The sequence below is a fragment of the Moschus berezovskii genome, chromosome 11, assembly GCF_049115385.1.
Source record: "Moschus berezovskii isolate FMDL1 chromosome 11, NW_MosBer_1.0, whole genome shotgun sequence".
Taxonomy (NCBI): Eukaryota; Metazoa; Chordata; class Mammalia; order Artiodactyla; family Moschidae; genus Moschus; species Moschus berezovskii.
Genome location: NC_142470.1, coordinates 38,765,327 through 38,872,610, shown reverse-complemented (window position 1 = coordinate 38,872,610; position 107,284 = coordinate 38,765,327). Strand labels below are relative to the sequence as shown.

Here is a 107,284-nt window from a genome sequence, read left to right as displayed (position 1 = left end):
CTAGCATCAGACTCTTTTCTAGTGAGTCAACTCGTCGCATGAGGTGGCCAAAGTATTGGAGTTTCAGCTTAACAGCTATAAAATTAATGTTCACATATACCAAACTCTACTTAATGATAGAAAATAGTATATTTATCTCTGGAAATGAGTGATGCTCTCAGTTCTACTAAGTAGAACATTCATATTAAATAAGAATATTTGTCTTCTTTGTTCATTCTGTAATATTTGTTGTATTTTGATGGGTGAAATATAGGAATTTGTTTCCTCTTGCCTACTGCAAGTGCTTGACTATTGGTGAAAGCTATTTACATGAATATTTAGTCATTGCAGTTAATTATAGGAAATAGTACTGCTGCTTCAATACCTACCTAGAAGAGCATGCAATCTCCAGGTCAACTTTATTTAGCTTTGGAAGCACTCCAAATTTTTGGTGATTTTATCTTTAAATTACATTGGTTGACCAAAAGAGTTCATTCAGGTTTTTCCATAAGGTGTTACAGAAATATTTGAATGGACTTTTGGCCAACCCAATATATGACTTAGCCAGAATTTTGAGACAAATTGTATATGTTGACGGGAAGCTTTCTAGAGAGGCGGTAAAGCCACCCTGGAGGGAATGATTTTTAAGTTGAACAAGCACGACTTTGTACTATACTTAGGAAGCAACTTAAGTTTTTTTCTCCCACTATCCATTTACATTTATTCATTGGGTCTAGTTCTTCTCCTGTCTTTAGATGAAAATTCTAGTTAGAGGATAGGATTGTGGCTTTTCTGGTCATTCTTAGGTTTTAAAAAGTCCTACTGTGCAGGTCATAAAATGAATGTTTTCAGTTAAAATTCCAAACTTCATTTACAGTTGAGGCTTCTCCCCTTGTTCAGCTCTGGTTTACTGCCAGCAGGAAGCTGGCATTTGGAGACAGTGATCTGGTGGGCTTCTTTTTTCACCTTGGCTTCCTTCTAGACCTCCCCTTCCCAACCTATCAGGGAGGAGAGTAAATGGAACAGGAAACTTTTTATCTACTGGTGCTGTGATGGTAGATGATCAATGTTGTGTGATGCTATCAGATATTTAAAGCTAATTCTTAAAGACAATCCTGAGTTCCTTTACAACTCCATCATCAATAAACTACTCATCTTTGGTTCCTTTGGCAAAGCAAATGCAGTTCTCCTTTTTCAGCCCCTAGAAACTCAGGCTCTGTGCTAAAGTCTGTCAATGCCACCCAGTCCTTTTAGACAGGATCTAAGATGATCCTATGCTCGCTGTCTTATAGTGGCCCACAGCTGTGCCATGTGTACCCTTTTGTGCTGACAAAAGGTATTCTGGAGGTGCAGTAGGAGATCTGCTCCTCCCTTTCCCATTTCCCTTCTAAGCTACCTCAGCCAGCCCCTCTCAGTTCATATTTGAGTGAGTACACTGGGACCCTAAGTTACATATACCACTGATGGGAGTATAAACTATTGCAATAATTTCAGAGAGCAATTTGGCAATAAAGTTATATAAAGTTCCCAGCAAATTCACTTCTGGGGATCTATTTAGTGAATCTCTGCACATGGTATTCACTGCTGCTCTTATGTGCATTAAAGTAGAAACAACCTAACTCCCTCAGTGAAGGAAAAGATAAAGAAATTTTGGGTTAGTCACACAATGAGTAGTGAAAATTAACTAGAGATTGGTCAACTGATTAAGTCTCAAAAGTATAATTTTGAGAGAGAAGAAAGGTGCAGAATGATAGGTACGAATGATTCCATTAAATTACATGTCTAAACACGCAAAAGAAAATATATTGTTATGGGTACACATATAAAAACATGTATGGGAATAATGATCTAACTATTCTGAGGATAGTGTAGAGGGAGGGAGTTTCTGCCTCCCTGTATTGCTCTACTTGAATGAATCAAAGCTAGTATAATATACTGAAGTTCTTACTAAAATTTAAGTTACATGGTATTTATCATATTAAAGTAATTCAAGTATTCCATTTATGGCATTTCATTATAAATACTGTCATTATAAGGGCTTCCCTGTGGCCCAGCCGGTAAAAAATTCACCTTCAATGCTGGAGACCTGGGTTTGATCCCTGGGTTGGGAAGATCCACTGGAGAAGGGAAAGGATACCCGCTCCAGTATTCTGGCCTGGAGAATTCCAAGGACTGTATGGTCCATGGGGTCGCAAAGAGTCACAACGGAGCGACTTTCACTTTCATTATAAACATTTCATTTAAAAACTAGAAGGTAATCAGAGAATGAAAGCTGACTACCCAGGGTCCATAGCAATGGCTGCATACTCCAGGTATACAACTTTAATTTTTGCTCAGATAGCTGTAAGTTTTGTTTGGACCTCCAGAAGGCACTTTAAACCCTGACAGACCCTGTATGGAGCCTATTCAGACATCCCACTGCCGCTGGGAGAGAAGGAAAAGAGTCCTGGGAATGACTCGCCGTAATCAGTTAAGAGCAGGCGGAGAGGTACCGCTTAACAAACCCAAGGGCTGGGAAGGGACATATGTATACCGATGGTTAATTCATGTTGATATTTGGCAGAAAACAACAAAATTCTGTAAACCAATTATCCTTCAATTTATAAAAGTTATTAAAAAATAAAACACACATACACAAAAACCCAAGGGCTTAGCAAAGCTCCACATTCGAGGTCCTCCTCTCTTGGAAAGCCTGAGCAGGGTGTGACCCTAGCACATGGTTGGTGTTCAGTCGCTCAGTCGTGTCGGACTCTGCGACCCCAAGCTCGCACGTGGTGAGCTCCTCCAAAAAAGACCCCCAAACAGCAATGTCGTTTTTGCCCCGTGCCGATCACAGGGCCCAGAAGACATCTGGAGTTTAGGGAATCTTTGCAGAAAGAACGAATGAGCTAGAATTGCCGGTCTTGCTAACACAAAGGGATACTAAAGCTAAACGGCAGCTCTGCCTCCAACTCACGATTGTTGGCGAGAGCAGCCAAGCTCAGCGTAAAGACCGCAGAACAGCACATGCGCGGTCGATCTCCCGCCCTCAACCCATTCTGCGCAGGCTCCACCTGTGACGTACACGCGCTTTCCCCGCCCCTTCCGGAGGCTCGCCGTGCGCGTGCGCCCTACGTTACGCGCTTTGTTGCAAAAGCGAGGGGGTGAGGTCCTGCGGTCCGCGCGCGAGGGGCGGCCAGACGCAGCGGGCGGGGCGGAGGATGGAGGCTGTGGCGTCCGCTGCAACGGTCGTGGCCGCGCGTGAGAAGGTGGCGGTGTAGGCAACTCGGGCTCCGTGGAGGCTGGCGGTGGTGGCCGGGCCATGGCGGGAGACCGTCTGTGTTGGGCTCCCTGAGGTGCGTTCCCTGCCGTCTCGGGGAGCCGTGACCCATGGGCTCGCTGAGCAGCCGGGTGCTGCGCCACCCGGGGCGAGCCCGAGCCCAGCCGGAGCCGGCTTCTGGGGCTGGGGGCTCCGCCCGTAGGCCGGAGACTGGTGGCGACGCGCCCGGCCCTGGCTTCTGTTACTGTCCAGGCAGTCACAAGCGCAAGCGGAACAGCGGGGCCTTCTGCTACTGTAACCCGGATTCCGAGACCGACGAGGATGAGGAGGAAGGGGACGAGCAGCAGCGGCTCCTCAACACCCCTCGAAGGTACGGGGCGGGGAGGGGGACACGCCCGCACTGCCCGCGCTCGCACCTGTTGGGCGGCTCCCGCGGCCCGGCCTGGGGATGAGCCCTGGGCGCTTCGGGGGCTGTGGCGCTCCCCAGCCTGTGTAGAGCCGGACGTGCCTTTGACGGGGTAGACCTGGGAGCCGGTCCGAGGCGGGCCGGATGGGGTGCACCTGGGGAGACGCCCCGTGGTCTGGCTTGTAAACCGCAGACGCCGCCAGGGTCGTGCTGCCGCCCCAAGATGAGACTGAGAAACGCCAAGCCAAGGCTTGCGCCTCGTTAAACCTTAGACAGGGCCAGCCGGCCGGCCTTCCGTAGTACACCTTGGTCCTCTCTTGAGTGGGTGGCAGTAGAATTAAGTTGTTTTGCATCCGGCTGCCTTGAATAGTACGAGACACGTACATTCAGACCCTGAAACGGGCATCCCTGTTGTCCCACAGCGGAAGGGAAATGATTACATACAGGAGCTCTTTTTAACTGTAAAGGTGAAATTTATCAGTAGTGTGTACATTGGTTTCTCAGTAGCAGCAGAGTCTTTTCAGCGTCTCTAGCACTCAAAGTCGTTGACCGTGGATATGTGTAAGGCAGCTTGCTTAACCCTTTTATTAGAAGAGTTGAAAAACGAAGTATTTACTTGGGAACTAAAATGTAGTTTGTAAGTTGAATATATTTTCACATAAACAGTCTCGTTGTTCCCTTTTTTTAAGGCTATCAGTGGGTCACATAGATGTAATTTTTTTAAAGGAAACTTCAAAAAAATAAAATTTTATGCTACACGTTACATGTTCATTGTAAAATAAGAGTATCATAATAATCTCTGTAAGTAATTTGATTTCTAAATCCTTTCGTACAGTTTTATGTTTATATTCACAAAAATGGACCCCGACTGTCAAACTGTTCAGTTCCCTTTTTGGAGAATTAGTGTAGTATAGAGCTCAGGTTTTGAGTTCTAGTCTATATTTTGCACTTAATAGCCTTATTTCCTCGTGACTAAAATGGAGATGCTAATACTTGTAGGACTTGACGGATGTTAGAATGCATACAATGCACAGTGCCTGGTATGGAAGCAGTCAGTAAATATTATGTCTCCTTGATGGATTGGCTCCCCTTATCTTTACAAAATATAAAGATATTTACATCCGTATTACTATAGCCAGTACCACTTTGTTTTGATTCCCTTTTATCCTGTGTCTTAAAGTAGTATTTTGTACACAGCATTTAGTTGAGTGTTGTTTTTTTAAAAATCCAATAGGATAATCTCTGCCTTTCAATTAGTATTTAGACCATTGTATTTAATATCGCTGTAAAAATATATGGGACTTCCCTGATGGCTGAGACGTAAAGAATATGCCTCCGATGCAGAAGACCTGGGTTCTGTCCCAGGGTCAGGAAGATCCCCTGGAGAAGGGAATGGCTACCCACTCCAGTATTCTTGCCTGAGAATTCCATGGACAGAGAAGCCTGGCAGGCTACAGTCCACAGAGTTACAAAGAATTGGACTCGACTAAGCGTCCAAATCCCATGGATGGAGGAGCCTGGTGGGCTGCAGTCCATGGGGTCGCTAAGAGTTGGACGCGGCTGCGCGACTTCACTTTCATTTTCACTTTTATGCATTGGAGAAGGAAATGGCGACCCACTCCAGTGTTCTTGCCTGGAGAATCCCAGGGATGATGGAGCCTGGTGGGCTGCCGTCTATGGGGTCGCACAGAGTCGGACACGACTGAAGTGACGCAGCAGCAGCAGCAAGTGTCCAAAATCACTGCGGATGCTGATTGCAGCCATGAAATTAAAAGACGCTTACTCCTTGGAAGGAAAGTTATGACCAACCTAGATAGTATATTAAAAAGCAGAGACATTACTTTGCCAACCAAGGTCCGTCTAGTCAGGCTATGGTTTTTCCAGTGGTCATGTATGGATGTGAGAGTTGGACTGTGAAGAAAGCTGAGCGCCGAAGAATTGGTGCTTTTGAACTGTGGTGCTGGAGAAGACTCTGGAGAGTCCCTTGGACTGCAAGGAGATCCAACCAGTCCATTCTAAAGGAGATCAATCCTGGGTGTTCATTGGAAGGACTGATGCTAAAGCTGAAACTCCAATTCTTTGGCCACCTCATGCGACGAGTTGACTCACTAGAAAAGACTCTGATGCTGGGAGGGATTGGGGGCGGGAGGAGACAGGGACAACAGAGAATGAGATGGCTGGATGGCATCACCGACTCTGTGGACATGAGTTTGAGTGAACTCTGGGAGTTGGTGATGGACAGGGAGGCCTGGTGTGTTGTAATTCATGGGGTCGCAAAGAGTCGGACACGACTGAGCGACTGAACTGAACTGACTGAAGCGTCTAACTGCTGCTGCTAAGTCACTTCAATCGTGTCCGACTCTGTGCGACCCCATAGACGGAAGCCCACCAGGCTCCCCTGTCCCTGGGATTCTCCAGGCAAGAACACTGGAGTGGGTTGCCATTTCCTTCTCCAATGTGTGAAAGTGAAAAGGGAAAGTGAAGTCGCTCAGTCATGTCCGACCCTTAGCGACCCCACAGACTGCAGCCTACCAGGCTCCTCCATCCATGGGATTTTGTAGGCAAGAGTACTGGAGTGGCTTGCCATTGCCTTCTCCGGAAGCGTCTAACACACACATAGAAATATATATGTCGGGGTTCGTTTGAAAGAAATTACATAGTAATTAGAGTAGAGAAAATTTAATATAACCATTAAATTATTGACGTAAAGAGATCTCTGAAAAATACAAGAATGGAGGATATAGGGAGCAGTCACTACTTCTAGGGCTGAGACAGACTATCCAAGGAAGAAACAAGTTTGGAACAGGGCCACCTTTTCCAAGCTGAGATTCAAATGTTAGAGGAGTTGTGGCCCTCTAGATGGTAGATAAGTTTGCTAAGATGTGGAAGGCTGAGACTGGCTAGCAAGAAACCACCCCCTGGGTTGCCAACAAAACTAGCTTGAAGGCTGTCTGGTTCACAAAACAAAATATTTACCATCTAGACCTTTATAGAAAATGTTTGCCAGCCCCCAAATTACATGAGTAGAGTGGAATGGAAAATCTAATAAAGCAGATCTTTATTAGGAAGTATATATCAGAATCTATTGTGTTATACTAGCATACCGGCATAAGAAGCCTAGTTTATTCAGCTCAGCGTGGACAAAGGGTGTAAGAAAATTTTAAGATTAGGAATTTTGTGAGTTGTCGCTAATATACTTCCTGAGGTTGTCTCGTGTGCACTTCTACCTCAGCCACCACTCCATGAAAACCTTTGGTCTCCAGGCCCACTTTCTACCTAATACCTTTTGTCAAGTGCATGTTTTACTTTTACATTAACAAGACTTAAAACTCAGCTGTTCTGCAACCAGATCTTTAGTTTTTTGTCCATAGAGTTTCTCAAAATTGAAATCTAGTGAACAGATTTGTAGAGCTATGTAAATGTTGTTTACTGCAGAGTCAGGATTATAAATCCTACTTCCTGGGTCCAAAGTTACAACCACTTGTTTTTCTCTTAGGAGAAATCTTCTAACCTCATAATTAAATTGAATCTTTTTTTTTACATTCCATTAAGTGTTTAAATTCGAACCCTATTTTCATTTGTAGCTTATTAGAACAATACTCTTTTTTTTTGTGTGTTGCTTTTTTATTTTCGTAGATTTCTCTGACTGGCTTCCACCCCTGCCATTGACAAAATAATAATATTCCTCCATCCTGTCTTCAGATTTTTCTCTTTCCAAACACACTTGCATGGAGTCCACCTTATTTAAACCCAGACCTCCCTCCCTCCCGGGTCCCTGCATCCTCCTGTTCCAATCTGGATTCATTGCCCTCTAGGTCAACACTTATCTTGGGACAGACATTGACCCCTTCTGTAGGATTGGATCCTGTTCTCTGTAGCCTGTGTCTTTTCTGAACTCTTCTGAGGGAACTACATCCTCAAGTATATTTTCCTAAGAAAATTGCTAAAGAAGGTAATTTGTGCTTACCCAGTTGTAAATTTAGTCTCTCGCTTTAGTCATCTTTTGACTCGGTGTAGAAGTCTAATCTGAAATAACTTTTTATGTCTTTGATGGTTTTAATTCATTGTCTTTTAGCCTACCATATTGATGAGAAATATGATACTGGTCTAATTCTCTTTTCTTTTTAGGTGACTTTTTTTTTTTTTTTCTCTCTGGAGCTTTTGGAGTTTATTCTTTAGTATTTTGGAATTTAGAAGGTACTGAAGTATAGGTCTTTTAATGGCCTTGGTGCTTGGTGGATCCTTACAGTCTAAAGACTGCTTTGGGGAAACTTTCTTCTGTAATTCCCTTCTATTATCTTTGTTTTTTCTTTCTTGGACCCCTCTTAACTGGGTTTTTGATCTCTTGGACTGTACCTCTTTCTCTTTTTTTCTTTCTAGGTCTTTTTTGCTTTATGTTCTAGGAAATTTTCCTTAACTTTGTCTTTTTTTTTTTTTAATTTCAGCAACCATGTTTTTAGTCCTAAGAGCTCTTTTCTCCCTCTTCTTCTGAGTCATCCTTTATCATAGCATCCTATTTGATAAATGTAATAATCTGAACTCTCATAGCAAATAGATGAAGCAATAGACACAGTGACAGACTTTATTTTCTTGGGCTCCAAAATCACTGCAGATGGTGACTGCAGCCATGAAATTAAAAGACACTTGCTCCTTGGAGGAAAAGCTATGACAGACCTAGACAGTGTATTAAAAAGCAGAGACATTACTTTGCCGACAAAGGCCCATCTAGTTAAAGCTATGGTTTTTTCAGTAGTCATGTATGGATGTGAGTGTTGGACCATAAAGAAAGCTGAGTGCCAAAGAATCGATGCTTTTGAACTGTGGTGCTGAAACTGAAGCTCCAGTATTTTGGCCACCTGATGCGAAGAGCCAACTTACTACAAAAGACCTTGTTGCTGGGAAAAATTGAAGGCAGGAGGAGAAGGGGTCGACGGAGAAAGAGATGGTTGGATGGCATCACCAATGTGATGGACATGAGTTTGAGCAAGCTCCGGAAGATGATGGACAAGGAAGCCTGGCGTGCTACAGTCCTTGGGTCTCAAAGAGTTGGATTTGACTGAGCGACTGAACAACAACAAAAAATCTCAACTCTGCAGGTGTGCTAGTTATAATTAGAGTGTTAGGGTTTTTTTTTTAAGTTCTCTTTTCCCTGAATTATACATTTCCTCTGATGCCAAATTCTCTCTTTTTTAAAAATAGTCTTTATTTTTTTTTTTAATTTTTTAATTAAAATTCTTTTTCTTTTTTTAAAAAAAGAAACTAACCCCCCTCCCACCGCCCTCCTCCCTTTATCCTCCCTCTGGGTCATCCCCGCATGCCAGCCCCGAGCATCCTATAACATGCATTGACCCTGAACTAGTGATTCGTTTCACATATAACAACATACGTGTTTCAATGCCATTCTCCCAAATCATCCCACCCTCACCCTCTCCCATAGAGTCCCAAAGACTGTTCTATACATCTCTGTCTCTTTTGCTGTCTCGTATACAGGGTTATCATTTGCATCTTTCTAAATTCCATATATATGTGTTAGTATACTGTATTGGTGTTTTTCTTTCTGGCTTACTTCACTCTGTATAATAGGCTCCAGTTTCATCCACCTCATTAGAACTGATTCAAATGTATTCTTTTTAATGGCTGAATAATACTCCATTGTGTATATGTACCAAAGCTTTCTTATCCATTCGTCTGCAGATGGACATCTAGGTTGCTTCCATGTCCTGGCTATTATAAACAGTGCTGCAATGAACATTGGAGTACACGTGTCTCTTTCAATTCTGGTTTCCTCGGTGTGTATGCCCAGGAGTGCGATTGCTGGATCATATGGCAGCTCTATTTCCAATTTTTTGAGGAATCTCCACACTGTTCTCCATAGTGGCTGTACTAGTTTGCATTCCCACCAACAGTGTAAGAGGGTTCCTTTCTCTCCACATCCTCTCCAGCATTTATTGCATGTAGACTTTTGGATAGCAGCCATTCTGACTGGTGTGAAATGGTATCTCATTGTGGTTTTGATTTGCATCTCTCTGATTATGAGGGATGTTGAGCATTTTTTCATGTGTTTGTTAGCCATCTTTATGTCTTCTTTGGAAAAATGTCTGTTTAGTTCTTTGGTAAAAATAGTCTTTAATACTCCTAACTTCCTCATGTTGGGAGATCCTTGGTTGTCTGCCTCAGAATGGGTAGCTTGTGTTTGTGTGTGTACGTTGAGTAAATAGATTTATCGCTACTGAGCCTCCCTTTTAATTAGGAAGACTGTTTACTAAGTTGTATATGATTGTATATGGGTGCGGCATGCTCTGTTTTAGAACAGAGATTCCCAAACGTTATTGGTTCACAGTACCCTTAGTGTCTCAGTAATGTTTTTCTTGGCACCTCTGGCCCTAAAGAAATGTTTAATAGTCAGGTCCAAACAAGTTAATAGTGTAGGTCACATAGTGTCTGAATGATGTTGCTGTGATTTTCTTTAAGTTTGGAATATTTCACATTCCTCCCTGGGTTTGCTGTGGTGCTCCAGGTGCTTTGTCACACAGTTTGGGAACCAGGATTAAATCCTGGTGAATAGGTTGGTAAGTAACAGGTTCAGTTCAGTTCAGTCGCTCAGTCATGTCCGACTCTCCGCGACCCCGTGACTCACAGCACGCCAGGCCTCCCTGTCCATCACCAACTCCCGGAGTTCACTCAAACTCATGTCCACAGAGTCGGTGATGCCATCCAGCCATCTCATTCTCTGTCGTCCCCTTCTCCTCCCTCCCCAACCTTTCCTAGCATCAGAGTCTTTTCCAGTGAGTCAACTCGTCTCATGAGGTGGCCAAAGTATTGCAGTTTCAGCTTTAGCATCAGTCCTTCCAATGAACACCCAGGACAGATTGTTCAAATGCCAGGATGAGGATAGGTTTGTCTGGGGCTTCAACACCTACACCAAAGTCTTAATTCTTCCTGATAAATATATTCTGTTTCTTTCTAGAAAAACCTTGGATTCTGTTTGCAGGAGTTATCTGTACTCTATGTACATAGTGGTGGAGGTTATTAGGGGAACAAATTTCCCCATTTTCTGCCTCACTTCTGCCTTTTTTTTCTCTTGAGATCTCATCTTCCCAGGCCCATTCCCACCCCACAGTCCTGAAGGGCTTCAGCCTCCATTCTAGATCCTGATACATTTTGGGCTGTGGCTTTCACTGCTCTTTTCCACTCCAGTTTGTTTTCTAACTTCCAGATCCATGGAATTGTCTGATCACGTGGTAAGCCCAACCTCACCTTTTTCCTGTTGTGGGTTTATTCCTTTCTGCACTTTTAATCTTCATATAATCTAGAGAGAGTGCTTTTAGGAACTGGAGACTGCTTGTCTTATTTATCTCTTACAGTAACCCAATGAAGTGAATGTTTATACCCTTTTTTCACATGTAAGGTAACTGAGCTGTGATAGAGCTGGGACTCAAAGCCAAGTCTGTCTACCACCAAAGCATGTGCAATTTTTATTGTCTGTTGGGAAGAGGTATTCAATACACAAATTTAAGATGCTGTCAGAATGATTACTTTTTTTTACATTTAATAAAAAATGTAATCAATCATTAATCATTAATTTTACATTTTTCATTAATGATTAATGATTTTTTTTTTTTTTACATGTAAAAGTTTTACTAGGAAAGCTGTCAGGATTGGCCAGGAGTATAAAAAATATTGATCAACCTCTGCCTAGGGGTTTCCTTACCTATTGGATGGACCATCTTGATCACAGATTGTCAAAACAAATATTACACAGTTCTTCCTTTAAATCTTATGCACAAATCCAGGATATTTACAGAGGCATAATATGTGATGCTGTTCTGGTTGAGGTTAGATGGGATACCCAGAGTTCACTCCTCACTCCCCTTTGTAAACCCTAAGACACTTCTCCATTGAGCATAGTTTTGAAAATCTTTGGTCTGAGGCTGTAAACCATTTGTCTGATTTAGGGAAAAACACATTTTAAGGAGTTTAAGAATAGTTTGGGGGCTTCCCTGGTGGCTAAGTGATAAAGAATCCACCTGCCAATGCAAGAGACATGGGTTCGGTCCCTGGTCTTGAAAGATTCTATATGCCACAGAGTAGCTAAGCCCATGCACCTCAACAACTGAGTCTATGCTCTAGAGTCCCAGAGCTGCATCTCCTGAAGCCTGCATGTCCTAGAGTCCATTGTCCACAATGAGAGAAGACACCACAATAAGAAACTCGCACACTGTAACTGGAAAGCAGCCCCTGCTTGCCATAACTAAAGAAAAGCCCACACAACAATGAAGACCAACTACAGCCAAAAATAAAAATAAATTACATTTTAAAAAAGTTGTTTGATACTAAAGTAAGATCAAATGTAAATTACTTTTAAAATACTTGGGTAGGTCTTGTTCTTCATTTTGTAGTTGGAGTATTATTGCAACTATATTGACATTGTCCATAGTGCTGATTTCTAAACAAGGAAATAAGCAAAATCACCATGCTGACTTATCTTTATTGAATAGGTAATTGACTTAATTCAAAAATCAAAAATTGCAAAAAAGGTGTATAGTGAAAGGTCTCCCTACCACTCCACCCCACTTTATCCACTGTTGCCCCTCTTGGAAATAGAGTACTCCAGAGATAACCACTATTATTAGTTTTTTATGTGCCCTTCCATACATAAGCACATTTGAATGTATAATATTTCTATCTTTTTACACCGTGGGCAGATTGGTTGGTTCTATGTAATAGAAATTGAGCAAAAGGAGTATTTAGAGTTACATGCAAAATAAGTAAAATACTCAGTATTATACATATATAATGTTTGCATTTCTTTTAACAGGAAAAAACTGAAGAGTACATCCAAATATATTTATCAAACATTATTTTTAAATGGTGAAAACAGTGACATTAAGATTTGTGCTCTAGGAGAAGAGTGGAGCTTACACAAAATATATTTATGTCAAGTAAGTATTTTATTTTTCTCTTTGAGTAGCCAAGGTAGTCGCTTAAAACAACTCAAATTCTTTTAAGTCTTGTTCTTTCTCATTGTATTTCACAATAGTCTTTTGCATGAATATTTGTCCTGTCTGATGGAAAGTCCCATTCTGTAAGAGATACACTGTGAATATTGTCAGTGAAAACTTAGTTTGATCTAGGAAACAGATTTTGAGTTTTCATTGTCATACTGGCCTAGGAGTATGTTTTTGTCATTCCAGTAAGGTACTTATTTTAGTGCCTTCTGTTGACAAAAAATGGAAAACGCTAGGGGAAAAGGATAGAATAAGGACTCAACAGTTGCTAGTTTCTTTTCTCTCTTTCTTGGTGAATTATTTTGTGTCCATCTTGTGTGGTGTCATGTGTTTATGAGATACTTAAATATATCATTTCTATGCTTGAATTTAGAATACTGTTGAAAAGGAAAACATATATATGTAATATACTCAGAAATTGTTCCACTGAGTGAAAAGCTTAGTTGGTTCAAGTAGTAACATAGGAATTCAGTTCAGATGGTAATATGATAATTTAGTTTTCTTTAATTAAAAACATAGTATTTTGATAAGCCTAATAGTGTCTTTATCATAATTTCTTTTTCATTTTGTTAAGTCTGGCTACTTTTCTAGTATGTTCAGTGGTTCTTGGAAAGAATCCAGCATGAATACCATTGAACTGGAGATTCCTGACCAGAATATTGATATAGAAGGTAACTGCCACCATAATTACTATATGTAAAAATGATAAAAGCATAACCTTTTTATCCTTTTGGCAGAAAGTATTTTCTTCTAACCTTGTTAACTAGGAAAAAAGCTCCTTTTAACACTCCACAGTGACAATTTTTTATTGATTTACTCTGTACTTTATCAATTCTGTTCTGTGTATCCCTAATCTTACTTAGTCATGTCAGCTTTATCAGTCTGTTTCCTTCATGTTTAAAAATATATCTGCTTGGGATATAGAGGATGTAGAGTGAAGAAAGGAGAAGTATGACCAATAAACAGTAAGCCAGTAAACAGTAGTCATTAATTATTCCCTGTACATAAAGATCCTTTCTGGGAACAAGTAGATGTATCAGGTAGTCAGTATTGTTTTAGAGCTATAATGGTCTTTAGATGAGGAAGCTGAGGCCAGGAGAATTTAAGAGACTTATTTTAGGTCTCAGAGAAGTTTAGTGAGGTAGGATCAGACTACAGTTCTAACTCCTATCCTGGTGCTCCTGCTTCTCTCTTTGATAACTGAAGTGGAAGTACCCAGTACTAACATCATAGGCAAAGAATATTTTATAACGCAAACCTTGGAGGACACATATGAGAATGGCAGTAGAGAAAAGGATGGACAGGTTCAAATAGCTGTGGTGGCAGGATACGCAGGAGATGCGGGTTCAATTCCTAGGTCGGGAAGATCCCCTGGAGGAGGAAATGGCAACACTCTCCAGTATTCTTGCCTGGAAAATCCTATAGACAGAGGACTGCCTAACTGGTTATAGTCCATGGTGTCACACCGAGTTGGACACAACTGAGCACTCACTAATAGGACCAGGAGATATCCATGCTCCACAGTGAAGCACTGAAACACCAGGGTTAAGACTATCATTTGGTCTGTGTTGTTGTACTTAATGATTGATCGACTCAGGCATATCTTCATAAAACTCTTTCCAAGGGTGTCTTAATTCTGACCACTAGACTCTGATGCTGGGAAAGGTTGGGGGCGGGAGGAGAAGGGGACGACCGAGAATGAGATGGCTGGATGGCATCACCGACTCTGTGGACATGAGTTTGAGTGAACTCCGGGAGTTGATGATGGACAGGGAGGCCTGGCATGCTGTGACTCATGGGGTCGCGGAGAGTCGGACATGACTGAGCGACTGAACTGAACTGATATCAAGGTTAGATGTAGGAGAGTCCAGCATGATTTGATAGAATTGATGGAAATATATAACATTGTTATTAAAGCAACATCAGTCCATAACCATTACTAGTAGTTTTATTGGCACCCCACTCCAGTATTCATGCCTGGAAAATCCCATGGACGGAGAAGCCTGGTAGGCTGCAGTCCATGGAGTCACTAGGAGTTGGACATGACTGAGCGACTTGCCTTTCACTTTTCACTTTCATGCATTGGAGAAGGAAATGGCAACCCACTCCAGTGTTCTTGCCTGGAGAATCCCAGGGATGGTGGAGCCTGGTGGGCTGCCATCTATGGGGTCGCACAGAGTCAGACACGACTGAAACGACTTAGCAACAGCAGTAGTTTTATTAGTGATAATCATCTTATCCTTTTATACTAGATTTAGATATATGTCTTAGTGTATAAAGACTGTCCTTATTCTTGTAATATTTTTACAGCTAAAATTGTTATTTCATTACATTTGTGTATTTTGCTTTCAGCACTTCAGGTGGCATTTGGGTCGTTGTATCGAGACGATGTCTTAATAAAGCCAAGTCGAGTCATTGCCATTTTGGCAGCAGCTTGTATGCTGCAATTGGTAAGTATGCATATTACTCAAAAAAGAATAACACTTGTGTCTTTGTTTCAAAGTATCCCTTCCAAAAACAATAATAAAACCTAGCCTTTTATAATTATTAAAATGAATATATAAATATTTCTTTTGTGATAAGTCATTTAAAATGTTTAACCAAAAACTTTACTACAAATGAGGAGGGTCTTGATATTTGTGTAAAATGAATGCAGGCTGTTTCTATGTAGAGATCTTAGAATGACTATAATGTGGAACAAATATACTTGACTAAATCCATTTATAGATTTCTGTGCATTAATGGGGCTTCCCTTGTGGCTCTGCTGGTAGAGAATCCACCTGCAATGCAGGAGACCTGTTCAATCCCTGGATTGGGAAGATCCCCTGGTGAAGGGAAAGGCTACCAACTCCAGTATTCTGGCCTGGAGAATTCCATGGGCTGTATAGCCCATGGGGTCGCAAAGAGTCAGACATGACTGAGCGACTTTCACTTCTTTCTGTACATTAATGACTTATCTTGACTATTATGAAGCAAGTGGCTTATGATTTGATTATTATTTCATATGGTTCATGGATTCAGAAAACATTGAGTGTTTACTATGTAAATGTTCTCTTAGGAAATAATTTTGTTTAAACCACCTAAATGCATATAATCTAGTGGTAGAATGACAGATTTGTTCATTCAACAGAAGTATATTGAGCAGTGTGTCAAGCTAGGCATATAGATCCAGAGGGAAATAAAGATATCTATGCCTTCAAGAAGCTCACAATATAATGTGTATAGAGTCGAGAAGGAAGAGTTGATATACAGGCCCAAAAAGTAAAGTAAGGGCTATCCAATATTATAGATATATGATGATAAACTTTCTGTAGCATTTAGTGGATGTGCAAAGTGGTAAGTTTAACCTGGTAGTGTCAAAGAAGGAAGTTGTGTTTGAGGTTGAGTCTTAAAAACTAAAAATGTGTTTATCTTGTGAAGTAAGAAGAGCGGGGAAGAAAGAGCATTTCATGCAGAGAACTAAGACATAGAAATGAGAAAATAATGGAGCATTAGAGAATCTGAGTGGAACACAGATCTAGTAGAGAATAGAAGGGTTGGAGAAAAGGAGGCAAAGGCCAGATCATGAAAGTCCCTCAGTACCTTTTAAAAAGTTAACACTTCCCATAAGTGCTTTTGAAAAGTTCTAATCCGAGGAAAGACAAAGTTGTATTTTAGAAAGAATGCTTGGGATCAGTGTGAAGGATGAGCTGAAAGGAGAGTTGAGTATAAATCCTATTGCAGTAATCCACGGGAGGGTCTAGATGAGGGTAAAAGCATGGAGGGGAAAACTGGATAGTGGCAAGGTTAAGCAGGGATTATCCACTAGACCTAATGACACAGATGGGTTTTAAAAGGAAAGGGGCGGAGTCTAGAATAGCTTGCCGGAAAGTTTAAAATCCCAGTTTGAGTCAACATTTTATTTTGATCATTTTAAAAAGTTAAGTTTCTTTTTATGTGGCATTTTTAATTTGAAATAATAGTTAATAGCTTGTTAAATATCCTTGGCTGAGGTAATTTGATTTTTTAATATTTTGATCCTTTCAATACTTATTTTCAATAATTTTACTTATTTAACTTTTAATCCTTTTTTGGTTTTATTCTAAATTCACTTTCTGCATTATCTGTGTGACTTGGCTATTTAACAGTAATACTCTTGCATGGTGAATGTAGCTCAGAAATTGGAGTAAAAAATGACAGTATTCTTTCCCTGTATTAAATAAAATTAGCTATTTGAAATCTTCTATATAAACATTTTAATTAAAATTTCAACGTAAGTTTAAAACAGTACTATATTTGTCTTAGGTGTATTTCTTAGATATTGATAGGTGTTTTAAACTTTAATAAAAACTTGCTCTTGATTCATACTGTGTACTTGCCTAGCCCATCACATAGTCATCTGACTATGTAAAAAGGTCTTAGTTTTAAACGAACAGGCAAAACAGAATGCTGCTTAAGTTTGCAAAGGTCCCAGAGAGGAGGAGAACAGAAAAGAGAGTAGCAATTTTTATCTCTGTCTTACTGCTTTTACCCTCTCCCTGCCATTTTTCAGTTCAAGAATTTAGTTGAATACTTGCTGGATTTTATTTTTTAGGAATTTTTACTGGACTTTCAAAAAAGACTTAGGCTTGCTGCACTTAATGGTTTTCTTTCTTTTCTTTCTTTCTTCCTTTTTTTTTTTTCCTTTTTAATATGTGAAAGCACATATTCAGAGCTAATTTTTCCCATATGAAATGGGCCTTTCCAGTGCTTATTTATATTTACAGGATGGTTTAATACAACAGTGTGGTGAGACAATGAAGGAGACAATTAATGTGAAAACTGTGTGTGGCTATTACACATCAGCAGGGACCTATGGATTAGATTCTGTAAAGAAAAAGTGAGTTACCTTACTTGTTTTCTCTCTCATTCCACTTTTGGGAATTTGACTGCTTTGGTTTCTTAAGAGAATGTATAGCTGTTAAAAAGAGAGGAAAAAAAACAATAGAATTCGTTATAAAAAGTTCCTTTTTATATTTGGACTAATTAGTAAATTCCTCAAAAGTGTGGTCTCTGTGACTGTGGGTGGGTTATACATGCTTGTAAAAACTCTGGTCCCTCTTTACAGTACATTTCTATTAAATGTTTTAAAGCAGTAGGCATAATAGCCATTACAGTCGTCCCTCACTATCCGCAGGGGATTAGTTCCAGGACCTGAGTGGATACTAGAATCTGCGGTTGCTCACCTCCCTAATTTAATGGTGTAGTATTTTCAAATAACCATCCTTCTGTATACTGTGAATTATCTCTGAATTACTTATAATACCAGTGTAAAGGGTATGTAAATAGTTATAAATCCAGTGTAAATGCTATGTAAATAGTTGCTGTCTTGCGACAAATTTAAGTTTTGCTTTCTGGAACATTCTGAAGTTATTATTTTTTTCTCCAATATTTTCAATTCTCGGTTGGTTGAATCCACGGATAGAGAACCCGCGGATACCGAGGGCTGACTGTATATCAGTGCAACTACTGGCAGTGTTTTTAAGTCTTGAGAATTGCAGTACCCATTTTCAAATTATAAAGAAGGTAACAGAAGTATGTAAGGCCCTTCATAAACTATTTAACACAAACTTGAAAATGAAGTTTTCTCAATTAGAAAGGCTCTTATTAATATTAAGGGAATATTCCCTTACTAACTGCTGACAAAAACAGTACTAAATTTCTAGTTGTTAAAATATTTGAGCATGTCCTTGCAAGATTAATATTCTGTTTTTACTTTAACTGTATGTCCTACTTAATAAATCATAAATATATAATGTACAATAAAATAATTCCATGTTTTAATTTCAGGTGCCTTGAATGGCTTCTAAACAATTTGATGACTCACCAGAATGTTGAACTTTTTAAAGAACTCAGGTATTTTAATTTTAAATAGCTTCATAACTATCCAAAATACTGTTCTTCATTTGTTAAAGTATGCAAGACATTTTTTTATAAAACAAAAATATATTATGAAAAAATGAGCTTAATGAAATGTATCTAAGTTTCTTTTCTTTGTTGTAAATGATACAATGCATTTTTTTTTATACAGTGCATATTATGTCTACTGTTTTAATCAATTTTAAAAGAAAAATTCATTGCTGCTATAAAACTATAGAAAGTCTCCAGGGTTACCTCACTTTTGCTGGACTCTTTGAGAATCTAAACATTTATTTTAAAAACCACCTTCTCTTATTATCCAGAAATTACATTTGAGAAAATTGTCTTAAACTTGTTACTAAAACTGATGAAATTAAATTCACAATTAAGGTGGTCTTTTGATTTAGTTTGCTTGTTCTTCCTTCCTCCCTTCAAGTAATTTCTGAGTGACCACTATGTGTAAAGGTACTCTGTTAAGGGCTTTGAAGGAGGCAGAGGTGATTATTTCATGGTCTCTGCTCTCTCTGAACTTATTTGTAATAATGGAGCTAACATATCTGCTATGGGTCTGAGAAATTCAGAGTGGGAATGAACTTTTAAAGGTCAGAAACTCTATAATCACTTTCAGGATTGCAGTACCTTGACAATGGTGCTTCTGAAACAGGGGTACAAATGTCCCTGGGAGTGTATAGCATTCTGATAGAAATGTCCAAAACCAAAGGCTTAACATTCAGTGGCTTACTGTTTTGTCAATTTTGCTGACTTTTTGAGGGGAGAAGGGTAGGGAGGAGTAGGAGAGAAGTAAACATTTTTATGTTTAAATACATTGTGGAATAGAATTCAAGTTTCTTAGGGCTTATAAATACAAAAATTAATAGAAATGTTATTTTTATGGCTAGCCTTCTAGATTCCTGGGTCCTTTCCTTTCATCTGCCCTTAAGAGGTACTTTGATAGAAAGATTTGAGAAATATTGTATTCTACCAGAAAATCATCACCTAATGATGTCAAGGCATAAACAGAGTCATTAGAAATGCTTTATCTATTCTATAATTCTCACTGAGCTTTTTTCAAAAGGAAAATAAATCATAGTGGTCATCTTAAAAATTCAGATGCTCTTCTGGCTTGTTGAGGGTAGTGGGGGGAAAGGGAAAAAAGAAAAGAGCTAGTAATATCATTGCCATTCTAAATTTACACTAATACATATTTCTTGATATTACTCCCTTAATAGAATAAAAACTTGGTTTATGACTAAGCAATTCTCTTAAGCCTAGAGGTAAAAGTTTACTTTGAAAAAATATCTTCTTCAGTGAATTTTGACAGAATTTTTTTTAATTGAATGAAAAGGAAAGACAAAAGAAAGGGAAGGCTGCCACTTTATCAGAGCATGCTAAAACTTATCTTATTAGGACTTTGCTTTACCTTGATTAATCAGCAGAGCAAGCTCTTTGTTTTCTCAGCAGTGTAAGAAAAAACCTTTTGCAGCATACAGTCTGAATTATAAGTATCCTTACATTCAAATAGATTGTTTTTGTCTAAGATTCTTTGTCTGGGGCAAAAAGACTGATGTAGTTTTTTAATTCTGTGTTTTCTTTTGATAAAAAAAGCTTTTAAAAAAGTTTTCAGTTCCACCAGGGTCTTTAACTTTTGTATAAAGAGAGGCTCACTGCTTCTGTTTTATCTTTTCTAGTATAAATGTCATGAAACAACTCATTGGTTCATCTAACTTGTTTGTGATGCAAGTGGAGATGGATGTATACACAGCTCTTAAAAAGGTATTTCCATAATGTGATATGCATAAAGATATCCACTCAGCATTGCTTATAATAATGAAAAACTGAAAATAGCTAGTGTCCAGTGGTGAGAGAGTGATTATACAAGCAAGAAAAGGAAATATGCCAGAATGCTAAGTCTTTAGACTTAGGGAATTGGTATCATGATTAATTTTAATTACATTCTTTATACTTTTCTCATCTAGGAATACATTTCTGTTTCTTCCAAGGTTTTTTTTCCCAATAATTAACATGTTATTTACATGATCAGAAATGTTAAATATTTTATGTGCTTTTCAGAAATGTTTTCAGATTTGAGCTTTAGTTGAATTAATAACTTTATGATGAATTTTTCACACATTTTTCTAGAGAATGTTGATATTCTTTTAAAAGTCTTTTGTACTTCAGGCATATGTCTCACTTCATCCTTTTGTAAGGTTTCAACATTTTTGTATACTTTTGTCTTCACAACTCTGAAGAGACAAATGGGCTATTACTTTTGTTCTGTAGATGGTAACACTTAGAATTCTTACAGTTACTACATGGCAGATGTTAGACAGAACCCAGGTCTGTGAGTTCTAGTCTGTTGCTTTTCCCACTGCTTGATTTTGTTGTTAGCCTTTTGTCCTTAGCACCAAGTTTACATTAACGTGGTCATGAAACCTGGGAATGAGTCACCTGGGTGAGATTCTATTACTATTTTTCCTCGAGGAAGTTTAGTAAATGTGGTAACCTGTCAATAAAGGAAGGTAGACAGCCCATTTCTCTCTGAGCCACTGGTAGCATTCATTTTTTCTCATAAGTATTGATGAATGCTTACTATGTGCCAGGCATTACACATTAATTATAATGTCCTGTGAGGTTGACATATTATCATGCTTATCTTACAAATGAAGAAATTAAAGCCCAGAGAAATTAGGTAATTTCCTTCTCTATTAATTGACAGGGCCAGGATTTAAAAATTCATGTTCTTCATTACTGTGCATACTGTCTCAACAGCAGTTCGACAATGAGAAACTCCTTTTTCCCATATTTATATTTAATTTCTTTTATAATCTCACATAGTATGTAGTGAAACTTAATTGTTAATTGAGTAAAATAAATTAGTATATTTTATATATTGTATATATATGTATTGTATCTACACTCTAATATAATATAGAATATTTTATATGTATGTGCGTACACACACACATGTGGAACATTTACCTTTTTAATACTAAAACTATAGTGAAACCATAAATGTTTTTCAAGCATTAGCTTATTCCTATATGCTCATCTAGTTTTTGTCTTTGGACCACGATTAATACCAGTGTGAATTTAAGGCTTATCGTGAGCATATCATGTAATAGCTGTACTTCTTTCAGTTGCTTACAAAATGGATATTAAATTTTTTAGATACTGTGTTTTAAGAAAGCAGTATGAAAATGTGAACTCAAAATGATGAAGTTTTACGGGTTTTTTTTTTTTTCTTATTTTTTTTAATCTAGTGGATGTTCCTTCAACTTGTGCCTTCTTGGAATGGATCTTTAAAACAGCTTTTGACTGAAACAGATGTCTGGTTTTCTAAGAGGAAAAAAGGTGTGACTAAAATTGTTATTCAGAACTTTTTTTTAATTGAAATTTAATTAAAATTAAACCCTGATTTATTGATAAATAGAGAATTTTAGAGCTGAAGAGGACCTTGGCAATGATCTAACTCAATCCCTTACTTATACCGAAAAAAATTTAATGGCCATCAGGAGCAAAAAAGTGGATAAAAATCACAGTCCTTAGTTCATGATTTTCTTAGTTCACTATCATTTTTTACCTATGCATAGCTACCTTTTTCTTTAAAAAAAAAATAATGTATTGAACCTCAGTGAAATAATCAAGTACTAGAACATTAATAATTCAGTCTTTTCATGTGCTTCTTTCCTGTTGTGTCACTCAGCTTTCCCCAACCACTGTCGTCTTTAGTTTTGTGTTTATTTTTCCCTTGCTTTTGAAAAATAATGTTATGGCATTCTACACATGTCTTAACATGAATGCATAACATAGTGATGTGCTGGTAAGCTGGCTTTCTGAAAAAATAATCACTTATTTGTAGCATTTTTTAATTTTAATGATAACAAGTTTTCTTAGCATGACTAATTTCAGGCTAACATGATACTACTGAATGTGGAGTTGGAAAGAAACGCATGCCTTCAGCTCCTGTGAGCCAGTACAAGCCAGATTCAACTTACTCCTGGACAACGTATCATCCTGTTTTTGTTCTTATTGAACTATTTCATACTGTGGTATTGATTTTCATTTCCTTGAAAACTAAAGAAATTGAACTGCTCTTTGTGTGTTTATCAGCATATGTTTCTTCTTTTGTGAAATGTCTGTTCAGGTCTTTTTCCTATTTTAGTATTGTAATTGTCTTTTCTTACTGATTTGTGGGCATTTTTTATGTATTCTTGATAACCAATTCTTTGTCACAAATATGTGTTGCATTTATCTTTCAGTTTAGATTGTTTTTTAACTTTTTTAAAGGTGTATTGATGAATCAGTTCAGTTCAGTTCAGTCACTCAGTCGTGTCCGACTCTCCGCGACCCCATGAATCACAGCATGCCAGGCCTCCCTGTCCATCACCAACTCCCGGAGTTCACTCAAACTCATGTCCACAGAGTCGGTGATGCCATCCAGCCATCTCATTCTCTGTCGACGCGTCTCCTCCCGCCCCCAATCCCTCCCAGCATCAGAGTCTTTTCCAGTGAGTCAACTCGTCGCATGAGGTGGCCAAAGTATTGCAGTTTCAGCTTTAGCATCAGTCCTTCCAATGAACACCCAGGATTGATCTCCTTTAGAATGGACTGGTTGGATCTCCTTGCAGTCCAAGGGACTCTCAAGAGTCTTCTCCAACACCACAGTTCAAAAGCATCAATTCTTCGGCGATCAGCTTTCTTCACAGTCCAACTCACATCCATACATGACCACGGGAAAAACCATAGCCTTGACTAGACAGACCTTGGTTGGCAAAGTAATGTCTCTGCTTTTTAATATACTATCAAGGTTGGTCATAACTTTCCTTCCAAGGAGTAAGCGTCTTTTAATTTCATGGCTGCAATCAGCATCCGCAGTGATTTTGGAGCCCAAAAAAATAAAGTCTGACACTGTTTCCACTGTTTTTCCATCTATTTCCCATGAAGTGATGGGACCAGATGCCATGATCTTTGTTTTCTGAATGTTGAGCTTCAAGCCAACCTTTTCACTCTCCTCTTTCACTTTCATCAAGAGGCTTTTGAGTTCCTCTTCACTTTCTGCCATAAGGGTAGTGTCATCTGCATATCTGAGGTTATTGATATTTCTCCCAGCAATCTTGATTCCAGCTTGTGCTTCTTCCAGCCCAGCGGTCCTCATGATGTTCTCTGCATGTAAGTTAAATAAGCAAGGTGACAATATACAGCCTTGACGTACTCCTTTTCCTATTTGGAACCAGTCTGTTGTTCCATGTACAGTTCTGACTGTTGCTTCCTGACCTGCATACAAGTTTCTCAAGAGGCAGGTCAGGTGGTCTGGTATTCCCATCTCTTTCAGAATTTTCCACAGTTTACTGTGATCCACACAGTCAAAGGCTTTGGCATAGTCAATGAAGCAGAAATAGATATTTTTCTGGAACTCTCTTGCTTTCTCCATGATCCAGCGGATGTTGGCAATTTGATGTCTGGTGCCTCTGCCTTTTCTAAAACCTGCTTGAACATCTGGGAGTTCATGGTTCACATATTGCTGAAGCCTGGCTTGGAGGATTTTGAGCATAATTTTACTAGCGTGTGAGATGAGTGCAATTGTGCGGTAGTTTGAGCATTCTTTGGCATTGCCTTTCTTTGGGATTGGAATGAAGACTGACCTTTTGCATTCCTGTGGCCACTGCTGAGTTTTCCAAATTTGCTGGCATATTGAGTGCAGCACTTTCACAGCATCATCTTTCAAGATTTGAAATAGCTCAACTGGAATTCCATCACCTGAATAGAGGCACTTATATTAAAATTCAGTGTGCTCTTTTAGTCTTATTTAAATAAATTTTCTAGAATTATGTTGTGAGATTTAATAGCTAATTATTTTTCCTTGAAGCTCATGAACCAAAAATGTGTAAATGACCACAGCAATAAAATCTAACTTGATTTGCTTCAAGAATAAAAGACTAAATTTCTCTCTCAAGTTATACTTTATGGAAGTTACAGAGGGATTTAAGAAATTGTAAAGGAAAAAAGTAGAGGAAAAAATTTTAAGTTAAAAAACAGAAGTAAAAGCTGGAAAAGATAAATAAGGTAGAGAAGCTAAAAAGACAAGCGGCTGCATAGAAACAGTAGATGTTAGGTAAATTTTGACATAAATTTATGCTCCTTTGAGCTCCAGTTGGATTAACTGCAACAGTCCATCAAGAGAGAAATTACTTTGTAGCCTAAGTGGCAGAAACTAGAATAGGAAACTGTGGTCCCCTCTGCCTTCTGGTTTTCCCATTCTAGGCTTTCTGTCCCAGCCTCAGTAGTATAAAAGTATACAGTTTAAGATAACTTTTCAGGGAAACATTTACTGCATAAGGAAGAATGTATGTCTGATGCCCTTGTTTTTCAAAGAGGACTTCAGAAGTTTATTTCAAACAGTTTTTAAACTATAAAAGTGACAAATACCCAGAAAATAAGACCGAAAAGATCACTTGTAGTCCCCTTACCCACTATATTTTAGTATATTCCTCTTTGTTGTTGTTTAGTCACTCAGTCACGTCCGACTCTTGCAACGCCATGTACTGTAGCCCACCAGGCTCCCCTGTCCATGGGATTCTCCAGGCAAGAATACTGTAGTGTGTTACCATTTGCTTCTCCAGGGGATCTTCACCCAGGGATTGAGCCCGGGTCTCCCTCATTGCAGGCAAATTCTTTATCATCTGAGCCACCAGGAAAGCCCAGGAGAAGCCCAATATTCCTCTTAGGTTATCTTAATTATTTGTCTTTTCAGACATATATGCGTCAGGACCAAGAGAACAATAGAAATTTAGAAAATTTGCTGCATAGTTATACTTAAGGATTTATTCTTTTATTTCCTATCCTTAATGACAACAAGGCTGAGTCCACTGCTGTGGGTATATCTTGTAACAGAAAACAGGCTAAGGATTATGTGCAGGTCCATGCTTGATAGCAGCAGACCTTCCCACTCATGAGAGCATATTGGAATGCAGCTGAGAGTATTTTTGGAAATAAACTTAAATTCTCCCTAGAAGAAAAAATTCATAACTCTGAATAATTTTAGCAATAAATACTACCCTTGTGTTGCAGATTCACAGCTACAGTGTTTTTGTATCTTATTTTGTATTATAGTACAAAATTAAGGTTTTAAGTAATGTTCATCGCTTGTAACTAAAGTGTAAATTAGAAAAGATGCCAAGAAATGTTCCAGGTCCTCTTGTGTCTTGTGAAGACCCTTGAGTGAGGCATTTGGGCTGAAGTGTTCAGTCCTGGGAAAAGGGATTCTGGAAAGATCTCCTACCCTCAACCACCATTCTCAAGCCTTCCTTTCCCACCTTGCTGGGCTATGTGCTGTAAGCTCCAATCCCCAGAAAGGCATCAGTTGAAGTCCCAGCCCAAGGGTCTAATTAGGACCAAAGTTAATTTCCTGGGGCTTTTTTCTAAATCTCCCCAAGTTTGAATAGATAAATTAATAAATTTTGAAAAGAATAGCTATGTAGTTTAAGCTTTTTTGTTTGGTTTTATTTGTTTTGTAGATTTTGAAGGTATGGCCTTCCTTGAAACTGAGCAAGGAAAACCATTTGTGTCAGTATTCAGACATTTAAGGTTACAGTATATTATCAGTGATTTGGCCTCTGCAAGAATTATTGAACAAGATTCCCTAGTACCTTCAGGTAAGAACATGATAAAATTGTGATTTTAAGTAAAATGTTTCTCATTGTAATAGTAATATATATCATAGAAAATAGTAATGAAGAAAATAGAAGTTATCCTTAATTCCAGTAAGGATTTTAATACCAAGCAGAATCATACATGTAGATAATTTTCTGTGTTCACATTATATATTATGAGTATCTTCCCATATCTTTAAATACCCTTCAGAACATTTAAGTGGCTGTATAGTATTCTATAATGGGGGTGTTCTTTAATTTGCTTAACCAATACACTATTTTGGACTAGACTTTGACTTTCGAAGTGTTATTTAAAGGTCAACTTCTTTTTCTATTAATACTCCTTAAATTTGCTGTTTTCTGTTTTCTTTTTCGTATCCTAGTCTTAAACTTTATGTCAAAGCAACATAATATCTTTGCTAGTTATAATTTAAAACTTGTGAAACAATTACTGTTTTAATCTTCTAAGTTAAGTGTTTAGTGCTTGTGTAGAATTAAATTTAGTACTATATTCACATTTAAGAAATAGAAAGTAGCATTTGAAGATTTACTTACAAATTTGTATAGATTTGTCTGAAAATTATAATTTTTTGACACCTTAGTTTTTAACATAATTGTGTTTATAGATTTAAATTGGTATTGAAATCTGTACATTTATTTATAAAGGTATTCAATGGAAAACAAACGGAGAGTTAACATTTCTGGTGGTTAAAGTAATGCATTTTTTAATAAAATCACTCTAGGCAGGTTTATAGACTGCTTTTTTGTTAATTTTGTATAATTCATTCGTATTATATCTGTGTGGGTTGTGGGTCTGAGATTTGTTTGCTCAGTCACCATTTCATTTGAAGATCATGTTCCCCTTTAGTACAGCAGCTTTATAATAGTTTTAGTATATATTATACACCAGACACTATCAGTGTGTGACGTTAGATGCCAGGGCTTATTACATACTCCCACTCTAATCATACTTCTTCTAAGGCGCTCTCTAATGAATTTTTGAAGAGTTTAAAAAATAAAGTCTGTTCTAAAGTAGTTTAATTTAGGTGTGTCTATGATGCAAGGGGATAAGCTTTATATTTTTGGAATGTAAGATGGGCATAAATATTTCTAGTCTGAAATATTTTGCTTTAATATAAAATTGAAAAGAATTTAGATCCCAAGTTTCTGACCAGATTCCATCCATGATTTTTTCTGACTTAAAATAGAGGGCACTTTTTTTCACTTTAAAATATAAATGAACAAATAGTTTTTCCTGTATATCCGAATAAATTATCATTTCAAAAGCAAGGTATAAGTAAAATTAAATCCCATGCTGTTTGTGAGAGGGCAAAAAGTAGCTCACATCTTCAAGATACATTGGTATATGCTCACAATAGGAATGTATCCTAGATTTGAAATAAGTGAAAATAGTTTCAATTACTTAGCTAAAATTTGATGATCATTTTTCAGAAATAGTGCCAAATGTATTAACATTATTCAGAGTTATATGTTCAGTAATCTGGGGAATTTTAATATATACATTTTTTATCATCTTTAGGTCAGAATTAAATTCAAATGGAGATTAAAAGAGAAAAAAAATTAAATTTTAATAGAAAGTGAAGTTGCTCAGTTGTGTCCGACTCTTTGCAACCCCACAGACTGACTATAGCCTGCCAGGCTCCTCCGTCCTTGGGATTTTCTAGGCAAGAATACTGGAGTGTGTTGCCATTTCCTTCTCCAGGAGATCTTCCTGACCCAGGGATTGAACCCAGGTCTCCCACACTGTAGGCAGACGCTTTACCGTCTGAGCCACCTGTTAATTCCAAATTAAATCCAGACTTTGTGTAGAAACATTGTAGTATTTTAGGATTTAACTGTGTTGAGTGCAGTAGCATTCCATTATTTCATAGAATTAGATTTGTTGTGTTCAGTCGTTCAGTTGTGTGTGACTCTTTCTGACAACATGGACTGCAGCACTCCAGGATTCTCTGTCCTTCACCATCTCCTGGAGTTTATTCAAATTCATGTGCATTGAGTTGGTGATGCTATCTAACCATCTCATCCTCTGCCACCCCCTTCTCCTTTTGCCTTCAATCTTTCCCAGCATCAGGATCTTCCAGTGAGTAGACTCCTTGCATCAGGTGGCCAAAGTATTGCAGCTTCAGCATCAGTCCTTCTAATGAGTATTCAGAGTTGATTTCCTTTAGGACTGACTGGTTTGATCTCCTTGGAGTCTAAGGGTCTCTCAGGAGTCTTTTCCAGTGCCACAATTCAAAAGCATCAGTTCTTTGGTGCTCAGCCTTTTTTGTGGTCCAGCTCTCATGAATTAGACTTACCTTAGGTGAGGTCATCAAATCTGTTTTGTTCTATACTCTCATTGTCATGCTTCCCTCCCCGTTGATACCTCTGACCTATCTTGCTACCATCTCTCCCAGACCTTTCTCTTTATGTCCTCTCCTATAGTCCTTCCATTTTATTTAGCTCTCTCGGAAGAGAATATTTTCCCTCTGTGGAGGACTTTCTCTCAACACATCCTGCTAATAAAGGATTACGAGGCCAGATAGTCATCAGCCCAGCCATGTCAGTACTCTTTCTAAATCCTTGTTGCATGTGATCCAGCTCATACTCTCTTCTTTCTCTTCTGACCCCCAGTCTTTCTTTCACATTCATTTAAGACCTGGACACTTGATTTCTGTCTGCTTCTCCATCCTTCTTTGGTAATGTAGTGTGTCCATATTATCATTACGTTTACTAGCCTCCGAGTAATGTGACCTTAACTCCTGTAACATTTATCTGCTGATCATTAAGCACTTGCTACATTTGAATCTTTCTGTAACCCAAAATTTCTCAGCATCAGAAATCCAGTAGTTTGCAGGCTATAAATAACCTTCTAGATGGTTCATAGTCTCATTCCTCCTACACTGTTATTTGATTTCCAGTCCATTTTAAACTCCATTTTCTGCCAGTCTTTCAAGCCTCCTGCTTTTTCCTTCCTTTCAGACCTGGATTTCATGTTAGGTCATTTGAACCGCTCTCTCTCACAGTTGCCTTCAACTTTCTATCCTACTTTGCAAAATTCTAAAACTAAACCTTCTTTGTTCTAATACCCTCTACTTTGTGCTGAGTACTGCTCCAGAACATTCTATAACTTTTATATTGGTGCTGCTGCAAACTCATATTTCATTGCTAAGCTTGGATCTTGCGACTCCTTGTATCACTTTTACTTGGTCACTTTTTTAAATTTGCTTCAGCAGTTGTTTATCAAACCTCTGCCCCTCTGTTCAAACTTCCTCTCCAGTCACCTCACTCTCAGTGGGTGGTGGTGGTTTAGCCGCTAAGTCGTGTCTGACTTTTGCGATACTGTAGACTATAACCTGCCAGGCTCCTCTGTCCATGGGATTCTCCAGGCAAGAATACTGGAGTGGGTTGCCACTTCCTTCTCCAGGGGATCTTGCCGACCCAAGAATCGAACCTGTGTCTCCTGCATTGCAGGCAGATTCTTTACTGACTGAGTTATGAGGGGAAGCCCATGGGAACTCTATTGTTTTTTATATAAATTCAAGGTAATCAGGCAAAGATTTATTCAGATTTCTAGTCTTACTCACCTCTTCTTCCTGTTCTGTCCCAGGGTTGAGGTGCTCCCTTCCTATTCAAGCCAACTTCGTACTGTGTTCATAATCCTGTAATTTTATGCTGTCATTTAATAATCTGTATCTTCAGCCCCTCCTCTTCTCCCTCAGCTTATAAATATGGTCAAACCTCTTATTAAAAAAACAAATCCCCCCACTCCCATCTGGACCCTGAGTCCCCTTCATGGTAACTATTCCTTTGCCTTAAAATCACCTTTTTCAGAGTAGTCTATAGTTGCTGTTTCCATCGTCTTACCTTTCAGATTTTTCTCACCCTACTACAATCTGTCTTTTGCCCCCACTATTTTACTGAAACTTTCTAGCAAAAGTTAGGATTGCCCTGTTTTTAAAATCTAGTGATCTTATGTTTTAACTTCCCTAGCATTTTATATCATGGTTTGTTAGCTTTTTGTTTCAATTCTGTACAGTACTAACTTAGTTTAGAAATACTATACTCTTCTGATTCTTTCCCTATCTCTCTGAACATTCATTTTCTTTTGTAAGCATCTCTTTCCCTGCCCACCTCTTAACCTAAGAGTGCCCTTGGCCCATTGATCTTTTCGTTCTACATAGTGTCCCCAAATGATTTCCTTCATTCCTATGATTTATTAAAAGAATACAGTTCTGACCTCTTCTCTGAGTTTCATACTTAGATATCCAACTGATAGCTTGCCATCTATAAATTGCTTCAGTTAATCTATTCAAGAGAATACTTCATCTTTCCCCTCCAGTCCTAGTCCCTGCATTCTTTTTTCTTGCTATATTTGCTTATCAGCCATCAACATTAATAACTTGCCCAGCCTCACAAAAATGGCAGAATCCCGGAAGTCATCCTGTTCCTCCTCAAACTCTTTTCTTCCACATCCATTCACGATGTCCTGTATATTTTTTTCTTAGATAATTCTCAAACTTTTTTTTTTTTACCTGTTACCACTTCCTTGTTAAGGCATCATTATCTCTTGCTGCTGCTGCTGCTGCTAAGTCACTTCAGTCATGTCCGACTCTGTGTGACCCCATAGACGGGCAGCCCACCAGGCTTCCCCGTCCCTGGGATTCTCCAGGCAAGAACACTGGAGTGGGTTGCCATTTCCTTCTCCAATGCGTGAAAGTGAAGTCGCTCAGTCATGTCTGACCTGTAGCGACCCCATGGACTATAGACTACCAGGCTCCTCCGTCCATGGGATTTTCCAGGCAAGAGTACTGGAGTGGCTTGCCATTGCCTTCTCTGTATCTCTTGCTAGGTTACTCTAATACAGAATATATCTGTGGCCCTCTTGGACCATATGTTTTTCATCTTTTTCTCTTAGGTACTTGATAGGTAGTAGGCACTCGGTTGGTGTGAACTAAAACTGTGTCCTAAAACATACTAACTGACATATGACCTAATACTGCATTTACTCTATCAAATAAGTTTATATTCTAATTCCTAACCTAAGAACTATAAAGGGGAGAAGAAAAAGTAAATGTGTAAATCTTTAGTGTCCCAGTAATATGCCAGATTATGCATTTAATGTCTGTTATGTAACATAATCTTTAAAATTATGAGGGTAATTGTTCCCATTTTATACATGAAGTATTACTGTCCTGTCACACAGCTAGTTAGAAGCAGAGTTCAAATGCTGCCCCAAGTCTTTCCTGTTCTAAAGTCCCCCCTCCACTTTTTTTTAAACTGCATCCTGTGTGTGTGTTAGTCGCTTAGCCTAAGTAAGCATGTGTTGGACTCTTTGTGACCTGTCAGGCTCTTCTGTCCATGGAATTCTGCAGGCAAGAATACTGGAGTGGGTTGCCTTTCCTTCTGCAGGAGATCTTCCCGACCCAGGGATCAAACCCAGGTCTCCTGCATTGCAGGCAGATTCTTTACCATCTGAGCTATAGGGAAGTCCCCAACTGCAACTTACTGGTTACTTAAAAGAATTCCACTATGTTTAATCTCTTTAAAATTGCATATCCAATTGTATAAACTTAAGCAGTAATTTTGAATCACCATTCTTTCAAGTATGTTTAATTTGGCTCTTGACAGCAAAGTAGTGAAATAGATTTATTCCCTTAGGGTATCCTTGTAACGTTTTAATGTCAGGAATTACTGTTGTGGGTATAATGGGGAAACTTTTAATATTTTTGTAAGGTAGAGATGATAATCGTTAAAGTATGAATTTTATGAAAATAAGTTGCTTAAAATGGAAAGATATAATACAGAAATTCATATAATTATAGTTTTGTTGAAAACTACTGTACTCAGTAAGTTGTCATCTTTTGGAACTAGGTTTTTAGATTATTATACATGAAGATCTTTGAGCTGAATTACTCCATTTTTTTACTAATATACCTAGATGCTCTGTACAAGATATTCTTACTTATCCAGATAGGAATTTTTATTTTGTAGACTTTTTCCTTCACCTTCATGATCTAATTCTGACAATGTGCTTCATATAACAGTTCAACCTATAGGCTGTTTTTTGCTATAAGCTTTACTGGTTGTGAGTAGATTTTTGTATGTTGTGGACACCTGAATATCAGTTCAGTTCAGTTGCTCAGTTGTGTTTGACTCTTTGCAATCCCGTGGACTGCAGCACGCCAGGCTTCCTTGTCCATCACCAACTCCCAGAGCCTACTCAAACTCATGTCCATTGCATCGGTGATGCCATCCAACTATCTCATCCTCTGTCGTCCCCTTCTCCTCCCGCCTTCAATCTTTCCCAGCATCAGGGTCTTTTCAGATGAGTCAGTTCTTCACATCCGGTGGCCAAAGTATTAGAGTTTCAGCTTCAGCATCAGTCCTTCCATATTCATTCAAGACTGATTGAATATTCATTCAGGACTGATTTCCTTTAGGATGGACTGGTTGGATCTCCTTTCTGTCCACGGGACTCTCAAGAGTCTCAAGACTCTCTTCTCCAGCACCACACTTCAAAAGCATCAGTTCTTCGGTGCTCTGCTTTCTTTATAGTCCAACTCTCACATCCGTACATGACTACTGGAAAAACCATAGTTTTGACTAGACGGACCTTTGTTGGCAAAGTAATGTCTCTGCTTTTTAATATGCTATCTAAGTTGGTCATAGCTTTTCTTCCAAGGACCAAGCATCTTTTAATTTCATGGCTGCAGTCACCATCTACAGTGATTTTGGAGCCCAAAAAAATAAAGTCTGTCACTGTTTCCATTGTTTCCCCATCTATTTGTCATGAAGTGATGGGACCGGATGCCATGATCTTAGTTTTCTGAATGTTGCGCTTTAAGCCATCTTTTTCACTCTCCTCTTTCACTTTCATGAAGAGGCTCTTTAGTTCCTCTTCACTTTCTGCCATAAGGGTGGTGTTATTGATATCTGAGGTTATTGATATTTCTCCCGGCAATCTTGATTGCAGCTTCTGCTTCTTCCAGCCCAGCATTCCTCATGATGTACTCTGCATAGAAGTTAAATAAGCAGAGTGACAGTATACAGCCTTGATGTACTCCTTTCCATGTCCAGTGCTAACTGTTGCTTCTTGACCTGCATACAGATTTCTCAGGAAATACCTGAATATACACTTTTTCATTTAAGCAATAAAATACTAGGCAAGCTAGGGGTGTATCTTATCTGTTTGTTTTTTAAACTTTTGTAAATTTAAGACATATAGATTTTCAAATAGTTTGCTCTTGGAGACCCCCTTCCCCATATCCTTTGTATAAGACAAGAGAAATTATCTAAATAAATTCATTCTGACTTACTTTTTCTATTAGAAAAGTACTGTGTTTGCATTTAAGACTGTTATCAGTTACACCTGCAACTGCTGATTTATAGTGCTCTTCAGTGCCACCTTGATGTGCCCGTTTTGAGTTCATTTTGGATTTTGGTCCGATAAAGTCTAAAATAAGTGGTTGAATTTGTTTTCACTAAGTGGAAGTTTCTTGAAGGCACTTTTTCCAGAATCTCTCTACTGAACACTAACTGCCAAAAAGGATTCTGGCAAACTCTGCCTTTTGGAGATATGTCTGCATATAATCATATTAAAAGCTCTACATAAAGGAAATTGTTTCACTTTTCATCCCATGTTTTTCAGTCTTGTTTTTTTTAGGGATTTCTCCTTATGTATCAGCTGTCAGCACTGCATTCGAACGAGTGATTCTGTTGACTGGTATTGGATGAACTACCAGTGACTGAAAAGATTTCTAGTTTGGCTTTTTACTTTTAGATTAAGGCAAGAAAGGAGACACAAAAATATGTACACACATTTTTAACTTGTTAAAAATGCTTTTAGAAAATTCCATGACACAACCCCCAAAAAATGTTTTTTAGTGTTAAAGGAGATTATTCAAAGTTGTTGAAACTAAGTTTTAAATTATTTTCATGGGATATAGCTTATATGATATTTGTGAATGTATAACCTTTTCATTCCCTTTTTATAAGTGAATCATAAAAAGCCATATTCTCTCTCTAGATCAGTGAATTTCAAACTACAAGCATAACCTGTAGTGAGTTGAGAAATCATTTTAATGGGAAGGGATCAGCTGTTTTTTTAAAAACTAAAATACAGTAAAACAAAACTTAAAAATCCAAATACATTGCAAGTAATATTGAATATGTTTGTAGATATACTGAGTCACATAAACATTGCTGTTAGTCTTTACCTACTAAAGATGAATTGTATGTCACCTAGATATTTAGCAGTTATTTTTTATAATAGCAACAATATTATTTTGAGGAAAGAAACACTCAAAAGTATATTTATGGAGGATATTAAGGAAGGACACTAATAAATCAGTGCAAATCATCTGGATACCTTTATTAGGTAGAGAATTATTACGTCAAAATCCAGATTTTAATTGTACTAGGGTTTTCCCCATGCTTTTTGGTAGAGATAGACAAATCACTTAACTTAAAAATAAGAAAAACTGTCCTTTTAGTTGGGAATAAATAAGAACAAAAAATAAATATGGTGCTAAGCCAGTTCTACTTATCTTTATAGTAAGTCCATGTTTTTATGTAAAATAATTAAAATCTCAGCTTCTAAAGTCTCATTTTGTAGAAAAATTAATATGCTTATTATTGAAGAAAAACATCTATTATATTGCATTTACAGTAATTTTAATTATAATAGTTATCTAAACCTATGTGTAAGAATTATTTATTGAGTGTGCTTGATTCATCTAATAATTTAGAAATGGTTTACTTCTCATTATTGAATTGCTTTTAGATAATTCAGTACAGGAACATTCCATTATTCAGTTTTCTATTAAAGCTTTTGTAAACACTGAAAATACTACTTTTGGTGTTTCTCAAATGAAAATTAGTATGAGCTATGAAAAGAAAACCATTAATGTAAGAATATACTTTTAACTAAAGGTTTAAATATATGTGATTAAAGTAGAGTCTGTCCTAAGGCAAAGGAAGATAACATTTACCACTTTAAAGATCATGAGGCCATATATTGTAGCATATTTATAAAATATAAATTACCAGCTTTACTTATTGCCATTTTAAATTTGAATTTTAAGATGGTAAACATTTTATCAACATCTTAAAATTTTAAATCCTTTGTTTTTCCATATTCTTACTATATTTGTTTTTACATTTTAGAATGGCTATCTTCTGTGTATAAACAGCAGTGGCTGGCGATGCTCCGAGCAGAACAAGACAGTGAGGTGGGGTAAGTATAGTGTATCGTGTGTGTGTGTGTGTGTGTGTGTGTGTGTATGTGTATTAGTTGCTCAGTCATGTCTGACTCCTTGTGACACTATGGACTGTAGCCTGCCAGGCTCCTCCTCTGTCCATGAAATTCTCCAGGCAAGAATACTGGGGTGGGGTGGCCATACCCTTCTCTAGGGGATCTTCCTGACCCAGAGATGGAACTCACATTGCAGTAAGATTCTTTACTGTCTGAGCCACCGGGGAAGCCCCCATGGTACATCATAGCATTGTTTATTATAAAAAAAAATTTTTTTTACACTGAATTTAGTTGATTTTATGATATTGTGTTAGTTTTAGGTGTACATCAAAAAGATTCAGTTATATATGTATATATTTTCAGATTATTTTCCATCATAATCTATTACAAGATGTTGAATATAGTTCCCTGGGCTCTACGGTAAATCCTTGTTCCTTATCTGTTTTTATGTATAGTTGTTTGTATCTGTTAATCTCACACTCGTAATTTATCCCTACCCCCCAACCCTTTCCCCTTTGGTAACCATAAGTTTGTTTTCTATGCCTGTGAATCTGATTCTGTTTTATAAGTAAGTTTGTTGGATATTTTTGTATAGATTCATTTTTATTATTATTTTTATTTTTTTAGATTCCACATACAAGTGATATCATATGATAATTTGTCTTTGACTTACTTCACATAGTACAATATTCTCTAGATCCATCCATGTTGCTGCAGATGGCATTGTTTCATACTTTTTTATGGCTGAGTAATATTCCATTTTATAAATTTGTGTGTGTGTGTGTGTGTATACACTACATCTTTCTAAGACAATCATCTGTTGATGGGCACTTGGGGTTACTTGGATGTCTTGGCTACTGTAAATAGTGCTAGGTTGCATGTATCCTTTTGAATTAGAGTCTTCATCATTTTGTGATATATGCCTGGGAATGGCATTGCTGTATCATATGGTGACTCTAATCTAGTTTTTTTTTTGAGGAGCCTCCACACCGTTTTTTCATAGCAGCTGCACCAATTTAATTTCCCACTAATAGTATAAGAAAATTCCCTTTTCTCCATACCCTCTCCAGATTTATTATTTATAGACTTTTTAATGATGGCCATTCTGACTGGTATGAGAGTATACCTCATTATAGTTTTGATTTGTATTTCTCTAATAATTAACAATATTGAGCATATTTTCACGTGCCCATTGGCCGTCTGTATTTCTTCCTTAGAGAATTGTCTATTTAGGTCTTCTGCCCACTTTTTGATTGAGTTGTTCATTTACTTTTTGAGTTGTATAAGCTGTTTGTATGTAACGGATATTGACATTCCTTGAAAGTTGCATCATTTGAAAGTATTTTTTCCCATTCAGTCGGTTGTCTTTTCATTTTGTTTATGGTTTCCTTTGTTGTACAAAAGCTTTTAACTTTAATTAGTTCCCATTTGTTCATTTTTGCTTTCATTTCTTTTGCCATGGGAGACTGATCTAAAAAAATATTGCTTGGGTTATATCTGAGAATGTTTTCCCTATTGTTTTCTAGGAGTTTTATGCTATCATGTCTTTATACTTAGGTATATAAACTATTTTTTTTTTTTGGTATATAGTGTGAGGAAGTGTTCTTATTTCATTGATTTACATGTAACTGTCCAGCTTTCCCAACACCACTTATTGAAGAGACTATCTTTTCCCCTTTGTATATTATTGCCTCCATTATTATAGATTAATTGATGATAGGTGAGTGGATTTTGCTATGAATTTTTAAATGGACTCCTTATGTTGAAAAAACAGTAACAGTATTAAAATCAAGCTGTTAGAGAAAAGATCATGTAATCAACTTTTATTCTTATATTTCTTTAACTGTCAATATTGTAAATATTTATCTTTCTGGTCAATTAGTATAATGGGGTATTTGCATTGTCATTTGTTTTATTAGTGAAATTGAATCATTTATGTGCTTTGTCTCAGTGTTACAGTTTTCTTTTAACCTAATTGAAATGTTACTTGGAATAATACTTTCATAAAGCATGATCTTCATATGTATGTATAGGTAAAGCTAATTTTCTTATTTGTCATAATATTGTCAAATTTTCACTAATGTGATAGGTTTTTTGAAGACTTGAGTCTAAGGTCAGTTATATAGTTGCCTTCGTCAAAAGCACATGACCCCTCTACAAAATATTTCTGTACTGTCTTCATTTTAAGAGGAAGCATATCACCTGTTCTTTCAGTGTGTAGTGCTCTGCAGGTCACAGAAGTACTTCCACATTTATTGTTTAATCTTTATACTAGCTCCGTGGTATAGGCAGTATGAAGAAACAATCCACCTGTAAGTTTATAAAAGGGTTTTACATTTAATTTTTTTCCTGCCCCAGTCTCTTTTAATTTATTTTTATATACCAGAAAACTTACTAAAATAATAACTTAGTGTGTTTATGTCTAAACAGTGAGTATGTGAAAGGATTCTGTAAACTCATGATAATGATTACAAGATTGTTATCCAGGGTTCTTAGTTTCTATTTACTTATAATTTATACCTCATCTTCTCCCAGATGTATTCACAGCATAATTACTTTGCAGAAATATAGTAAGATAGTTGAAATAGGAATAAGAAAAATCCCTCCAAAAAATGAAAGTAAATTATTTATTGGAATTCGGATGTGAAGAATTTTGTAATGTATGAAATATTTCATAAACTATCCTACCTACTTCTTTTGTATATTCAGTTTTTATATGATGAATATTCTTTTTTTTTTTTTCAAGATTTCTCTCACGTATACACTTTTTGAGTTTATAATACAGAGTCTTACCTAAGAGTCTGAACTAGAATAAGTGGTTTTCTTGCCCTCGGAAGTATATGGTGGCATTGCCCCTAATGAAGCACTCTATTCCACACATGCTGAGCATCTTTTTGCTACTGCAGGGCCAGTAAAATGAGAAAGACAGTGTACTCCCTGGACTCTAGGTTATAATGTAGTAAAGTCTCCCTCCAGGGTTCTCCTCTTCTAAACTCTTTTCCTCATTGCCAACAAGATTATCTTTCTACGTAGAAATATAATTTCACTTCCTGCTTAAACAGGACCAGGGACATTTGAGGTTAGTTAGGGATTATTGCTTCAGTTGTGATAAATCTGTGTCAATATTTTTGAAAGTTCTTATCTTTAAGAAGTACATACTGAACTATTTACAGATTAAAGGATATGGTGTCTAGAGGATCAACCTCAGAAATAGTCAGTTGGAGGAGTGTGGGGAGAAGTGGGTTGAGAGTAAAACTAAAACAAAATTACTGAACCTATATGGTAAAAAAAATTTGGCTCATTATGCTGTTTACTTTTACAGGTTTTAAATTTTTCATAAGAAAAAATTTTAAAATAACAGGAAAAAATACATGGGAACTCTCTCATCTTAAAACTCATATTAGTGTAGCAGCAATCTGTCCCAAATGCCTTTTGCTTTGTCTCTCATGCTCATTTTAGGTTCTGCCTGCACTACATTCTTCAGACATTTGGTATCCTTTCATGCTCTGGTCCTTTTCTACCTACTGTTCTTCTGCCTGGAATGGTCTTCTTCTGCGTAGAGGTCATCCCTGACCTCTTCCTCAAGAAACTCCCTCTCAGGCACAAATAATACTTCTCCATGATGATCCCACTCTAACCCCAGGCAATAAACCTGTGCCTTCTTTATGCTCTTAACATTAGTTCTCTCCACATTATTATATTATTACTTAAGTCTAGTTCCCTACTAGACTGGACTCTTAGATGTCAAGGGCATGTTTTATTTTATCTACATTTAATTAATTTTTATTTGTTGTATTTGTTTCAGTATATTTATGAGATGATGATAGCCCCAGTATCTTGGTACTTAATAAATGCTATATATGAATGAATATATTATATTAGTTTTATCATTTGGAATTCTAAGCTAGTAATAATGTCATTTTATTATTTCATACTGAAATAACACTTTCTCTTAGTTGATTATGGTTTTTAAAGGGCCAAGTAAAGATTAATTGATAAAGTTCTACAGCAGTTTTCTGTTAAATGCTGAACTTGGTTTTTCTACTCTTAAAAAATGGGTTGTGTGTGAAACAATAATAATAGATGATACCAAGTTGCATCTAAGTAGATTTTAATATATTTTATTTAATAGTTAGACTTTAAGTATTTTTCTTCCTTAGTAAGCAAAATTTCTCATAGATTTCCCCCACCTCTTCTCTGGTTTTACTGTGCTCTTGTAAAAGTGTTCTAGAAGTCAAGGCAATAAGTGAAACACTAAAGATTTAAAAATTTTTTATTTAGCAAAGGTAATGGGCTAGATTTAATCCCTGCATTTTGATCTTTATACCCCAAAATTTTGAATCTAGTTGCAATTTTTTCATGTTGATTTGAACTCACAATTATTTTTCAATTATTTTCTATGAGATTTCATGTTTTATGTATATTTCTAGGCCTCAAGAAATTAATAAAGAAGAACTAGAGGGAAATAGCATGAGGTGTGGTAGAAAGCTTGCCAAAGATGGTGAAGTAAGTATAGTCAATTGTATAGTCTTATACAAATTGTTATACTGTCAGTGCAAAATATGCTTTCAGTAACAGTCATAATACATGTTACAACTCAAGCCAATTTTTTGTGTTTCAGTTTCTGTAGCATCATCTCCTGGGCAAGGAGTTACATGCTCAGTGGTGACTGATTTGTCAGCCTTTCATGAGACTGTTGAACTTCTGGAATCTAGATAAGAGATATGAGAAGATCCCTCATTAATCCAGAAATTAAGATAAATAAGAAGTTTATCTATTAATATCTTTAATGAGAGCTGTTACATAGTCTGAAGAGTGATTCTGTTTTACAGTTACAATCCTAGATCAAAGACATTCAAACCTTTCGATTTGATTGCCATCGACATTAAGAATTGTTTTTCATTACCACCCAGTACAAATGCTTATAAGGGAAACAAAAGTATTACAAAACAGTGCTTACAGCTGCTGTGTCCCAAGCTTTGTTTCTACTTAATTTATTTTTAAAAACTGAGTGTGATTCATTAAATTGATTTTACAGCCATTAAGGAGACATGAACTACATTTTTTAAAAACTCTATCCTAATTGTAATTTTTATCTTTAAAAAAATATCAGCCTAATTTGTTTTTCTTTTTATTATTATTATTTTTTAAATGTTTTATTTCTATGTGTTCCCCATCCTGAACCCCCCTCCCACATCCCTCCCCATCCCATCCCTCAGGGTCATCCCAGTGCACCAGCCCTGAGCACCCTGTCTCATGCATCAAACCTGGACTGGTGATCTATATTATCTTATGTGAAACAGATCACCAGCCTAATTTAGATAACCATTTGGTTATTTTTCTCCCAGATTTTCCCTCATTTTAACTTCCCAGTTTTTAAAGATTTATTATTTTATGTTTGTGTTAACAGGTGTGATAAATGATGAGAATATGAACGAGAAATAGTATCTTCTTTATTCCTTAGTCATCCTAGTTGCTGCTCCCAGAGCTTGTTCCACCCTCATCATAATTGAATGATATCTCCTTTGACAAGCATACTTCTTCACCACTCACTACTCTGACTATGGCCATCACTCCCTGGGCTCGCTGGCTTGCTTTCTTTCTTCCTACTCTTCTTAGCAGTCTCAGTGGTTTTAGTATCTTTTCCTGAACCTTCCTTCCCTCCATGATCTTGTACTCCACTCTACCTCAGGTACCCATTTCCTGTAAGCATATCCTCCATTTTTGTATGCCTGATTCATACACCCCCTTCAAAATCTCCATTTTAAGCACACCGTTTGCAGAGTATATCTTTATAGTGCTCTCCCTCTAGTATTTGACCTCCCAACATCTTTCTAACCCCACTGGAATGTACATTACAGTGTTCTTACTTTTTCCAGTTACCTTCTCACCACATCCCTATCTCTTTCTTTACTTGACTTAAATTTTATGTTACGTCTTGAAATTGGTCCCTGGCTTATACTCTTAATTTCTCTTTTCCCTTTTTCATTCTGTCAAATTCACCTGGCTAGTCCTCAGTTCTTGTTAAATCCCTCCTTTCCATGCTCTCCATGCCAATTATTGTTGTTTAGTCGCTAAGTCATGTCTGACTCATTTGAGACCCAATGGACTATAACCTGCTAAGTTCTTCTAATCCATGGGATTTCCCAGGCAAGAATATTGGAGTGGCAGATTCTTTCCCACTGAGCTGCCAGGGAAACCCCTGCTTTCCATGCCTGCTTCCATACAAATGAATTCAACTAAGGAAAAACACCAAATATACCCCAGCAGGTTTTGTTTGTAACTGTAAACTTCAAGCAGGTCTTAATGCTGTGTGATCCTTGCGTCTCCCTAGTGAACTTATCTTCCCACACTTGGAGTAAATAACTCTCATACCTCTCAAGGGCACTGCTGCCACCCTTATTCTTATCCAGTGGCGTTGCTTCTTTCTTGATTCCGAAAATAAAAGCAATAGGAAGAGAATCTGTGCACCTTCTACCAAATACTACCAGTCTGCCTGCATCTGTAGCCATGTGTCGTACTTTCATCAGAATGGATGAACTGTCTGTTTCTGTCCTAGTCCATCCCCTCCTCCTGTAACGACCCCATCCTTCTCACATATTCAGAAGGTTTGTTCATACAGTCATCACCTCCCTCTCCTGCATCGTCAGTTTTCTCTTCTACATCATTCTGATTTAGCATAATATGCTACAGCATCACCTATCTTAAACCATTCCCTGACCCACATTCCACTCTAGCTCCCACACCATTTCCCTGCACCATTTTTAAGCAAAACTCATTGAAAAAAGTTGCCTATCTCCATTCCAATTCATTTACTCCAGTAAACTCAAGTGAAACTGCCATGCCACTATCACCACTGATTGCTGCATTACCAAATCAAGTAGTTTTTAGTCTTCTGAAAGTTCTTGGCAGCATGACCCATCTGCTCACTCACTCCTTGGAGATTTTCTCTGTGACTTCCAGGAGAGCACGCTGTGCTGGTTTTCATTCTACTTAATTGGCTGCTTCCTCTAAGTCTTTGCTAGATCCTTCTCTTTCTCAACAAATATTGATATGACTGGAGGATGGAGGATCAGTACTTGGACTTCTTCCTTGTCTTTGCTCTTTGGCTGGCTCCTAAGTGATCTCTAGTCCTATGACTTAACACTAATTTCTAACTCCTGTATCCAGTTTCTCACATGACATCTTTCTTAGAATCCTAATAGCATCTCAAATAGAATCAGTTCAGTTCAGTCGCTCAGTCGTGTCCGACTCTTTGCAACCCCATGAACCACAGCACGCCAGGCCTCCCTGTCCATCACCAACTCCCGGAGTTCACTCAAACTCATGTCCATCGAGTCGGTGATGCCATCCAGCCATCTCATTCTCTGTCGTCCCCGTCTCCCCCCACCCCCAATCCCTCCTAGCAATGGGCCCAGCTAAATTCTGATTTTCATTCCCAGACTCCTCCTTTCCAGGTATTCTCCAACCCATAAATAGCCCCTTTGTTCATTCATTGTATAAGCTCCAAACTTTGGATTCTTCTTTCTTTCATTCCACACCTGTTGTCTGTAAGAAGTTCCTTTAAATATATAGCTTCAAAATATACTTGCCCTGTCTTCCACTGTGACCCAGATCCAAGTCACCATTACCCCTTGCCTGGACCGTATTGTAGCTTCCTAACTGCTCTCCCTGTTTTTACTCTTGTTGTACTTTCTGTTTTCCACACAATAGCCAAAATCATCTTTTTAAAACTCAAGTTATATCATGTTACCTCCTTCTCTAAAATTTTCCATTAGATTTTTGTCACACTTAGAAGAAATCCAAACTCTTCTCTGCTGTGGACACTGGGCCCTATATTCTCCGGCCCCTGACTGGCTCTCTGAACTCATCTCCAGCTTCTATCCCCCTCAGTTATTACCCTAGCCACATAGCCCTTTTTGCTGTTCTTCAGATAAGCCAAGCACATTTTTTCCTCCAGAGCTTTGGACTCATTGTTCCCTTTATCTGAGTCACTTTTTCCCAGATATTTAACTGGTCCCTCCCTATTTGACTCAGGGCTCTAGTCATGTAGCATCTCCTTAGACATTCCCTGACCACCTGCCTGAACCAGTAGGCTCTCCAGCTGCCAGCCCCCATCCTCTGCCCTGTCATGCTCTGCTGGAATTACATTCTGTCCTCCTCCACACAAACATACATGTATTAAAATATAGATTTACTAGGACTAAAACTTATTTACTGCCATTTCTTCAGTGCCTAGAGCAGTACCTGGCACAAAATATGTGCTCAATAAATAATCAATGAACTATTGATTTAATGTTGTAATTCATAGTGTCAGCCAAGCACTCAAAGCCCTAACTTCAACTTCATTATAGCATGCCACTTTACTTAATATATTGTGTCTTGTTAACTATTATTTGATAGAATAAACAAACTTGTGAGCCTCACGATGGTTTTATTTATTTTTTGGTTACACTAAGGTCTTTGTTGCTCTGTGGGCTTTTTCTCTGGTTGTGGTGCCTGGGCTTCTCATTGCAGTGGCTTCTCTTGTTGCAGAGCACGGGCTCTAAGAGCACGCAGACTTGAGTGGTTACAGTTCCGAGGTTCTAGAGCACAGGCTTAATAGCTGTGGCGCACAAGCTTAGTTGCTCCACAGCATGTGGGATCTTCCTGGGTCAGGGGTCTAAACCTGTGTCTCCTGCATTGGCAGGCGGATTCTTTACCACTGAGCCACTAGGGAAGTCCCTCACGATGGTATTTAAAATAACTCAGTTGCTGATTCTGTTGGTTAGTTTAGAGTATTTTTAAAATTTAATATAAACTTTTTTTTAAAGAAAGCAGCATTCATTCATTTCTCTTATTCCTACCCCTTGCCTCTCGCAACTACCAAGCTGTTCTCTGTAACTGTGAACTTAGGGGTTTTTTAATACATATTTTTTTTTTTTTTAGATTTTACATGTAAGAGAGATCACACAAGGTATCACTTAAGGTATTTCAGAGTATTTTTAAAGCAGGAGAAATTTTAATGGTTTTTTACTACCTTTATCTAGACTCCTAGTTTCCTAAACTATATACCTCCTTAGAATTGTAGTAAAAAGCCATATTAGTTACGATAAAATTACAGTGTGGCGAGTTGATGAAATAGATCATAAAGAGACAATATTAAGAAAGTACCTTAAGGAATAATGATCATAAAGGCTGCTTTTGCTGGCTTTGATATATACCATGTCTGTGTAGTAAACCTTTTATATGTCTCACAGATATATTCTGTGTGGTAAGTCTTAAGGCACTGACAAAATTAGGAAACCATGATACAGGAATATTTGAAATGAATTTAAAAAAGAAAAGACATTTTGATCTTTTAATTTTTGACTTGCTAATATGATAAACTGAAGTAAATCCTTCTCCTTTGTATTTCAGTACTGCTGGCGGTGGACAGGTTTTAACTTCGGCTTTGACCTGCTTGTAACTTACACCAATCGATACATCATTTTCAAACGCAATACACTGAATCAGCCATGTAGTGGATCTGTCAGTTTACAGCCTCGAAGGAGCATAGCATTTAGGTAGGATGAAGTTTTCCCACCCTACTCTTCCTCACTCCAGAAGAACTATAAAAATGAAATAAAACCATAATTTATACCAACAGTGGTAGAACTTTGGTAATATACAATGAAACGGGAAGGAAATGATAAGGCTCCATTCCTATAAAGTGTATTAATAATAAAAAGTATAAAACCTAGATCTAATATATCAGGAAGAAAGAATGTGTTAAAATATAAATGATACAGGGTTGATACTGGGCTTAAAGCTATTGCCTTGCTGCTAATCCTAAAAGGTCCAAACTGGAAATATAACAAGGTACTTTTATAGGAAAACACATCTCATATTATCCTTAACTATCTATAGGATTTCGATGTCCAACTTTGCCTGATAGTTGAGCTGGCAATATTTTTCTGGAGAGGATGCTGACAAATTGGAAAATAGCTTATTGAACAGATTATTTAAAAGTCCTGGATTTGTGTTTACCTTGTGTGTGTGTATGCTTAGACACGTCCGACTCTTTGTGGCCCCACAGATTGTAGAAAGCAAGGCTTCTCTGTGGAATTTTCCAGGCAAGAATACTGGAGTGGGTTGCCATTTTCTTCTCTAGGTGATCTTCCCATACCAAGGATCAAACTCTTATCTCCTGCATTGGCAGGCAGATTCTTTACCACTGTGCCACCTGGGAAGTCGTATTTATGTTACATCATACACAAAAGTAAAATGAATCAAAGACCTAAACATACGAGCCAAAACAGTAAAATAACTCTTGAAGGAAAACAGGAAGAAAGCTTTTTGATACTAAATTTGACAGTGATTTCTTCAATATACCAAAACACAGGCAACAATAACAAAAAAAAAATGTTGAACTTATCAAAATTAAATCACGTGTCAAAGGACACTTAACAAAGTGAAAAGGTAATCCGTGGAATAGGAAAAACATATTTGCTAACCATATATCTGATGAATATCCGGAATACATAGAGAACATCTAAATTCCACAACAACAACAAAAGACTGATTCAAAAATGGGCAAAGAACTTAAATATTTCTCCAAAGAAAATGTACAAATGACCAATAAGCACGTGAAAAGATGCTCAGCATCACTAATCATTAGGAAAATGCATATCAAAACCACAGTGAGACATCACCTCACATCTCTTAGGATGGCTAATATCAAAAACAAAAGTGTTGATGAAGATGTGGAGAAATTTAGGAATGTTAAAATGGTGCAAACTCTGGAAAATGGTATGGCATTTCCTCAAAAAATTAAAAATAGAATTACCACTCACCCAGCAATTCCTCTTCTGGTTATTTACCCCCAGAGAATTGAAACCAAGGACTCAAACATATTTGTATGCATAGCAACATTATTCACGAAAGTCAAAAGATCGATGCAACCCAAGTGTCAACAGATGGACAGATAAAACATGGCATATACTTAAAACAATATTATTCAGCCTTAAAGTGGAGGGAAGTTTTGACATGTGCTATAACATGAACGTTGAAGACACTATGCTAAGTGAAATAAGCCAGTTATAAAAGTTCATATGCTGTATGATTCCACTTACATGAGGTACAGAGAGTAGACGGGTTTATCGAGACAGAAAATAGGATGGTGATTGTCAGGGGCTGAGGTAGAAATGGGGAATTCATGTAACTGGGTACAGAGTTTCACTTGGAGAAGAAGTAAAGGTTCTGGATGGATGGTGGTATTAACTACAACAGACCAGTGTGAAATGTGTTTGGTGTCAAGAACTATACACTTGGTTAAAATGATAAGTTTTATGTCTATTTTATCACAATAAAAAGGCATAACATAAATTTTTATATCCCAGATATATATAATAGCACAAGCTTAAAAATATAAATGGAATCAGTTTATAGTTTGAAAAAACTCTGCAAAGTATTATCAAATAAAAGACTTCTAGAGAATAAGTAGATAAAAATTTAAAAATAAAAGAATATGGAAGAAAAAATAGAAATTAAAGTAAGGTAGGGCTTATTTAATCTGCACTTTAAAAAATCATTATTTTTGTGCTTGTGTTTTTATTCTAGATTACGTTTGGCCTCTTTTGATAGCAGTGGAAAACTAATATGCAGTAGAACAACTGGCTATCAAATACTTACACTTGAAAAGGACCAGGTATGTCTAATTACTTTTCTGTTAATTTTTTATTATAGTATTTGTCTTTTGACTCCTTTTCAAAAATGCTTAAGAAGATTTTAATATTTGATTTAAAGATTGGTTTGAGAGTTTTTTGAAGGTAAAGATGGAAGTGCCACGTTTACTCATTCAAAGTTTACTCCCTTCTAGCACAAGTGTAACTAAGACAAAAAAGAAGGAAACACAATTTGACTTGAGGGGCAGGGAAAAGTTGACAGTACAGAAATAATTATTCATCCTGAACACGATCTTCAAAAAGTTATGACTCTTGTTTTCTCCATCGTGTTCATTATTGCATTTATTTATACATTAATAACAGAGACCTTAAAAACAATCTTCTAAGTTTCCATAGATCCTAGATTTATAAGAGAACGTAATCTGCTAGAACAGTGGGTTTCTAAAATGACAGACATCTACAGTATTCCTAAAATTATCTCTAAGACCATTTGTTTCTTCATAAATCACATGCATGTATAAGTTTGAAAATGTCATGATGCAAAAGTAAACCAGTTTCAAAAAATAAAATGAGCTGTTAAAAATCAAGGAAGTTTGTTTCTAGTAAAGCTAACCATCATTTCAAAGGACATACTGTGTTTATAAAGGGTTTGGAGCCTATAGTTTACATCAATTATTAGAATTTAGCAGTTTTGAAAGAAAAAAATAGAAAATAAAAAGCAAAACACACACACAAAGAAGTTAGCAGTTTTCCTCAGACTGAAGAGCCTATCATAGAATTATCGGAATTTAGCATTGCATGGAGCAGCCTTGGAAGTGATAGTTCTGACCTCCCTGCCTTGTATGAGAACTTCTTTAACAGCATTCTTATGGAGGGTCTCTAACCACTTTTAGAACTCTTAGGGATGAAAAGCTGACTCTGTCATGTGAGGTAGTAAATGACAAGGTAGATACATAAGTTCAAATCGGCCTCCACTGAAATTCTCTACTGGTCTCTCTCACACCCTCTGGAGCTGCATGAACATTGTCTGTCTTTACCTTCAACTTAGAACTTCCTTAGAAAAAAACACTGTCATGGCCCAAAGCAGCCAGAGACTTAATTAAAAATCACCAGGCCAAGATAGTTGTATTCCTAGTGTTCCTTGATTTGTTCATTCAGCAAACATTTGCGTCCCTGTTACATGGCTAGGTTTTATGCTAGGAGTGGAGGAAGTGAAGAGAAGCTTGTGTTATAAATCTGAGTAGCACAAGAGAGATGGGCTCAAAGAGTGTAATATTGAGGGAGGTATCTCTAACCTTTACTCTGGTGTTGGGGAGTGGTGAGGGACAGCTCAGGAAAGCCTCTTCTGGAAAGTGAATGGATACCTGAACCAATCCTCAGATGGAGCCCAGGGATCTTACGGGTCTTTCAAGGAACTGAGAGGTTTGAAAGAGGATGAGATCAGAAGGAGTAGAGCAGGGCATGATAGGCTATGGATTGAGTTTGAACTTTTTCCTGAGATCTGTAGAGAGCTATGGGAGTTGCATATATGTATTTTATGTAGCTTATGGAGGTTTGTTATAGAAAATAAAAATAAACAGGAAAAAAATCATACATGGTTCTCTGAGAGATGACACTTTTTTCATCTCCTATCTTCTTTTTCCAGAATTTTATCTTACAGTTAAACTACTTTGTAACCTGCTTTTTTTCCACTTTGTTGTATGTAGCTTTTCTTGTCAATAAATGTATATGTGCAACATCATTTTTTTTTGTCCTGTAGTTTGTGGGGTTTTTTTAACTTATTTTTAATTGAAGGAAAATTGTTTCACAATATTGTGTTGGCCTCTGCCATACATCAGGATGAGTCAGCCATAGGTATGCGTGTGTCTCCTCCCTCTCTAACCTCCCTCCCACCTCCCACCCCTCTAGGTTGTTACAGAGTCCTGGTTTGAGCTCCCCGAGTCATACAGCTAATTTCCATTGGCTGTCTATTTTACACATGGTAGTGTATATGCCTCCATGTTACTCTCTCCATCTGTCCCACCCTCTCCATTTGTCCCACCCTCTCCTTCCTCCCCCACTGACCGTGTCCGTAAGTCTGCATCTCCATTGTTGCCCTATAAATAGGTTCCTCAGTACCATCTTTCTCCGTATATATGGGTTAATACATGATACTTCTCTTTCTGACTTACTTCACTCTGTATAATAGGCTCTAGGTTCATCCGCCTCATTTTAGAACTGACTCAGATGCACTCCTTTTATGGCTGAGTCATAGTCCATTGTATGTATGTACCACAGTTTCTTTATCCATTCATCTGATGATGGGCATCTAGGTTGCTTTCATGTCCTAGCTGTCATATATAGTGCTTCAGTGAACATTGAGGTGTATGTGCCTTTTTCCATTTTCATCTCCTCAGTGTATATGCCAAGTAGTGGGATTGCTGGTTCATATGGTAGTTCTACTCCTAGTTTTTTGAGGGATCTTCATACTGTCTTCCATTGTGGCTGTATCAATTTACATTCCCACCAACAGTGCAAAAGGGTTCCCTTTTCTCCACACCCTCTCTAGTATTTGTTGTTTGATGTTGGCCATTCTAACCAGTGTGAGGTGATAACTAATTGTAGTTTTGATTTGCATTTCTCTAATGAGTGATGTTGAGTATTTTTTCATGTGTTTATTAGCCATCTGTATGTCTTTGGAGAAATGTCTGTTTAGGTCTTTTGCCCACTTTTTGATTGGGTTGTTTGTTTTTCTGGTGTTCAGTTTTATGAGCTCCTTGTATATTTTGGAAATTAATCCTTTGTCAATTGTTTCATTTGCTGTTATTTTCTTCCATTCTGAAGATTGTCTTCCCACTTTGTTTATATAGTCTCCTTTGCCATGCAAAAGCTTTTAAGTTTAATTAGGTCTCACTTGTTTATTTTTGTTTTTATTTCCATTACTCTGGGAGGTGGGTCATAGAGGACTTTGCTGTGATTTTATGTTTTATACAATGTTCTGCCAGTGTTTTCCTCTAAGAATTTTATGGTTTCTGATCTTACATTTAGTTCTGTATAATCCATTTTGAGCTTAGAGGCGTGATAATGGCAGGAAGACAGTTCAGAAACTATTGCTATAATCCAAATTATCAGCAGTAAACAAGGCATGAATTACTGGTACACACAATAACATGGATGAAATAATTAGGCTAAATGCAAGAAGTGAGACAAAAAAGAGTACATTCTGTATGATTCTTTTTATTTAAAACTCTAGAAAAGGCAGACTATGAAACAGAAGCAGGCAGTTGGTTTCCAGAAGGTGGAGGAAGCATCGGGTACCTAAGGACACTTTGAGGGGGATGGATATGTCTATTATCTTGAGTATGCTGGTTTCTCAAGTGTATATACATGTAGTAGAACTTATTGTATATTTTATGTAACTTGTATGTTTATACCTCAGTAAAGACCCTTTAAAAAAATAAACCAATATCCAATTAAAAAAAATATGCTTTCTGACCCAGATTGGAAACGACAAGAACCTCAACTTGAGGATAGTAATGGGGTGAAGAGATGTTGATGGGTTCTCAAAATTAAGGGGTGCACTTGGTAGAATTTGATACTTAAGTGTGTGTGAAGGTGAGGAAGAAAGTAGTCAGAGATAGTGCCTGGCTTTCTGACTTGGGCAACTTTTTTCCCTTATATTTGAATTATAGGAAGGAAAATGAACATGTCGTGGGGATAAAGAGATGATGAATTCTGTTTAAAACATATTTGATTTGAGGGCACCGAGGTAAAAATCAGTACACTGGTGGATAAATGGGTCTAGAGTTTATTAGCAATGCCTGGGCTAGGAATAATGATTGGATCAAACAACCTGCAAGAAATTATGTTGAGAATATGACAGAATGGAAACCTAGGGAACATTGGTATTTAAGGGGTGGGCAAAAAAAGTAACCTAGTGTGAGGCATTTAAGAACTAGGATGGGGAATCAAAACCAGTTGCAAGCATGAGAGTACTGATGGCCCAAAAAGAATGGAAACAGTAGGTGGTATTCAGTAGCTGATGATTTCAGCTTGAGTTGCTTTATGTCTTAAGTGAAGATTTCTAGTCAGGAGTTGGACTTAAGGATTCTGGAATTTAGAAATAATAGAGCTATAGTAGAAATAAGTAACATGAGCCTCAGAGAAGCAGAGAAGATAGAAAAAACAGTCTGGAAACAGATGAAAGCTAGGAAGATACAACCACTATGTCTGATGCTAGGATGTATGGACTTCACTGCTTCCATGCCATAGTGGAAGAAGGAAAATGGAGCTTTTCTAAAGATAAAGGTGCACATATAAATATAAACTGAGCCATCGGGTGGCATTAAAGGTTTTAACAAAGCAAGAATTAGGTGTCTAATGGATGGGAAATGGGGATTAGTACAGTGTAATAGTCAGAAATTGGTATGTCCGTTCAGCCCCCAAGTGATATCTGCATGGCTCTCTTTCCCCAGAATTGGGTCTTTGACCTACTCTCCCCCACCAACCTTAACTATATTAGATACCAGAATGGTAATTTTCTTAAGAGTTGTGGGTAGAGAATCTTGCTTTTATCATCAGATACACACATCATCAAAGCCTTTGTCCTCAATAGACTTAGTAAATCTGCCTTGACTCAGGTTACTACTACAGATGTTGACTAGTCCAGGGTGACTTAAGCATCTGAAGGTCAACTGTGCTTTGACATGCTTGCTCTCTGCCAACCCTGTTTGCACTGTCAGCCCAGGTGATGCCTCATCTGACTTGTCATCGTATCCATTTTGTTCACTTAAACAACAAAATACCACTTTGCCCATTTTGGAGGCTATAATGTGTGTGTGTGTAACATTTCTGTTCCCTCCCTTCTTTATCCAAATTCATCTTTCTGCTCTCCCAACACAGGTGTATCTAGTTGAGCCTTTGTCTGTCACTCAAATGTTCCAATTTTAGTCCCTCTTCATTGTAAGAACACATGCTTCAGTAAATAATATAAAATTCTAGATTTAAAGAGTATTTTAAAAGTATATTCTTCAGGGACTTCCTTGGTGGTACACTGGATAAGAATCTGCCTGCCAGTGCAGGGGACATGAGTTTGATTCCTGGTCTGGGAAGATTCTCTGTGCTGCAGGTAATTAAGCCCGTGTACCACACCTACTGGGGGCTTCCCTGGTGGCTCAGAGGTTAAAACGTCTGCCTCCAGTGCGGGAGACCCGGGTTCGATCCCTGGGTCGGGAAGATCCCCTGGAGAAGGAAACGGTAACCCACTCCAGTATTCTTGCCTGGAGAATCCCATGGACGGAGCAGCCTGGTATGCTACAGTCCACGGGGTCGCAAAGAGTCGGACACGACTGAGCGACAGAACGGAACAGAACCACACCTACTGAACCCATAGTCTAGAGCCTGTAAGCCACAACTGCTGAGCCTGGGAGCTGCAACTACTGAAGACCACTCGCCTAGAGCCTGTGTACTACAATGAGGAGTAGCTCCAACTCACCACAACTAGAGAAAGTCAACACACAGAAACAAAGACCCAGCACAGTCAAAAATAAATAATTTTTTAATTCTTTTTTAAAAAAGTATATTCTCCAGAATGTATAAAGATGAAACAAATGCATATTAGTTCAGAGAATATATCCAACTATTGAAAAAATAGAGGAGTTCCCATTTCAGGGCTACTGCTTATACTCTAAGGATTTATTCTTTTCACAGAAACCTGCTGGTAAACGGTTCCAGAGATCTGTAGCATGAGTGAGTGAGGGTTATATTTATAGCTCTCAGGTGTAGTATCAACTCCTGTCTCTGGAATCTCAGGTTGCTCTCATGTGTATTGATGTAACTGAACTTGAAATGGATTTTACATGGTAATGTAGTTTAGGTTCCAAGAGACAAATCACTTGTTTGCATTAGAGATGGTGGGAAATCTTAGACAAGAGTGGGAAGGAGCCATGCTTATTGGTGACAATAATGACTCCCATCGAGTATTTTCTGTACATAAAGACCATCAGACATAGAAGCCAAATGAGAAGTCTCTGTATTTCTGGGCCGTATCTGTTCATAAAATATGTAGGTACTTGATAGAAATTTTCCAGTAATGAAAATAACTACTGTTATTGGTTACTTAATATATAGCTGAATTTGCTGAGCCCTCTATGTGCATTGTCTCATTTAATCCTAGTATAATCCTATGGAGTGGTTATTCTCCCCTTTTACAGTGAGGAAGCTGCAGTTGATAAAGTCAGTGACTTGCCCGAGGTCACAAAGCTAGTGGGTGGAAGTCTTGAGATTTGAACAGTGACTGTCAGATTCAAGATGCAAACTTTTAACCACCATAACTAACCTTCAGTTCATTCAATTCAACAATTTGGTTCTGTGTTTTATTTTTATACTACTACTATTATCATTAAAGTAACAAATTTGTTTTATAGGAACAAGTAGTGATGAACTTGGACAGCAGGCTTCTGATCTTCCCTTTATATATCTGCTGTAACTTCCTGTATATATCGCCAGAAAAAAGAACTGAAAATAGTCATCATCCAGAAAATCCAGAAAACTGAAGATCTCACCAGTTGGAAACAGTAGCACTTTGAAAACTTTTTGGCCAGCTTTAATTGAACGGCCCTGCAGATATTCACATCTAAGGTGACTAACAATGACAAAGGCCTTACAAACTACAGATAATACAGAAGACTATTCTTATCCTCGTTACATTTCTATGCATATATGGAAAAGCATTTTAAAGCCAAGAGAATATCTGTCAAACCATTTGCTAATAAAGATATCAACTCATGCTTTTTAATTTAGCATCAGTAGAAAATTGCTGTAGGTAAATTTCACATTTCTCTGCAACCATACTTAGAGTCAGTTTTCAGCTTGAACTTTGATCCCACTTAATGTTAGTGAACCTCAGTTATCTGTTAGTTTCATTTTTATTTGACTAAAAGAATGCTAAAGGAATAATCTGGCCAATTATAAATGCTCTTTCAATTGGTATATTTAAAACTGTCCTTAATTTTTTTTCAACTGCTCTTTATGATTCCTCCTACTAGTCAGATATTCTTCCAGTCTATATATGTTATTAATCATTAAATTTTTTTTCATGGTTTTGAAGACTGAACTGAGGAACTTTTATTTAACTTAAGCATTTTCATGCTTTTTTATTTTGCTTTCCTAGAATTTTAACAGGAAAAAAATCAGCTTCAGGCTTTCAAATGATCTTGAATAGGGGAAGAAAATTAGTTTGATTCTGAGGATATTCCTTTGCCTTTTACGGTCTTTTCTTTGACATTCTGTACAACTTTATTATTAGGTCACAGATTATTTATGTACCAAATATACTTTAAACATTTTCATATACTGTGATCTTTGAATTATTTATTTTCAAATTTTAGTTGGGAATCCTGTTTCCTACTTAAGCTCAGGACTTTTTATAATCTCCAAATTGAGTGCCTTTGAGTTACACATAATATTAGAAATCTCATAGTAAATGTAAATAAGGTCGGAGGATATCATATAGAAGCTGATAATAAAGCATTAATGTATAAATAGAATTTATTTTTGTCAAAAATGAGATGTACATTTTTCATGATTATATATGTTTGGTTCTTGCATTTACCACTATTTTGAAAATAGCCATGCTCATCATCTTTCCAGTCAAAGTGAGTACTTTTGTGGTTAATATATATTTTTAGTATCTTTTAAGAAAAATGGGAATTACTTTTTTGTACCTGTACAAATAAAAATATCCATTTGGAGAAAGAATAAATAACATATAAAATGAACCAAAAAAATAACTTAGTTGAAACCAGAATTTTTTTTCGAAGTTCGATTTTTTTCTAGTTAGATTTAACTTTTAGAACTAATTGCTAGTTTTTATTCCCTAGCAATATGTCCATAGACTCATAAATCACTTTTGTCCTTTCAAAATGAATCCTCATGATGAATTTAAAGGAAGCTTTTAAATGCCTTCTCTACCTCCACCCCTAGAACTGTACTTTGAATGGTTTTAATACAATAATTTGGCTGTATCAAGAGACTATATTTCTTGTTTTTGTATTTGGCTATATCTCTTTCATGAGATGCTTTTGTTTTTTTCCTGTCTTATTGTAACATCAGAGATTCCTTACCCTTACATATTAAAAATATAAATACCGAATTTAAATCAAATTATTTAAATAACTGAATTTTTACAAATCTTGGGAGTAAAGATAATTAAAGTTTGAGTATATTAGTAAAATTATTTCATTTCACTTGTATGAGTCAAGTTGGAATTATATATGGTTCCTGTCCCTTGTTTGTTTCCTAGCCAAATTGCTTACAAACAAAATAATTATTTCTTCAGTCACAAGTAAGTTGTATTCTCACTGGAGAAACCAGTAATTGTCAGCTAGCACTCCACACTGATAGTAAAGATCCACTTTTGTTTTCTTACCAAATACTTTGCATACTTTTCATTCTTTTTAATTGGAATATTTTAAAGTATTAAGTGTCAGCTGAAGTCTTATATAAACTAATATACATGAAGATTTTTGTGTTGGTTACCTTTTGCCTTATAACCTTTGCCAAGTCTTTTTTTAAGCTGCAAGGGCTTGAAAACAATATTTAGCCAACTAATAATTATTTTTACTTGGCTATCAGTAAAGAAGAGGTCCTTAAACTTAGCAAGGTAGGCAAAATTAAATGATTAGTGGTAGTCACTGGTTTTTTACCAGGCATTTAGTATCCAACATTGTATCACATTTCACAGTCTTTAAAGAGGATTGATTGCCATCATTAATAAGCAAATTTCAACATCAGATGTAAAAATAGGGTCACCAGAGTCACTGTGGCTATCTAAGCTAATTAAAAATAAATAGAATTTAAAATTTACTTCCTCAGTCACACTAGATACATTCCAGGTGCTTATTAGTTAACCACAAGTAACTAGTGGCTACTGTATTGGACAGTGCAAATATAGTCCATTCATCACTGCAAAAAGTTCTGTTGAACAGAGATGCTCTAGAATATTGGACTGTTAACATTGAATCTGTCAGGAATTATATTCCCTTAAAGATGAACCCATGTAAAGAATAGAAGAGGATAATAGAATGCAAATGGTAGATAACTTATCAATCACCTAGAATGATGTGTTGAATCATAACTTCAAGTAATTTGGACCTAAATCCATTAACTACATCTAAAAAAAAGTCACAGTAGTTTCCTCCCAACCAGTTTGCAATTCTGAAAGTCCATGATAAAAGGATACAAAAACAGAAAACCTCAAACATCATCAATCACTATTAACTAGTGGTCAAACTACATCTAACTGGTGGTAAAATCACTGACTCAACAGTATGCATCCATTTGTAAAGATGAAGTGAAGTTGCTCAGTTATGTCCAACTCTTCATGACTCCTCCATCCATGGAATTTTCCAGGCAAGAGTACTGGAGTCGGTTGCCTTTCCTTCCCCAGGGGATCTTCCCAACCCAGGGATTGAACCCATGTCTCCCACATTGCAGGCAGATGCTTTACTGTCTGAGCCACCAGGGAAGCCCCCTGTAAAGATAAAAGTAGGATGCTTTTGTAAAGGCTGGTGATTTTACATAAAATAGGACTAGAAAAGGTAAAACAGAATTTAACCAAGGCTCAAGATAGTACATTTGTAGGAATCACTGATGCTTAATGTTGATTCTTATACAAACACTTTTTGGCTTTCTGGTGGCTCAGTGGTAAAGAATCCCTCTGCTAGTGCAGGAAAAGCAGGTTCGTTCAATCCCTGGTTGGGAAGATCCCCTGGAGAAGGAAATGACAACCGACTCCAGTATTCTTGCCTTGGAAATTCCATGGACAGAGGAGCTTGGCAGGCTATATAGTCCTTGGGGTCACAAAAGAGTCAGACACAACTTAGTGACTAAACAACAACATACACAAATTTGCCTTTATTGAAAATTGCCCTCTTTGGTTAGGGAGGGAACTTGTAAGTATGATCACAAGTGTTGACAGTACTCCAACCCTACCCCACTGAAAAGTCATTAAAATAACCATTAGAATGAGGGAACCTCAAGCCATGTATTATAAACAGGATTTTTCTTCAAGATAGCAGTGCTGAAAGTACACAGTGATGGATAAATCTATATTCTGAGAGAGGGCAACTTGATCAGTAAATAAAGCCTTAGCAGAGCACAGTTTCTGTCCCACATCTTAAGGTGGGGGAGAGGGGGCGTGTTCTTCTCTGCCTGAGGTAAATCTCAGGGCTGTCCTTTTAGGAAACTTTATTCCTTTGGTTTTCTCTTTCTCTTCTGTACTTATTTTTTTTCTCTCTAAACTGACTTGTTCACACCAATTTTTTAAACATGCTTAGGTTTCTCCCATCTTCACAAAACCTCCAGATTTACCTCTACTCATAATTTGCCCTGCCATATTTTGCCCTGCATAAGCCAAACTTTTCAAGAGGGTGATGCAGGGAACCCCCTGGTGGTCCAATGGTTAAGACTCCATGTGTTCACTCAGGTGAACCTCGGTTCAGTCCCTGGTGGAGGAACTAAGATCTCAAAAGCCACACAGACCAAAAAAAAGGGGGTTATACAAATTCTTTCTCCACTGTAACAGTCACTCACAACGCCATGAAAGTGTGTGAACAAAGACTCTGTTGCTAAATCCTTTAGGTTAGATGTGGGGGGGGGGGGTGTTTGTTTTTTTTCATTTTAACATTTTAAATTAACCACTTTGTTCTTAAAACAGCACGCTTCTCTTAAAACTTCCCTGGTAACACTCCTGGCTACCCCTTAGTCTCCTTTTGGGGTTCTTCCTCTAGCTGTCTCCAGGCCCTTTTCTCTCACCCTCCCTGAGTGGTTTCATGCACTCTCATGGCTTCAAATGAACATCTGTATTCTGATGATTCCTTTTCTGTGTGGTTCCAGCCAAGAGCTCTCTTCCAAGCTCCAGATCTGCATCTAGTTGGCATCTCCTTTTGGGTGTTCAGAATGGCTCCTCACATTAGTAGGTCCAGATATATAGCCTTCACCCAAAACTTATATGCCTTATCTTAGCAAATGATGTTACCACCTACCCAGTTTCACAAGCCAGAAAAACCTGGATGTCATCCTTGAATCTTCGAATTCATGCAGACATCTACGAATCAAGTTTTCCCAATTTTACCAGTTCTCAAATTCAGCCACTTTCACATTACCTACTGATAACCACTCTAGTATAGGTCATATAGGTCACTGGCGTTCCCAACCTAGACCACTGTACCATCCTCCTTAGGTGTTTTGCACCCCTACCTCCACCTCCCAGTCAAGTCTCCACGTTACCCAACATGTTCTCTGAATAAATTCAAACGTGATTCCCTCCGGTCCTCAAAGCCCTTGCTTTTTACATCAGGATAACTTGACCACAGCCTGCAAGGCCACTCTGGTCTTCACACGTTCATTAGCCCATCTGCTTCCTTGCCTCTTGTCCTGGCACATGCAGTCTCCTCTGCCTGGACAATCTCTTTCCCTGTCCCCACCACAAAAGTCACCCCATTTGACCTGGCTAATTTCTTCTCATCCTTAAGGTCTCATGTGGACATCATTTCCTCCTGGAAACATTTCCTTGAGAACCCTTCCCCTCAAACGGGTTAGGTATCCACTTCATGTGAACTCCTAGTATCTTGTTCTGCCCCTTTTGGTGCATCTTGATACTGTTTACTTGTTTGTATCCCTCAGTGGACTGCAAGTACTCAAGAACAGACTTGCTTTTTTCATTGATTAATCCTCTGGTACAGGACTTTCCTGGTGATAGTAATCAACATGCCAATGCAGAAGACATGGGTTTGATCCCTAGTCCAGGAAGATTCCACATGCTGTAACAACTAAGCCCATGTGCCATAACTACTGAGCCTGCCTGTTGCAACTGCTGAAGCCCGAAAGCCTAGAGCCTGTCCTCTGCAACAAGAGAAGCCACAGCATTGAGAAGTCCGCGCACCTCAACTAAAGAGTAGCCCCTGCTGGCCACAACTAGAGAAGGCCCATGTACAGCAACAAAGACCCAGTGCAACCAAAAATTTTTTTAATTAAAAAAAAATTTTTTTTAATCCTTTGGTACTAGGTGTGCAATAAATATTTTTGTGAATAATTGTATTAATCATGCCTCTTTAATTGCTTTCATTTTCTGGTGTTTTGACATCTGGGGCCTTGCCATGACTGCCCTTCCCAGGACTAGCTAATTCTGCAAGATAGCAAATGAGTCCCCTTATAAGTCTGACTTTAATATGAAAGCCAGCCAGTGAGAAGGCCCTACTGTCCTATTACCTCCTTTATCAAGCTCACACGTCAAGGCATTCCTCTGCCACAGATCCCAGGGCCAGGTACCAACAACTCTGAACAGCCCTTAAATCTCAAAACCCGCTGATCAGTCTTAGAGAATCTGCTTAGCCTGCTTCACAGCCTCTGCTGTTCCCTCCAACAAAACTCAACAAAAGCTCCCTCTACCTCCTGACCCGCCCTACTGCTTCCCCATGTGGACGTAAAACTTAGCATATGGTAAGTTTTGATTGGTTTGATATGAAATATTTTTTGCCTATGGACAAGATAGTCGGAAAGAATAATGGGGGAGGGGCGGGGGTGAGAACTGTGTTAGGGTGGTTTATATATGGCTTTTTCCTGACATTTTTAGAATAACAACAGGAAGCAGGGGCTTCCCTGATGGGTCAGTGGTAAAGAACCCATCTGCCAATGCAAGAGACCGGATTTCAGCCGTCGGTCGGGAAGATACCCTGGAGGAGGAACTGGCAACCCACTCCAGTATTCTTGCCTGGAGAATTCCATGGACAGAGGGACGTGGAGGGCTACAGTCCATGAGGTAGCAAAAGAGTGGGACACGACTTAGCGACTAAACAACAAAGCACATTCTAATGCCCACCTCGAAAAACGGGAAAGAAGATAGTGAAGCCACCAGGAAAGAGGGGCTGGAGGAGAAGAGATGACAACTCTTCTCGACGGAACCTCTGGGCTCGGAAGAGGGTATCAGGTTGGGGCAGCCTCCCTTCTTTAGAAGCCGGAACCCTGGCGAGTCGTTTTGACGTTTCCCAGTCGGCGGTGAAACCTCGGTTCCCGGCCCTCCCGGAAGTTGTTGCACAGCCGTTTCCGGGTCGACTTGTGGAGAAGCATTCCAAATGGGTCGCAGTCGCAGCCGCTCCCCACGGAGGGGTGAGTCCAGAAGAGTTTTTGAGGGTCTAGGGCTCGGTTGGAGACTCGTCCCCACTTTGGTTCCCAGTCTAAGGGCCGCGGAGAGGAGGGAACCTTTTCTTCTAAGGAGAAGAGAAGGGGTCTGTTGGGAACGAAGACTTGGGCCCTACACGCTTCAACCCTCCGGTCTGAAGGCAGTTTTTTTACCCAATTGGGGTTTGGCCGACTCTTTGTCAGCCTCCTGTAATAACTTTTGTTGTGGCTTGGGAATTTAGAGTCAGGCCATGGTTCCCCCAATTTCTGGGTGACCGAGTGCAAATCATCCTGCCCTCCTGCGTCCGAATTCCCGTAATTAGACATCTGGGGTAAATATTATCTTTAAAAGCTGACATGAGAACGGATGCCACGCTCCGTAACACTCAGCATGTGCTGCCGCCAGTTTCTTAAGTGCTCAGGGTTTCCTTCCCCGTTTATAGTAGGGAAATCGACGTTTAGGAGTTTGCGTTCAGGGTGCTCACCTCATAATGACTTCTGGCCCCAGCCCCCTAAAGCGTGCAGTGAGAGAGGAAGATTTCGCTTAGAACCTCGATTCTGGCCTCTCGTTAGTTTTTATCACCTTCAACTAATCAGGGTTGATCTTAAAAGTTAAATGAGCCCTCGAACCACAGAGGGCTATTGAGCGCTTAACAAGTTCTCAGTCCGAACTGAGAACTGCTGTTTAAGTGTCGAACACACCGGTTTTCCTTGATTAGTGCGGAAAAATGAATGCATGTTGAAATGCTGGTGAAGTGAAGTGAAATCGCTCTCAGTCGTGTCCGACTCTTTGCGACCCGGTGGACGGTAGCCTACCAGACTCCTCCCTCCATGGGATTCTCCAGGCAAGAATACTGGATTGGGTTACATTTCCTTCTCCAGGGGATCTTCCCGACCCAGGGATCGAACCGGGGTCTCCCGCATTGCAGGCAGACGCTTTAACCTCTGAGTCACCAGGGAAGCCAAGTTTGGGTTAAATCTATACTGTTAAAATTACTCGTGTGTCTTTTTTTACTTCTTAAATGTAACATCTAGAAATGGCTCGCATTATATTACTGTTGGTCGGCTCAGCATGCAGTAGATGTTTGAAGTAATTTTCGGCTCTGCAATTTTGTGTTTTTATTAGAGCGTAGGCGGTCCCGGTCCACATCCCGGGAAAGAGAACGCAGGCGCCGAGAAAGGTCCCGGTCCCGGGAGCGAGATCGGAGAAGAAGCCGCTCTCGCTCCCCACACAGAAGGCGTTCCAGGTAAGTGCAGCAGAGCATAAGTTTTACCACAACTGCGTAGTCGCTGCTCTTGACTTTGTTGTTATCGCTTACAAAGGGACTTTCAGTTTCATGAAATCAGAGGAATTTTATCCCACTTTATTCTAAACCGAACATTCCCATTGGTAAAATGGGGTTGATAACATTCCACATAGTAGAGTTTCCTTGAGGAGTAAATGAGAAATAATACATGAAAGCAGTTAGCAGGAGTAAGAAATAAGTGTTTTGTATATTATAGTCTTTTTTTTTTTATTAAACTTTTGGTGATAATAGTTTGTTCAACCATATAATCAAGAGTGTGAGATCTTGGAAGAATCTTAGAAGTGGACTCTGATTCTTAATAACCATCAAATACACTTTTTGTTTTCTTTTTTCTGCCTTACAAAAAAAATTTTAGCCTAGCTATACTGAGTGTAACAGTATAATAATTAAACAATAAATAATTTTTTGTTAATAGTCAGGGCCTAGGCAGAACTTTCTTCCTCATTCTGCTTTGGGGAACAAATTCCTTTCTCTAGAATCCGGCTTTTGTTCAGCCTTTACCTTTCATGTACTCATGTATATCTATGCTCATCAACACAAGTCACCAGGAATGTCTCTGTTTCTGACATCTTTTCTTATTATATATTAGGTCCCCAAGACGACATAGATCCACATCTCCTTCCCCTTCTCGACTGAAAGAAAGAAGAGATGAGGAGAAGAAAGAAACAAAAGAAACAAAGAGCAAAGAGCGTCAGATAACTGGTAATATTAGATAAATAACTGTAGGAAATGTACAGCCTTGTTTAGAAGTTCAATTATAAAATTAAGTATAATTCTTGAATATTTAGCTATTTAAGTTTTTGACAATATTCATTAGGGGCTTCCCCAGTGGCTCAGCCATAAAGAATCTGCCTGCAATGCAGGAGACACACATTCAATACTTGGGTTGGGAGGATCCCTTGGAGGAGGAAATGGCAACCCACTCTGGTATTGCCTGAAAAATCCCATGGACAGAGGAGCCTGGCGGGCTACAGTCCATGCTGTTGTGAAAGAATTGGATGTGACTGAGCACGCGCGCGTGCGCACGCACACACACACACACACACACACACAGTGTTCATTTGCATATGGTATTAAGATTTTGTTTTAATTGTACCCTAATTATTAGTTATTTGGTGCTCTTAATACAGGAAGGACAGTTAAAAACATGAAAATATTTTGGAAGTATCTTCACTGTCTGATGTTGAAGGTGGTCCTTCCTAAAGATGCTAAGCATATCCTTTTAAGCAACCTCTTACAATGAAGGATAGAGACCACACTTTTTCCTTGCACCTTAAGTTATATTCTATCCAAATTGAGGGATTTTTCTTTAAATTCAAGTCTTTAGCTAATTGTTTAGTATATTCTCTGCTGGTAAAGTGGAACAACTGTTAATCTATTGCCAGCTCTCTTTTGTGTATAAAATGAATGTAACATGTATCACTTATTTTTGTAGAGGAAGATTTAGAGGGCAAAACAGAGGAAGAAATAGAAATGATGAAGTTAATGGGATTTGCCTCCTTTGACTCTACAAAAGTAAGTAAAACATGTAGCCAATCAGGTATTCTTAATGTGAACTGATCTACCACATTTTTCCATATTCTTTTACTATCACTTGTAATTTCTTCCAATGATACAAGGTTATTCTGTTAGAAGACAGTAACTACTTGTGTGAAGGGATTTGAAAGCAAAGAGAAGGAAGTTGTGGGCTGCCATTGGAATTCAGGGAGTATTTGCTTGGGATATTTGAATTAGATCTTAAAGGGCCAGTAGAGGTGATCAGACAAAAAACAGGAGGAAGATCATTTGAAGTAGAGGGAAAAGCTCACAGAGATGCCCTGTTGGCATGAAGTGGCATAGAGTATTGGAAGAGGTTCAAATTCAGTGACTAGAGAAAGGGGGTTGATGGGCTGGTGACTATAGATGGGGCTAGAAATAGAGGTGGGAGGCAAATCACAGAAGGCTGATATCCTTAGCCATACTAAGGAATTTAAGTTGATTATTTTGGTGACGAGGGGAAGCAATGGTTTTTAAGCAAGGGAGCAACAGATTACAGGTATGTTTAGAAAGATGACCTGGGGCCTCATGGAGGACAAACAGAAGACTGGGAGAACTGTCCAGTCATGCAGTGAAAGATGATGAAGGCCTGACCTGAGGAGAGAGGCTAGAATACTGAGAACAGTTCAGAAGCGAGAGTTAGTGGTGGTGGGAATGGAGGTGAGTAGTCAGTGATGACTCGAGGTGTCAGGCTGATAGGGTTAACCAAGGAAAGGATTGTAGGAAAGGGAAGTGCTATGAAACAGAATGAAATGCAGCTGCCAGATAAAGATGGCATTGAAAAGCTGCGTATATATCTCATAACTCAAGAAGAGGGATTGACAGGAATTTGAATGCTCTCTAGCTCTGACCATCATACTGAAAAGAATAAGGAGGTGGGGAGGCAAAAGAGGGCGAGGTTGTGGAGAGGGGGATGGGAGAAAGATAAGGAGATGTGGTAGAGAGAAATAGAGCAAAGGGGAGATGAAGGGAGAGAGGAAATTGAATGAAGAGAGAAGGGAGGATAGAGAGAGGAAGCCATTAAGAATAGATAGGGAGAGTGTGTGTGGAGAGAAAATATATTTTTTAAACTTTCTTTATAGAATTTTAGGTCCTTTTCATTTTGCAAATAGAAGTTGCAATCTCTGAAGGGAGGTGTCAAAAATAATCCACTTCCCCTAATCTTGTGTTCCATTATGTCATGAATGGAGTGGGGTAATCGCAGATGCTCTCAGAGCTTCTAACTGATGTCATTCTGTAGGATTCCTGTGTATTTTTTAAATGACAGTGTGTGGCCTAAGAGGAGTACCAGAGGCATGACTATTTTGAGGTGAGAAAATTAAGAATGAACTCTTTGATTCTCACAACTGGTTATGTGAACCCCATTTTAAAATTTAATGCAATTTCTGTATCAGCTTTTTTTCTTGAATATACCAGTTCCTTATTTGCTATTCCAATGAGCGTTTTGTAAGTAAACTGGTTTATTAATACATATATTGGATGAATAAAAATATTTCCAAAATGAGACAACTAAATTTCACTGTTTTTAGAAGAATAATGAAGGACCTTATTAGAATTCTTTTTTTTTTTTGGTTTTACTATTTCCTGACATTATGTTTGGAATTCCTGAGTATCAGATGTAAAGATGGAGCCACTACTTTTAAATATAGTCTGTGCTGAAGATGTTTGTTTATAAAGGAGAAATTAGGTGAGAATTTATAGATTCCATAAAAAATCTATGGAGTACCACAAGAACAAATGATGTTAGTTATTTTTTTAATGACATCAACAAGGATGTTAATTCATATGCACTTGGCTTCAGGACTCTCAGGTGTAGTTTCTCAGCTCATGTGTATTTTTCAGTAATGTGTATCTTGTGATATTTCATCGTTAATCTATGGTGGAACCTCTTCAAATGCCAAATTTGTCACTTATTTTCCCTTCTATTTTAACATTCTAAAAAATTTCAAAGTTGGTTTTGTTTATTTATGGACAAATTTTCTATTCCAACATGTAAATGAGAAGAGAGCTAAAAATATACAACTCTACAAATAGTTTTCAAAAATCAGTTAGCCTTTAGTAATTGAACTTAGTAAAAAAGATTAATGGACTTTCCTGTTGGCTCAGTGGTAAAGAATCAGCCTGCTAAATGCAGGAGACTTGAGTTTGATCTCTGGGTGGGGAAGATCCCCTGGAGAAGGAAATGGCAACCCACTCCAGTATCCTTGCCTGGGAAATCCCATGCTCAGAGGAACCTGGCAGGCTATAGTCCATGGGGTTGCAAAGGGTCAAATGGGACTTAGTGACTAAACAATAACAGTGTGATGTTGCACATGGTGATCGTGTAGATGTTATCATCATGATTAGACATCATGATAAATGGAGGGTAGAAAATGGAATTGTGAGGAAAGCACAGTTAACATTGTGTGGGAGTTAGAGAAGAGAGTTCTTCTTGCAGCTGTGTCATTTGACTTGGCCTTGAAGAATGCACAAGAACCTGATGGTTAAAGGTTGGATGGGAGTTGAGAGGCAGTTTAGGCATGAGGAACAGAAAGTGGTGAGTTCATTTTGCTGAATCAAAAGACCCATAAAGAAATTAATGAAAAAGTCTGAGATACAAGTGATACAACATTAGTACCTATTACCCTGATTCTTGATTTAAAAATCAAAATTTCAAAGCCTATGCAAGAAATGGGATTAGATACGAATGGTGACTGATTTGAGAATCCCATCAGTTCAGGTCATAAGTTAAATTTTTGTGAATATGAATTTTTCTAGAGGAGATATCCATAACTTGTATTTGGTTTTGAAGAATTCTGTGACCAGAAAAGGTGAGGCTCTGCTACCCACTTTCCCTGCATGCCTTGCACGTAATGCAAGTGTTTGTTGGTTTGAATATTGGTATTTCCTTATATGTGACTATAAAAATGTGAACAGAGTTACAACACTTGGGAGTTGCTGGGATATCATAAGGATCTGAAAATTCTTTCAGTCATTGGACTATGTCATGCTTAAATGAATCTTACCATTAAAGAGGTCTGTGAAATCCAGTTCTTTGATAAGGCATTTAATATATTCTTTCTCTTGTCTGTGAAATCCAGTTCTTTGATAAGGCATTTAATATATTCTTTCTCTTGTCTGTGAAATCCAGTTCTTTGATAAGGCATTTAATATATTCTTTCTCTTGTGTGTTGTTTGTTTGTTTGTGTATGTGTTTTGGTTTTTGTTTCTTCTCTCCAGGGGAAAAAGGTGGATGGCTCTGTAAATGCGTATGCCATAAATGTGTCTCAGAAGAGAAAGTATAGGTATGCATAACTGCCATTATTACGTTTGAACTAATATAAATTATATACTTGGGAAAGAATTTGTTATGGGATAATCACGTTTATAGGAAATGTAGCAGTTTTCCATATAATCCCTTACTTTATTTAGGTTTCCATAATGTTCCTTGATTTAATCTTCCTTATTTATATTCTTGAATGTTAAAATAATTTTAAACTTACCTGTGAACCAGAAACTATTACAGAGAAAGGGTAGTTAGCTTAAATATTTTAGGTTATAAGTAGTTCTTTCTTCAAAATAGCATAGTCTCAAGTCTTTAGACTTTAATTTCATTATAATTATAGGTTTTAAAATAGATTCCTCCTGAATTATTTATCTAAATTGATTATGTGAGGATTTCAACTGTAAATACCTTTCTGTTAAGTATAGGCATATTTTATTAATACCACTGCTGCTACTAAGTCGCTTCAGTCGTGTCCGACTCTGTGCGACCCCATAGACGGCAGCCGACCAGGCTCCGCTGTCCCTGGGATTCTCCAGGCAAGAACACTGGAGTGGGTTGCCATTTCCTTCTCCAAGGAATACCTTTCTGTTAAGTATAGGCATATTTTATTAATACCACAAAACAAACCAATCCATACTTGAAATCTCACTGCATGAACAGAAAAGTCAAGACATCTTAAAACATTGTCTTTTTCTCTACATTTTATCACTTCAGTTAATTTAGACTAATACTTTAGTTAATTCAGAAATATGAATAGTGTGATTTGAGACTGCTGTGAGTTAAAATACTAGACTCAACAGTCCACTATAAAATTACTTTCAGCTAAGGTCTTGTGGGGAAAAACTAGTACAGCATGTAATCAGATTTGCTTGATAAGTACCTATTTAAAGCTCTTCTCTGTTTCCCTTAAACTTGGTAGGTGTTTAGTGTTACTTAAATATGGATTTTCAATTGATTTTCTTTTTAAGTCTGTAGAATCTTCCCAAATAATACTGGAAGTATATTTCCATGCATTTGTTTGGATTTTGACTTTGAATACTTCTTGCCCTAGACGTTGCCGTTTTATAAATAGTTTATAGGTGTAACTTCTGAAGCATATGATTATTTCTTTTATAAGACAAACCCACAATTTTTTTAATAAATAAATTTTCTCATCATAGGCAGTACATGAATCGAAAAGGTGGATTCAACAGACCTTTGGATTTCATTGCATGAGCTGAAGTGTTGAAGAATGATGTTTTTTCCCTCACCTGGATCAGAACAGTGGATTTTTGTATTTACTATGCATCAAAAACAGGATCACAGTCCATCCTCCTTGTAAAGTAAGAAAATTTTATTTATGATGTGTGTAGTTAACTTACCCTGCCTCAAAAAAAAGAAGTTAAATATTACATTTTTTTCCTTTAGGAAATATTATTTGGGGCAGTCATCAACCCCGTTTTTTTGTCCTTATTCCTATGGAAACTGTATATGTTTTTTTCTTCAATACTCCTTATGACTTTTTAAAATACATAAAAGTAATTTGGAAGTAAGTTTCTCAAATAAAGCAATAATTTCTACCCTTTTGTATTTGGTATTTTTATAACTAGAAAAAAAGAATCTCCCTACACATTTTCTTTTTTCATACATAGATTTAGATATCATGATTCTTCATAGTTTTAAAAATTAGAATATTGAAAAAATATAACTGGATTTTTTGTGTCTTCTGTGTTTTTTGCCCCCCGTCCCAATACCATATTTCCCCAGTTGAAAAGCAATACATGCTTATTCAGTTCAGTTCAGTTACTCAGTGGTGTCCGACTCTTTGTGACCCCATGAACCTCAGCACACCAGGCCTCCCTGTCCATCACCAACTCCCAGAGTTTACCCAAACTCATGTCCATTGAGTTGGTGATGCCATCCAACCATCTTATCCTCTGTCGTCCCCTTCTCCTCCTGCCCCCAATCCCTCCCAGCATCATGGTCTTTTCTACTGAGTCAGCTCTTCGCATGAGGTGGCCAAAGTATTAGAGTTTCAGCTTTAGCATCAGTCCTTCCAATGAACACCCAGGACTGATCTCCTTTAGAGTGGACTGGTTGGATCTCCTTGTAGTTCAAGGGACTCTCAAGAGTCTTCTCCAACACCACAGTTCAAAAGCTCAGCTTTTCTTCGCAGTCCAACTCTCACATCCATACATGACCACTGGAAAAACCATAGCCTCGACGGACCATAAAACCATAGACTAGACGGACCTTGGTTGGCAAAGTAATGTCTCTGCTTTTTAATATGCTATCTAGGTTGGTCATAACTTTCCTTCCACGGAGTAAGTGTCTTTTAATTTCATGGCTGCAGTCACCATCTGCAGTGATTTTGGAGCCCCAAAAAATAAAGTCTGACAATGTTTCCACTGTTTCCCCATCTATTTGCCACGAAGTGATGGGACCAGATGCCATGATCTTTGTTTTCTGAATGTTGAGCTTGAAGCCAACTTTTTCACTCTCCTCTTTCACTTTCATCAAGAGGATCTTTAGTTCTTCTTCACTTTCTGCCATAAGGGTGGTGTCATCTGCATATCTGAGGTTATTGATATTGCTCCTGGCAATCTTGATTCCAGCTTGTGCTTCTTCCAGCCCAGTGTTTCTCATGATGTACTCTGCATAGAAGTTAAATAAGCAGGGTGACAATATACAGCCTTGATGTACTCCTTTTCCTATTTGGAACCAGTCTGTTGTTCCATGTCCAGTTCTAACTGTTGCTTCCTGACCTGCATATAGGTTTCTCAAGAGGCAGGTCAGGTGGTCTGGTATTCCCATCTAAATAAAAAAACACCTTGGGAGAAATCAGAAGGTAGGAAAAAAACAAAAATCACCAATAATCTACCCCCAGAATATTAACATTTTGGTATTTGTATTTCCAGGCACCTATGGGTGTATATTTCTTGCCCCTAACCAAAGAGATCAGATGCTGCTTTCTTTGCTAATCGTTTTTCTGCCGTGTACTGTGAACATCTGTTAAATGCTCTTATAAATTCTTTGGAAGCTTAGGTTTTAGTAACTACTTGGTTATACTGTAATTTATTAACTAATCTTTTATTGGTGAACATTGGCTTCCCTTCCAAAATTTGCTGTTATAATTAAAGCTATGAGTAGATTATTTAGGGGTAAAGGAAAAAAAGCAAAACATAACACCCATGAAGTAGTATCCTTGTTGCATGTATCTTTTTGTACTTGTTGCCTTATTTACTCATGTTTAGTTCTTGGAGGTGGCATTGTTGGGTGAGAGAAAGGTGCATTCTTTACCCTTTGTGTACATGCTTAAGGCTTTTGATACATGTATGGTTAGAAGGCTGAAACCCAAGCATCACCAGTAAAGTATGAGCATTCCTGTTTTATATACGTGTACAGAGGAGCCTGGTGGTCCAAGGGGTCACAAAGAGTCGGACACGACTGAGCGACTTCACTTTCACCAGTATTAAGTGTTTTTTTGTTAAGTTTCCAGTCTGATGGTTAAAATAATAGTGTTTGGTTTTGTGTAGTTTCTAAGGAAGATGTATGTTTTAAAAATGTGTTAGCCAGGTATATTTCTTTTGTGAAATACTACTTTCAAACCTTGGCTCCATTTGTCTTTCAGTAAGCTTTTATTTTTCTTATTTGAAGGAATCTCTTTTTCTAATGACCATTAACTATTCTGTTTGCTATCTCACTGATATTTGAGGATTTGTGGCTAGGTTTTTAATATGGGGTTTTTTTCTGAGTAACTAATATAAATACATGGAATACAATTTGATGAGCTAACCGTGTATCCTTTTGGAGATATTTCATGTATACATAAGCATATAATTTATATGTATATGTGTCTTTTATTACTCAAATTTAAGCAAACTTTACACTCTATTTTGCACCTATTGTTTTTTCACTTACTACTACATCTTAAGGTTGTTTCTTATTAGTGTATGTAATATTCAGTTCAGTTCAGTCACTCAGTCGTATCTGACTCTTTGCGACCCTGAGGACTGCAGTTCGCCATGCTTCCCTGTCCATCGTCAACTCCTTTTCAGATGATTTTATTTATTTTATTTTTGGCTGGGCTAGGTCTTCGTTGCTCTGCAGGCTTTTCTCTAGTTGCAGAGAATGGGGTGACTCTATAGTTGTGGTGCATGGGCTTGTGGCTTCTCCTGTGGCGCACAGGCTCCAGGACACACGGGCTTCAGTAGTAGCTGTGCCTCTGGGGCTCCAGAGCACAGGCTCAGTAGTTGTGCTGCACGGGCTTATCTGCTCCATGGCACATGGGATCTTCCCGGATCAGGGATCAAACCTATGTCTCTGTCATTGGCAGGTGGGTTCTCTTCCACTGAACCATCAGGGAAACTTCATTGCCTCTTTTTTTAAGAGTGGCAATTATAGTTCATTAAATGTGCTAAATCAGCTGTACAACCTGTAGTACCCACTGCACAAGTGTCACTACCCCAAGCAGTTGGGTTATTTTGCATAGACTTTTTGCCAAATGAGTAGATTCCCATACCCTGACCCTCTGATATACAGCCTATCTGTAAAGTGTCTGTGATAAGGACTGTTTCTGACCATATCTGTGCACATCTAAAGAAAAGCACACCCAGTTGTCTCATTGGGAAGCTAAAATTTCTGGGATGACATAATATGCCCCAAATCAAACAATGGGTATTTGGATTGTCATTTTAGTGTGGTGTTTAGTATGATGGTCATTTTAGTATGCTCGCTTGTGATCCTCAAGGCAGCATACTTTGTAAAGAAATAATCTGAGAATACCTAGTAGATAATAGGTTCACTCTCTGTGAGCTAACACCAAAGAAATGGGAGAGGAAGAAATCTTTAGAGATCTAGAGATGAGATCAAGTCTTGCTTTGAAGGAACTTTTATCCATCAGATCATCTGATTCTGTAAGAATAACAAAGATGGAGCATTCTTGTCTTCTTCTAACAGGTTGCTTCTCTCAGAAGACATAAATTGTGCCAAATCTTCTAAGTATCCAAATGTCAGAGTGCTCCAGGGCCCAAGCCCTAGACTGTCCTGTCTACCTCTGGTGAGTCATCCTTTCACAAAGCGTCACATGTCTTCTGCGGTGGCTCTCCATTGTATACTTCTAGCCTGACTGTTTTACTGAATTCCAGTCTTGCAGATGCACTTGGATTAGTAGGCACCTCAAATTTAAGATGAATCGACTTCTGATTTCCCTGCCCAGTCATCTTCTCTCACGCTTCCCCATCTCAGTGAGTGGCCTCTCCATTTACACCTTTGCACAGAGCGAAACTCCTTAGGCTCATCCTTCGCTCCTCTCTTTCTCCTGTGCGGCACATTTGATTCATTAGAAATCCCTTCGGCTCTAACATTAGAGTATATTTTGAATCCAACCACTTTTTGCCCCCATATTTATTGGGATATAATTGACAAATACAAGTTTAAGATATTTAAAGTATATATTGTGGTGATTAGATGTACATCAAATCTGACCATTTTTCACCCACCTATACTAACAGAAGCCATCTCTAATAGATTTCCTTCCTTCCCATCTGCCTCAGTTTATTCCCCACCTAGCAGCAGAGTGAACCTTATAAATGTCCATCTGGTCATTGCTTCTGGCTCTGGTGGCTTTCTGTCATTTAGAGTGATGACCAGACCTTACTGTGGGTCTACACATCTGTATAGTTTGGACCATGGCTTCTTGCAGCCTCACCCCTTGCTACTGCCTGCAGCCACACTACTCGCCTCTTTGCTGTTCCTTAAAAATAGATATGCATCTACCTTAAGAGTCTTCCTACTTGTCTTTCCTCCTGGAATGTCCCTCATCTCCCTCCTCCCACCTCTCAGATTTACATGGTTAGCTTCTTTATATTGTTCAGATCACTGCTCAAAATAAGGTCATTCCTGACTACCTTATCCAAAACAGCAGCCTCACCTTCCCTATCTATCCTTTTACCCTGTTTTAACCTCTTTTTTATTTAGTTTTTTTTAATTGAAATAAAATCCAACCTGTTAAAGTATATCCTTTCCGAGACTTCCCCTGGCAGTCCAGTGATGAGGACTCTGTACTAACTTGCAGGAACTAAGATCCCATAAGCCCCATGTGGCATGGCCAGAAATAAATCCACGTCAGTGGTTTTAGTATATTGACAGAGTTATGTATTTATCACCAGTAATTCTAAAATATTTTCATCATCCCCAAAAGGAACTCCATGCTCATTAACAGCTGTTCCTCATCCCTCCCCTTTCACCTTACCCTCCACTCCAGAAACCGCTAAATGTACTTTGTGTCTTTAAAGGTGTATCTATTCTGAACATTTTCATGTAAATGGACATTTCAAATGGATGGAATCACACAATATGTGACTTTTTGTGTCTAGCTGCTTTTACATAGCACAGTGTGTTCAAGATTCATTCATCTTGTATCATAAATAGTACTTCAGGGGCTTCCCAGGTGGCTCAGTGGTAAAGAACCCGCCTGCCAATGCAGAAGACAGACTTGGGTTTAATCCCTGGGTTGGGAATATCCCCTGGAGGGGGAGATGGCAACCCACTCCAGGATTCTTGCCTGGAGAAGCCCATGGACAGAGGAGCCTTTCAGGCTACAGTCCATAGGGTTGCACAGAGCCAGACAAGACTGAAGGGACTTAGCACACACACGTCCCTTTTTTATAGTTTATATTACTCTGTTCTGTGGATGTGTGTGCATGCGTGTGTGCGTGCTCAGTCGTGTCCGACTCTTTGCAACCCCATGGATGTAGCCAACCAGGCTCCTTGTCAGTGGAATTTCCCAGACTACTGGAGTGGGTAGCCATTTCCTTCTCCAGGGGATCATCCTGACCCAGGGATCGAACCCGATTCTGTCTCCAGCATTGGCAGATGGGTTCTTTACCACTGTGCCACCTGGGAAGCCCCCACGTGTCACACTGTAATTTATAATTCATCAGTTGATGGAAATTTGGGTTGTTCCACTTTTTTGGCTATTATGAATAATGCTACTGTGGACATTTGTATCCAGGTTTTGCATGAACATGTTTTCAGTTCATGTTTTCAGTTCTCCTGGGTATATAACTGGAGTGCTGTTACTGGGTTGTATAGTTAAACTCCATGTTTAACTTCTGAAGCACTGTCTGTTTTCCAAAGCAACCGCACTATTTGATATTCCCACTGGCAGTTTGTGAGGGTTCCAGTTTCTCCACATGCTCTGCAGAGTTTCCTTTTCCTTATAGTTTATCATTCCCTGACACACTCTGTGTTACTGTCTTTGAACTTGGAGAAGCAGGGCTTCTGTCTTGTTTGCTGCTGTAGCCCCAGCACCACAAGTGTTGGCACCCAGTAAAGCATTCAGCGAACACCTGTACGTGAATGTAGTTTAGTCACATTTTTTCACTTAACAACTTCTCTTAGTGCTTTTTTAAAATTTTTATTGGAGTATAGTTGATTTACAATGTTGTGTTAGTTTCTGCTGTTCAGCAAAGTGAATCAATTATACATATATCCACTCTTTTTAAGATTCTTTTCCCATTTAGGTCATTATGGAGTACTGAGTTGAGTCCCTTGTGCTATACAGTAGGTTCTTACCTATTTTATATATAGTAGTATGAATATGTCAGTGCCAGTCCCCTAGTTTATCCCTCCCTTCTTTTCCTCTTGGTAACCATAAGTTTGTTTTCTACATCTGTGACTCTATTTTTATTTTTTAAATAGGTTCATTTGTACCATCTATTTTTAGATTCCACATATAAGTGATATGTGATATTTGTCTTTCTCTTTGTGACTTAAACTTCATTCCACTTCCCTAAGTTTTTAAGCTTCCCTAAGTTTTTTAAGTTAACCTTTAGTATCCAACTCTTAAATGAACACATTTTTCCTATAAAAATTTTAAAACATGACTGCTTAATCCCTTTTGAACAGTCTTGATTCACTGAATCCTTTGTAGTCTTTCCTTCCAGACCTGCATATGTGTGTGTGTGTGTGTGTGTACATTTGTATATATGTGTGTGTAGCAGACTGAGTGTTGGAAATGAGGAAAAAAGCCCAGTGTGTGTGTGTGTGTGTGTACATTTACATATGTGTGTGTGTAGCAGACTTAGTGTTGGAAATGAGGAAAAAAGCCCAGTGTGTGTGTGTGTACATTTATATATATGTGTTGTAGCAGACTTAGTGTTGGAAATGAGGAAAAAAGCCCAGTTTGAGGTGTTTGGTTGGTTGTTGTTTTTTTTTTTACACAGATAATATGCTGCAAGAATCATCTTACAACTTAGCTGTTTACTCAGCACTGCCTTGGAGATGTTTCCATGCCTAATATATATATTCGTCTTTTTTTTTAACTTCTACATAGTGTTCTGTGTAATGTATGTACCCCTGTTTAGCCATTGCTCTATTTTTAAAAGTAGCAAATATTTGTGGAGTAATTAACTTTTGCAGAGCAGTGTTTTTAAACGTTTTTAAGTTTTAACTTTGTGATATTGGATATCATGATGGTAGTGTCCCAAGTAGCCACAAAGAAAGGGATTAATACTAAGACAGTAAATCAGAGTCCTGATTTTACTTTGAAGAATAAAATCAGTTCCTCAGAAACTTAGAAAACAAAATTCATTTTAATGTCATTATAAATAGTGTTTTTTAATTCAGCATTCAGCAGTTCTGGAACTTTTTAGACAGTTAAAGGATTAGAATACCAACAGTTGTCTTCTCTGCACTCTGAGGTACTCAACTGAAATGCACCTCCCCATCAGAAGTTCCATTGCATTTAATAAACCTGCCATTCAGCACTGGTATTTACTACTATCCTCTGCCCACCTAGAGTATAAACTCCTCAGAGGAAGGAAACAAGGGCTTTTTTAAAAAAAATACAGTAAAGATTATTTGACAAATACAATCTTTTGTGCTTCCCATTTTCAATATATTTTTAGTTTCCAATTCTATCAGTTTATCTTGATACCTGCACAAGGATATAAACTGTTGTCAGCCTATGTTTATTCTATTTCATATAGCTTTTTACTTAAAATTCTGGTCATAAAATTTAGGTTCAAACATTCTGGAATTTCAAGTTCTTATTTTGAGGGTTTTGCCTATCCATCTGTTAGTGCTTGTGTAATGCCTTTGAAGTGCTAGATGCTTGGGATAACCACTTCTTCATTTTAGGATTTCAGTTCTTCAAAATCTATACTTTCAGATTATCTAACTGGTCATTCATTATAATATATTTGTATAAAATAATTGCTAGAAAAACAAGAAAAAACCCTTTGTTTTATACTTACTGCTTGATGTCCAGTAGGTGGCATCAGACACCTTTGGAGTTCTTCATGATACTAATTCCTAATTGGTATTACTGGCTTACTAATCATTTCTTCCACTACTTCCAGGGAACAGAAAGAGGTCCGTTCCTTAGTCTTAATTCTCTGATTTTATATATTATATAATTTATTTTTGTTTGGAATTTAAGCTACACCTGTTGGTGTTTAAATGGTTTATTTGCTTTATCTGACTCAGCTTTCAACCATGTTTCCTTTTTTAATTTTATGTGATTTTCAATCAGGCTAATTCCAGGGGAAGGATCATGATTTTGAAATAAGACTGGCTTTTAAAAAAAAAGAGTTGAGGGTAAGAGAAAGAATAAAGAGATGCTAAATGTTCATAATAAAATCAAAGAGAAAATATAGGAGTATTCAGAATCCAAAATTAAGAATGAAATCAGTGTTTTTACTATCAGCAAAAAACTGTATTCATTACTATTTTCAGATTCGTTTTACAAATAACCTGCAGTTAAAAATTATAGATTTATAATTTTTATAAACTCATTCCCCAATTCTAGCTTTTTGTGCTTTTTTGAAAACTTTTGTCTTCAGTGTATTTATTAATTGCTGTAAAGAATCAGCTTTTAGATCCAATTAACCATTAAAACCAGAAAATATGTGTTCTATATGTCAGGACTGGGTTACTCTATTTATTGTTATTCTTTTGGATTTGTCAACCATTAGAAAAGACATATTTAAAACTTACCATCATAATTACATGTTTCTTTTCCCCGTGTTTGAGTGTCAGTGTTTGTGACTCATGGAAATCCGGTTCTTAAATTGCTGTTTTTTAGAAAAACTACCACCCATAGTATGGGCTTTGGGTGAAACACATCTAGGTTCAGTTTCCATTTCTGTCTGAATGGATGTCTAAGAAAGTCATTTAGCTTCTCTGGGCATCAGTTTCCTTATGTACAAAATGTAAGTAATTAACCTTTTTAGTGGGGTTATATTGAGGATTAGCAATAATGTAGGTAAATTACCTGACAAGCTATTGTTTTCACATATTGGCAACAATAAACTGTTTAAAAACTTTGTTAAATATGTTCATGCTTTACTCATTTCTATATTCAGGAGTCTCAATTTACCAAGAGTTTTATTTCAGTTTTTTTTAATGGAGCTGTCAGTATATTAACAGTGTAACTTGGGTCTCGAGATAGCTTAAGGAACAATTCTTAAAAATTTTAGTTCTGTTCTACGTACATTTATATTGGTACCACACACACACAAACATCATTTATAGCTGTCTTGAATAGGAAGTATTCTTTTTGAATGTTTTCCTCTAGAATTAAAAGGGAAGGAAAGACTCTGGAAGAGATGTCAAACAAATCTCAGAATTCAACGTCAATCTGCAGGTACAGGAAGTTTCTGAGCTTTTAAAATCCACTCACATGAGGGAGTAGTCAAGGCTATGGTTTTTCCCGTGGTCATGTATGGATGTAAGAGTTGGACTGTGAAGAAAGCTGATCGGCGAAGAATTGATGCTTTTGAACTGTGGTGCTGGAGAAGACTTTTTTTTTTTTTTTTTATTGGAGGCAAATTATTTTACAATATTATATTGGTTGGTTTTGCCATACATTAATATGAATTTGCCCCGGGTTTACATAAGTTCCCCCTCCTGAACCCCCCTCCCACCTCCCTCCTCCCTTTATCCTCCCTCTGGGTCAACACGTATGTTGTCATATGTGAAACGAATCACTAGTTCAGGGTCAATGCATGTTATAGGATGCTTGGGGCTGGCATGCGGGGATGACCCAGATGGAGAAGACTCTTGAGAGTCCCTTGGACTGCAGGGAGATCCAACCAGTCCATTCTAAAGGTGATCAATCCTGGGTGTTCATTGGAAGGACTGATGCTAAAGCTGAAACTGCAATACTTTGGCCACCTCATGCGACGACTTGACTCACTGGAGAAGAGTCTGATGGTGGGAGGGATTGGGGGCAGGAGGAGACGGGGACGGCAGAGAATGAGATGGCTGGATGGCATCACCGACTCGATGGACATGAGTTTGAGTGATCTCCGGGAGTTGGTGATGGACAGGGAGGCCTGGCGTGCTGTGATTCATGGGGTCGCAAAGAGTCCGACACGACTGAGCGACTGAACTGAACTGAACTAGGGCGGGGTATACAGCCTCGCGATTCCAGTGCTTTCTGGGGAGAGAGAAAAAACGCTGGGTGGCGAGCACTGAACACGAGACAGTCCCCCGCCGAGCGCTACAGCCACGTGGCGCTCGCCGGAGCCCCAGGCCCACCGTCCTATCGGGCTGTCGGCGGGGCCTTTGGCCCCGGAAAGCCTGGAACCTCCGGGCCGCAGCCAGCAGGCCCAGAGATCTGGCCACGAACCCGAGCAGGGCAGAGCGCCCAGGTGACGCGCGGTGCCAGCTTCCACTCTAGGGACGTCCGGCAGATCCCCGGAACTTTTCCTTGGAGACAGGTTCCGGCAACAGGTCCGAGGCGGGGTCGGTGAATCAGCGCTGCTCGGTGCCCGGGTCAGCCCTGCAATCCAATGCCAGATTCGGGTAGGAATAGCCCGGCGTCTAACCACTAGCCATTCAGGGATCGCTAGCCAGGGGAAAGGTGACGTCATCGTAGCTGGGCGGTGTCGGAAGGTTCCACCAATGGGAGACAGGCAGAGTGGCTTGCTTTCTGTAGCTCTTGGCCAATACTAACAAAGCAAAAGGGGGCCAGGTTGTTGGTATAGAACCAATGGAAAACAGGGAAGGAGCACGAGGCGGAGTTGAGAATCCTGTCACCAATTGGGAAGAGGAGGTGGAGCCCGGGCCTTGTCAAGCGTGACCAACCAGGGAGAGGAGCGGACTCTGAGGGGCGGGGCCGTAGTGCCTTCCTCCAATCGGGCAGGTCCGGGGGCGGGGAATTCTTTGGGGCGCCCAATGAGGAACGCAGCCGAAGTGGGCCTGTCAAGAGAAGGGCCTGGGGGCGGGGGGACGGTGAGTCGGGGATAAACACTCCGCGGCGGTGGCGGCTGCTGCTCTTCTGTAGGTTCTGTCACGGTGTCGGTGGTGCCCAGCTCGCCGGTCCCCTCCCCCTTCCGTCGAGCGTGGTCGCCAGAGAGGCTCTCTCAGTCCTGCTCTGCGGGGTCCACAGCGGAGCGCGGGTGTCCGGCGGCGGCGGCGAGCCCGTGTCCAGTGGGGGTTGGTCCCGTGGCTCCGGCCCCCGGTGCAGAATGGCGGCGGCGGTTCGGATGAACATCCAGATGCTGCTGGAGGCGGCCGACTACCTGGAGCGACGGGAGAGAGGTGCACGGGGACGGGAGGGGTCCGGCCCGAGCTAGTGCCGGGAGCTCTGAGGGGCCTGGCAGCGGATCCGGGCGCCCAGCCGCTCCGGGGGTGGTTGGAGGAGCTGAGAGTGCGACCCGCGAGCGCTCCCAACCCCTCCAGCTTTCCCCACGCGCAGTCCGAAGGGAGGCCGTCGCTGCCCCCAAAGTCAATGAATGGGAGTGGAAAGAGACCGCTGCCCCTGGGATCCTGAGCGCGTCCCCCTCCGCACCCCGTCGCGAGTGGGGTGCCCGGGGCCCCCTCAGCCAAGCGCTTGGTTTACCTCACCCGGCTCTTCCCGGTCCGCCCCCAAGTGGGCCTGGCGCCGCGTCTCCCAGTCGGCGGAGCAGCGCCTCCCTTGCTCCGCATCCTCCGTCCTCGACTCGGCTCCCAGTGTCTGGCCCCGCACCTTCGTCTGAGGCCGGTCCCACTTAATATACACCAACCTGCTGGACGTTGCCAATGGGAAACCCAGGCTCCTTGAGACTTGCTGTGTCTTTCTCAACAATGAGCAGCTGGAATGCTCCTTACACCTGCTCCGAACTGAGGGTATTCACTCAATCAAAAAAAACAATCATTGTTCTAAGAATTCCACCTTGCTCCTTTTAATTATTTCCACAGTCTTCTTTTAATAAAAAATAAATCCATTTTTAAAAGGAAATATTGTGAAGGGGAGAGAGTGTTGACTGTTCTGTGCTCATTCATTAACTGGATCCTCCGGTTTTCTAGAAGCTGAACATGGTTATGCCTCCATGTTACCATACAATAACAAGGACAGAGATGCCTTAAAACGGAGGAGCAAATCCAAGAAGAATAACAGCAGTAGCAGGTAATTTGGTAAATATTTTCCTTTTTCTTTTAGGTTATGCCGCAGATGATACCGGGTTTTAACCCCGTAAATGAAGTGGCAATCGTGATTCAGTAATGTATACATAATCCTAAGGCATTGGAAGAAACCCTTCTATTTGAGTTGAGGGGACTGAGAAGAAAAGAGAAATGGAAGTGTTTTCTATTTCTTTATGAACTTTTTCCCCCCAGAACTTAATTTTGCTTTTCTTCCCTTTTGGAACAAAAAATCTGTGGAAACTTCAGGTGAGATTAGCAGCAGTGACAGTATTTTGCCTTCAGAAGTTGCAGATTCAGGGCAAGTTTTCTATAGGTGAAAATACTGGACATTACCCACTTTTTACTTTTCATAGTGAAGATTTTATAAATATGTTAAAGTATTGATTTGGCATACGTGGTAGGATTTCATATTTGACTTGTAAATGAAATAGTGATATGTCTGATAATCTGTCACTCTATAATGGCAAAGAGGAACAATTGAGGTTCAAACCTGCTTTTTGGTGATGGAGGAATAGATTGATGTATTAAAATATTCATATGCCACAAGCTTTTTATGTTAATCTTGTAAGTCTTGAAATTTGTAAGTCTCACTGGAAAGTATTTGGTTAATGGTCAATGAAATCACATAATAAAACCCTGAATGTACTTCCTGGTATAAATGAGTACTCCATTAATGCTGTTGCACCCCCTTTTTCCCCTCTTTGCCCTTAATATATACGTTAGCTAGGAAATCTGTTTTTATTAGACTCATTCAATTATACCTTTTATTCCAGTAATTGAAAATCATTTGCATTTTCCTTACTGATTTAGAATCCCTGTCTATCTCCCATTCTCATGAATACTCTCTGCAAATAATTGTATTTGGTTAGCATCTGTGACATGATACAGACTACTAAAAGCCAGAAGTTTCCCACTTAAACCTTTAACACGCTTGTTCTTCCTTCCTCTTCTGTCCTTGGTTCACCCCATTGTCCTTAGATGTGGAAGAACCACAGGATATGAGTGAGCAGCATATATGTGCCGAGCTCTTAAATAGGAAGGCACGGGAAGGATGGACCTGTTAATTAGTTACCTGGTGGTTTCTCCTTTCCCTCCCACCTTTGGCATTATCTGTAGGTGGTAGCAAGTAGGTCCAAGTACTGACGGCCTTTAAGAAGAAGGTTAATGCTGACTTGTAGTGTGCAGTGGTATAAAACAATATATGTGATGCTTTTTGTTACAGTATTTTTTAATAACTTTTTGAAAAAACATTGAAGCCTTTTGCTTTATTTTTATGGAAAAGTGTAGTTCATGTGTTACTTTTACTCTTGTCCACTAATGATTTGAGAGGAATTGTTCACATTAATAGTTAAGGCTTACTCCTTAGTACTTTGTTTTTTCCTAAGTTTCACAGCAAAGTTGTTGAGGGTCTGTTCAGTGATGAAGAGAAGAAGGGGATGTTGTCAAAGAGAAGTAGCTTGGCCCCAAAAGGTGATTGCCATGCTATGCCATGCTAAGTCACTTCAGTCGTGTCCGACTCTATGCGACCCTATGGACTATAGCCCTCCAGGCTCCTCAGTCCATGGGATTCTCTAGGCAGGAATACTGGAGTAGATTGCCATTCCCTTCTCCAAAAGGTGATTAGGAAAGAAAAATAATGATAGTTGAGAATTTCAATTCAAGAAATAGATTCTTTCTCTTTTCTTTAATATCCAGCTTTATTACTAGGGAAATGATTGCAACTCTGGATTTGGGGGAAAGCTCTATTATTTCTGTCAATGGATTTGGTTTGCTTTCCATGGTTGGAAACAGGAGGCTCTCACAGTTTTCCATATTCTTGACTAATGATGAATTCGTGCAATAATTTAAGTGGTTCAGGGATCTCTGAGAGACCATGATTAAACCTGGAGATTGCACCAAGCAAAACAGATGAAGCAACAGCAGGTTGTTTTCTTTAAATGTCATCACTTCCTTCATGACTTGTTTGGAATGACCCTTACCTGAGCAATGAGACATCTCCCCAGAGAATGCAGTTTGACCCCTTGATTTGAATCAGACTTATATCCAAGGCCATGTATGGTCAGAATTTTGAACTGATGTAAGAGCTATAGATTACTTCTGGTTTACATAACCACTGGTAACAGTGTATTCTTGTTAATTTGGTTGAAATGCTGAGCTCTTTGCTTGTAGTGTCTGGGGGTTACTCTTCCTTGAACAACAATAAAAAAAATGAGATTTAGCTGCATAGCAAACGTCTTGGAAACTGAAAATGCAGATCTTAAGTTTCTCTAATTGCTTGTTAAAAAACAAAAACAAGTGAAATTGTGAATATTGATTGTTCTGGAATCATCTGGAGAATTACAGGAAGATGGAATCTTTTTTTTTTTCCTTTCCCACTGATTTTTTAAATCAGTTACTTAAATAATTAGACTTGAAATCCAGAGTTTTTAAAAGTGTGTTTTGTTACATTGGTGAAGCAAGCATTAGCATTCATGTGAAAGAGGAAGTTCAGTCCTTGTCACCCAGTTCTTTTATGAGACAGTGGTCATATAGCTGACTTGATAGGGTGAGTCTTTTTTAACCCAGGGACTGGTTTGGCTTAGTTATTTTTGTTAAGATATATTTTTAAGTGAGGACATTTGACCTTTATCAATGAGTTCAGAGTTATCCAATCTTTTCAGTAATCACATGGAAAATGATTTTGATACAAGGTCTATATATTCTTATGATGCTTTAGTTAAAAATATAAATGTTTTCCCATCAACAGAGTTGGCAGGGAGTCTCTAGACGGCCTTTTTTGAATGCCCTCCCTTTTATTAGCGACAAATATAGTTTCACTAAACCGAACGTACTTCAGTAATGCCCTAGACATTAGGTATAAGTCCCCTTGTAAAAATCACCATACGTTCAACACTGTTAAGTAGTCAAATAAGATCCATAGTTTCCAAAACTGTGTTCAAAGTTTGGAAGAAGTTGTGCTGCTTATGGAATTTGTAAAAAGGGTTATCTTGGGAATTCTGAATTTTTTTATATGTATCTTCAAAGAATCCAGATGGGATAAGGGTGACTTGTGGTGCTCTGATTTTTCTGTAATCAGACACCATGTCCTTTTCAAATATCCACCCTTCTCTCTTCCACCTCCTCAGAATGGTCCTTGTCTACAGTTAAACAGGGAAATTTTGACCACCTGTCATCATATATTTTCATCCATCTAAAAAATGTGTCAGACTTTGAACTTGTTATTTTCTGTTAAAACCAGAATGCCACGTTCTATCAAGCCAAAGGTTTGCAGTTGCAGGCCAGACTCTTGTTAACTGTGATATCCTGCTGGCCATTGCAGGAAGTGAAGTATACATCAGAAAAACATAACTGAAAAACACTGAAGGGTAACCAGGTGAATCAGTTTAAAGCTTTTAAGTTAACCAGTTTTAAGGTTCATATATCCCTTATCTAGAAAACAAATATTCTGAAATTTAAAATACTGCCATTATTGTCTTATTTGTTTTTCCTTGTAAATGAAAATTGTATCCCAGAAGCCTTGTGGAAAATAAGTTTAGTTCCAGATTAGAAATTTCCCATTTCAAGAATGCCCCAAATCCCACAACTAGTCCCTGGTGTGAATGAACGTGATGGTGGTGCCCCTTGCTATGAATGAGTGGCTGAGCATTCACAGAAGTAGGGTTTCTCCATGATTCTCTCCATGTGAGAATTTATTTCCGAGACCCAGTGAAGTTCCAATTATTGCCCCACAGAATTCTTGACCTGAACCAGGGCGTCATCTCTCCTGAACTGATCAGATTCTAGAGAATTTCCAAAAGTGAGGTCAAGATTCAGTTCATTTATAATGCTGGGAGGTTCCTCAAGTTTATTTTTAACTAGTTGGGATGAGTTATATGAGGTGGACACTGAGATTGCCACACTAACTGACTGCTTGTGACATCTGTGAAAACCTGTCCATAAATCCACAGGCCAGACCTTATATTCAAGGTCAGCTCTAATCACACTAATAGTCTGATTTCACACACACCTGTGCCTTCATCCAAGCCTCTCTCATCACTTTTATAGTTGCTACCTCATTGATCCACCTGTGTTCTGTAGATAATTGGCGATCATTTTTATTTCCATTTTACAAAAGAGTTAACCAAGGACAGGATGATAAGTGTTTTTATTTCTTCCACGGTATCAGTCAGTGGCAAAGCTGGACCTCAGATTCCACCCAAAGGCTTGCCTTAACCAGCCTGTCATCTTTACGTTGAACTGATTTTTGGAAGCCCCTTCCTAAAAGCATTTGGTAGCTCTTCAACAGTAGCATCTTTTGGGAGGTTGCATGCAATAAAATAACTTCAAGGAGTAGAAAGATTGAGGGAAGAAGGGTTATATTTATCCTTTTAAAACTGTATCCTATAGTCAGACAACTTAGCGTACAATTTTGGTGTATAGTACACCTAGAGAACTGCAGAGCTGGGTGGGGATGCCAAATTTCTGGTGTTCCACGCTGAGCCTAAAGAAAGCCTTGTGCTATTATATAACCCAAATTCGCATCACATCGTGCAGCAGTTTTCCCTTTGTATAAATAGAACCCTTTTATTTCCTTTCTTAAAATGGATTACTTTTCCACTAGGGAATGCATGCCTCTCAGTTTGTCACTTCTCCTTGAACCCTGTTTGAGATATTTACATTTATCTATTTCCCCAGAGGGAATAATTTCTTTAGTAGAGCCCTTCCTCTCTCTCCTCTCCCTCCAGCTTGAGAGAGAAAGAAGTTAAAATAATCGTGTTGGCATTGGAGCTGTCCTTTAAAACAAGAATAATGTTTCTCTTATTGTTCCCTCTTTCAGATCGACTCACAATGAAATGGAGAAGAATAGGTGAGTTGGGGGTTCCAGGGGTCGGATGGGGAGAGCTTTGATGTATTTTTTCATTGACACTTGGTTGCTGCTCTTGACTTCTCATAATGAGCCCCTGATATTAGAGTTCACTCAGGGCCCTCTAATCTTTACTGCCCGTAAAGCCCTTAGATAGATGGGCTTGCCAGTTCCCAAGATGACACCCCCAACCCTCACCCCTGCAGCCTGCTGTTCCCCAGCAGTGCTTTCCGTGTGACTATTCTAAGGCCAAAGCATTTTAAGTCAGAAGTAATGTTCCCGCAAATAGTGTTTTTCAAAAATTACATGCTACTGAATATAATTGGTAGTGCTGTCTTAAATCATGTACATACACAGATATATATACATACACATATAGAAGTTCACTTGTGAATAAGATTCAGAAATTGGAGATGGTGGGGCACTCAAACAAGGCAGGCCACCCTCCCTGGGCTCCATCTTACCACATCTCACCTGACTTCCCTTCTGCTGCTGATGCAACTCCTTATTTTTCAAATGATGTGGCCTAGTCACTCTCAACTCTGGTTGCACATTAAAATCACTTGCAAAGCTTTTAGTTTAAATTTTTTTTAATGTTTTTTTCCATTAAATATAGTATACAGATACACTCACATGAGTTGGGAGGTCATGGCTCCCCACTCCAGTATTCTTGCCTGGAGAATCCCATGGACAGAGGAGCCTGGCAGGCTACAGTCCATAGGAGTCCAAAAAGAGTCAGACACAACTGAAGCAACTTAGCATGCACACACAGCCATGTACTGTTTGGGGTAAGAAACACATTTATATTTCTGCTCATTTCATAAAGTAACTTTTTATTATAGAATTTTTCAAATATACAAAAGTAGAGTGAATAATGTAATCAACTTCTATGTATCTATCACCCAGCTTCCACAATTATCAGTAGTTTACCAATCTTGTATAATAAACTCTCTGTGGAGTGTTTTTAAAAGCACATTTTCTTCTACCTCTAGTAATGCAAAACATAACCACTTGCTTTTATCATGCTGAAAAAAATTAATAATTCTTTATGGAACTTTAGGAGAAAAAAAAAACACACACACCAATGCTCAGACCTCACCCCTAGCAATTCTGATTTAATTGGTTTGGGTTGAGATCCTGCACTAGTATTTTTTTTAAAGCACCCCAGGTGATTCTCATGTTCAGCCAGGACTGCAGACCACTGAACAAGCCTCATTCTGGTCTCTGAACTCCCATCAGTTTGAAGTACAGGCTGCCGGTCCAGACTGAGTGCTTTCTCGGTACTCTGCATGAACAGGATGATGTGTGATGATGGTTTTCTAAACACATGTGGTTATTTCATGCAAACTGTCTTTGAAGAGAGTCTGACTCTGATAGTCAGAATCTGAATGGCATGTTTCATCAGTGAAAGGGAAGACCAGACCTGACAAGGGAGGAGAATCTTGGAACAGGCCAAACATTTAGCGTTACTCCACCGTGTATGTGTGTGTGTGTGTTGGAGAGGGATGGTGAGTGTGCCTCGCACATGTGCTTCTCCGCATCCTTCTCCTCCTCTTTCAATTTCTCTATGATTGTAACTGACCATGTTTGAAATCAGACCATCTTTATGCATTAGGGATTTACATATCATGAACTGGAAACTGCAGAGTATCTCTTCTGAAGGCAGAAAGGTAGTCTGATGTGGCTTCTCTTTCTCATCTTTAGATTCTCTTACATCTCCATGGTTTTTAGGGGAACTGGTTAACTGGGACTGTTTCTGCTGAAAAGCCTCCTAGTTCTCCTCCTCCTCATAGGCATTTATTTGTATTATTAAAATGTCATCCCTTCAGGTAAGGGCTCTTAGGTGTACTCAGCTTTGTGCTTCACCTCTGCAGGAATACCACAGGGTGTCAATTTTATCATTATTTTAGCAGTTCAAGAATGTTTATTTTCTGCCTACCATGTCTTGAGAGCTTGTGCTCAGTATTGGGGTATTAAGAAATTTCATACTGGGGTATGAAATCAGCATGGTCTCCATCCTAGAGAAATGTAGTTTGTCTAATGAGAAAGATGCAGAGACAGTCTGCACAGGAAGCGTTGGAGGTAAAGGTTCTAGAAAACTGGATTTGAAGTCATCACTGGGCCAGTTGATTATAATTCAGATTGTGACCAGTCAACATTTGCTTATTGAAGGGCTAGTGATCTGGTTTCCTTATTGTCCTTCCTTTTATGGAATTTGGTCTTCTACGGTCTTGATCATTTTTCCTCTAGTCTAAAGCATGTGAGCAGAAGAAAGGGAAGTAAAGACTCAAATTTAGTTAATTTAACCAAGCGCTGGTTGCTGCAATTGGTGGTCGGGGGAGTGGGAGGGAGTTAAAGTTGTTGGGTTCTTCTCTTGTAAAGAGTTCAGTTCAGTTCAGTTCAGTCGCTCAGTCGTGTCCGACTCTCCGCGACCCCATGAATCACAGCACGCCAGGCCTCCCTGTCCATCACCAACTCCCGGAGTACACTCAAACTCATGTCCACAGAGTCAGTGATGCCATCCAGCCATCTCATTCTCTGTCGTCCCCTTCTCCTCCCGCCCCCAACCTTTCCCAGCATCAGAGTCTTTTCCAGTGAGTCAACTCGTCGCATGAGGTGGCCAAAGTATTGCAGTTTCAGCTTTAGCATCAGTCCCTCCAATGAACATCCAGGATCGATCTCCTTTAGAATGGACTGGTTGGATCTCCTTGCAGTATAAGGGACTCTCAAGAGTCTTCTCCAACACCACAGTTCAAAAGCATCGATTCTTCGGCGATCAGCTTTCTTCACAGTCCAACTCTCACATCCATACATGACCACGGGAAAAACCATTGCCTTGACTAGACGGACCTTGGTTGGCAAAGTAATGTCTCTGCTTTTTAATATACTATCAAGGTTGGTCATAACTTTCCTTCCAAGGAGCAAGCGTCTTTTAATTTCATGGCTGCAATCAGCATCTGCAGTGATTTTGGAGCCCAAAAAAACAAAGTCTGACACTATTTCCACTGTTTTTCCATCTATTTCCCATGAAGTGATGGGACCAGATGCCATGATCTTTGTTTTCTGAATGTTGAGCTTCAAGCCAACCTTTTCACTCTCCTCTTTCACTTTCATCAAGAGGCCTTTGAGATGCTTATGATTTTAGGGTCTGATGGTCAATTGAACAGCTGCAGTCTCCTTGGTTTTCGTAGCTGAATCCTCCAAAGAAGACCACTTTGCAAAATGCTCATATACTTAGGCCATTTTTTCCTTATCATCACATTTAAAAAAAAAAAAAATTGACATGGCTCTCAAAAAAAAAAAGCAACTGAGGAAAAGAATTCTAATAATTGGATTTTTTTTTCCTCTTTAACACTGCAGATTTAATTAGATTTGTGTTAAGTTTTTTCACTCCAAAACCTTTTCTGTGGCTCTTTAGAGATTCTGAATAGTTGGTGTGCATCAGGACTCCACTATGAGGATATTATATTCAAACTGCCCATTTAATAACCTTGGCAGTGGTGGGACAATTAAAAGATTTCTAGAATGGTGAAGATGGAGGTGGTAGTGGCAGAGGCAGGAGCAGTAATTGTCATTCAATAGACTAGGCATTCGTGGAGCACCATAGATGCTGGATACTAGGTGCTGGGATCCAGAGCCCAACAGAACCCAAGCCCCCAGGGCGGAGGGCTCAGTTTGGTGTCACTGTAGATACATCTGTCACTTGGTATGTACTTTTCTGCATTTTAACTAATTTTGTGGATCTAGCCTCCTAAGGAAACATCCATGGTGAGTGTGTGGTCTTTCTTTCGCTTTTAAAACTGATCTCAGAGAAAATTTTGAGAAATATAGTGTATTGTGTGCTCAGTCAACTGCTTCAGTCATGTCCTACTCTTTGCAACCCCATGGGCTGTAGTCCGCCAGGCTCCTCTGTCCATGAGATTTTCCCGGCAAGAATACTGGACCAGATTGCCATGCCCTCCTCCAGGGGGTCTTCCTCACCCAGGGATCGAACATGCATCTCCTGCGTCCCCTGCACTGCAGGCAGATTCTTTACTACTGAACCACAGGGGAAGCCTTGAGAAAGATAGAAAATTAAATCATCCATAATTCTAGCAGACCAAGGAGATCAGTGAAACTTTGAAATGTATCTTTCATGGTTTTTTGGAAAGAAACTTCTAAAATAGTTTAGTGTAGTAAGTTGGAAAGTTCAGAAAAGCACAAAGAAAATAAAAATCACTGGTAACAGACCTTGCAGCAATAACAACTGTCAACATTCTTACTAAGTTCTGTATCCACTAGACTTTTGTGCATACTTTTTAAAAATCAGTATTACATCATATGGTGTGCCATAACTCATATAACCAGTCTCCTATTTTAGGTTCTTCCCAGTATTTTGCTAATATAATTGATGCTTCTTTAAACTATCTTATAGATAAATCTCTATCCAACATCATAATTATTTCCGTAGGGTAAGTTCATGGTTGTGAAATGAATGGTATCCAAATGGTTGTGGTTTTTGATGTTGACTGCTGGATTGCCCACCAGGCAGATTATAGGCCATATTTTCCTTCTACCTTCACAAGTTTATATTTTAGCTTAAGACTTTTATAAGATAGATAAAAAACAAACACACAACTTGTTTTAACTTGCATTCTTATATTACTCAGACAGTTTAACAGGTTTCCTTATCTTTGACAGTTTGTGTCTGTATGTGTGAATTGCCTGTTAAATAAGTTTTAGTTGCTCAGTTGTGTCCAACTTTTTGCAACACCCTGGACTATAACCCACCAGGTTCCTCTGTCCATGGGATTCTCTAGGCAAGAATATTGGAGCGGGTTGTCATTCCCTTCTCCAGGGGATCTTCCCAACCCAGGAATCCAACCCAGGTCTCCTTGCATGGTAGGCAGATTCTTTACTGTCTGAGCTTCCAGAGAAGCCTGTTAAATAACCTTTGCCCAATTCTCTACTGAGGCATTTATCTTTTTCTTTATTTTGAAAAGATTCTAAAATATGAAGGGTGTAATGAAAGAAATTGCCCTTTGGTGGGCTTTGCTGGCAGTCCAGCAGTAAAGACTCCGTGTTCCCAATGCAGGGGCATGGGTTCAATCCCTGGTTGGGAAAGTAAGATCCACATACCATGTGGCCAAAAAAAAAAAAAGGGTGTTGTCCCTTCAGGTATCATACAGTTGCCCTGTTTGTCATTTACCTTTACAGAATCTGTGTTCTCACACTATTTAAAGTTGCTGCCTCTGTGTGTACTAAATTCTTGTTTATGGCTAAGTCTGATTCTAGACTTGTTCTTCTGTTCTACTGATTTGTCTGCTCTTCCTGCACCAGTGTAGTTTTAATCATTGTGGTTTCATGCACGTCAGGATCTGGTGAAGCAAATCCCTATTCTTCCCTCCTTCTCCTTTTTTTTTAGTTTACCAGTTTATTTTTCTTGATGAATTTTATAGTTAGTCTTTCAATTCTCCATACCCCAAATTCTTTGGGGATTTTCAAAATTCAAACTAAATAATTTCAGTATAAATTAACCTTTAAAAGTACTTGTTTACATATTAGAGTTTTCCATCCAGGATTTGATGTGTGTGTTCATTTACTCAGGTCTCTTTTATGTCTCTAAGCCAAGTTTTTTTGTGTTTCCATGTAGATCTTACACATGCTTTGTAAAAGGTATTCCTGGATTTATGTGTATATATTTTAAAATTGCTACTGGTTTCCCACTGTTACTACTACTAATTAATTATTGTTGGGATGTGGGAAATCTTTTAGTCTTTGGTTGCTGTGATATGCTCTTTATTGATGATAATTGTGCTGTCTCTTTTCCTTAGCTGGTAATTCCTCTGGTTTGAATGCCCTTCAATATGCTGCTCAGCAAAATGGAGGCTGAGTGAATGCAAATACGCTGCAGCCGGTGGGTCAGGAGTCAGGTGCTTGAATGGGCTCCTTTTCAAAAGAAGGCTCTGGCATCTCCTTTAATTGTAGACACCCATTTTTTCTGGAATGGCACACACATGCAGGCCTTTCTGGAATTCAGCAGCTGGTCTAGCAAGATTACCTCTGCCAGAGCCTTCCGACCCCATGACCAAAGATTTCTGTGTGTGCTCTGTGAGGAAGACTCAGCAGCCTGACCTAAGCTGTTGTTTTTATCTGGTCAAACAGTATTTCATGGCATCTGGTCTGACTTAAGAAGCCATTCCAGTCAGGTCTTTCTTGGCAAGATATGCTAATAGACTACAGTTCCCTAGAGTTATTTCTTATGGAGTCTTGCTTTTCAAATGGCCAGATTCCCATGGAAGGGGTAGGGGCCTGAGTTGTGGTGTGCGTTGCACCACTCTTCCGCTTTTGAACACCCTTGACCACATTCACATTTCACTCTAGGATGTTGTAACAAATCCACATTGTTTTGTTGCCACAGGGGGCTGAGGACACAGCCTGGTCATTACAAAGGAAAGGTATAGGTATTAGTGTACAAATCTCTCTGGTGATGGTGTGGAGGTGCACCCTGATATGTGCTACTAGAATCCATTTTCCTGGACTGTACCTCTTGGAAGAACTTTTAGAAGAGACATACTAGTTATTCAGCCAATTTCCAATTCCCTACCAGAACACTGGAGGCACTCCCTGACTTTTTGTCCTAGACATTAATAGTTGAAGGGTGAGATAGAGCTAGCAGGTACTAACTGTAAACCTACATTTTGTGTTTTTTTAAAATTGGGTTCTATAAAGGAAATATTAAATAGATGATTATGTATTTAATACTTTAATAGAGAATTGACTTTATTAAAATGTAGTCAGCATGAATTACTGTTTACACATTGCTCACTTAGTGTCATGTTCCCATACAGTGAGGATGTGTGGCTATCTTTGTGTATTTTACAAAGGTTACCATCACAGTTATGAAAGATCTTCAAAACCTTCCAAGGTTCCACTTAAGTCAGTAATAAGGATGCATTTGGCAATATTTATAAAGGGACCATTTTAGAAAAAGAAGGAGAGTACTTTTTTCCCTCAAAGAGTGACTTGTATTCTTCCCCTGGATTTTTTTGTAATCTAGTAAGGCTTTGGTCTCAGCCCAAAATCTGGAGAAGGTTATGATCTCCGTGACCTGTAGTCATTTTTAGGGAGTAATTTTTGACACCATAAGATTTAGTTCTTCTTAGCCTATACTAAATATTCTTTTTTAAAATCACTATGCAGTTCATACATACCCATATTGGAAATTATCTTTATTCAACCTCCAGTTATTCAACCTTCCATGGCTCGGGAAGATCCCCTGGAGAAAGAAATGGCAACCCACTCCAGTACTCTTGCCTGGAAAATTCCATGGACAGAGGAGCCTTGTAGGCTACAGTTCATGGGGTCGCAAAGAGTCAGACACAACCGAGCGACTTCACTTCACTTCACCCTCCAGTTATCCTATAGGATTTACTATTTAATTGGCTAAATCTGTGTCCACACAAAAGTAGGAGAGGAAATAGGTGTGGTTTATGTAACTTATTTTCTCCCTTGGTAATAGTCTTAGGCCCAGTTTTAATGAAAACTAGTACTCGGGGAGGTCCCGTGGATCATGTTCATTAAGCATGGCTTTCCTCAAAGAGAAGGCATATGAATTACCAAAGAGATCAGATTCTACTCTTAGGACAGCATCTGCAGGTGCTTTATTATTTGCAGACTCGAATGGATTAAGACAAAATGGAAGGCAGTCACCTCTGTTAGTTGGTAATGGAAGAAACAGAACAAACAGATACATAGGAGGTCTACAGCATGCAAGTGAAAGAATAAATTAATGTTACCTATTTGGAAAGGGAAACAAGCTTCTAATAAGCTGTGAAAGCTTGAAAACCCTTATGGAGAAGTTAAGTCAAACAAGATGTGGATAAGGAAAAAGAAAAAATAATGTTTGGTAGAGGGCAAAGGAGGGTCCATTCTAGAACTTTCAGTGGGAGCTGTTATTTGTCACAACCTGAAGGTAGCTGAGATAAATGATTCTGCAATAATTTGTTTACATGTTTGATGTAAACTTAAACTTTAAGTACCTCGAAGGCAATGACTTTGTCTCACTCAGCATTCTATCCCCAGCATCTAGGAAAGTGGCAGTGTACAGTAATCCTTTGAGAGATGCTAGAGGTTAATAAGTGAATGAAACAACCATGTGTATATTTCAGGATTTCCATCTGTGAACCTGATGACTTATCTATCCTCTTCACTGGCTACCATCCTGTTTGCTCTGCCCCAGCCTGATACGTTTTTGTGTCATACATTTCACTGTGAAAATCCGGCAGAGAGAGTTCAGTTACATCCTCCATAAAGAAGAGTAATGTCTGATAGCAGTGCCTTTCTCAGGACACTCACACACACGTCTGCACGCCTGCTTTCATACCATTCCTCCTGGTCTTGCCTACATACAAGTCAGGAAGAACTTTAGGGATAACAGAGTAAATTCAGGAGCACTGACTGCAAATAGCATCATCTCTACCTGGAGACTTACTTTTTTTGTTGCATCTTTCCATCAATTTACAAATCTGCTCACCTGAGCGAGAGAGGTGTGGATAGAGTCAAAGAAGCTTGAGTCCGGAAGCAGAAATAAAAAGAGCAGCATTCAGAATTGTCTGAGAGCACACTGGTGAACCCAGGTGCCTTCTGTCAGTGCCAAGCTTGAGTGGCAGGAAGTGCCCCCAAAAGGCCAGAGCCCACTTCACTGATGACCTCATTCACTTGCAGGTTTAATTTTCCATAATTCATGGCTGACATGAGTTAAGGAAAACTAACAACAGAACTAAGTCATATCCAAATATACTTTATATTTAAATGTTTAATATATTTAGAATGTCTTTAGATATTTATTTCCCCACTCCCTGCTATTTTCTGAGTAATCTGTTCTTTTCCAAGGATTTGCAGTGTTAGCTCCATTATATGCTCAATTCACATCTATTCCTAAGTCTGTTTCTGGGAATTTTTTCTTCTCTTCCTTTGATTTGTCCACCTTTTCCTATATTAGTATATTCTGTTTTTAATTATTGTTACTTTGTAGTACAACTTAATGATTGGTATAGCACAGTCCTCTTCATTCTTCTTTTCCAAGAATTTTGGCAGTCTCTTTATTCTTCTAGATGAAGTTTAATTTCCCAGCATTAAAAAGAATGCTGTGGGGATTTTTTTTCTCTTGGAATTACGTTTAATTTGTAGAAAAAGTTGGGTAACACTGATATTTTTACCTTCAGGGTTCATATCTAGGGATGTGCTATTTTTTCCATTTATTCAGATTTTCTTATGTCTCTCAGCAAAGTTTTACGGTTTTTCTTCCCAGAGAGCCTTCCCAGACTATTTTAAGTCTGTACTTAAACGTGCTTTCCTTTCTTCCTGCTATCGTACATGAAATATTTTAGGTTTTCTGGGTATGGATAGCACATCCGGAAATGTGCTTGCATTTCCAAGGTCAGTACATATTTGCCCCGATTTTTACTTGCCTTTGACCTTCGCGCTAGAGATGTAGGCAGTGCTTCATGTACTTTAGATGGTTCCCTCCACACCGCGGAGTCCCTTCCAGCCCTGCCTCCGCATGATGGGGTGGCCCCAAGCGAGTCTTTCCTTTGGCATGGGTTAGCTTTGTAAAGTCCCTGCTAATTTTTTAAATGTTAAAAAAAAAAAATAGTACCTTTGGCATAAGCAAGATCTGTATCTCCATAGAAAATGGATTAGATTTTCCACTAAATCTTTTAATGACAAAAGATGTCTGTTTTCCTTAAGGAAGAGTTGAGTGAACTGGATTTTAACCAGCCAGCCTCTGTTTACCCAGTGAGACATTCTGAGTTCCCTGTTGATTTTGAAAGGAATATGATAGGGTTATAATTATCTGTGTTTGCTCCCAGCAATTATCCTTCCTCAAAGGAAGCTAGGATTGAAAGAATAACTGCTACCATATACAGAGCACTTCCTCTCAGACCCTGGTCTGGGCTTCCATACCCTGCTCAGTTAATACTCGCGACAGGCCTCGCAGGGAGGCATTGTCATCCTCCGCTAACGCCCAGGAAACGGATGCTGCATGGAGTTAAGTAATCTGCTCAAGGTCACACAGGAAATAAGTGGCAAGGCCAGAGTCCCAAACCTTTACCCTTAATCACTACGCTAATATTTGGTTGTATAGTGACTGACACATTCAGAATATAAAAATAATTAAAAATAAAATTTGAGATACTAAAGAAAAAAAGAGCATACCAAAGAGAAGCTGCAGTTTGCATCTAGTTTAATTATCACTAGTTATAGGCCACACTTGACTTTGAGCATCCAGATCAAAGATTGGTTTCTCTGTGCTACTGTAGACCAAAGGTATATCAACCTATTCACAATAACAAGAGCAATATTTCTGAAGAGTCAGCAGATGAGATTTGTCAAAGTCCATCACTTACAAAGCAGTTGGAGCAGTGCGAAAAGAAAAGGCAGTTGGGGCAGGAGGGGGGTCAGGATTTGACTACCCTTTTCTGCTGGTGGCAGGGTTGGGGTGGGGAGCTGGGAGGCAGCTCTTGACAACAGGAAGAGGTCTGTCTGAATATGTGATGAGAGGGGATCCAAGTAAGGGTCAGATGGAAGTGTCGAGTGGCTTCCTGTTGAGATGTAGCCAAACCTGCTAATTCCTGGAAGAGGGGGTTAGGCCAGGTTCATGGTGGGACAGTAGGCTCCTTCTGGAAAGCCAGAGCCCTGGGCAGGGGAGGGGTCAGGACTGAGGACAGAGAGCTGAGACAGGAGATTGTTCTTGTTTCAGATCTAGGAGCTCTGTGGGTGCTCACGGCTGGCTGAAAGATTCTGGGTCCCAGCTTGGGGGAAGGGGTGTGTCTTGGAGTCGAGGACCCTCAGTGGAAGCTGCTACAGAGGGGTCTGTTTGCTTTTCTGTGTCTGGCTCAAGAATTGAATTTCACTGCTCTATGATAGAACTGAAGCTTCCTCACATACCTCATCCCTCCCCTGAGGGCGGTCCAGGCACCAGCCTGCGGATGTGTGTGCAGCACAGTGGGCAGGGCAGCCATGAGGCTGGAGCAGTGAGGCGCTGTAGCAGGCCGAGGCAAGCACTCCAAAGACACCAGCTGGCTTTGGATCTCTACAAAAATCCAGCAAGCACTGCGGTCCTATTTTCACAAAACTAGGTCAGCAAATACTGAACGAACATGTATTACTCTAAGCTTGAATCAGTCAAATGGCTGATTTCAAGTTTCACAACTGGGAGTGTTCTTTGGCCACCCACATTTGGGGAGTGAAATTGTCCTTTCTGTGCCCGACTCCCTGAATAACTAGAAATGACACTGCATGGAAAGATGACTTTTATTATTTTTATCAGAAAACAAACTTCCTTAAAAATTCACATACTCATATCTGTAGATAAACCCACATCATAGAAGGACTAATATGACACTGTTCTGAATCATGCAGTGTTTGCAGTGAGCAGGCTGGAAAAAAAAACATCTAATTTTAATTTTTGAACTTTTAAAAAAATTTGTAAACTTTGTAGTGGGAATAAGTTAGATAACTATGTATGACTAGTCATAGTTTTTCATAGTGTTTCTAATAGTAGGATCTGTTTTCATGGCTCTTTTATGAAGAGGTGAACAAGTACATTTTATACACAGGTCCTGGGCTTGTGTTTCTCCTCATGTAGTTGAAGGAGCAAACTTCTAATGTGAGTCTTTGTTTGCGGCCATTCCATGTGGGCAGGTTTTCAGAGCAAGCAGAAATCTTATAAAATAGTACAGAATTTGTATCACTACATCTTCCTAGCTCAGGAATGAATGCTGGACTCCTCGAGCTCCTAACCCCTGGACACAAGGGTTTAGGGGGCCTTGGAGGGCTTAGGGCAACCTCGAGAGCTAGATGAGGAAGGAGGCTCAGCAGCAGATGAGGCGAGGGCTCAGAACCACTCGAGCCCCAAGAAACTTGGTCCAGTGGAATAGAAGACACCATCCATGCAACAAACATGTATTAAGCATATATATGAGAGGGGAAGGTATCAAGGCAACCCAACAATAGTTAAATTGTAATCCCAACTTTCTAAGGAGTTAGCAATGAATGGTTAGGTCACAAATACCAAAAAATTCAGGCAGAACAGTGAATTTCCCAATGAATTAGTATAAAAAGTACTCAGGAAAAGGTGGAAGCCCTGTGGACTGGAATGGCCTGTGAAGGCTTTGAGGAGGTGGAGGTTCACTGAAGCAAGAACTCTGAACCTCGGCTGTTTCTTCCATTCACAGAATCTGCTAGGTTCCAGGATAAAGCCTAAACCAGAGTTTCAGTGAAGTATTCATTTCCAAAATTGTAGAGACTTGTGCTTCTGGTCTGTAGTAAATGCTGTCTCTTCGGTGAGCGTCTGCAGCTCCTGCCTCAGGCAGGCTTCCTCCCGTTCTGTCCCGCTCCAAGACATACAGGTGGACCTTGCCAGCTCTCAGTATGCTTGTTGGTATAGCAATACCACTGATAGGCTTTTTCCTTATTTTTGAAAAAAATGCACTTGACTTTTTGAATGGCTGAAAAACCAAAATCTGTAACAAATTATTCAGTAAAAATTCCCTCTCTTTCTTTGTCCTTATCCGACTAGCCCTGAGGCCTCGCTTCCCAGTCACTGTTACTAGTTTCTTAAGTATCATTTCAGACTTTCTTTATGTCACACAAGAAAACATGAATATAGATAATTATTTTTCTTCCATGTTTACTCAGAGATAGCATGTTATAGGCATAGTTTGGTATCTTGCTTCTCTTTTCTTACCAGCATATCTGAGTGCTCTTTCCTCATAATGCAGAGAGCATATTTTCATTGTCTTTCATAGCTGCATAGTACTCTGCTGTCGGGTGCACCATAATTCACTTGACCAGTCCACGTTGATGATGGGTTGGGTTGTTTCAATCTTTGCTATTATTAATAAAATTGTAACAAATAACCATACACATTTGTCATTCACATGGATAAATATTATATACAGCAAGATATAGTTGTCATTGTTTAGTGATCCTGAAAGGGGAAAGAGAGGTATGGGTTCAAAGGATTCTATCACTGGCATGTATAGTGTATAGATATCAGTGTTTACTCTTGATGTGTGTTATAGACTTAACTTTAGAAAACCATGGATTTTGCGTCTCCTTGGCTTTTATCAGAGTTGCCTAATTTCAAAAGATGTTCACTTAGCCAGAAGTCCCTGGTGGCTTTGCCATTAGTGGCCCTGGGCAACTTCATACTCTGTTAGAGCTTGTTCTCCTGGATGCCTTCTGGCCAGCTATGAAAGTCTCAAGTGCTTCTCTGTTCTTGTTTTTGTAGACGGGCCCACCTTCGCTTGTGCTTGGAAAAGTTGAAGGGGCTGGTGCCACTTGGTCCAGAATCAAATCGACACACTACGTTGAGTTTATTAACAAAAGCCAAATTGCACATAAAGGTAAGTGCCTTTTTGTCTTGACCTGCCCACTGAGGGTTTGTTTGTTGTTATGAGAGACTGTCTCCAGGACAGTTCTCTCCTCTGAACTCTTCCAACCTGCCTCTTGGATGAATCACAGACTCAACCTGTCCAGCACCCAGCCAAGTAATCCTCACAACCAAGTAATCCTCACCCCCAAGAACCAGAAGTTAAATTGTCCATCCAGCTGTCCGTGTGATGTACGAGCCAGAAACTCAGGGTCACCCTTGATCCTGATATCGTCTTGCTCCTTAGCCACATGCCTTCAAGACTTACATATGCCACAGCCTGCTGTTTCCATAAACACCATCATGTACTGCAGCAGACTCCTCAGAAGGCTCCTCCAAGCTAATCTCCCTGCTTCCCAAGGTCAGTCCTGCCAAAGTTCAAATCAACATGTCACCACATGGAAAAGTGTTCCATGGCTGCTCAGGACATACTGTGTCACCAGGCCTGCCTTACCTGCCCCCTTCCCATCCCCTTGCCTGTGCAGCAGCAGCTCATGCCAGACACTCTCCTCCCCACCCAGCCCTTCTCTCAGTCCCTTGCCCTTGTCAGACTCTCACCACAGGGCCTTTGCACATGCTATTCCCTCTGCATGGTGCACTCTTCCCCTCCCTTCTTCACCTAGTTAACTTCTTGTCATCCTTCAGACCTCAGCACAGGTATCACAGTGCAGGGACACCTTCCATGACTGAGTTGCCTTCTTCCTGTTAAGAGATGGTCCTTACTGCTGGATCTCTCTCTTTAGGACTCATCACAGTTGATATCTGACCACGGTTTGTGTGACTGTTCACTTGTCTCCATCCACTATGTAAGAATATAGACAAGGATGGGACCAGAACGTTGTGTTCACCTTGTATCCCCAGCACCTCCCAGAGGGTCTGAAACAAAATCAGCATACAGTATGTGTCTTGAAAAGCAAAGGGTAACTCCTGAGCCAGAATCACTGTTTAGCGTGTTTTTATAGTCACAGTCACAAGCGGACACATGTCACTTGAATTATAGTTAGTAGCCTGCATACATGGCAGTTCTGCGGCAGGGGGCAAGAACCTCTGTTTAGAGCAAAACAACCACAATTACACAATCTTCATAATTATCTGAAGAATTATCTGAGAAACTAGAGGACAGATTTGTGAAAACAAAGTGATCTATGAAAATGTGGTTTCTAAGCTCTTATTTGTATAGTTTGGAATGAGAACTTCAAAAGGGAATATCATTCCTGCCAACAGACAGAAGTTAATTGAGATTTGGCATGACACAAAAAAATCACCACTGTAATTGGGATGCATACTTGAATAAACATACCTTTAAAGGAAAAGGTATGTTTCTTAAGCTTCTGTCACACACAGTTGCTCAGGGAGTAGGTGTTGGGGGAGGCGCCACCACAGACAAGGGAGACCAGGTTGGGGATTCCCGCCAGTCTTTTCACTGTCACAGTTGAGGGGGCCGGATGCCAGTGTGTCAGCTCACCCCGGAATCCACACGACAGTGCAGGTTCCACAGTGCTCTTGACGCTGATAAAATTAGATGAAGACAGGGGGTCACCAGCCAGTCAGCTTCCTGTCCCCACTAGAAGCTCAACAAGGGACATGGCAGACGGCTTCTGTGGGAAACTGGCATATTTCACCTCTAGGCAGGGAGGTGCGGGGCCATCACCATTGTGAAATCTGCCCGCGCCCTTCAACAACTGCCCCTTCGACCCGCAGAAACTTGAAGACTGTGACAGAAAAGCCATTCACCAAATCGACCAGCTGCAGCGAGAGCAGCGGCACCTGAAGAGGCAGCTGGAGAAGCTGGGCATCGAGAGGATACGGATGGACAGCACCGGCTCCACTGTCTCCTCCGAGCGCTCTGACTCCGACAGGGGTGAGCCTCCCCCCCGCCCCGCCCCCTCCCACCCGGGCACAGCGGGCACCAAGAAGCCCCCTGACTTAGAGAAGTCCAGGGGTGTGACCTGCAGGAGCCGGCCCCCCGGCCCCTCGGCGCTTAGGCCCCGCAGCCGAGCTTGTCTTGCCCAGAGCGGGCCCTCACCGCGGTCTGTCTCGCCCCCACAGAAGAGACCGACGTGGACGTCGAGAGCACAGACTATCTCACGGGCGACCTGGACTGGAGCTGCAGCAGCGTGAGCGACTCCGACGAGCGGGGAAGCATGCAAAGCCTGGGCAGTGACGAGGGCTACTCCAGCTCCAGCGTCAAGAGAATAAAGCTCCAGGACAGTCACAAGACGCCGTGTCTTGGTCTCTAGGAGAGCGTGGTCGCTTCGGCTGCCGCCCGGATGGTCCTCCCTGTCGGCTCCGATTTAGGTAGCGTATGGGACCTGCCCACAATCCCCTCGCACGTCGGCTTCCGTGTACCACGTCACCAAGAGCAGCTGTGTTTAAAGTTGTCAAGGAAGTGCTTAGGATTGTGGGTTTCAGTTTTTTTCTTTTTCTTTTTTCCTTTTCTTTTTTTTTAAATCCCCGATTCCCGTCTCAAAAGGGGTTGAGCGGCCTGCACCCGCCCAGTGTTGGGCAGGCCAGCCCCGCTGAGCCAGTCAGTGCAGCCAGGACACCCAGGGGCATCTCGACTCCGTGTTGCTCAGTCTGGAGTGGCTGAACGCTGCTTAGCCCCGCACGAAGTTGGGGGACGCCGACCAGGATCGTGGATTTCTGATTGCACCCTCTAGCTTCTCTCTTTCTCTACACAAGTCTCTCTGAGAGACCGTACATTCCAATCAGTTCGAAGCATCCAAGAACTCTGAGGCCGAATAAGCCCTCTCACATGTCGGCAGTTTCCCCCGTATTTGCTGTCCTGTGTGGTCTTCTAGACCTTCCTTAACGTTTTCTGGCTTCCTGTGTGACATGCCTAGCAGAAACGTCCAAATGTGTCTTCTGCTGAGGGAACTGAAGGAAACAAACTTTTCAAGTTGAGATCCTGATCTCAGAACTCCAAAGTAAGCTTTGAAAGTGGCATTTAAGAGCACTTAGCCCTGGCCCTCACCACCTGTGACGAGTCAGGAATACCTCCAGAAAACATGACCTTCTCACACATACACACACACACACACACGTACACACACACCCAGAGTGAACACCCCAACCCACGTGCGGACAGGAGCAGTATTTCTCACCTTCAGATGGACACCTTGCTTATAAAAGTTCCAACATCATTTGTTCTCATGAACACAATGGTACAATCTATTTTTGTGTGCTGTCACTGGGTCCGTGCTGTGTCCTGCTCTCCGAAGGCACGTTTCCCCTCCAAGTTGGTTTTGCTACTTGTCTCTGGAACATTTTTTTTTTCCTACCTCAGAGATAAATGAGATCTCCATTTCCCACTTAACACAAACTGATTATGCCTCTTTTTTTTTTTCCCAAATAAGTGACATTTGGTCCAATTCTAATCTATTTTCCTATGTAACTTTCAGCAATAACTGAGCTTTGGCGCTAGCTGAGCTAGTGTCCATCATCAGTGAAAGGGGAAAAGTCCACATTTCTACTCTCTGTTGCAGGTGAACAGGAGGGGACGGTACAGTGTTACTAGAATCCCTCTCCTCACTGACTGTTTTTGGACGTACCCAGAAACTTCTTTATGGAGGCTTTTGGGTTGATAGTTTAAAAGGCTGATTTTTCTTTCTGGTTATGATTTCTCCCACTTTGTAGCATTTTTATTTAAGCTAAAACAGAGCACATGTATATGTACATAAGACACATTAAATCTATAAATACTATTTATTCATTTTATATAAACTAATGTAATGGAAAATAAATTCTTATGACTTTGTGCTTTTATAGATGTTCTAGAAACTTTGTATGTAGGTATCTACAAAATTGGTTCATTTCCCCTTAATATTTTTTCATTCATATTTTCGAGGTCTCGATGTTTTCAACCTCTGGCGAAACTTTTTCATTGAATTTGAACCATTTGTAATAACTGTGACGCTGAAACAGAGTGTGTGTCACAAAGTGATGAGAACATTCCTAAAATCTACAGCCGCACTGCAACCTAAGGGCTCACTGGCTGAACCGGTGGTGGTGGCCGCCTGTGCCCCCAGCTGGCCTGTGGTCTCCCCCACCCCAGCCTTGCACCTCCTCAGCGACCCCTTCTTGCCCACAACTAAAAGTTCAAACGCACTCCACACGGAAGCTCATCCTAGACGTGAAGAGCAGTCTGAAACATTACCTTTGTGTTTATTTTTGCTTTTTAAATGATTTCTTAATGTATTCAAAAAATTTTAATTGGAAGTAGTGGATTCCTAAATGATTCCAAAGTCATCTGTAATTCTTCTATTTTTGTTCTGTTTTTCTCTTCATTTCAGCTTTGGGGGGGGGCAGGTGATACAAAAGATTTTTCTTTCTTTTTTTTCTGTTTTTTAATTGTTGGACTCTTTTCCAATTACCAGCTGAAGATTTGCACTGAAATACAACTTGTATGCCTTTTGCATTTTTAAAGCCTGCTTCCTGAATTTAAGCAGAGTGATAGTGTTCAAAGAGCCAGCTCAGCCTGTAACATGTTTGAAAAAAGATATAACTGCACTTTGAGGTCCCTTTTGAATGCCATTCACTAGACCTCGCAAGCATTTAAATTACTACCTTCAAGCGCCTCACAAGTCCATGATGCTGGATGCTGTATGGCATCGAAAACTCAAGACTTTGGGAAAAGCTTGTGGGCTTGTGTTGAGGGAGGGAAGGGAACAAAACTCATGTATTTTGTTTGTTTAATTTAGAAATAAGGCATCTGAGAGATGCCGTTATTTTCTGTGTTTTAATTGTTGTGCCTTTTGAGTTAAACTGCATTTTTGTCTTTTGGTTGAAATATGAAATGTACTGTCCCAATATAAAATAGTAATTATTTGACCTTTACACTGTTTGTCTGGTCCTTTTCAATTTGATGGCATATAAATGTGGAACTTGATAGATCTCTATATTTTTTATGCACTTGTGATAAACTGACACCAGGGTTAGACACAACTTTCAAAGCTCGAGGTAGACCAAATCGGCGTGCCAGGCAAGCCTCTCTAACCAAAACTGTAAGCTTCAGGACCAGCAAACTCAGCCCAAGGCAGCTAATCCTCTTCCCCACGTGGCTAATCAGCTGCCCTGATTCGCCAATCTGCCCCGCCATTCACTTATCCACCAGCATGACTGTTAAGAGCTAGACAGTCTTTTTGGTTCTTTTCTTTTTTTTTTTTTATTTTTTAAGCAAAATGAAAAACCTTTCTATTAGGGTTGTTGGGGGGAGGGGATGGGCAAAGATATAAACCCCAGCCTTTAAGACTTTGACTGTTGTACGTAAATAATAGATGTGTGTAAATATAGGCACATGCATATTTTTATGTGAAAACTGGTTTTAAGAAACTAAGAAGAAATCTACACTCTTATTGATACCATTGCAATGCAAGTGGGAAAATAAAGAGTATGTAGTGCAGTTTAATTTCATGCAGTGAGAAAATCTCTATGTGTGCTTCTGCTAACAGCCAGAAGACCTAACTTTCCCTGCCTGTTGGCTTAGAATTGCAGGCACGCACCCAGGGTGTTTTTGGTTTCTTTTGCTAAGCAGAGATCTGGAATTCAAGGTGCTGATAGTGACCGCGGCTCCTTTCTCTAGTCACATATCTTATGCTAGTGATTCAAAGAATGTCACCTTTTTGAGCAGGACCTAGATTTTTTTTTCCTGTCAACCCGAAGCTAAAATAATTTCAGTGTTGATTCAAAATTGAGCTCTAAGAAGGCCCTAACCCTACACTTGGCCACTTAAGTGGCTTGAGGATTTTTTTTTTTTTAGATAGGCATTCTCCTTTAACCTCTACTTCTTTTTCAAAAGAAACAAAGGGTCCTTCCCTGGGTTTCCTATGGGTTTCTTCTCTGTCCCTGAAGTGGCCAAAAGCAAATCTTGGGGTGTGGGGGGGAAAAGTATAAACTGGGTAGGATTGTAACGTTCAGAATAACTGCCTAGCAATATCTTGGGGCTTAAATAATGCATTTTTGTGGACTTCCTTCTTCCTCTCCCCCATCCTTTAAACAGAAAACTTACTTTTGAAACGTATATACAGACACATAACTTAGGTTTTTATATCATACTGAATTGGCAAGGATACCACTTTTATTGTGCTTTATAATCCATTTAGTCTCCAAATCTCACTCCTTTCTTTCTTCTCCGTTTCCCCAAGTGTCTTTGTCTTCCCCTTTTACCTGCCCTGTGTGTTGAACACCGGAAAGTCAAAGGCTGCAAAGCAATTTCCTGCGTGTCAGTCTCTTATTTTTGTATGTCTGACTCTTGGATGCAGTAGGTTTCAGTAGCTGGCTACTCCTGATTTTAAAAATCCTTCCTGGGAGAAGATGACCCAAAGACCCTTTTAGATGAGGTGTTTTTTCTCATTCTACATGATCAGATCTCTGTAGACTGTGGGATGTTTCGTTTTTGGAAATATTTGGGGATGGGGGCAGGGGGATATGATATGTGATTTATCATGATTTTTTCATTAATTTATTACATGGATGATTTTCTTATCCTATCTTCTGAAAGAAGAAATAATTGCCTGGCACTGTTATCATCAGCTATTGAATGGCTGAAGAAATTGAGTATCTTTGTCTTCTCTCAAAATCATAAAATAAGAATTAGTAAAGCACTTGTTTCTAAGATTTACCCAGATTTTAAATTTTGATTTCTTATTCCGTCTGGAGGGTGTGGAACATTGAGAGGGCTTTCTTCATTTTAGCTTTCACCAGAGAACCAAGCTTGCCTTGACCCCTGTCCTTAGAATTGGTGCTCTAGGAATGTTGCTGTCAACCGTCAATGTTGGGGGCCATCACCCTAACAGTAAACACAGACTAAACAGGGAGCAGCAGACAAGAGTGTGAATTTCTGTTTCCAGATGTTTATTTCTTGATGTAAATATGATGCCAATGTAAATCCTGTGTCAAGACATAGAGAATGGTGCTTTTTACTACAGTTAGTACATGCATTTTGAGAACTACTCCATGTTTTAGAGAATCTTTGCTGTGTATATGTAAACTTCTGTTTTGTTCAACTGTTAACAAATAATAAATTATTTCATTATTAAAGAAATTTTCGTCTTCCTGATGTTTTGTACCCAGTTTAACCTTTCGTGGTTTTTTACTTAGCTGAGTTCATCAGGTTTCTCTTTCCTTTTAATAATCATGGAAAATTTGCTGGCCAAAAGTTCTCAGGACTTGGATTCTGTAATGGGAGCTTTGATCGTGTGGTTCCGATTGAGGCCCTTCCCCGCTGCTTTCCTCCTGTTCTCCTGCTCAGGCACTCGCTCTTGGCTCTGCTCCACTGCGATACATCTGATCACACAGACTGCATGCGGGACCACACAGCAAACGAGACTACCCTGTCTTTCTGGCAGCCCATGGTCTGGTGGGGAAGAGGGCAATGTACTCACCATTCAATACAATACAGTCGGTGGTGGAATAAAGTCATACAGGGACAGGCTATGAGAAATCATAGAGGTGGTGACATTCAAGTTGGGCCCTGGAGAAAGAGTTTTCCCATGCAGGCAAAGAGAAGAGTCAGTACAACCAGGCAGGTAATGGAGAAGGGAGAGCTCCTGGGGCTGGGGTGTGACTGGGAGCCCATGGTGAGTGATGGGGTGCAAGGGGGAAACCGTACCAGGAAACACAGGTCACTGAGGAGAAAACGCACCCAGTTTAGGAAATTTGTTTTTTCACATATTAAACCCTTTGGTTAATTCACATTTATTCATTCATTTTTTAAAAATTTATTTGGACTTCATTTGTTTTTCTTGATCCACGATCCTACCAAAGACACATGTTAAATCCCAATCATCTCTCCTTCAGACTCTTCTGGCTGTAACAGTCACTCAGACTTCCCTTGCTGCTGTTCTGAAATATTTATTATTTTTTATTCATTTATTTGGCTGTGACAGGTCTTAGTTGTGGCACTCAGGTCTTCAATCTTCATTATGGCATGCGGGATCTAGTTCCCCGACCAGAAACTGAACTGCCCCCTGCATTGAGAGCGCAGAGTCTTGGCCCCTGGACCACCAGGGAAGTCCCTTTCTATTCATTCATTTGACAAACAGGGATTGAATGCCTAGGCTGGGCCAGGCTCTATCTTAGAGCTGAAGACATACCAATGAACTAAACACACAAAACCCTGCCCTCTCGGAGATCCTTTCTAGAGCAGCAGGCTTAGTGTTCAAGTCCTTGGCCAGGCAAGTTTGCTGAGCTGAGTGCACCATCCTGACCTGACATTGTTCCCTCAACAGAGCACTTGTTCAGAGTTAAGGGAAAAGGTTGTTTCTTCTTCTTGGCCAGTGGCTTCTTATTCTAAAATAACCTAAAATTTTTGAAAGATTTTTATAGTGCCCCAAAAGTGAACTATGATGACTTGAGGATGTTATGGAAAAGGATCCTAATGATATTTCTACTTGGGAAAAGCTAAGGCCTACCTCTTCTGTTTTCTCCCCCCAAAAAGCAGGGCTATATGGTAGGCCCTCCTAGGACGTGTGAGTCTGGGACCCATCTCTGTGGACAGGCTCCAAACTGAATCCACCAAAACTAAATTGACAGCAACATGGAAGAAAGCTACATGCTGCCTCGCATCAGGACCCCTGTTTACTGTGGCCAAGAGAGGAAGCTTTAAACCACAGATAACCAAGACAGCTCTCACATAAAGAGAACCTCTCCCACAAGATGACAAATCTTATTTTCAAGGTTTCCTGACTTTGTTTGTTCACAGTAGCCTGATGAAAAGAGTCTTCTTCTCTTCTGCTATTTGGGCCCATGGTCAGCTCACACGTGCTGAGTGCTTGGCCCTGTGGCCCCCGACCCTGGCCAGGAACTCTCACAGCCCTGGAGATGAGCCATCATTATGCACATTTCACAAGTGAGGATACAGAGAGAGGGCTGAGGCATCTTGCCTTGAGTCCACGGAGCTGGTGACCTCTGGCCAGAGCCCCACTCTCCCTTGCCTCAATTTTTGCAAATTGAAATTTTGTCAAGTTGTAATCAGTTTTTCATGCATAGGCACCTTTTCTGTTTTAAGCCTTTGAATACAGCTACCTACTTTCTGTGGAGGAGCCTTCAGCTCCAGTTAGTGGGGTGGAACAGGGAAAGCACGAGACAACTGGGGATTGTCATGGCTTGGTCATCACCCTCCCCTAGATCTCTCCTCTCTGAGCTTGCAGTGAGGAATAACCACCCTCTCTGGACCCTAACACGGAGCCCGTGGCAGCAACCCAGGCAGCTCCTGAAGGAGGACGTTCTGTCCAAGAGTTGAAGATGCTCTTTCTCTACCATGTCTTTTGGGTTGAAGACCC

General features: G+C 39.4%; 3 protein-coding genes across 9 annotated transcripts; all 3 read left to right on the top strand.

Annotated features, from left to right (window-relative positions):
- Nucleotides 1–3,081: 3,081 nt before the first annotated feature.
- Nucleotides 3,082–55,082, top strand: GMCL1 (germ cell-less 1, spermatogenesis associated). 4 transcript variants are annotated; one of them, XM_055399647.2, is made up of 15 exons: nt 3,082–3,608; nt 12,463–12,586; nt 13,227–13,323; nt 15,005–15,102; nt 17,398–17,510; nt 18,461–18,526; nt 20,218–20,302; nt 21,790–21,880; nt 26,044–26,181; nt 35,347–35,416; nt 35,798–35,854; nt 39,865–39,940; nt 44,834–44,979; nt 47,015–47,102; nt 53,484–55,082. In XM_055399647.2, exons 1-15 carry the CDS (start codon nt 3,349–3,351, stop codon nt 53,610–53,612), a joined length of 1,638 nt encoding a protein of 545 aa, XP_055255622.1. In that variant the 5' UTR covers nt 3,082–3,348; the 3' UTR covers nt 53,613–55,082. The 4 variants fall into 4 exon arrangements, with proteins under 4 accessions (XP_055255622.1, XP_055255625.1, XP_055255624.1 ...); XM_055399650.2 differs by lacking the exon at nt 26,044–26,181; XM_055399649.2 differs by lacking the exon at nt 35,798–35,854 and having other exon boundaries at nt 3,083–3,608.
- A 5,027-nt stretch (nt 55,083–60,109) lies between these two features.
- SNRNP27 (small nuclear ribonucleoprotein U4/U6.U5 subunit 27) lies at nt 60,110–71,306 on the top strand. 2 transcript variants are annotated; one of them, XR_016038566.1, is made up of 7 exons: nt 60,110–60,225; nt 61,364–61,484; nt 62,134–62,246; nt 62,980–63,059; nt 66,300–66,364; nt 67,506–67,667; nt 71,284–71,306. XR_016038566.1 is itself a non-coding variant. In XM_055400508.1 (6 exons), exons 1-6 carry the CDS (start codon nt 60,192–60,194, stop codon nt 67,558–67,560), a joined length of 468 nt encoding a protein of 155 aa, XP_055256483.1. In that variant the 5' UTR covers nt 60,110–60,191; the 3' UTR covers nt 67,561–67,904. The 2 variants fall into 2 exon arrangements, 1 of the variants encoding a protein (XP_055256483.1); XM_055400508.1 differs by lacking the exon at nt 71,284–71,306 and having other exon boundaries at nt 67,506–67,904.
- Nucleotides 71,307–78,589: 7,283 nt separating this feature from the next.
- MXD1 (MAX dimerization protein 1) lies at nt 78,590–105,045 on the top strand. Of its 3 annotated transcripts, none has more exons than XM_088841281.1 (6): nt 78,590–78,876; nt 79,624–79,723; nt 84,557–84,586; nt 97,863–97,977; nt 99,705–99,879; nt 99,989–105,045. In XM_088841281.1, the coding sequence occupies exons 1-6, from the start codon at nt 78,804–78,806 to the stop codon at nt 100,165–100,167; spliced, it is 672 nt and encodes a 223-aa protein (XP_088697407.1). In that variant the 5' UTR covers nt 78,590–78,803; the 3' UTR covers nt 100,168–105,045. The 3 variants fall into 3 exon arrangements, with proteins under 3 accessions (XP_088697407.1, XP_055255704.1, XP_055255705.1); XM_055399729.2 differs by having other exon boundaries at nt 78,602–79,443; nt 99,705–99,864; nt 100,053–105,045; XM_055399730.2 differs by having other exon boundaries at nt 78,603–78,876; nt 99,705–99,864; nt 100,053–105,045.
- Nucleotides 105,046–107,284: the final 2,239 nt, after the last annotated feature.

Coding starts and splice junctions, on each gene's coding strand:
- SNRNP27 (XM_055400508.1), top strand. CDS start 60,192: ATGGGTCGCAGTCGCAGCCGCTCCCCACGGAGGG. Junction 61,485..62,133: donor CCACACAGAAGGCGTTCCAG/GTAAGTGCAGCA, acceptor ATTATATATTAG/GTCCCCAAGACGACATAGAT. Junction 66,365..67,505: donor TCTCAGAAGAGAAAGTATAG/GTATGCATAACT, acceptor TTCTCATCATAG/GCAGTACATGAATCGAAAAG.
- GMCL1 (XM_055399647.2), top strand. CDS start 3,349: ATGGGCTCGCTGAGCAGCCGGGTGCTGCGCCACCCGGGGCGAGCCCGA. Junction 21,881..26,043: donor GTTTTCTAAGAGGAAAAAAG/GTGTGACTAAAA, acceptor TTTGTTTTGTAG/ATTTTGAAGGTATGGCCTTC. Junction 26,182..35,346: donor AGATTCCCTAGTACCTTCAG/GTAAGAACATGA, acceptor TTTACATTTTAG/AATGGCTATCTTCTGTGTAT.
- MXD1 (XM_088841281.1), top strand. CDS start 78,804: ATGGCGGCGGCGGTTCGGATGAACATCCAGATGCTGCTGGAGGCGGCC. Junction 97,978..99,704: donor AAGCCAAATTGCACATAAAG/GTAAGTGCCTTT, acceptor TTCGACCCGCAG/AAACTTGAAGACTGTGACAG. Junction 99,880..99,988: donor CAGGGGTGAGCCTCCCCCCC/GCCCCGCCCCCT, acceptor CTCGGCGCTTAG/GCCCCGCAGCCGAGCTTGTC.